General features: G+C 43.0%; 1 protein-coding gene and 1 pseudogene across 1 annotated transcript; both read left to right on the forward strand.

Annotated features, from left to right (window-relative positions):
• Nucleotides 1–12604: 12604 nt before the first annotated feature.
• LOC147455960 (cold shock domain-containing protein 4 pseudogene) lies at nucleotides 12605–13233 on the forward strand (annotated as a pseudogene).
• Nucleotides 13234–34367: 21134 nt separating this feature from the next.
• LOC147455961 (putative protein phosphatase 2C 15) lies at nucleotides 34368–68324 on the forward strand. The gene is made up of 8 exons (XM_086514576.1): nucleotides 34368–35688; nucleotides 35995–36166; nucleotides 36304–36457; nucleotides 36850–36913; nucleotides 42414–42521; nucleotides 42595–42720; nucleotides 66817–67052; nucleotides 67388–68324. The coding sequence occupies exons 1-8, from the start codon at nucleotides 35461–35463 to the stop codon at nucleotides 67572–67574; spliced, it is 1275 nt and encodes a 424-aa protein (XP_086370702.1). The 5' UTR covers nucleotides 34368–35460; the 3' UTR covers nucleotides 67575–68324.
• The last annotated feature ends 75855 nt before the right edge of the window (nucleotides 68325–144179 follow it).

The following is a 144179-nucleotide window of genomic DNA, read 5'->3' on the forward strand; positions in this document are numbered from 1 at the left end:
AGGGCTTTCTTCACCCGCTTCATGCAGGCATCGCAGTCTATGGAGACCTAAATCTAATCTAATATAACGTAAATCTAAATCTAGCGTAAATAAACGTAAATCTAGTTAAAAATAAACCTAAATCTAATCTAATTTAACTTAAATAAACCTAAATCTAATTTAACGTAAGTCTACATCTAACCTAATCTTTAACGTCTTTTAGGATAGTTTCCTACGACGTTATAACTCTCTTCTTCTTGTGTGTGTGCGCGTGTGTGGATGTGTGTGCCAATAAAAAGAGATAAATGGTATAACCTTTCTATCACCCATGCCAAGTATGATAGATTGATTATGCCATTTCCCTCTTGAATAATAGGTCTTGAGTTCAACTCCTCGTCGGCTAGATCTTTAGGTCTTTTAATTTTAATTAGTTTCCTACGACGTTAAATTAGTTTCTCTCTCTTTCTCTCTCAATGTGTGTGCGTTTTTTTGGATCGTATGCATGTTTTCTCTCTCTTTTCCTCTCTCAATGTGTGCGTTTTTTGTTTATGCATGTTCTCTCTCTCTTTTCCTCTCTCAATGCGTGCGTTTTTTGTTTATGCATGCTCTCTCTCTCTTTTTCTCTCTCAATGTGTGTGTGCATTCTTTGTTTATGTATGTGTGTGTGCGTTTTTGTTTATGTTTGTACTCTCTCTCTCTCTCTCTCTCTCTCTCTCTCTCTCTCTCTCTCTCTCAAAAACACTATGTGTGTGTGTATATGTGTGTGTGAGAGAGAGAGAGAGGGAGAGAGAAAGAGGGGAAGGGAACATGAGAATGAGGAGAGGGAAGGAGCATACCTGGCTCTCCTTCCTCTCCTCGTGTGTGTGTGTGTGTGTGTGTGTGTGTGTGTGTGTGTGGAGAAGAAAAAGAGAGAAAGAGAGAGAGAAAGAGGAAGAGCGTTACCTGCTCCTTGCTTGAGGGCGTCGAAAAACTCAGATCTGAGATCTGAGTTTTTGGGCGCGCTCGGTTATTTTTTTAGCCCAGCCGGCGTCGCTATGAACGTCGCTATGAGCGTCGCAAATTTTTTTGTAAATTTACGACGCTTATAGCGACGCTCATAGCGACGCCGGGAATTTTTTTTTTGAGCGTCGCTGTGTGAGCGTCGCTAATATGAATAGCCTCTTGTAGTGCATATCCATGGATTTCCCAAGTCCATCCATGGGAATATAGGAATATGGACTATTAGTAGACAGGTTTAGTAAACAAGCACATTTTATACTTGTCAAAAAGACTTTTAAGGCACACCAAATGCAACCCTCTTCATATCCAAATTTTTGAACATCGTGGCTTTCCAACATCAATAGGGTTGGTGTCATGATGCCTTGCATTTATTGAGAGAAAAACACACCAAAAAACAAGGTTTTTAAGGTTTTCTTACAAAAGAGCTGTCACTTTTTTTAGTATGGTTGATTGAAGATAAATAATGCTTGGGATTCTTTGGGTGATATGTATGTCTAATATGATGCTTGGCAATGCTTTAACGGATACTTATTCTCATTAGGCATTGAAAAGTTCTTTATGGATATCCATTCCGAGATGCTGTGTCTTGTAGCATTGTGTGGATTTTGCATCAGGTATACATCAACGACAGTTGTCACTGAAATTGCAACCAATGCTCTTGCACTCTCTCAGGATCAATACAAAAACTATGTTGTGCAATATATTCTTGACCTTGGGCTTCCTTGGGCTTTGGTGGAAGTAGTTTCAAGGCTTGAAGGCAGCTTTCCTCACCTCGCCATGCAAAAGTTCAGTAGCAATGTAGTGGAAAAGTGTTTGAAGGTTGCAAGAGATGAAAGTGAGTCGATGAAGAGCACCATGTGAAATGTCGCTTGTAGTAAGAAGCTAATAATAAAGCAAGGTTTTGTTTTTAATAATATTGAGGAGGGCCAATATAAAAGGCAGACGAGGTGACATCGAGAAAGGGCCGTCAAATAAAGCGAGCAATCACCGAGTAGAGGAGAATGACTGATCGAGTTGATGAAGGCATCCCCAGACCCGGGCTGCGAGGCAAGTAGGCAAGAGGCGAGCCTGAGGGGGCGTCAGAAAAGAGACGGCCTGTAGCGCGACGGGAGGAGAGCCGTCGTCGATTGTAGCCTTGAAGGTTGCCGAGCGGAGAGCGAGGGGAGAGCTGCAGTACAGAGCTCGTCATCAAGGAGCCATCACCGAGCAGGTGTCGGCAAGTGAGGGCAGGAAGGTTGCCGAGCGGAGAGCGAGGGGAGAGCTGCAGTACAGAGGTCTTCATCAAGGAGCAGGTGTCGGCAAGCGAGCCTGAGGGAAAGAGCGGACGAGGGCACGCAGGGAAAGAGTATAAAGCAGAGTTGGGAGACAATAAGGTTTGTTAGCGCAGGAAACAAGGCCGCTTGGAGCTTCTAAGGGTTGTCGTGAGCAAGCCAAAGAAGAGCCAGGCAGCAGGTCGAGTTGTGAGCACGCACGAGCAGGAGACAGAGAGGAGGTTGACGAGGAGAAAGCGTGCGGCCAAGAGCAGGAGGTTGAGAGGCACCATATTGAGAAAACAACAAGCTTTTGGAGCTTTATGGGCTGTCAGTGCAGGTATAAAGGGATTAGAGAGCTTTTTTTTTGCAAAGAGAAGCGGTGAAGGCAAGGCTATGGGCTTTGAGGTGGCTAACAGAGAGCGCATTCAAGTTAGCAAGCAATTATAGTGGGAGAAGGAAGCACAGATAGCCGGTAGCGGAGCGAGGAGGATTGTTGAGCTAAAGAGTGCCGAGAGCAGCAGTACCATGAGAAGGAGATATCACTTATTGAGTTGACGACATGCAATGTTGCAAAGTTGATGAAGAGTTGAAGTAGACAATGTTGGCGTACTGTTTTGGAGGCCGCCGACAAGGAAACAATACAAGGAGCATCATAAGGTCTTCTACGAGATACTACGAGATTCAGCAGTGTTAAAATTTCTACGAGATCTTTCAAAACAAAAAGAGAAGAAGGGAATACCTTGGCGAAGTTATGACGCTGGAAATGGTTTGTTTGAGTTAAAAGAATTGGCGAAGTTATGACGCTGGAAATGGTTTGTTTGAGTTAAAAGAAGAAGCAAGCAACGGCAAAGTGAGTGCATGTGAAGGTGGTCGGGAAGAGCAAGTGAAGGAAACTGAAACAAATAAGGCTTTGGTGTTTGTGCTTCCACTCAAGATCTCGACAACTTTAAGAGCACACTGGGTCTATTACGACGGTCAAGTCTTTTGTATTAAGCTTTTGATTCATTCAATATTTCAGTTTAAGGTTACCATAAGCGTCTTTTGCATGCTCTTGTGTTGTGCATCTCTCTAACTGTTTCCCACAGCGAGTAGCCCTGTGTTGACCCGGCTCACTAACCGCACAAATTACCCCGACATCTTTGGTGAACTCGACGCGAAGCGAGCCGGGTGGGGAAATTTTGGCTGAGAGGATGATGACAACATCTTAAGTAGAGATGATGCAGCTATTTGATGCTTTCTTGCAGCAACAGCAAAACAGGTTACTTATGAGCAATTTGGTTTGGACCGAGAAGAGTTTTTACGAGGATTTTCTCAACCGGATGAAGTAGTGAAAGAAGCATTGGATAAAGTCTATTCTGAAAGAGGTATTTTTTATGGCTACGATAGTGATGGATATCTTGCATGCTATAGGTCACAGATGGAGCTTATGTGTATTCCAACTAAGCATATGATCAAGGAGTTTGACTGGTTAGTAGCTTCAAAATTACGTGATCAGATACAGAAGCTTATCGATAAGTATGCAGATAACTGGGCTAAATTTGAAGAAGCAATTGTACAAGTGGGTGACCGGCACATAGCCTTGGAAATAAAGCAGATGAATCAACAAAAGCAGGTTACTTTCAATAAAGGTAATGGAGATCAATTGCAGAAAATCAGCTATGGTGAATTTTGGGAGCAGATTCATGCAAGAAGTAAAGCTAAAGCAGATGCAGCTTTGCAAGTACCAAATTTTGTCCTAGAGGATCATGCTTCAAGCAATCTAGCACAGGTAAATAACAAATTTTAGACTAAAGCCATTGATGAAAATTTTCAGAGATTGCTCACATGGTAGCTGCCTCTATTATTGATTCTTGTGAAGACGGTAAAAATTTTGTTGTCAGTGTTCCATATACTAGTAATCTTTGCAGCATGGATTCTTAAGAAGTTCAAGATTATCCTTTACAAGGTGTTGATGGTCCTCTCAGCACAATGGAAGCATGTAAAGTCAAGCAGAACAACAGGTTTCTTGAAGACGATTGCATACATAAAATCATTTGTACTGTAACAAGTGAAGTGCAATAAATCATGGAGTCAGTAGAGGATGTGCATGAGGGTATACATGAGTCTACAATTGTTGTTGACAATATATTTACAGGTGTTGATATCATAGAGCAAGATGATGATGAAAATAGTGAAGCTTCCCTGTTAGGATTGAGAGAAGAGAATTCCATTATTGATGTTTTTTTATCTGATTGTGGTATGCATGAGCAACATATTATGGATGATTTCTCTATTGCTAGTATTTGTTCAGAGGAGGTGCATGAAGAGTCTTCACAAAGTATCGATAGATCTTTGGCTATCATAGAAATGTCTGAAGCGGAACAGGATGAAGAGATCTATGAAGATTTCTTGGATGATGTTCTTTGTGTGCCTAACATTTCTGACATGACTGAAGTAGAGGATACTGGACACGAAGTTTCTTCTTTTGTTATTTCTCATGAGCTACAAGAGGAAGCAACCCACGATTCTTTGACAAATGATGAGAGTATTCACTGCTCTATTGATACAAAAGTGGATACAAATTCACAAGTTACAGCTCTTTTTCATGGTCATGCTGGAGTTCCAAGTAATAATGACTCTAACACTGATGCAATATTTTTAGAGGTTCGTGATAACTATGAAGTCAGAGGGGGTGAATCACTATCGATAAAGCAAAGGATGCACATGCTTCTTCAGTTTCTTCGACAAGGTTCTAGCTATGTATGGGTCCGTATACTCTTTCTACTTATGCTTATGGTAGTGCTATTATGGTTATTGGTAAAAGGTATGGAGTGTTCCTATATGCTTGCTGAGCAAAAGCTGCCAAATGTTTACGAGAGTTGGGTGTTGCATAATGATTCAAGGGAATTTTTACTTTACTATGAGGCTCATAGATGCCATGTGCTTTCTATGGTATTCAACCCAAGAGATTTTGAGGTCCTTAAGAAGCAGGTTGAATATGGTTAGGTTCTTCTGGGTGCACAATGTTATCGGTTGCTGCTGATTGATCCAGGAAGAACAAGCTTACACCAAGGTTGTTTGATGTCGATTGAGATCGATAATGTATGCTCATGTGGATTTTATGCAGCTCTAGTGCTTGGGCAATATCTTCTTAAGACATTTGATCCAAGAGGACAGGTTTATGAGAACGGCTTATGGCAGTTGATATATAGACCATATGACCTTGGCGGTGTTCATCATGCTTACAAGTTATGGCAAGAGATTTACAGACTTTGTTGTGGATCATGCTTATGCTTTATTGGATGAAACTACTTGATTGATGAAAAAGGTTTTGAATTTTCCCTTTGATCTTGGAGGCTTATGACTGCCTATTGAAGTCAAATTTTTTTATGGTTATTGGTAGCATGCTTACAATGGACCACTGCTTGCATGCTACCTCGTTTCATACTTACAGCTTTTGAGAATGGTTGTGGCACATGCCGGAGGATGTGCAGGTTTAGAGGGGGTGGATGTCGTGACGCCCCGCATTTATTGAGAGAAAAACACACAAAAAAGAAGGTTTTTAAGGTTTTCTTACAAAAGAGCTGTCACTTATTGCAGTATCGATGATTGCAAATAAATAATGCTTGGGATTCTTTGGGTGATATGTATGTCTATTGTGATGCTTGGCAATGCTTTAGCGGATACTTATTCTCAATAGGCATTGAAAAGTTCTTTATGGATATCCATTCCGAGATGCTGTGTCTTGTGTCTTGTGTGATTGTGCATTGGGCATACAGCAGCGACAGTTGTCACTGAAATTGCAACCAATGCTCTTGCACTCTCTCAGGATCAATACGGAAACTATGTTGTGCAATATAGTCTTGACCTTGGGCTTAATTGGTGGAAGTAGTTTCAAGCAGCTTTCCTCACCTGGCCATGCAGAAGTTCAGTAGCAATGTAGTGGAAAAGTGTTTGAAGGTTGCAACAGATGAAAGTGAGTCGATGAAGAGCATCGTGTGAAAGGCCGCTTGTAGTAAGAAGCTAATAATGAAGCAAGGTTTTGTTTTTAATAATATCGAGGAGGGCCAATATAAAAAGCAGACGAGGTGGCATCGAGAAAGGGCCGTCAGATAAATCGATTAGTCACCGAGTAGAGGAGAATGACCGATCGAGTTGATGAAGGCATCCCCAGACCCGGGCTGTGGCAACTGTAGGAGCGGCATTGGCAAGTAGGCAAAAGGCGAGCCTCAGGGCGTCAGAGAAGAGGCAGGCTGTAGCGTGAGGAGAGGAGAGCCGCTGTTGATTGTAGCCTTGAAGGTTGCCGAGCGGAGAGCGAGGGGAGAGCTGCAGTACATTGGTCGTCATCAAGGAGCCATCGCCGAGCAGGTGTCGGCAAGTAAGGGCAGAGGAGAGCCTGAGGGAAAGAGCGGACGAGGGCGTGCAGGGAAAGAGTATAAAGCAGAGTCGAGAGACAATAAGGTTTGTTAACGCAGGAAACAAGGCCTCTTGGAGCTTCTAAGGGTTGTCGTGAGCAAGCTAAGAAGAGCCAGGCAGCAGGTCGAGTTGTGAGAACGCACGAGCAGGAGACAGAGAGGAGGTTGACGAGGAGAAAGCGTGCGGCCAAGAGCAGGAGGTTAAGAGGCACCATATTGAGAAAACAACAAGCTTTTGGAGCTTTATGGGCTGTCAGCGTAGGTATAAAGGGATTAAAGAGCTTTTGAAGGGGCGTTTTTTTTTTTGCAAAGAGAAGCGGTCAAGGCAAGGCTATGGGCTTTGATGTGGCTAACAGAGAGTGCATTCAAGTTAGCGAGCAATTATAGTGGCAAAAGGAAGCACAGATAGCCGGTAGCGGAGCGAGGAGGATTGTTGAGCTAAAGAGTGCCGAGAGCAGCAGTATCATGAGAAGGAGATGACGCTTATTTAGTTGACGACGTGCAGTGTTGCAAAGTTGATGAAGAGTTAAAGTAGACGATGTTGGCATACTGTTTTGGAGGTCGTCGACAAGCAAACAGTACAAGGAGCATCATAAGGTCTTCTACGAGATACTACGAGATTCAGTAGTGTTAAAATTTCTACGAGACATCTTTCAAAACAAAAAGAGAAGAAAGGAATACCTTGGCAAAGTTATGACGTTGGAGACGTAGTTTTTTAGCAGTTTTCAGAGGTTTGTTTGAGTTAAAAGAAGACCGAAGCAAGCGACGGCAAAGTGAGTGCACGTGAAGGTGGTCGGGAAGAGCAAGGGGAAAGAAACTGAAGCAAATAAGGCTTTGGTGTTTGTGCTTCCGCTCAAGATTTCGACAGCTTTAAGAGCACAGCGGGCCTATTGCGACGGTCAAGTCTTTTCTATTCAGCTTTTGAGTTCATTCAATATTTCAGTTTAAGGTTACCATAAGCGTCTTTTGCACTATATTCTCTTGTGTTGCATCTCTCTCTAACTGTTTCCCACATCGAGCAACCTTGTGCTGACCCGGCTCACTAACCGCACAAATTACCTTGACATTGGATAGAGATCCTCGAATGAGCGATGATTTTTGGAAGGGTCTCTTTGAGAATCTAGGTACTAGGCTTAATTTCTCTTTAGCCTATCACCCACAAAGGGATGGCGAAAGTGAAATAGCCAACCTTACAATTCTGGATCTACTTAAGATCTATGTTATTGAAGTAGATCAATGTTCCCGATGGAAAAAGTACCTACATCGTGTAGTGTATGCGAACAATAACATTGTCCATACTACTATGGGAAAGGCACCTTTCTAAATCATTAAAGGAAGACCAAAAAGTCCCTTGCTACTTAAGGTACATGGGAAGATCTTCACTGCCAATGAGTATAGCCGTGACCTACAAGAATCTTTCCAAAAGATTAAGGAGGATATATCCATCTCACGACAAAGGCAAAAGGCTGATGCTAACAAGCAAATTAGAAGTGCCTTAGCTTTCAAAGAAAATGATTGGGTCCTACTCAAATTTCCCAAGGCTCAATTGAGGCAGACTATGAGCAAAAATCCTACGGGCCACCAAAAGTATTATGCTAAACTAGCAAAAAGATACTATGGTCCTTTTCAAATCCTAAAACCAATCAATGATATGGCCTATCAACTCAAGTTTTGCAACCATTGGCTCATTCACAATGCTTATCATGTGAGCCTACTTAAGCCTTACAAAGGAGAGTCACCACAAGAATCATTGAGGACCCGCCCGAGATCGAAGATCAAGAAGAGATGCTTCAGCCCGAATAGATTCTTTGACATGAAGACAAGGTACGAAGACATGGTAAGGTTATTTGACGATATCTTATTAATTTCAAAAATTATATCTTTTGAAGATGCTAGATGGATGCAAGGAACACAGCTTAAGGATAGTATGAACCTTGTCAATGCTTACAATGATACAATAGAGTAAGCAAATGTAAATACTTTTTTTAAATTAAAAATGTTTTTGTCTTATAAGACTAGTTCTTTTTTTTATTGTGCACAAATTTAATTAGTATGCATGCTGAGAATCATGGTTGTGATGACGACGTCTCTCAAACACCAAGTAGAATTTGTCACTCTACTTTGGGAGAATAAATTGGACTCAAGAGCAGACATGCTTGTGGCATATAAGTCTCCCAAGCACTAAATGGATTAGTCATCCATTATGGAATGATGGCGTAGGGTAAAAAGGGATCCTCTACCCGCTAAGAAATATAGACTAATGACTAAGGCTTTATCTCCTCTACCTCATAGTCAAGGACGACTATGATTTCAAGAGAGAGGTAATGTCATAAAATCTAATATCTAACTAACCCCAATGATTTTCTCATATTAAACTGATTATTTAGTGTGGGAGAATAAACGGGAACAAGAGCTAGAATATAGACATGTGCTTATGGATCTATCTCAAGACAAGACTAAAGTCAATGGGTCCAAATGAGAGATGGTATGTCAAAGAGCAATGCGCTAGCTAATGGAGCTTGAAAGACCTTAGGGTTCGCTTCATTAAAGACCTCCAAAGGCTAGTGTTAAAAGTCCTTAGACCTAAGACCTTAGGCAAGCTAGGGTTGAGCTTGAGGTGGGAACCTGGCCCAAGCTTGAGGTGCTTGTCGTGCTTGCTGACTAAGGTGCTTGAGGTGCTTGTCATGCTTGCTCATTAAGGTGCTTGAGGTGCTTGTCATGTTTTATGACTAAGGTACTTGAGGGGATTCATGACTAAGGTGCTCAAGGGGTGAGATGTTCCCAAAGTCAACATGCATCCCTACACAAGGGGGGGCGAGCCCCGCAAGTAGGGACATGAGAGAGAACACACACACATTCACTCAAGACAAGCCGAGTCCAAAGAGGCAACAAGGACACATGTCAAGCTCCTCCCCATGTTGCCCTCATAAGGTGCCTAAAGCCTATTGGTTGACCTCTAAAGGGGTCCAATGAGAATTTAGTTTATTTAAATAATTATCTAGGAATTATCAAGCCCTCTCTCTCAAAGGGGTAAGGAGGGCACTTGTCCAAATACTACCCTTGTTGCTTGATATGCACTAAGCATGTGATTGGCTAGGTTTGCAGGGGTCCAATCAAATTCAAGGATGAGCTACAACGAGGGGCCGACAAAGCAAGCTAGGAGTGTGCTTGGGGATATACTATCTATCACACACACTCACATGCTCTCATTCTCACTTTAAGAAAGTGCAATAACTCCATCTCCTTCTCCAAGCTTGAGAAGTTGAGAGCCTACACCAACAACTCTTGGCTATGGAATGCAAATCCAACCAAGAGCCATGCTTCAATGCTATGCTAGCCATATTCTTCATCTCAATTACTATGATCTCAAATACTATGCTAAGCTCTATGAGTAATGGTATTTGAGGACACTATTTCTTTATCATAAGAATACTTCTTCTTCCTCTTCCCTAATCTCATTCCCTCCTAGCTCTCTCCATCTTTGAAGGTGTTTGAGGTCTTGGAACTGAGGCCGAGGACAAGTTAGTGCTTTCATTTAGCTAAGTTATGGGCATATTTGTGGTGCATGAAGCTCTCTATCGTCATTGCACCATCAAGGTCTCAAGGAACACAAAGCTTGTATTGTACCAAGTTTCTCTTTATGGGAGAAGCTATAATACAAAATCCTTTTTTGGAGGGGGGACCGGCTCCACATAAATCCGATCCTCAACTGTTGTCAATTTCTGTAATTCTCTCTCTTGCAAACTATTGTTCATGCCAAGTTAATTAAGTATAATGGTTGCTACCTCTAATCAAGTTCACCTTCTATTTTCTCAGAGTCTTCTCATAAAAATGCTCACTATAGTTTTCTTAATTTCGCATTTTCAATGTTCATAGTCCATTTTCATTACACCAAATACTACACAATTCTAAAGCCACGACCCCCTGTCAATGGGGAAAATGGGAATGGATAGTGAGACCAAAGAAACAAGGCGGCATTGGGATGTTATACCCCATGCTACATGCAGAAGCATTGTGTACCAAGCTAGTTGTCATGTTGATGGAACAAGCAAGAATGGGCCATCATGGACTAGGATAGGATAAACAAAGCAGAGATTGCCTCTAAAGGGGGCAAATGGAAGGAGGCCACAATGCACGATAAGATTTTGGCACCTCTCTCAATGTTCCTTAAGCTTGGCAGTATCATAGGGGAACTAGCATGAAAGTGTAACAAAGCAGCTTTAACCCTAGAATGAGGAGAGAAGTTTAGATATTTCAAGGGCTCCTCTCTCCATTGGTCCCCCTAGCTTTCCAAACTTGGAAGGGGTTCCTTGAACCCTTTTGGGAGGGAAGTTGCCCGCTAGGTCAGCAACAAAGGAATCTCTAAACTATTCCACTCTTGGGATGACAGAAACCCTTGTTGGCAAGATGTGGAGCTTTCAGTGTTGCAACATTATTTGGGTTTATACGAAAGACTTCTAATCAGTAGACTCTTGGAATTATCGTCAACGTCTTCGGATCTGAGTTAGACTAGAGAACCTGGCAGTGGCTGAAAGATAGTGTGTTCTCGCCCAAGACCCACGATACCTATTGTGAGCTACCAGACTGGTTTGCTCCACTCACCAAAATATGGAAGAAAATTTGGTCGCAAGAGAGATGGCAAAGAAGCGTTAATGCCATATGGGAGCTCAATTGACTTGATTACATGAAATGTTTTATTTGGAAGGTGTTGTGGGGAGCCATGCCAACTGGAATTAAGATTTGCGCTAGAGGGATCAGCACTAACACTTGCTTTGGTTGTAGGGGGGCTTCTGAGGACCCCCTACAATTTGTTTAGCAAATGCCCGACCTTGCGGGGATTGGCCGCTAAATTCCACAAATGGATACGGAAGACATGGAAGATTAGCTTCTTTATAGATGATCCAATCCTAGGAGGGCAGAGCTACCAAAACCAAGCCGTTCTCGTGTGTACCCAAATTACCAGTTCTGTTAAGTTTAGAAATGTGCTAGTTTCAGTTTGAGGCTAGGTTCATGCCTCCTATGGAATTGTTGACACCTCAAGGCACACGTTGTGCTTGAGGGCGATTGTATCCTTTTCAAGACAATATAATTTCTCGCCACTCACAATTGTGAGTATGAAAAAAAAAAGACTGTGGATTTGTTAAACATATCGTCTTTATTTTTTCTTTGCATTTGAAGTGTGAAAAGGTGTAGCACATGAAGACCGGTCAATGACCAAATTTAGGTTTTCAAATGCATCCCTATTCAAAGTTCAATTGTTCACGCAAAGGTTGTCTATGTACGTGCTACTTTAAGCTTTTGCAAAGAGAGGATGACAGCTCACCTTATGGTACAACATTCTCTATCCAATGAGGGGCCACAACTTTGAGAGTGCATTTTGCACTTTTGCAGTGTTTTTCCCCCACTTTGCAAGCTCATAACTTCATGCATTGCAAGGGAATAATTAACACTTCAAAAGCACCTTATTTAATGCATATGTGCTCGTACCTTTACATTAGAACTCATAACATGTATGATGTCACATGTGCCCCCCACAACGTTTTTGCTTGGTAGATGGCCGCGAGGCAGTGCTCCAAGACATTTTTTTGGCCTGCTAAAGAAAGGCCATAGTGTTGGGCTAGCTAAGGCGTCCTTTCACGGATGGCGTCCACGTGGACGACCAACAATTTGGAAGACTTGCACCTGACCGTCAGGGGCATGCCTGGCGCATGTACCGTGTTTTCAAGAGTGTGTACTACGGCAACAGCAGCAGCCAATGGCGCGCCGCGCGACATGAAATCCATGCACGCAACACCACCATTACCAGTACGTAGGCTTGCTATAATCCAAATTATTATCCAATGGATATCCGATAGATCTATCAGCTGGCTACGCGGACCCCAATGCAGGTCACATGCTGCCATTCCACGGCCCGGCCACGCCAAATCAAATCAACCGTGTTTGCTATCCCCAATGCCCCATACCCAAACAGTGTCTACAACTTTGCACTGCAGGTCAAGTGCAGAATGACTCGTGACTCGCCAAGGGCAGACATCCCTTCCAAAACTCCTCTCTCCCGCCCTCCTTTCCTCCTCCTGCATCAGTAGCTTCCATCGCCATGGCCGACTCCTCTAAGAAGACTGGGAAGGTCAAATGGTTCAACTTCACTAAGGGCTTCGGCTTCATCACTCTCAACGATGGCTCCGAGGACCTGTTCGTGCATCAGACCTCCATTCATTCCGAGGGATTACGCTCGTTGCAACCTGGCGAAGATGTGGAGTTCTTTGTGGAGAACGGCGACAATGGGCGCACCAAGGCGGTAGACGTGACGGGACCAAACGGGAATCTTGTGCAGGGGTGGGACGGGAGATAGCTACGGCTATGGAGGCGGAGGTGGAGGCGGAGGCGGAGGAGGCAGAGGGAGGGGTCGAGGGGGTGCAAGAAGCAGCAACTATGGTGGAGGAGGTGTTGGATCTTGCTAAAACTGTGGAGAGTCTGGTCATCTTGCCCATGATTGTACTGATGGTAGCAGCAGACGAGGCGGTGGAGGCGGCGGTGGAAGCCGCGACTGCTACAACTATGGCGAGCAAGGGCATCTTGCACGGGATTGCATTGTTGCAGCAGCTTGATCTCCATCTCTAGTATGAGTCATTACCTCTCTTTGGAAAGCTTGTTGTGACTACGGTCTCTGGCAGCCTTTGCAAAGCTTTCCTTGAACTGGTTCTTGCGTTAAGAGTTTTTTTTATAGCTATGTATCATTTTTGGCTTGTCTGGTTTATCAAGAGGAAATAAATGTTTCGGGAATGGTCAGTTTTTGTCTCTTTAAGGTTGGTATGGTTCTTTATTTTATGAATCAAAGAGTTCTGTGAAATTGAAGGATATGCTTTCTTTGATTTGAGGAAAGAACGAGCTGAGAAAATCTGATTTTGCTTGAAACTGTCTCAACCGGTAAACATTTTGCATGATATGACCATGGTGCCAATGTGTTTTGCGATTTGTGTTGTCATGTTCAGGTGTATTGTGGTGTCCTCCATAGTCATTACTCATACTTTGTCAAACTATTGATTGTTGTGATGTTGCTCTAGCTAATATTGGTGAACTCTAGTACCGATTCAATTGGGGTGCTCCAGAATAAAAATCATCTCCCTCTATCACAGGCAAAACTAGGTAGGTAGAGCACGATGAGCTAATGCATTTACAAATTTCTGTTTCATTCACAAATAGTGCCAAGGAGTGCAGAGGTCACACTGGGTGGAGATAGAGACAAAGCCGTGCAAAGCAAGGCAATGCATTGCAAGTTCTCTCTCTCTCTCTCTCTCTCTCTCTCTCTCTCTCTCTCTCATGCAACACAGGGCTCCTAGAACATGGTGTTGCACAGGGGAGGGGAGGCAATGTCGGCCAAGGGCCAATACCACTTTACTTGGAATAGTCAAGAAGGGTTTTAGATTCCCATCAATAAAACTGAATAGACCAAGTAACGTGCAGAAAAACAAAATGTTAGTCTACTTTTGCATTGTACTAGTGGCAGGCCACCGTGATCCTTCATCTTGTTTCAAAAAACTTGGCAAACCTACATATGAGAAATTTTAGAGGTAAATTGACTAAATTTGAAGGTTTTGACACTTAAATTTCTATACATTTTGTAGGTTTTCTCACTTTCAATTGTAAATTTAAAAATTTAGCGGTAAATCTCAAAATTTGTGGGTGGAAGTAGGGTACCCCCACACGGGAGGGGGTAATCATAACTTAGCCTTGGAATTGATTGATGTGACATATAGCTACACACACACACACACACACACCGGGGGGGGGGTGGGGGGGGGTTTACTCAAGCCAAGTCCAATTGCAGCGAGGGAGGGAGGGGTATACCAGTAACAATTACCCCCTCCCATGTGGGGGTACCTTGCACTAAACCTAGGTTTTTTCCGAGCCCTAAGAGGGGTCCTAATGTTCTTTTCCAAATGTCCCCTAAGGCTAGCAACCACTCACAATATTTAAAGAGCTACAAGGCACATGTACATCTAATCATGTCTTTATACCCAGACCTTTTTAATTGTTTCTCTCTCGTGTTGCAACTTGCATCCTTTGGTGCCATTGAGATCAAGGTGGGCCCGATTGAGCCTACCACCTCCTTACCTTCTACTAACAAAATCACACACTAAAACCAACTAGCCTACCCTATTTATGGAGAAAAGGGACATTTTTGGATTAAAACAAATGTTGCTCTTCTTGCAAGGAAAATGCTTGCCATTGGCCAATACAATGCCTTTTTGACAATGTCGGCCACAACACACGCCTTTGAGGAGGCTAAAATACTTTGCTCAAAGCTAAGTTAGCAAGGCCACGTCTATTATGGATTTATCATCATAAATTAATGTTGAAGGGTTAACTTGAAGATTAAGGATTTGTCACAGCTTGCAAGCATTGTAAATACCAATCACAAGAAGATTTAGAAATTTTCTCATGTAGGAAAACGGAGTCTTTTTCAATGTTTTTCACACAACGCATAACATCATGAGCTTCTGCTCCAGAGGCAACACATACCTAGCTAGGTACGATTGTGGGCCAGCTGCCTCCAATTGTACCTAGCTAGGTATGTGGTGCCTCTCTCACAAAAGCTCAAGATGTTGAGGTAAGTCATAATGTGGGAATTATTGTGAAAAATTGTCCAGAAATTCTTGTGAATGTTGTGGAGAAAGTAAGATAAGAAATTCATCATCCTCAAAATGGTTGGTAGAAAGTGAGCTTGGAGTTTGATTATCGTTCACAGCTACCAATTATTATGATTCTTATATGATGAAATGGAAAGGAAAGTAAGGTATTTCTTTCAGAGTGAGTGTTGAGAAGTATTGTAAAGGTCGAGCTTAGGATGATGAAATCCATAGTCGTTGAGATGGCCTTTCACCATCATTTGGTAGCATCTCCCGTTGCAATCATTCTATGCATGACCCAATATAAGAGGTTATGACTACTTGTTGATCATAAATTCTAGGAATAGAGCGAACCTTTGGTAAGACACTCCTTCCGTACATAGAGTACACCCATAGTAAGATTCTTGGTTAGGCCATTTGCACACCTTCCTGCCAAATGGATTCAAAGAACGTGGAGGCTTGGTTTCTTCAAGAAGGATCTTTCTCTTGGAGGAAAATGCTTTCGAAGTCCTGCCCTTCTTATTTGTACCCAAATTGTTAGATTTTGCTTCTTCTACAATATCTGGAAGGTCAGGAATTGCTGTGTCTTCAATAATGAAGTTTCTGTGGTCAGTTTCTCAATAATTATTCAAGAAAGCAAAGAATTGATATATACTATAAGTAAAAAGTCATGACTCGGATGATTGGATTTGGGTAGCACAAGCCATTCGATCAAAGCCTTTATGTTGTAAAGTCTGATGTAATATTCGCCTCTCAAGGCTCGGCCTGGGCTTGAGATTGATCTGTAATTTTTTGTTTTCTTTCTAATACAATCACTCACAATTGTGAGTTTTGCCCAAAAAAAAAAAAAAAAAGATTCTTGGTTAGGCGAGATCAAGGTGAGAGCTCCTCCTCCCCGGTGGCAACCTCTTGTTGTGCAGATCTTGACCTTCGGTGATGGAATTCACAACTCCCTCCATTAGCAGCTCTATGTTTCTTTTGTTGATATGAGTGGCTCCTCTTTTGTGCAGTGACCAAAGATACTTTCTAGTGAGTAATTTATAATGGTTCTTAAGCCTAAGGTATACCTAAAATAATCAAATGACAAAAAATTGTTGTGCATACACCTCTTGAGAGGGATTTAGGAAAAATCTTTTTCTTTGTAATTCTTAGAGTGGATTTTTTTTTTGGCAATACTCACACAAAGTGAGTTAGATATATTAAATCACCCAAAAAGAATTAGACATGTACCATGCTCACATTGAGCCATCGAGTCAACAAGATTACTAGTGTCCGACTTTATAGGGAGCCACCCAGATACATTAAGATCAAAGTAACAACATAAGGCCGAGCAAAAGGGGAGGAAGTGTGAAGGGGAGCCACCACAGATAGGAATCTTTCACCTTGCCCATGCATGCCCACATCACATCTGAGAAGAAGGAATCATGAATCAGCAAGACAACATCTAGAATCACTAGCCAACATGAGAGGATAAACGACCCTCCACGTGCTATTTAAAACCACCCTATCATAAAGGGGCAGTCTAGCCCGAGCATCCAAACACCATCAAAAACAAGCTTTTAGTGGGGAGCCTAGCATAATCACAAGCGAGACAAGCTCCATCAAATAACAAACCAGAACTGGTAGAGATCACAAAAGTGCCACCAAGGGCCCCCAGTTATCACCAAGGGGCCGCTTACCCTTATCATTACCTATCCACACAACTTCCTTGTAGCCACGACGAGTTGGTTTCCTCCATTCATAAAGAGGGGGGGCAGGGATCGACCAGGATTCCCCCCCCCCTCCCCGGGCAGGGATGGCCCCCAATCCTTTGCGTAGCATATCCCACCCCTCATAGAAGAACGACTTGTCATGTCCAATGTCTCTAAAGCAAAAGAGCAAGTCCTTCAACCTCTAACGCAGCTGCCCAAGAGCCCTTCGTGGCTCATACAAGCCTAAAGTTGTCGACGTCTTGCTTTGCAACAAGGGTTCATCCACGAGAAGCTCATGGGGGATATATTATATTAAACTGAAAAGAAAATTTGTACAAAAGACCTAATGCAAACACTTGTTGTGAGGAATATAGACAAATTCCAACATTTCCTACGATTTCAAAAGCGCATGCTTTCTATAGGGAAGCCATAACCCAATACAACTATTCATAACAGAAAGACCATAGCATGCATGGGTGCGACCACAAGGAGCCCCCTCTCACTAAGTTAGCTATACCCACATAGGCGAGAAAGCCATACATAAAACACGAGGAGAGAACCTACCAAGGAACCAGGTCTCGAGAAGAGCAAGAGTACCCAAAGAAACACCTCCAAGCACAACACCAAGACACTCGAGGATGAGGAATTTAGGACGAAAATATAGCTTGATGAATCAATATACATAACACAGTTAGCACAGTTACTACAAGGGATTGTCTCGAGTAAGCTAGGCTAAAGATCACAAGAGTTCACCTTGCTTTGAATTTACAACTATTATGGTGACACATACCTCTCCTTTTCATTGAAAAACATTGTGTATGTTGATAGGATTGTAAAGGATTGGACTTTTTGGTAATAGTAAGCTATCCATGTAATCATATGCTCCTCAAGGCTCAACATGAGCTTGAGTCTGATTTCTATATTTCTTGGTGGCATTTTAATACAATCACACAATTGTAAAGGATTGGACTTTTGGTAATAGTACATTATCGATGTAATCATCTGCTCGACATGAGTTTGAGGCTGATTTGTATATTTCTTGGTGGCATTCTAATACAATTAGACAATTGTGAGTTTTGCAACCAAAAAAAAAACAACGACAACTCATTCTCCTTATCTCTTGAACCATCTATAGATTTAAACACCTCTTCTTATCTCCTTGATTTCTTGCATTTTCTCGAGTCCTTATTAGTGTCCTATGCTCGCAACCAATAAGGGTTTGTTAGAGTAACTTTGGTCAATTGTGGTAGCCCCTTTTAATTTGAGGGTAATGGTAAAGGTTCACCGATGGAGCTTATTTAAGTGCTCAATTCATCCTCTTCTTTACTTACTTTGTACCTCCATGGTAGGGGTCTATGTTTATGTCACCACTATGAGATCCAACGTTTTATTTACTTGTATGGGTAAGCCCAACTTTGATCCCCAGTACCAAAGGATGGATACACCGATTTTTGGTACAATGAACTTGAGCACTAGTTGCATCTCCATTTATACTTCACAAATTTTAAGCTCGGTTTGGTGCAAACAAAATGAAAACACAATGGGGTTTCGGTTGGAACCAGATGCGTCGACAAATTTAACCCACAAAACCTTTAACTACACAATCTTTATTTCTTTGATACCACTCATCCTCTTTTGCTAAAGATGTAGGCCATTGCTATCTTGGCCTTTTGTAACCAATTGGTGACTTTTCCACTGGCAAGTTTTGAAGGATGTCAAAGTAAACTCTAAAGAAAAGCAACACCTTCTAGAAAAGCATCCAAACCATTACAACTTTTGATGGCCTTCTTTGCATGGGCTAACTTTGTGTTTTTTTTTTGTTAATATAAAAACCTCACAATAATATGAGAATTGGTTTTTTTTTTTTAAAAAAAATATTGTGAGTATGACAAAAAATTACCTATTTAGGTGGGTACCATCTTTTTTGGCTTGCTTTATTAAGAGGTATTTTGTGAGATACCCCATTTGGATCAAATAGAAAAGAAAGGGAAGGTTAAAAGATGAGATATGTGGCAAGTGGGGAGACGAAGAGGAGGGAGAGGATGTAGGCAACTCTCAAGGTAGATATTATTCTCTCTCTCTCTCTCTCTCTCTCTCTCTCTCTCTCTCTATATATATATATATATAATATATATATATATATATATATATATGTATGGTCGTACTCATTCTCTCTCTTTCTCTCTACTTGTGTCTTGCTATTGAAGGTCCACGGGTGCCAACAGAGGCATTGCCTCTATCTCTCTATCACAAATAGCAAGAGACATTCTCTCTATTTCTCTCTCCTATCTTTCTCTCTCTCTACTCGAGATACATAACCACCTCTCTCTGCCCCATGTCTCTCTCGCTACTACAAATGTGCAACCGTTTCGATTGGAACCAAATGCGTCAACCAATTTAACCCACAAAACCTTTAACTCCCTTCAAAGTTTTTAAACTAATTTATACAAATGTCTTGTTATTGTTATTGGACCCATCCCATTTCCAAGGTCTTTGCCCTACTCCAAAAGAAAGGATACAATCTTTATTTCTTTGATACCACTCATCCTCTTTTGCTAAAGATGTAGGCCATTGCTACCTTGGCCTTTTGTAACCGATTGGTGACTTTGCCACTGGCAAGTTTTGAAGGATCTAAAAGTAAAATCTAAAGAAAAGCAACACCTTCTAGTAAAGTATCAAAACCATTACAACTTTTGATGTCCCAGAGTGTCAGTCAGGCCTTCTTTGCATGGGCTAACTTTTGCTTCTTTTTTTTTGTTAATATAAAAATCTCACAATAATATGAGAATTGGTATAAAAAAAAGATTATTGTGAGTATGACAAAAAAATTACCTACTAGGTGGGTACCATCTTTTTTGGCTTGCTTTAAGAGGTACCCCATTTAAATCAAATAGCAAAGAAAGAGAAGGGTAAAAAGGAAGGTGATGGGATATGTGGCAAGTGTGGAGACGAAGAGGAGGGAGAGGATGTAGGCAGCTCTCAAGGTAGATATTATTCTCTCTCTCTCTCTCTCTCTCTCTCTCTCTCTCTCTCTCTCTCTCTCTCTCTCTCTCTCTCTCTCTCTCTCTCTCTATATATATATATATATATATGTGTGTGTGTGTGTGTGTGTGTGGGTGGTCGCACTCATTCTCTCTCTACTTGTGTCTTGCTATTCTTTTTTTTTGGGGGTGGGGGGGAGATGCCTTTCCTTTAGGAAATGGGAGAGGGGAGGGGAATATTCAACATAAATTACTCAAACTTCAAAATAGAGCGAATAGGGAGTACGACCTTGAAAACTTAACGCATACATTTTGAAGAGATGTCAAGTATGGCATCGATATGTTTTGTATGCTACACAAAAATATCACCGCATTAAAATTACAACCATTGAGATGCCAGACATAAGATAAATAAAACGGGTTTGTGGTTGGCCATGAGTATGTGGTCCTAATTTTCGAAGCAGGACACATTAAGGGGTATCTTGGCAGATGCGTTGGGAAAAATCAAAGCAAAACGCGAGGTTGAAACGGACGCGTGTTCTGCAGGTCACGGGACGAGGAGATGTAGGCGGCACCTACCCCAGGAGGTGGCATTCGAAAGAACACGCATGAGAGCAGACGACAACTGCAACCGATAGCACTTGCGCTCAGGCAACACCGCATGGGACGTCTGCTCAGGCAGCAGGGCAGGGACGTCTGCACAGGGCAGTGACATCGCACGCAAAGAGAGAGAGAGAGAGAGAGAGAGAGAGAGAGAGAGAGAGAGAGAGAGAGAGAGAGAGAGAGAGAGAGAGAGAGAGCGTTGCATTGCTTCCTCGCACAATGCTGGTGAGGGATGCCCTTGTGTGTTTGTGTGTGTGTGTGTGTGAGAGTGTGTGTTCGCCCTTGCCTGGGACGATATCCGGGAAGGTGGCAAGGAGGTTTGCATGCATTTGGCTAGCGAGCGCAATGGGCAAGTGTTACAGGAGCCGCAGGCACAGAGAGGAGGTGGTGAGGGAGAGAGGGGGGGGGGGGGGGGGGGGGGGGGGGGGGGGGGGGGGGGGGCGTGCATGGGATGCAATTGAGAGTGTGGCTTTGATTGTTAAGGTGTAGGGAATCTCGATAACTAATTAATTAATGAAAGTGTAAAAAGACTCAGTATATGACCCCTAAAACACATGGGTTTGTGGTTGGCCATGAGTATCTCACTCATCTTTCACCTTTGGATCTGTCTCACATATCTAACTTGGCTCAAGGGATGACAATTGCCAAATTTGCTGATAGCCAAACACACCAACAAGGCGCTAGGTGATGGATGTAATGAGCATGCCAACAAAGGTGCTCAAAATAAGTAACGCAACAAGTGTTTCTGTGTGAATACATAATAGAGGATGGCAATGGGTTACAATGAGGTCATTCCTGGGATTACTGGCACTCATGCTTTTTTATGCATACGACACCTAAGATGGTAGTGTAAGTTCCGTGGAGAAAAAGTAAATCAAGGATGAGATACGCAAATTTGATAGGGAACATATAACTACCCCTAATTAGCTCAAGCCTTGAATTCAATATCCACTCATGCCTACATCATACTGAGTTGAGTGATGAGGGGCCGTGAGTCACATCTCTAGTTGACACGAGGACCTTGGTAGTTAGGCATCAAGGATCATACTCTCGGGAGTCAGAACCCCTTGGTGAACTAGGGTGTCCTAGGTGTAGGCTAGGAGTCAACTAGGGTGAGTAGGTCACCTCTAGTCGATTCCTAGTTCACCAAGGAGATCGAACAACTTGGAGCGCTTGGCTGTGGATACCATCATTACCCCTCAAGAACATCATGCAAGATATTGACGAGGGGCTATGAAGGTGGTCAAGTAGTCACATAGTAACGACCATTACCGATGTACTTGTGCATGTATGCATGAATGCCAAGATATACGTATGTATACTATTGTGTGGTAACACACATTCAATTATGCAATGCACGTATGCATGTGTATGTATTTCTTTATTGTGTATAGGGTAAATGTCCTCATTTAGAGACAATCAGATTGGGACGTCTATATCTCAATGTTGTTCAAGCAAAAAGGCTTACCACATGTAAAGCCCCTGGTGGGACTACCTGGAATGAGCCTCCCAACCTCCCTTTAAATAGCCCCTTGGGCCTAATTCCCTATCCACACTCGTAGCCGACCCCTTGGGCCTGGTCCTTGACCACCGGGCTATGCCCTTGGCATGACATTACTCCCCCCTTGGAGAAGCATTTTCATCCTTGAAAACAAGAGTGGGATACAATAATATGTGCCACAAGTGGCATCCGTCAGGGATCCATCTGTTCTGCAGGAGGTTCAACGAAATCATGAATAACATCCTGATTTTCCACATTGTTGTCCCTTTGCAACCATCTTGGTGTAACCGTCTCATGTACAACAGAGCGTATAAACTCCTTTTAGAACTCACTTGAGTATGCTAAACGAGTTATCACAACTAAGATGTGCCCAAAAGAGTACCCCTTTCACTTTCCATGAAAGTAACTTGCTGACGTAACTCATGAGCCAAGTTTAAGTCCTTGACTTGTTATCTTCTCATATCAGTAAACAGCCCCAACATTAGTGGTCAAAGTTGAGAACCTAAATTATACTTGAAGAGACTAAACCTAGTCGCAAACTTACCTTAGCTTACATTAGGCAAATTGCAACTAGAGCAATAAATGCATACTAATTGGATTGCTTGGTGCTAACGAACGCACTTTGCATATCCATTACCACAAGATTATGCTTTGTAATCTATCTAATCTGCCTATCCCCGTGGATATTGACAGTAGCATAACTATTATAATCTGCTTATCCCCTTGGATACTGACAGTAGTGAGGTGTCTGGGATTCCCCACGGTTTACAGAGAGTCTTCTAAATGGCTGGTAAATAGTGTTAATCATCTTGGTTAACTTGAAAGATCCACAAGCACCCAAACCGAGTCATGACCTCTATTGGTGATTGGTGGATCCAAACATAATCTCATAGAGATACTGCACATAGAGTGCAAAATGCTTCAAAAGCAACAACTCGATGAATACGCATGCCGATCCAAAATAACTTGCGGTCAGGTTTTTGCTCAGCTCAACCTCTCTCTCTCTCTCTCTCTCTCTCTCTCTCTCTCTCTCTCTCTCTCTCTCTCTCTCTCTCTCCCCCCCAACTTCTATGCATGCATATTCCAAACCTTTGGAAACCATTTTGCTCCCGTTGACACACATGTGTCCAAGTGGAGAGGAATCGACCGTGTCGAAATTTCATAAAGAAAGAAAGCATTATGTATGATATCTTGACTGAATATGCTATACTAAGCAAGTTATTATATCTTATACAAATAACTGAAAGGGTTATCTGAAAGGAGATAACCACTAAAGAGCATGCAAGAAAATTGATCGACTACTTAGTCTCAGAATCCATCAAAAAGACCTATGAATCCAGTACCTGGGGACAATGTTTCCATTGATGATGTCCCATACAATTGAAACATAACTTTTGCGATTTGGCTTTCTGAAAGTCGATTGTGGAAAGTCTTCTCTTTGCCATCTTGGTGGAGACTGGTTCGACAACTGCCACATGTGTAGAGACTGTAGCTTGTGGGATGCACGAGATGATCAGATCCGTAAGGTGATCCACCTTTGTAGCAAGCAATTGGACGCGAACCGCCAATTTTCAAAACCATTCTTCGAACTTTTGAAACTCACGTCTTGCGACGTATTCTTTGTCGTCGATTAAATTAGTAGTATCCTCCAAAATGTCAAGCACACTCTGAGGAGGAGGAGTAGATGCTCGTGAAGGAAGTTCAAAGTCAAAAAGATGATTCTCGAAAAGTTTCGTATCCAGAAAATCGAACGAGGAATCCATTTTCGCTTGCTGTGGTGCTAGCAAATAAGGAGAGGAATACCTGGATATCAAAAATCTCATAGCCGTATGATGTGTTGTCGTGTCCAATAATTAGCCGTGCTAATTAGATTTGTAATCTTAATTGAAAGATAAAATTTCTTTCAAAATCAAGTCGTGCTTAAACTAGGAAAGAATTGAACCCGAATCCCAAGACGTTCTTGGATCCGTGGTTGTCCAGTTAGCAGGCCGTTACAACCGGCATGGGCTCTGACAAGCTTCTCATCGAACCCTTTCCAAGTAGCAATACTTGAAGACTTCGAAAGGGGAAGCCAAAATTCAGCAACTGCAGAACATTGGCTTGCCGACGATGTGCCCAAAGGGTTGCCAAGAGTCGGCTTGCGGCACCTTACCAAAACCTCCCGAACCAAACTTCTCCAAGGATGCAGTTCAGAAAACCGTGGGCCCTTGCCCTTAATGGAGTTAATTCCTAAGGCCCTTGGCCTTAGGTGTTTTTGGTGTGAACCCAAAGCTTCCAGTGAAGCGATGGCGGTAGAGAGCAGTGCGAGCGAGAGAAAGATGCCGCTAGCGGCCCTGTGTGTAGCTCGTCGTGCCTTGCACCAGGGTTGAGCTTTGCTCCCCTCGGTCTCGTGACCCCGTTGCACCCCTCTACACGCGATTTGACAAAGTTCGGCATGTCCCCCATCCTCAGCACAAGGGTGCCTACACACGGATTGCCTTCCTTCGTCTTCATCTCCGCCTAGCAAGAGGTCACTTCCACGGCTCCCTTTGCATGCACATGCAAGAAGAAAAGTGGGTGGCTCCACGCCCTCATGCCCAAAATAGCTCTTGCTCTGATACCAGTGTAAAGCCCCTAGTGGGACTGCTTGGAATGAGCCTCCCAACCTCCTTTTAGATAGCCCCCTGGGCCTCATTCCCTATCCACACTCGCAGCTAGCCCCTTGGGCCTCGTCCTTGACCACCGGGCTATGCCCTTGGCATGATACCACATGGATGATTGGCATACATTTTTGGCACTAAAGGCATCATTGTGATTGATGCCACATAGAGATAAAGATGGTGAGATTGGGACACCTATATCTCCATCTATTGTGCGACGTTCTTGGAGTGGAGAGGCTTACTAGAGAGCTGGATGCACAAGCCTTTAAGGCACTAAAGGCGCCATCGTGATGGATGCTTCACATAGAGAACGCGAGGCAGAAGATGAAAATCTAGTGTAACAAAAAACCACACCATAAGGGAGATGAACCCAGGGGAATATAGAGAAATTGTGATGGCAAGGCTTGATTCAAGTGTTGTTTTATATGAGTAATGAGCACGTTGGATAGGAAAGGGGAACACACCCAAAACCCAAACAGTCTACCTCTCTATAGCCCAGGATAACCACTGCACCCCAATCCACTAGAGTTCACCTTCAAAACTCACACAATTGATGGCACACCAAACCGATTTTTCATGTTTACAACCGTGCCACATCACACACCATTCTCTCTTTCTCTCTCACACACACAGAGGCCTGGGGAGGCACACACATCTCCAACACCGGCTGCTACAACCGACTCCCAGTGAAACTTCAACTGACAATATCTTGGCATCCGTAACTCCAAATGACGATCGAAAAAAACCAACATGGTCCATAATTCGAGCTCTACACATCCATACGCTGAAACCAGGTCTGTCCACCTGGCATGATGTCAGGACAAGGGAAAGGCCAAGGAGTCATGGACTGGGCCAAGGGCCGGACTAGGCGGTGTGGACAAGGGAATCCGGCTAGGGCAAAAGGCTAGGAGCATTGCCTATATAGTGGGAGGTGGATTCCAGGGTCTAGTCACCTTAGTCTTTACACTGGTATTAAGAGCCAAGTTGCTTTTTTGGGGCAAAGAAGGCGTGGTGATTCTAAGCCTCAGAAGCTCTTGCATGTTGCATGCTGTGGGGATTCTCTCTTGCTAAGCGAGGAAGGCGTCGAAGTGGACGAGCGTGTGCAAGCGGGCTTGTGTCGAGGAGGGAGCAAGCTCGACCTCCGCCATCTCGGGCGCTGTTGAGCTTGACGGGTTCGCGTTGCCCCTGCGGCCAATTCACGACTCTTCGGCGACCCTCGGTGGAGCACCACACAAAGTGCTAAGACCCTCCTCGTCCAGTCGACGGCGGTCTGCAGAGCCATAGCCTCTCACAGGAAGTTTTTTGTTCACACGGGCTTGCCCTAAGGTCCAAAAATTGGACAAATTTTTTGGACTTAGAGTGCATGCCCACCCGACATGCAGTCAACCACACTTGAGAGTACAAGCACACTCGCATCTAGTCCGACAAGCTGCGAGCTAGACAGGCAGTTCATCTGCTGCAAATATTCTCAAAGTGCAAAAAATTCTAATTGTCCCCTCAGTGTCCATCATCAATAGTTGCTTTGGAACCTTAAGCCGGCTGCGACAAATCTATGCGGTACCCTTGACCGGGTGAATTACGGTTAACTAACGCTTGGACTACCAACAAATTTATTGGTTGCTTAAAGCTTGGACCATTAACGTCATTAGCACGACTAATTACCTGGCGGTGCATCCTACGGCTACATGATTCTTTTTCGACTCCATGTATTTTTCTTTCTATTCCTTCCACTTTGGTGTCGCCATAGATTCATATATCAATATGAATTTTGATTTCGAGCATCATACGCCTGATCCTCCATGTGATGGCTCGCGGTCGGATGCTCTCACGGAGAGTGCCCGCGACGCTACGGTGGGTGACAACGCTTATGAACTGCTCAATATTCAAGAATTTTGTGCACTTCGGGCACGCATATCGGTAATGGAAGGAAATTTTGCATCTCGAAATGAAAACGTCACTAAATTATCTACATTAGTGATACAACTTACGCAACAGTAGGCCAAGGGCCTTGTTGACACACACATGCATGAGCACACTGCTCCTCAGGGGCAAGGCCCTTCTGATCATGGACAAGGTCCATCTCCAGATTCTTTGCACACTCTCACTGCAAAGGAGGTGGATGAGTTGTTGAAAAACACCAAACCATCGACTTTTAAGGGAGAATACCGACATCGCAATAAGGATGCAGTGAATATCTTTCTTAGCAAGTGGGATGGAATTCACGCCTTACGGCGTACTTCGAACGCAGTCAGAGCACTGCAAACAAGCTTAACTCTGAAAGGCAAGGCCTACAAGTGGTGGATATCTCTCAAGGAGAAGAATATCATACAACAGAGTTGGCCAGCCGTTGAGGCTATGTTTCACAAAAAATTCTTGCCTACAAATGAGGTAGATCGGAATTTGACGGCTTGGGACACGTGTTCCATGTGCCAACACCCATCATTACTTGAATATATCTCTCACTACCGAGATGTTATCCTCAAGTTGGAAGGACTGGACACCTTTCAGCAAGTACGTGTGTTTATCCGCAGTCTGACGCCAGAGCTTAAGAAGCACGTCAAGACTCAAGACCCTAAAACACTTGAGGAGACCATAGTGAAAGCACACATTCATGATGATCCAGTTGAAAAGAAATCACATATAATCATGTGCCTGCTAATACACATGGTAATACACGCACACAGTATGGGCACAATAAAAGGAAATTTATTGTAGCCAATTCTGAAGCAGGTAAAATACCCAAGGGGTCCCGTGGTCCTCTCTCTCCTGAGGACTTTGATAAGGCTAAAAAAGAGAAGTTATGTTTTCAATGCTTGGGAAGAGGTCATGGCAAAAAGGATTGTCCCAAGGGAAAATCTATTGCACATGGCAAGGAGAAAGCAGTGCACACGGTGCAACTGCTGCCTCTTGAGTCTTTCTCATGATTCTCTACAGTGGAAGTAACACACACCGAGGTGGTGCATGAATGTTGTCTCACAGCTTCCATGTGGCAACAGACCTTCAGACCACATGAGTTAGTACGTATGCACGGATCTCTGCAAGGGCACAAGGTGCGCATCTTGGTAGATGACGGTGCTACTCACAATATCATTAATTATGGATTGGTGAAAAAACTCAAATTTCCTCAAACTTCGAGTTCCCACCGCTACGAGGTAGCAATGATTAATGGATATGATGCCAAAATCTGGGATACTCAAGTCCGAGCTGTACCGCTGGAAGTACAAGGCTACTCCATATCCTTGGATTTTCAGGTTATAAACATGGAGAGGGCAGACGTGGTCCTTGGTAGGGAAGAAAAAACTCAAATTTCCTCAAACTTCGAGTTCCCACCGCTACGAGGTAGCAATGATTAATGGATATGATGCCAAAATCTGGGATACTCAAGTCCGAGCTGTACCGCTGGAAGTACAAGGCTACTCCATATCCTTGGATTTTCAGGTTATAAACATGGAGAGGGCAGACGTGGTCCTTGGTAGGGAATGGTTGCATAGCATAGGACCATCATTGAAGCGTAGCTATGAGCACAACAGCTTGATGTTTGAATCCCATGGCGCACATGTGTTGTTGTTAGGAGAGAAGGATGTGCCTTCTTCACCACTGATATGTACAGCTGAGCTTATGCAGCTCGTTTCTGATAATGAAATAGATCAAGTTTTCTTGTGTTACTCATTGTTTCATTTTCTCTCTAACATTGAATCTGTTGAACATTCCTCAATGCCGCATGCTTCTCTCTCATCTATTCCACCAATGGCTACTTCTCAACAGAAAAAGGTTGCTAGTGATTTTTGTCATAAAATCTAATATCTAACCAACCCAAATGATTTTCTCATATTAAATTGATCACTTAATGTGGGAGAATAAACGGGAACAAGTGTTAAGATATAGATATGTGCTTATAGATCTATCTCAACACGGGGCCAATGGTAAAGGGGCCCAAAAGGGAGATGGTCTATCAAAGAGCAAGGCTAACCAATGGAGCATAAGACCTTAGGGTTAGCTTCATTGAAGACCTCCAATAAATGTGTGTAAAAGTCCTTTGACCTTAGGTAAGCTAGGGCTGAGCTTGAGGTGGGAACCCGGCCCAAGCTCGAGGTGCTTGTCCTGCTTGAGGTGCTTGTCGTGCTTGAGGTGTTTGTCATGCTTGAGGTGCTTGATTAAGATGCTTGAGGTGCTTGACTGGCTCCATGCTTGAGGTGCTTGATTAAGATGCTTGAGGTGCTTGACTGGCTCCATGCTTGAGGTGCTTGACTTGCTGCATGATTAAGGTACTTGAGGTGCCTTGAGAAGCTTGCCTGAGATGCTTGTGGGAACACCCCCTAGTTCAAGTGCTTTGTCATGCTTGGTGAGTAAGGTGCTTGATCACCTAAAGTCAAAAGCATTCCTACAAGAGGGGGGGCGAGCCCTTTTCCTAGGGGCTAGAGAGAGAACACCCACTCACACACACAAGGGAAGCCCCAACTTGAAGAGGCAGCAAGGACACATGTCAGGCCCCTACCCTTGTTACCTTCATGTGTTGCTTGAAGCCTATTGGCTAAGCTTCAAAGGGGTCCAATGATAAATTACATGAATTATCTAATTGTTTTAGCATTTATCTAGCCCTCTCTCTCAAAAAGGAAAGGGGGACACTTGTCTCAAGGTTACCCCTACTGCTTGTAATGCCTCCTGCTCATGATTGGCTAGGCCTGGGAGGGTCCAATGAGCTTCAAGCATGAGCTACAAGGGGGGGTCGACCCAAGCTAGCTAGGGGCTTGCTTGAGGGGTATACTCACCCACACACACTCACAATCACTCTCATTGTGTGCTATGCAAAGTGCAAGAGCTCCCTCTCCTTCTCCAAGCAAGTAGAGGTTGAGAGCCTACACCAACACTCTTGGCTATGGAGTGCAAATCCAACCAAGATCCATGCTTCAATGCTTAAGCTTGACATCTCCTTCTTCTTCGTTACTATGCTATTATGTATGCTAGCAACAAGAGTATGATAAGTGAGGAACTAGTTCTTTCTCCTATGAAATGTTTCTTCTTCCTCTTCCCTACCCTCATTCCCTGCTAGCTCTCTCCACCTTCGAAGGTGTTTGAGGTCTTGGGACTGAGGCTTGGGACAATTAAAGCTTTCTTCAAGTTCATGTTATGCTATGATTGTGATGCATGAAGCTTTCCATCTTCATTGCATCACCTAGGTCACAAGGAACACATAGAATGTATTGTAACAAGTCTCTCTCTTAATGGGAGAAATCATAATCCAAATGCCTATTGGAGGGGGGACCGGCTCCACATAAATCCGGTCCTCAACTGTTGTCATGTTCTCTAAATTCTCTCTCTTGCAAAAGTATTGTTCATGCCAAGTTAACTAATTGCTATGATTATGTTGCTATCTTCAATTATGTCTACCCGCTATGCTCACAAAGTTATTTCTCGAAAGTATTCTCATTAATTTTCGCTATTCTCAAGTTGAATAGGCTAATTCCATTACAATTTTTAAAAATTATTAAAGGAATTTCACGATGTTTTTCCTAATGATTTGCCATCAAGATTACCGTCGACACGATCGGTGCAACATAGCATCGATGTGGTTGCAGGCAGTAAACCAATCAGTAAACCACCCTACCCCATGAGTTACTCTGAAGCTGCTGAGGTGGAACGTCAGCTTGCTGACTATCTTAGCAGAGGGTTTATCCAACCCAGTTCTTCATCATGGGCTTCTTCTATCCTATTAGTGAAAAAAAAAGACAGTAGTATGCGCATTTGCGTAGACTACCGTGGCTTAAGTGCGGTTACTATTAAGAACAAGTACCCATTGCCATGCGTGGATGAGTTGTTCGACAAGCTCACTCATGCTCGTATTTTTACGAAAATAGACTTGCGGTCAGGTTATCACTAAGTACGTATTCGACTTGCTGATATACCCAAAACTGCATTCCGAACATAGTTTGGACACTACGAGTTTTTGGTTATGCCTTTTGGATTAACCAATGGGCCCGCAACATTCATGACACTTATGGATAATGTCTTGAAGCCGTACTTGGGCAAATTTGTCATAATTTTTCTCGATGACATTCTAGTATACAATGCTTTTGAAGAAGAACATTTACAACATCTGAGGCAGGTGTTCGAATTGTTACGAACAAATCAATTATATGCCAAGGAATCTAAGTGTGATTTTCTAAAGGAGGAAATTCACTATCTTGGCATGTTATTTCGGTTACTGGACTACACATGGATCAATCCAAAGTGGATACCATTCGGCAATGGCCTTCTCTAAAAAATCTGGAAGAGTTACATATATTTTTTAGGATTTGCAGGTTTTTATCGAAGGCTCGTTAAAAACTATGCTAATATTGTTGTTCCCACGATGGACCAACTAAAAAGCAAAGGCAAAGCTTTTCAGTGGGGACCCGCTCAACAACATAGTTTTGATACGCTCAAGGATGCATTAGCTACAGCTCCAATCCTAGCTATTGTAGATCCTTTGAAACCATTCGTTCTGGAAACGGATGCCAGTGACCGTGCTATTGGAGCAGTCCTTCTACAAGAAGGGTGGCCAATTGCATTTGAAAGCAAGAAGCTTGATTCAGCACAACATAATTACTATGCTTATGAATGCGAACTCTATGCAATAGTGTTTGCCTTGAAAACATGGCGACATTATTTGTACGGTGCTCAATTTGAGATCGTGTTTGGCCATGAAAGTATTAAATGATTTACACAACAAACCGATTTGAAGGGTCGAAAAGCCAGGTGGGTTGAGATTCTTCAGGAAAATGACGCCAAGCTTCGATATCTTAAAGGACGATACAATGTGGTGGCTGACGCTCTTAGTCGTATGCAAGAGATCAATTCTCTCTTGTTCACGGAACTTCATAGTGAATTTTTGGATTCTCTAAAGGGCAAATATGAGCATGATGACGCATATTCCAAAGTGTGGAGCCATGTACAAATAAGGGATCCTTCTCACTCCAATGATGGTAGTGTATCGTTAACCTCCACACACAGTTCTCCTCTTTGAGTGATGAACTACAACGATGGAAGAATTTTACCATCGACAATGGGTACCTACTCCATAAGGGGAGAGTTTGTGTACCGACGAACACATACATTTGGCGCCAAATCCTTTATAAATGTCATGACAGTCTAAGTGCAGGGCACCCGGGTATTAGAAAAACTTATGCTCTCGTACGACGACAGTTTTACTTGCCAGGTTTACATGGCTTTGTTCAAGATTATGTCTTGCATTGCCAAAAATGCCAGGTTAACAAAGCAGAGCGCCTGAAAGCAGGAGGACTCTTACATCCTTTGGAGATTCCCAATGGTAAATGGGAAAGTATCTCTATGGATTTTATTGTGGGTTTATCAACCACTGTATGTAAGTTTATTCCAACCAAATCAACGATTAAGACTCCAGAATTAGCCAAGTTATTTGTGAACAACCTATACAAGTTGTATGGCTTGCCAAGTAACATTTTCAGTGATCGTGATCCCAAGTGTAACTGTCATCTTGGAGGGTTGTGTTTAAACAATTGGGCACAACTAAATCTCAGTACAGCCGATCATCCAGAAACGGATGGTCAAACTGAACGAGTTAACCAAGTGCTAGAGGATATGCTACACGCATACATTAGCAAGAAACAAATAGACTGGGAAGAATATCTACCTCTTCTTGAGTTTGCTTACAATAGTGCTAAGCATGTCACGACTGGATTTAGTCCTTTCATGCTCATGTATGGTTTTCAACCTAGGTCACCGGTTGCGGTGGGGTTGGCAATCGAAAAACTCCAACAGGTTAAGGATTTTCTCCAAGATCACATGGATATGCTAAAACTCACTCGTCAGAACGTCCGACAAGCGCAGGATCGGTATAAGAAGTACGCTGATGAGAAACGTTGGCAAGTTACCTTTGAGGAAGGGGAGGAAGTATTTTTACGTGTGCCGGAGCATTCAGAAAGTCTGAAAACTGGGCCAACACCTAAATTATCTCCACGATATTGTGGGCCTTTCAAAATACTCAAGCGAGTGGGTGATCGTGCCTACAAACTATCGCTACCTACACATTCTCGTATTCATCCGATGTTTCATAAAATCCGTTTACGTAAGCGGTTACATGGGGACGACAATGTCATTGGCCAACAGATTCTGGTCAATTTCGTTGAACCTCCTACCTTACCGCATGAACCTGAACAAATTCTTGACTATCATGATTTACGTACACGTCATCATGTACGTCGACAAGCTTTAATCAAGTGGAAAGATCGACATGAGGAAGGTGCCACTTGGGAAAACATTAGTGTTCTTAAGAAAAAGTTTCCACTTTTGTTTTTGAGGACGAAAACTCTTCCTTAAGGGGGGAGTAATGTCAGGACAAGGGCAAGGCCAGGGAGTCATGGACTGGGCCAAGGGCCGGACTAAGCAGTGTGGACAAGGGAATCCGGCTAGGGCAAAAGGCTAGGAGCATTGCCTATATAGTGGGAGGTTGGGAGGTGGATTCCAGGGTCTAGTTACCTCAGTCTTTACACATCACTTGGCCTCTCCGACTCAGATCTGCAATGCACTCAAACTTTGAATTGCCATATCTCTCTCCTTGTAGCTCCGTTTGACGAGCCGTCTGGACTTGCTCCTTCAACACTTCAAGCTCTACATCCTCAAGCCAAAAACCCGCACCTTGGACATCCTTTACCTGCTATCCCATCTAACCCACTTTGAAGCTCTTTTGATCTTAAAACCCACATAAAACATACATCTCCGTTGCCAGTTGATTGCCCATCCCTTTCCCATCTGCTCCAACCCTCTGCCTTGCACGTGTTAGCCTACACATCACTGCTTGTGTCCTTTGCTAGGGTTGCCACGCTTTGGCTGCACCATCATTGCCCAACCCCCTTGTTGATCATTCATGTTTAACTAAAAAACAACTTTAATCTTCTACCAACTGCAAAAACTGGCAAACACTGTTAGCAAAGCAGAAAAACACTACCAACTATACAAGGCCCTACATATTGCTTGCTGATGGCAAACCTCAAGTGGGTTGCCCCACCCCTTGCATCACAAAGCTTTCACCTGGATCAAAAACCCGGCACTGATACCTTCCATCCATTTGTAACACCTTCTAACAGTGTTTCACCCATGTCCACAGGCACACAATATGCCCAAAGCACCTTAGCATCTCTTTGTGCATTTACCTGCCTCATCAACACACCTGGCCCATCAAGTATACTGCATGAACCAACCAATGTATCTGGCTTTGCAACCACATCATCTGCACCAACCAAGACTTGTGACCCTCCCTCCCAACCATGTAAAGCAGAGCTCCTCTCTATGGAACCTTGTATCCGGCAGATAACATACGTCTTTCAAACATGTATTGCATACCTCTTTTGACAACTTAGACCCACTTTGGGCATTCTTTCATTTGCCATATGACATGTCTGCTCCTCTGGACTCTCCACCTCCTCTGAATTCGTGCTCTCCTTGTTGCAGGAATGGCCTTCTTTTTCTTCAATCATCAGCCCAAAGAACTCTTCCTGCTTGTCAACTTCAATTGCTTGGTCTTTGATCACCTCTTCTACCACTTCATCATGCTCTGCTGCGGGTAGCGACTAGAGGCGGGCCTCCGTCTTTTTATTGGTGCACTTACTTTTATTGACTTACCTTATTGGTAACGCTTACTCTATGTGGGCTGCAAAATAGGGTGGGCAGCATATCACCAGTGACCACGAACTCGGGTCTGCTGGGAAAGTCTCGCCCGTGTGCGCGCGCGCTCTCGCGTGTGTGAACTTTGAAGACAGTGAGCCTCGGGTGTTCTGGTGTCTCTCTCTCTCTCTTTCACTGACACGCGAGCTCACACATACACGCGCTCGCAGACCGTGCGACGAGCGCACATTCGCGCTAGTCAATGCTCTCGTGAAGGTACACTGCTCCAGTGGTCTCTCTCTCTCTCTCTCTCTCTCTCTCAGTGCCCACTTCCCGCATACCTACACAGAGCTTCCCGCCCTCCAATATCGTTGAGCTCTCCCTCAGAGATCGCCGGACAAGTGCGGCTTACAGATTTTGAAAATTTTGAAAATCGACTGTCGAGGTCGCCCATTTCAATTTCTCGTGTCGCGTTACAGAAAAGGCAACATCGGGCTTTGGAGCTCCATTTCACAGAGCATTACATCATTGTGCTACACAGACACCTCTACCGTGGTCAAGATTCACACACATTTTCAGGGTATCTACTGAAGAGCAGCTCGAAAGCCCTGGACCATACAAAGAAGGGACCCTTTTCTGCTCATGAAACTCGTCATAAAGCCAGGTGCTTGTTTGCAGTACCGTAGTAACACAAATTTTTGTGACCAAGGCTTCTCAGGTCAGCTGACAGCAGAACTCACACACACGCACATACATAAGAGGGCGGCTCAGGATTCTTGAATGATTATTCATAAGCAATATACTGCAGGAGTTAGTTTCTGATAGAAAAAGCAAGCTTGGATTCCCATACTTACGATCTGGCATCTTATGCCATTTGTAACTGAGGACAGTTTGGTTTAAAGGGCATAACTGTAGCTAGATTTCAATCAGAAGTTCATTCTTTTGATTTTTGACCAGAGCAGTTCTGGCCTCAACCCAGTTCACATTTGTTGGGTTCTCCCCAAGATACGACTTCTTTGCAGATTGCCTTACCTATCCCTTAGCTGCAAGATTTGTAGTATTCTCCCGCAATCACGGAAATTAACCTTTAGTGCAGCGCTTTCTTTCGTCTTGCTGCGTTTTTTGTAATACATGTATTCTTCAACAAAATCCTCTTGATGGTTTGAAATATCATGGATGTTCAACAAGAATTCAAAATGAGGCTCAAAAGTGATTCTGCTGAATGCATGGTACCCCTAGCAGCGCTGCTAAAGAGTGAATTTGACAGTGACAAAGGCCAAAGCCCCACTGTTCGATATGGTCAGGCTTGCCATGACAAGAAGGGAGAGGATCACATGTTGGCAAAGGTGGACTGCCAACGTCTCCCTTCAGATGGTTCATCCACTTTTGGAGTGTTTGGGGTAAATTGCTTCAGACATTTTACTCATTCGTTTCTATATTACTTATATGAGATTAGGAGAAGTCAAATGTATTGCAGATGATATGATTTACCTTTTATGAGTTGTCTTTGAGTGTTCCGCATTAAGCACTCTTTTGCACATGCATTTTTATAAAAAACAGTGTGCTATTATGGTGAGTCATATGCTGGTGGTTTGGTTAGTATGTTGAGCTAAGGGTAGGCAGCTTTGTGCTGCGCAACACAGTTGTTTTTATACATATCTATAGAGCTTACCTATAGAACTAACACTGAAAGTTTTATATCTCAGGTATTTGATGGCCACAATGGTGCTTCAGCTGCAATTTTTTCCAAAGAGAACTTGTTGCGGAATGTGCTAAGGGCTCTTCCAATCACAACAAGTAGAGATGAGTGGCTTGCAGCCCTTCCTCGAGCCTTAGTGGCTGGCTTTATTAAAACAGACATTGATTTTCAAGAGAAAGGTTTGCCGTTAGCCTTCAAAAAGGGCGTAATTGCAAGCATAATAACATAGTTACAAACTTGCCGTATCTGTTTTGCAAGTGAAACTTCTGGAACAACTGCAAAACATAGTTATAAACTTACTTCAAATGTTTTGCAGGTGAAACTTCTGGAACAACTGCAACGCTTGTACTCGTGGACAAGTGGACAGTAACTGTTGCAGCTGTGGGTGATTCCCGGTGTGTACTTGATGCCTCAGGAGGTGGGGTCTTTGCGCTTTCAGTGGACCATAGATTTGAAGAGAATGCAGAAGAGTAAGTTGGATATAAGTCTGTCTTATCTAAGATTATGTTCTGGTACTTTGGTCAGTCAAAAAGTTATGGAGGGTAGTTGTTATGCCCTATTTTTCTTTAATTGTTCCATCTTTCCTTTTGCTCCTCGAGGTGGGTCTGTATTTGCTGTGATCACCTTTGAAAGTACGAAGCGACTGTCAAGTTTAGAAATAGTCCTCGCATGTTCGTTTTGCAATTAATTTCTTGAAGAGCTTCCTTGTCATGGTACAAATCAACAAGTGAAAGGCCTTGTGACAAATTTCAAGGCCACTGTCATACTATGATGGTTATAGTCGGGAAGTGGGTTTCTTATTTTAGGACTTTGATTTCCTTTATGTTCCTCAAATTTCTCTGGTCTCTTTGTATATTTGCAGAAGGAAACGTGTAATAGATTGTGGAGGTGAAGTTTGCAGACTCAGCTTAGCTGGTGGTGCTGAGGTAAGTTGATGTTGTCGCTGAAGTTTGCAGCTCTGATCGTGGTTATGAGAGCATTGGTTTGTCTTTTCTAATTGACTGATTGCTGTAATATTAGCCCTAATCTTGTTGAATGATCACCTTGGCCTTGACCATTCTATCTGTCGGTTACTTTTTAGTGTAAATGCTATCAAATTTTGGACGAGGACAGATAGCTCCAAGTTTCAAGTTTAGGAAACAATACGAGATGTTTTTGTTTATCAATCAATTTCATGGACATAGTGAAGTTTAGACCCCTGCTACTTTGCACCCAACCCTCTTGTATGCGACCAGTCAGAAAATGCATGCCTTTGTTCTATACTCAAAGCGATGCCAAGAACCAAATCCGATCTGAGCTGTCTTGCTCCTAGGTATGAAACCCTCCGACGGGAAACACCATCTGTGATGTTGATGCAGAAAACTGCGACTATGCCAACTGTTGCTACCTGCTGTTGTCCTGTGTGGCTCAACCTGTCAACCACACACGGCATACATCAAGCCACAAGAAGGATACATGGCTGTAAACTAATTTCCTCTTGTGTGTATGCAAGACGGATTGCCACCAGGAGAGATTGCATGCGGGAGAGAATGCCCGGAGCCGATTGAAGAGTGCGAGACCAAAGGGCTGCCCCTTTGCGCTACCTCCTCCTCCTCAGCATGTTCCCGTGCATCCTCACAATTGGTATCAGAGCTAGGGGGAGTGGCATTGCCTCCTTCACCGTCTTCGCATGTACTGGCTTCAGAGCATGCTACGCTGGAAGGCCTTAGCTTGCAGCAGAGAAATAGGTTCAGAAAATTTTGGAGCTCTACAATTACTGAGCATAAGAGCTTCAAGATCTTTGGAAAGAGGAGCTTTTTTTTTGAAAGTTCCACACTTCACAAAGAGCGCTGGAATTTTAAGCATTGCAGAGCAAGCAAGGCCATAACTTAGCACAGAAAAGCTAGGCAAGAAAGTGTTAAAATTGAACGCTTGTAATCAGTGCAACTCAATACAATAGGGCTGGAAAAGGTTTAAGACAAGCCAAGGAAAGCTATCAAGAACATTAAACTCTACAGAAGGCAACACGGGTAACAAAAAGAGTTTGAAATCCCCTATGCTGAGGAGAGCAAAGGGCCTTGTGTAACAAACTGTTGACGTGTCGACCTACTGAAGAACGGAGCTACCGGCCGAGGGGCCTAAACCCTAAAAGGAACAAGCAACAGAAGAAGTGTCACAGAGTGATGACGTGGTTGATCGAGAGCAGAAACCCTAACCCTAATTTCTGCCGAAAACCCTAACTGCTGAAACCCTAATTCTGGAAACCCTAACCCTAAAACCTGCAAACCCTAATTCTGAAAACCCTAACCCTAAAACCTGCAAACCCTAATTTCTGCCAGAAACCCTAACTGCTGAAACCCTAATTCTGGAAACCCTAACCCTAAAACCTGCAAACCCTAATTTCTGCCAGAAACCCTAACTGCTGAACCCTAATTCTGGAAACCCTAACCCTAAAACCTGCAAACCCTAATTCTGCTGCCAGAAACCCTAAAACTGCAGAAACCCTAACCCTAACCCTAAGGACAGATTTCTGCGTTTTGCGACGTGGCAGGCTGTACGGATTTCCATGATTTACGTTGGCAGCTTTTTGGCTTTGCTTTTGAACCAGAAGCTTTTGAGTTTTAAAAGCTTTTTACTATAACTGCTTTTTAGGCCAAGGGCCTTTAAATATGAGGCTAGGGCTCATTCTCTGGCATGCTTCAGTACGAAGGTGCAGAGTCTGGAGTACCGGCTTGTACTGTGTTGATGCAATATAAAGAAATACCGAAAGGGGCGCCAAGGTTTGGGGCCAATACTCTCTGGGGTGGAATTCCGCCACTCCGTGTCGCGTGTCGTCTCTCTCTCCATTTCAGTTCAGTTGTTATTTGAAGTGCTTAAAGTTGTTCAGTCTGTTGTTTTCTATTGGCACGTGGTGCCCGCCTTGTGACAGTGGTATCAGAGCATCAGGCGTGTGCTTTTCTGAAAGCATACCGGTCCTACAAAAGAGCAGACAGAGGTTTATTCGAGGATATCTTCGCCCTCCAACCCGGACTTATTAAAGAGCAGACAGCTTTATTCGAGGATATCTGCGCCCTCCAACCCGGACTTATTAGCCACTCCTCCAACCCGGACTTCATCGCGCATCGGGCGCGCTCCCGTCTTCACCGCAGTGTCTTACAGGGCATAAGCCAATTAAGATCACTTGCAAGAGAAGGATCCAGATTTGTTTCAAGTCACTGTTTTTCTCAGAAGCAGTGCTATGCAGATGTTGATTTCTACAGCTACCAAGCAGAATACTCCAAGTACTTGGCAAGCTTTCAAGAAAATTTTTGCCCGAAGTTGTATGGTTTATGACATCTTCCTTCGGAGTGCAACTTCTGGCAAAGTGGGGTATCCTGAAATGCTTGCCATGGAAACCCTAGCAGATTATAAATTGAAATTTTTCGACATCTCTCAGTAGATGTCTCTTCACGAGCAGATGACCTTGGAGGTTCAGTGTGATTGCTATCTCTTGGGACTACCATCGCCGCCAAAGAAACACTGTTTCAAGATGGAAAGTCAGTCGACTTTTCGAGCTCGATTGATGTCGAGATTGCTTTTTAAGTTTAAGTTCTCTTTGATCTTGTTTGGTGATCCTGTTTGGAATTTGTTTGAAATGGATGAAATCTGTTTTGAACCTGTTTTGGTGCCGATTTGAATTGTTTGACTCTGGTTTGATACTGGTTTCAATGATTGGTGATTTTACTCCCGGGTGGAGAAGTGAGAAATACTGTTTTGGTATTGTTTGAACCTCGGAACGACGCAGGCCGATGCCTGGGGAGCGTTTCGTTGTATGCTTGAAAACCTCCAAACGACGCAGGCCGATGCGTGGGGAGCGTTTGGTTGTATGCTTGTAAAATAATTGTTGGTGTGACTCCCGGCCCGGACCTGGATGGTTATGCGGGAGGAGTATTAAGAAGTCTGAGCAGTGGTTACTCTCAGCACCTCCAAACGACGCAGGCTGCGGTCTAGGGGGCGTTTGGTTGTAAAAGGCCTCTATATCTCCCGGCCCGGACCTTTCTAGGTTATGCGGGAGGAGTGATGAGGGAGTCGTTGAATATCTCCCGGCCCGGACCTTGTTAGGTTATGCGGGAGGAGTGTTCATCGGCGGCTTTATGTTTCTATGTCCTGTAACATGCATATGTGAGCATTTGTGTTGCATTGTGATGTGCCAACCACTGAATATTCCTAATTGGATGAGATTGCCTGGGTATGTAATTTTAGTGCATCAAGACACTCGAGGAAGATCAGTACGGTCTGGGTGTGATGGCTAATTTTACTACGCCGGAATATCAAGAGTTCTGATCTGGACGAAAGGAGAAGCTAACTCCTTGATCAAAACAGCCGATAGGAGCAGCTAACTCCTTGATCAAAAGAGCAGAAAGGAGAAGCTAACTCCTTAATAAAAAGAGCAAATTGATTGTCCCTTGGAATGTCCCTCGGAAATTTTTGAACTAACTTGAGTTGTTTTGCAGATATGCTGTAATCGCGGACGATTATTCTCTTTCAAGAAGGGGAGATGTAACAAACTGCTAACGTGTCGACCTACTGAAGAACGGAGCTACCGGCCGAGGGGCCTAAACCCTAAAAGGAACAGGCAACAGAAGAAGTGTCACAGAGTGATGACGTGGTTGATCGAGAGCAGAAACCCTAACCCTAATTTCTGCCAAAAACCCTAACTGCTGAAACCCTAATTCTGGAAACCCTAACCCTAAAACCTGCAAACCCTAATTCTGAAAACCCTAACCCTAAAACCTGCAAACCCTAATTTCTGCCAGAAACCCTAACTGCTGAAACCCTAATTCTGGAAACCCTAACCCTAAAACCTGCAAACCCTAATTTCTGCCAGAAACCCTAACTGCTGAACCCTAATTCTGGAAACCCTAACCCTAAAACCTGCAAACCCTAATTCTGCTGCCAGAAACCCTAAAACTGCAGAAACCCTAACCCTAAGGACAGATTTCTGCGTTTTGCGACGTGGCAAGTTGTACGGATTTCCATGATTTACGTTGGCAGCTTTTTGGCTTTGCTTTTGGACCAGAAGCTTTTGAGTTTTAAAGGCTTTTTACTATAACTGCTTTTTAGGCCAAGGGCCTTTAAATATGAGGCTAGGGCTCATTCTCTGGCATGCTTCAGTACGAAGGTGCAGAGTCTGGAGTACCGGCTTGTACTGTGTTGATGCAATATAAAGAAATACCGAAAGGGGCGCCAAGGTTTGGGGCCAATACTCTCTGGGGTGGAATTCCGCCACTCCGTGTCGCGTGTCGTCTCTCTCCATTTCAGTTCAGTTGTTATTTGAAGTGCTTAAAGTTGTTCAGTCTGTTGTTTTCTATTGGCACGTGGTGCCCGCCTTGTGACACCTTGCGCAACAAACAAGTAGGTGGAGCAGTCTCTTCACCTTAGTTGTGTGAGAGCTCCTTTTTACTTTATCTGTAAAGAATAAGGGGTGTGTACAAGAGTGGGTGCCCGGACGGACAAGTCATACCGCCTTTACCCCAACACATGATTTCTCTACTGACCTTCGGAAAAGCTTTCTATCATGTAGCACTCAGGCTTCCTAGATCATTCCCTTGTTAGGCATGATCCACGACTTTAGCATGCTAGGGGCCTTGGTTGAGAGGGGTGTGCAGTGAGAGAGTTAGGACTCGCATCAGCTTCTTTTGTAAAGCCAACAAAAAAAGATAGAACTTGTCAAAGCGTCATAGGCATGAACTGTGAAAAGGAGAGTTGTTGGATGTGAAGGGGAGGCCATGCCCTAGACGTGCTTGCGTTTCTTGATTGTGGTTTTAGTCCTTGTTCTTACATCTCTTAAGCCTTATGAAAATGCCTAGTTTGGTGGTCTACATAAAGTTGGTGCGCATGTTCTTCGCCAAAGAAGCCCATTGCTTATCTGATGATTGCACATATTCTTGTAGTTGATGCAAAGCCCTTAACTCTTGTTTTCCTTCTTAAGTCTAGTCTCCTGAACCCTTCCTTGTTTATGCCACCTTCCAGATGCCTTCATGGCCCAGTTTTTTGATCTACTTATAGCATTCACATTGCATGGTCCTTGGTTGTGGGTTGGCCACCTGCTCACTTATTGCAGGGTATGACATCTGTCATGTGTACATGCCTGATGGACCGCCTTAGCCTAGCCAGCTGCTTTTCAGTCCAACTCTGTTCTTTTGGCCTTCTGCCTCCCACTTTTAGTAAACCGTAACTTGCCCGTTTATTATGTCCTGGTGCTGTTTTTTTTGGTTGGCTGTCTTCACTATACATATGGGCAGTCCATGTCGCAATTATGTCTTCCTGAGGAGCTTGGAGCTGCTCCACCTCTGTGTGCTTCTATTCTCATCATTGTATCCCCAGCATATGCCTTGGTTTGGTTTATGATCAGCATTGATGTTTTTTTTGCTTTCTTGGTAATGAATCATAATATCTATTTTACAGATTGGTCCTTTGCGTTGCTGGCCGGGAGGGCTGTGCTTGTCAAGGTCTATTGGAGATGTGGATGTTGGAGGCTTTATTGTGCCCATACCTCATGTGAAGCAGATTCAGGTTTACAATTCTTGTTCTTTTCTTTTTGATGTTGAGGTGCTTTTACTGACTTTTGTATTAACTTTTTGGGCAGCTTCCAAAGGCCGGTGGAAGGTTGATTATTGCCTCTGATGGTATTTGGGATGCTTTAAGCTGTGAAAAGGCTGCCAAATGTTGTAGAGGACTACCGGCTGAACTTGCTGCCAAGCAAGTGGTGAAGGTCTCTCTCCCTCTCTCTACACACACACACACACACACACACATGTGCGTGCGCAAAAAGGCAACCATGCGTCTTGCATATACACATGAATATGTGTGCATGCAAATGTACATGCCATGCTCAGATGCAAGTGTACATACACATACGCTTATCCCATGAGGGTGCACTTTTGTGCATATCTAATGTTTTATCATTGGGCAGTTTGGTCTTCCTTGGGTGTTGATGTAATCTCTCCCTTGGGATAGTTTCCTACGATGTTAAAATTCTCCTTGGGTGTGTGTGTGCGTGCATGCGCGCGGTAATAAAAAGAGGAAAAAGCGAGGTAGATTGGTTATGCCATTTCCCTCTTGAATAACAGGTCTTGAGTTCAACTCTCCTCGTTGGGTAGATCTTTAATGTCTCTTGGGAGTTTCCTACGATGTTAAAATTCTCTCTCTCTCTCTCTCTCTCTCTCTCTCTCTCTCTCTCTCTCTCAATTTCTTAAAAATTTCACGAAAAGTGGTATGAGTTCTATTACTTGAAAAACTCCTCAGAACGCCCACAAGACTGATTACATAGCATATGCCTAAAAGCCACATCTGAAGACTGTGTACAAATAGCCACATGGGGGAACTGAAAACTGAAAAGGCAAGGGGAAAACCTCTCCTAGGAGAATAAAAAGTGCCTTGGCAAGCTATGGAAGAGCTGTTTTTTAAAGATAGGCACTCTGACCGAAAGGTCGATCTGCAACTGCATACCTAAGACCAAGACCGCCAGAAAACCACCAGAGGTGATATAAAGTAAGGAACGGGCTGCCAAGGTAGCTGCTCAATGTCGGGCCAAGCCTGCCATTTTGTACTATCTGAGACCATAGGGCTAAGGAAACACAAAATGGAAGGATCAGTTGATGAGCTGTCATCACCAAGAGATGCTCTGCCGAAGGAAGCCATAAGGAAGGCCAACAAGAGCTCTGTAACTGGAGCAGTCAAGAAGGGCTCAACTAGTGTCAAGGACAGTCCATTTTATGAAGGTGGCTCCTGAGATCGAGAGCTGAAGAGGGAAACTCTAGGAAGAGAGAGAAACTCCTGGTTCCACCAGAAGATGTCTAGTAGCAGAGAACCTGGTAGAGAGAAAAGAGCAGGAACTAAAAAACTCCACACCCCCTAGACACGGAAAACAAAACAAAAACAACAAAAATCAAAACAAAAACCAAAACACCGTACCAAACAGACAAGGTTCGCGCGCACACACTCACACCCAAAAGCAAGCCTTAAAAGTGCAGGAAAAACACATCAACCAAGCTTCACTCGCCCACACTGCATACTCCCACACCCTGAAGCTAGGAAGAACAAACAAAACAAGCAAACAAACAATAAAGCAAAAAGAAAAACTGCAGAAATTGAAAACCCTGGATGCGGGGCCATTGAAGGTAGGCAGGTCGCAAGCTGGCACTGAAGGAGACGGCAGGCCTCTTTGTTGCCAACAAGGAGGCAGGAACAGCAAGCAGACACTAGCAGGACGAGGAGATGATGCTAAACCAGGATACTGAAACCCTAATCTACCTACCACAAGGAATAAAGATGAAACGTGGTGGGAAGATGGAGCTGTGGCTGGGAAAAAGGAACATGGCTCAGAAAATTGGGTTGTCGGCTTCTGCTGTAGCAACTGGAAGAGCATGGCTAGACCTTTAAAGGCGTAAAACAGCAGGACAGTGGTGGCAGCGACACCTGCAAACTGTACGACATACAGCAGCAGCCTCACGAATGGTATGGGGGAGCTTGAGACTCCAGCAAGATTTTAGGTCAAGGAGCATGCGCAATACACAGCTTGTCGTCCTTAAAAGTGTAGCCCGGAACAGAGAATCTAGACATAAGTCGCTCAAAACATTTACAAAAAGAGGATGAGAAGGATATAAATCCTTCAAGGCATCAAGCTATGGGTGAGTAGCAATAGTGACTGAAGTAGCATAAGGTTGACTTGAAAGTGTATTGGCTACTTTCTTGCTTTTGCACACAAGTGATTCCTTCTCATAGATGTGCTAAACCTTTCCTCAGGTTGTAGGCGACGACTCTCATAGGTGACAACATGCCCATCTTGTTAAAGTACATCTCCGAGACTATAGGGCCACAGGCATCGCACTTAAATCACAAAAGATTTTTGTAAATCAGGAAGAACCAAAGATTGGATTAGTTGAAAGTTTTCATTTGAGAGTGCTGAAAGCATTAACTTCTGCAGAAGTCCGTTTGAAAATAGCTCCTTTCTTTGTTAAATCATGCAATGGAGCGGCAATGGAAGCAAAGTGTGCATTAAATGATACATCAGTGGTAATAAGAGGCAAGACCAAGGAAGCGGCGAAGTGTAGAAATATATGTCAAATCAGGCCACTCTTGTGTCACAAGTTTGTGACGTGGCATACTCATCAATTCAAAAGATTGGTTGAGGGGGACTAGAGGGTTAGGGTTTAATAAAGCTAAACCTCCCAATTACCAAGTATGGTCGAGGGGTCCTAACCCTAAAAATAAAGCTCCCAGTGTGGATGAAAAGTTGGTGCCAAAATTTTTGCAAATCGCGCCGCGATTTATGGGCAACCACGTGGCAATCCGTACGGCCCAGCTTGGAGAGCCTTTGGTGGAAGGCTTTTGGAAAAGCAGCTTTTGATAGTTGTAGCTTTTGGGGGGCCTTGTTTTTGTCACGTGACACATCCAACCCTATGTGTCCGTGGACAAGCTACATCATGACCAGGGTTTAGTCAATCAAGTCAGTCTAGCTTAGGAAGTGTTCTTGCACTTTTGTGAGTCTGTTCGCAGACTGTGCATGTCCAGACACTTAGATTAGATGCATATGCTCTGGTTGCACACAGCATGACCATCAGATCTCATCAAGAGCATTTTTACAGTGCATAGACCTATTTTCCCTATTTTGGACATTTTTCACTTATTTAATTAAGTGACTTTTGTTGGAAATTGAATAGGGCAAATTCCATAAGTTTCTATATATAGAAACGTAGCGCTAGCACTTTCTAGCAGAAGAGGCAGCAGGAGCACCTTGCTCAACAACGAAGCTAACCTCATTGCAGATTCGATCAATCACGAAGAACCGATCTTGGCTTTGAGTCGAGGTCCACAGGATCCCCACAAGAAGATTCGATCGATCACAAAGAACCGATCTTAGCTCTCGAGTCGAGGTCCAAAGAACCCCCACAGGAAGTATTATGTGTTCGAATGATTAGTCACCACGCATTGTTCGAGTGTTTCATTCGTGATGCTTTCCTGTATTTTAGTCACCGTCCTTATGTGATCCCTTTTCATAGGCATGCCATATGGTAAAATGAACACGATTCACTCATGAATGAGCACGGATGTATGCGAATTTCTCATGAAAAGCTGAAAAGTATGCATTTAAAGAAGTCACATTCCATGTCTCTTCCGTGGCATGACATAGTCGTCACAAAGTGATGACGTGGCTAACCCTAACCCGTTGAAAACCCTAACCCTAACCTGCTTAAAACCCTAACCCTAACGCTAACCCTAACCCTAACCCTAACCCTAACCCTTACCCAAACCCAACCCGACCCGACCTACCCTAACCGTAACCCTAACCCTAACTTTAACCGTAAAAAGCAGCAACGAAAAACAACGGGATGTTGACGTGGCATCGTACGGCAGATTCCGAAAAACGCGGCGCGTTTCACGTTGGACTGTACGACAGCTTTTGTGCTGGGAAAAGCTACGCAAATTTTTGGGCAGCTTTTTATTCTACGCAATTGAAAAAGGCCTATTTTTGCTTTATTTTGATGGGCTCGAGAGCTTGTGAGAGAAAGAGCCTTGCTTTACTTTTAGGCTTTTGGATTTTAAGCTTTTTGGACTCTGCTTTTGGCATCCCTTGTAAACAAATAAATAAGTGGTTTGGGCTCCCACTCTGGAGAGAATCTGGACGCAAAGTGTGAGAGTGAGACCCAACCACTCTTGTACTTTGAACTCAGATTAATACAAAAAGAAATACCGAAAGGGGCGCCAGTCTTTGGGGCCAATATCTCTACGCACGGAACTCCGCCGGGCCAGTGTAAATCTATTGTGAACTGTGAACTGTTTTGAAGTTGTTATTTGGTGCTGTCGCGGTCGATTCTTGACTTGGAGTGTCCAAGTCTGTTACAGTGGTATCAGAGCACGACCAATTTCTCTTCTACGGGAAATCCGATCCCAATTTTTTTTTTCCGCGGCACCTATGGCTTCACGCAAGGATCAGTTGACTTCCTCTGCATCTGGAGATGTGGCAAGGGATCACAACGAAGATTCCGGCAGAGAGTATGGCTCGCCTTGGCCTACTCGGGCGGAGTGACGAGAGATGGAGCGTCGTCAATTGATCGCCGATGCAACAAAGATGATGCTCAATTTTGCGAAGGACCCAAAATTTGGAAAATATATGAGCGAGACTTCTTTTCAAGAAGTGCATGAGCAATGGCAGAAAACCACACCACCACCCCCGAAACCCGCTCTCAAGAAACCTTCTGCTCACAAGAAATACTCAGAGAAGGAATTAGAAGAGGTGGTTGATGCACGGATTGCTCAACTTTTTGACGCGCAAAACAAAGCTAAAAAGCACGGCAAAAAGCAGAAGAAAGGCACTGACTTCTCGGGTTATTTGGGTCGTCAGTCGACATTTAATAAAGCAAAGAAATAGAAGAAGCGTGTTCGATTTGAAAAAGTACCCAGTTCTTCTTCTTCTTCTTCTTCTGACAGTTCTTCTAGCTCTTCTCATTCGAGCGAAGAAGACCGAAAAGGCAAAAAGTGAAGCAAGAAACAACGCTTTGGAAAGGGCAAGAAAAAGGCAAAGAAGTCTAAATCCGCCCAGTGAGTGACAGTTCTACAGAGGACTCGTCCACAGACAGTTCAGACTCTGACGACGGCAACTTTTATGCAAACAAGAAGAATTTTCATAAAGCCAACCAATATGACTTTCTGGAAGACAAAAGCAAGAAAGTCCGAGAGTTTAAGAAAGGTGGACGATCAATTAAATTTGACACGTTTTTGGGATATAAAGATGCTTCGAAGGCTTTGTCTTGTATACAACAGTTTGACATCGCTTTCGTGGGAGGACGCTACTCTGAGCACTCTAAGATTCTCTTATTTTAAGGGGAATGCTCGAACTTGGTGGGCCACACTTCTTTTAAACAAGATTGTGCCAGTTAAATGACTGAAATTTAAGAAGCTTTTTATTTCTTCTTGGCTGACTCAAGAGTTTGAACGCGATATACGAGCTGCTTGGAACCATCTTTGGATGACCAAAGAGAGATACAGTGGACGCTTATTGCGAGAGATTATGGAGTTTTTTTTATACCCGCCTCTTCATTCAAGAAGATTTCATTCAGAGAATAGATTGAGCGGTTTACCTTGGGTCTACCTACAGAGATCCGAGATCACTGCTTGGAATAGAAGTCAGCTTCTATTCAGGAGTTGATGAGTCATGCGAAACGGGGTTTTGCCATTCACTCTGATAGTCTGATCTACCCCACCGATGAGGTCATGACACAACAAGCCGAACAGTCTTTAGCGAATGAAAGTAGAAAGAGAGCAACCCAGAAAAGAAGGATGTACGACCCAAGCTTACTCAAGAGAGAGCTCGCTTCATCAGGGAGGGGAAGTGCTTTGGATGTGGGGAACATGGACATATCTCCGCGAAGTGCCCTAAAAAGGCACAGAAAGAACAGAATGACAAGGACGACGAAAGGCCTGAGAGTTCGAGAGCAGCTGAGGAATGTGGAAGAAAAGGCAAGATGAAAACAGGATTGGTTCCAGATTGTGTGGTTACCGATCCTAACATCATGGACAAGAGTACAGAACTTTGCCTAGCTTGGGGCAAAGTGAAAGACCAAGAGGCCCTGATCTTCTTTGATGGAAGAGCCAAGGCCAACTTCATTTCACCGGAATTGGCGGCGCAGCTCGAGATCACTCCCGATGGATGGGACCAGTTGATTGCGGAGGCAGTTCTAGCGGCACTCGGCAGGGACGTAGCCATTACACCTGTCATTGGCAAACTTTGTTTGCATTGTCAGGGGTATTTGGGGCATGAGGACTTTTACATAATGCCTTTGGAAGGTTATGATGTTTTCTTGGGAATTCCCTGGTACCACAATACAACGTCGTGGTCGATTATCGGGCGGGAAAGCGACATTGACTATAGAGAAGGGCAGAACCATTGTACTTGACATTAAACTGAAGGGCGAGTCTGTCCCTATTGTATTGGCTTCGGCCATTTCTAAATTAATGAAATCCAGTTTGTTTGTTTACTTGATCTTTATGAAAGAATTGAGTGATGACGATAGGACAAATATGTCTAAACTTGATAAAGAACGCTAAGATTTTCTCCACTCTCACACCGATTGCTTCTCAAAGGGCCTACGAGGCGAGTTACCACCTGCTCGTCCTGAAGATCATACCATTGATCTAATACCTGGAAGCACACCACCGAACCAGCCACCTTATCGTGTGAACCGAACACAGAATGAAGAGATTATGAACCAAGTGAAAGACCTCTTGGAAAAGGGTCTTGTCCAGCCTAGTACTTCACCGTATTGCTCTCCAGTGTTGTTGGTTTTGAAGAAAGACGGATCTTGGAGAATGTGCATCGATTATAGAGCTCTCAACAAAATCACCATCAAGAACAGATTTTCGATTCCTAGAATCAATGATATACTCGACAGATTACAGAGATCCTCGTGCTTTAGCAGGATTGATTTGAAGAGTGGATATCATCAGATCAGAATCGCGTCGAGAGATGTCTACAAGACAGCTTTTCGAACGACTTTTGGGTTATTTGAGTTTTTGGTGTTGCCTTTTGGCTTAACCAATGCTCCTGCGACATTTAACCGGATGATGGAGAGAATTTTTCGAGAGTACAGGCTATTTGTTGGCACTTTCTTTGACGATATCATTGTTTTCTCCAAGAATGAGGCAGAACATAGAGATCATTTGCATCAGGTCTTTCAGGCATTACGAGATCACAAGTTAGTGATTAATGCAAAGAAAAATGAATGTTTCCTACCAGAGATACACTTCTTGGGACACATTGTCTCAGCAGCGGGAGTGCAAATGGATCCGGCCAAGATAGAGACTATCCTGCTTTTCCGATGGTCTGTAAAGACTGTAAAATCCGCTCCGAGTAGGTAATGTCACCACTGAGTAAGAGCATGAATAACCGCCAAAAGCTCCTTCTCTTAAATCTGTGCTGTCATTTCCGGCCTTGAGAACAGTTGGCTCTCGTAAGCAATGACATGGTCTTCTTGCATTAAGACCGCACCCAGACTACGACCACAAGCATCACAATATACTTCAAATGACTTCTGCAAGTCCGCCAAAGTCAAAATTGGTCTTGTGTGGGTCCCCACGAGAAAGGGACTCCTTTCTGTGTCAAGATATGCAAAGGGGAAGGAACCTCTGCAAACTTTCGAACGAACTGCTTGTAGTACGAACACAGTCCCAAGAAGCTTCTAACTTCATGGACATTCTTCCAATCCCGATGTGGTGGGCGAACATGTTGTCACAGTTTCACTTCCAGATTGTCGATGTTCAGGGACAGAAGAATGTGGTGGCAGATGCTTTGTCTCAGAAGCTGTTGGTTCTGGTTATTTCCACGATACATCATAGGAGCTTCGAGGATATGGTCGACCAGTATGCCACAGATACAGATTTTGCAGACATTTTCACACGGATACGAGATGGGGAGACAATAGCGGGATATTCCATTCGGGATGGCTACTCGATGAGAAAAACCATGTTGTGCGTTACACAGCCGTCGAGGGAAAAGGTTATGACTGAATGCCATTATCCACCTTTTACGGGTCACCGTGGCATTGCTACCACCATGAAAGGGGTAGAGAGATACTTCTTTTGGCCGAGACTCAAGAAGGATGTGGAAGAGTTTGTGCGCAGTTGCTTGGTATGCGAGAAGGTCAAGTTTGACAGGCATAAAGCACAGGGATTGTTACAGCCTTTACCCATATCCACCCGCCCTTGGGAAAGTATTGCAATGGATTTCATTTTTTGATCTCCCGAGAACACAGATTGGTCACGATGGTATCCGGACTGTTATTGACAGATTTAGCAAACATGCTCATTTCATTCCAGTGAAGAAAACAATCAAGCCGGATCACTTAGTGAGATTGTTTGTGGCCTAGATCTTCAGATTGCATGGCATGCTTGAGACGATTGTCTTCGACAGGGACCCCAGATTTACGAGTTTGTTTTGGAAGGCAATTTGGGAGAACATTGGCACGCGGTTGCCGTTCTCGTCATCGTTCCACCCGTAGACTGACTGGCAATCTGAGATTGCCAATTAAGTGGTTTTAGATTTATTGAAGTCTTATATCTCGGATTAGAAGACTCAATGGGAAAAGTACTTACCTTTGTGGAATTTGCCTACAATAACACGATACACTCTTCGAAGGGGAAGGCGCCGTTTGAGATTGTTGAAGGTGCTGCGAAGGTTCCACCCTTCCTAAGCACGAAAGATAAGATTTTTCAAGCGGATGAGTATACGCGTGACTTAGACACGGCTTTTGCCAAGGTCCGCGAGGCTTTGCAAAAATCTCAAGAACGACAGAAAAAGGCAGCGGATCGCCATCATCGCGATTTGAAATTGAAGGAGGATGATTGGGTGCTCTTACGTGTTGAGAAGGCACACCTGAGAAAGAAAAAGGGAAAGGAGAGGCTTTTTTCAATGCTTAGTATGCGATACTACGGACCTTTCCAAATCTCTGAAAAGATAAATGATGTCTCCTTTCGACTGAAACTACCTGACACTTGGAGGATTCACAATGCATTTCATGTGAGTTTCTTGAAACCTTTCAAAGGTGATGTGCCTGATGATGGGGAGCCTGATGAGCAACCCGAAGTGGAAGAAAACGAGGAGATTTTTGTTCTTGAATAGATTTTGGCATATAAGGATACGAAGAATAAAGGTAAAGTCCGAAGGTGGTTCTTGGTTAAGTTCAAGAACTATCTTGCATTGGATGTGAAGTGGATGGAGGAGGAGGACCTAGCAGATACTCCTCAGATTGTGAAACTTTACCTCGAGGCTTTTGGTTTAGCATAGTCTACTCCAAATGGAACCCATAATTCAGCTTGGTCGGAGATCTAGTGCAGTGGGATGCACAAGAGGGGAGTTACTCCGCTCCTTTGTCAACAGATGCCCCGATTTTGATACTAGAGTCACTGATGTCTCTTTGAGCTTCAGGGATACTGAGAGCTGACATTATTCTGACGTATGACTTTATGAAATGGAATTCTTGAATATGAAACTGATTTGTTCTTGACTTGTTTTTAAGTGCAGGAACTGATAGACGAAATGACCAACTGGTAGACGAAAATTAAGCAAAAAGCTGCCGAAAAATTTGTTTGTGGCCTATTTTTGCTTAATTTTGATGGGCTTAAGAGAGCTTGTGGGAGAAAGAGCCTTTGCTTTATTTTTAGGCTTTTGGATTTTAGGCTTTTGGGGCTCTGCTTTTGGCATCCCTTGGAAACAAATAAATAAGTGGTTTGGGCTCCCACTTTGGAGAGCATCTGGACATAGTGTGTGAGAGTGAGACCCAACCACTCTTGTACTTTGAACTCAGACTAATACAAAAAGAAATATCGAAAGGGGCGCCAGTCTTTGGGGCCAATGGGCTAGTGTAAATCTATCGTGAAACGTGAACTGTTTTGAAGTGGTTATTTGGTGCTGTCGCGGTCGATTCTTGACTTGGAGTGTCCAAGTCTGTTAGAGTCGTAGAAAGAGCACAAGAAGGATTGAGCATCAAGCATGGGTATTTTCTTTGTGATTTGCTGCAATTGATTGATTTAGATCAGAAAGTCAAGATTCGACCCCATTGTTTGCGTGTGTTTGATGAACGGTTTGGCACTCCGTCACTATGTTCATTTGCATCGCATGCACAGTTTGTTCGAAGGAATAGTATTTTTCTAGTCACTTTACATGGAATGGGTATGTTCATGTTTTTGTGTTGGAAGTGGTTTCATGAATTTTCAGCCTCGGAGATTCTTGAAGAAGGTAGAAGCATGACTATGGACAAAGTTGAAGCATTGAAGGAGCCACAGAAGACTTTGTGTCGCTTTCGGCGCGGCCCAAAGAAGCAAGTGTTGCAGACCTTTATGAAGTTCAAGTATCGCATGACCCACGCATGAGAGTGGACCGGCGAAGAGTCCTTTCCAGGATTCCGGATGCTATTGGCGATCTCCGTTAACGCCATACAGTTCGATACCAGTACCTCACTTTAAAAAGGAGGGGATGTCATGTGACACATCCAACCCTATGTGTCCGTGGACAAGCTACAACATGACCAGAGTTCAGTCAGTCAAGTCAGTCTAGCTTAAGAAGCGTTCTGGCACTTTTGTGAGTCTGTTTGTAGACCGTGCATGTCGAGACACTTAGATTAGATGCATATCCTCTGGTTGCACACAACATGACCATCAGATCCCATCAAGAGCATTTTTACAGTGCATAGACCTATTTCCCCTATTTTTGACATTTTTCACTTATTTAATTAATTGACTTTTGTTGGAAACTGAGGAGGGCAAATTCCATAAGTTTGTATATATAGGAACCTAGCGCTAGCACTTTCTGGCAGAAGAGACAGCAGGAGCACCCTCTTCTGGCAGAAGAGGCAGTAGGAGCACCTTGCTCAACAGGCAACTTCTCAGCAGAACCCCATCAGAAGACCTAGCGTTTTGCAAACTGCAACACCTAGCGACTTTTGGATCATCTCAGCCCCGGCGTTTTTGCACAGCAGACCAGCCCGACAGTAGCAGAACAGCAGCACCAAGCCTAGTGTTTTTGCATGGCAGAACCAGCCTTGGCATTTTGTATTGCAAATCAGCCCCGGCATCAGCAGAAGCATGAGATCCATAGCTTTTTTGCATCAGAGACAGAAATCAGCCCTAGCGTTTTTGCATCAGCAAAGCAACTCAGCGTTTTGCAGATTCATCACGAGAGAACCTCAGTACGCATCAACGTTTTCAGTTTTCAGCAACAGACTCTGCAGTAGAACCCTTGAACCGTGCAGATCTCACCTTCCCGCACGGTCAGATCCCGCAAAGTTTGCAGATTCAGCCCGAGAAACACAGATTTCAGCATCTGCGTTTTCAGCGCGTTGTCGTTGCATCGTCGTCATAGACATAGAGTCAAAGTTCAGCTGATAAAGATTTGCAGATTTCAGCCATTAGCATTTTCATATTTAAGCCCGTCTCGTCGTCGTCCTCATCGTCGTCGACATCGTCGGCAAGTCTAAGCATTGTAGAGATTTGTGCAATCATAAGTAGGCCGCTCTCGCCATAGAGAGTGGGGCCTTCGGAGGAGGGTTTTGACAACATTCTGGTGTCGTATTCTTCTCTCTCTACCTCTCAGTCTTCAACACCTTCATTCATAGTGTTCACCACTTTGTTTGTGTCCATTGCACTCTCTTACTAAAGGAACAAAATGATGAGCGCGCGGCGGTGTGTGTAAGTGAAAGAGCACGCGAGGAAGTGCAGTGTGTGCAGAGAGGGGAGGCGAAGGCCAGCAGGAGAGGAAGTGCTAGCAGAAGAGAGAGAGCTCACGTTTTTGGGGAAAACTCAATAAGTGAGTTTTGGGTTTTCCCACTTTTATTATAAGTGACCTTTAAAAAATGTGTCTAGGTTCATATTGAACCTGGACAAAGTATAAAAATGTACAAAAAGGGGTTATTTAGGCCTTTAACCCAACAACCTCCCACTTAAAGGCATAAATGGCGCCTTTAAGCTACGTGACTCCCACCATCTCTATGCATAGATGATGTTGTGCTTTGGGTAAGCACTTAGTGAGAGCATCGGCTGGATTTTGTGATGTATGGACCTTAACCAATGTAATAAGGCCATCCTCAAGCACTTCTCGTATGAAGTGATACCGCACATCAATATGCTTTGTGCGTGCATGAAACATGGCGTTCTTTGCCAGACATATGGCACTCTGGCTATCACAACCAAGCGTAGGTGCCTTGGCAGGCAAACCAAAATCACTGCATAGGCGTGCTAACCAAATAGCTTCTTTGGAAGCCTCAGTGGCTGAAATATATTCAGCCTCTGTCGTAGACAATGCAACAATCTTTTGCAATCTAGAACACCATGAAACAGTACCTCCCGCAAGAGTAAAGACATAGCCACTTGTGGATTTCCGTGTATCCACATCACCAGCCATATCAGAGTCACAAAATCCCTTCAACTCCATTGGTCCTTTACCATAGCAGAGGCATTTGTTTTTAGTCCCTTTCAAGTACCTCATAATGGACTTCACTGCATCCCAATGTAACCTGCCTGGATTAGCCATAAACCGGCTCACAACTCCCACTGCATGGGCTATGTCAGGCCTAGTAGCAACCATAGCATACATAAGTGAACCACAAGCTAAAGCATAAGGCACACTTTGCATGTCATTGGCTTCTTCCTTTGACTTGGGACAATCATCCTTGGAGATTTTAACATATGGTTGTAATGGCACACCAAGAGGCTTTGCTTCAGCCATGTTAAATCTGTCCAGCACCTTTTCAATGTACTTTTCTTGCGACAAATACAATAGGCGCTTGTCTCTTTGCTGTGTAACACGCACTCCAAGTATATGTTCAGCTGCCCCAAGGTCTTTCATTGAAAACGCAGAATTCAGCTGCCCTTTAAGAGCATCAATAGTGCTTCTTTTCTTTGCAGCTATCAACATATCGTCTACATAGAGCACAAGAATGATAGGGCTGCCATCCTCATCACGTTTGGTATACAAAAAATGGTCTGCATGGCTTCTTTTGTAACCATGTTTAAGCATGAAGCGATCAAACTTCTTGTACCACTGTCTACACGATTGTTTCAGCCCATACAAGCTTTTATTGAGCATACATACCAAATGTTCCTTGCCAGGGATAACAAAACCCTCGGGTTGCTTCATGTAAAGCTCTTCTTTCACATCACCATGCAAAAAGCGGTATGTACATCCATTTGGTCCATTTCCAAATCAAGAGCAGCCACAATGGCAAACAATACACACAAAGTGGTCATCTTCACAACAGGAGAGAACACTTTCTGAAAGTCTATGCCCTTGGTTTGAACATATCCCTTTGCCACAAGCCTTGCCTTATACTTGGGTTTTGCATCAACAGTCTTGATTTTATACGCCCATTTGTTAGGAATAGCCTTCCTTCCTTTGGGCAATTCAACCAAATCCCAAGTATGATTAGCATGCAAAGCTTTAATCTCTTCTTGCATAGCAAGCTCCCACTTGTCGCTGTGCTCACATGTCTTTGCCTCTTTATACGTAAGAGGCTCTCCCTCATCTGTCAACATAATGTAATGCAAAGAGGGGTCATATTGACTCACAGGCCGTCTTTGACGAGAAGACCGCCTCACCCAATGATCCACATTATCCGGCAATGGGTTTACATCAGGTGGCACTACAAAATCATCAACAATGGGCTGTTGTACATCATTTTCAGCATTGTTTCTTGGCTGCAAATGCTCTTCAGGACCTCAATTTGCTGTCCAACATCATCTGGCTCAAACACCACTGGATCATCTACATTTTCAGCCATTTGTGGTGCATCCTGAGGGTCAACAATAGGCCTAACAGGTGGCTGGTCATGCTGAAATTTCACCCTTTTATGGTCATGCTTTGAGACACAATTGTTTGGAAGCAGCCTTGCCTCATTAAAAACAACATCCCGGCTGCGTACAACCCTTTTGAGCTGAGGTAACCAAATCCTGTAACCCATTTCGCCTTCTTCACCATATGCCATGAAGAGGCCTATAATGGACTTCGCATCTAGTTTACTCCTCAACTCAGGTCTAACATGCACAAAAGCTTCGCAACCAAAAATGCGTAAGTGATCATATGAAGCAGGCTTGCCAGACCAAACCTCTTCAGGGTTGTCACCTTTCAAAGACATGTGAGGGGATCGATTGCATATATGCACTGCAGTTTTCAAAGCTTCTCCCCAAAATCCATGAGAGAGATTAGCTGTGGACAACATGCGTCTCACCCTCTCACAAAGTGTCCTATTGAATCTTTCAGCCACACCATTAGAAGAGGGGCTGTATGGCAAAAGCTCCCTCTTAATGCCCAAATTTTCACAAAACTTGTTAAATTCAGCACTTGTGTACTCCCCCCCATTGTCTGTACGCAAGCATTTTAGCTTTCTACCAGTTTGGGTGGTCACAAATGCATGAAATCTCTTAAACGCAGCAAAGGCTTCATCCTTAGACTTGAGCAAATAAACCCAAATTTCCTAGAGTGATCATCAACAAAGGAGACAAAATAACATGCAACTCCCATAGACTTAGCAGGCATGCTACATACATCAGAATGTACAAGATCAAGCACACAAGATTTACGAGAGACACCAGAGTAATAAGAACGCTTTACTTGCTTGCCATATTGACATTCATTACAAAAGTCAAGCTTTGTGCCTTTAGCATCAAGCTTGTTCAAAGTACAAAGCTTAGAAAGGCCCTTTTGGCTCATGTGGCCAAGCCTCTTGTGCCACAACTCCATGTGAGAGTTAATTTCAGCCAATGCAATAAACTTGCCCAACACGGCCTTTCCATGCATGCAGTAAAGTGTCCCTTTATTTGTGCCCTTCACAATCAGCCTTGAGCCTTTAGTCATTTTCCATGACCCTCTCTCAAACAAGATGCTGTAACCATGCATATCCATCTCACCAACAGAAAACAGACTCTTCTTGATTCCTGGCACATATCGAACATCATGCAAGACAAGCTGATTTGTGCCATCTATGGAGAGATGCACAGTGCCAATACCCTCAAGGGAACATGCATGATTGTTTCCAAGGTATACATGGCCACGCTTGCCCGCATCAAAAGTAGAGAAACACTCCTTGATAGGAGTCACATGAAATGAAGCACCGGAATCAACAATCCAAGTCTAGGACAATGCATCATTGACAGTCAATAAAGCATCAATAAGATCACTCTTGGTGATCTGCATGTCCTGTGAATGAACATTTAGAGAGGCATCAAAGTCATAAGCATCATCATCTGGCAAAGTGGCACACAAGATGTCCTCTACATCTGACAGCTCCTCAATCACGACACTAGAAGCCACATTGGCCTTCTCTTTGTCCTTTGAGCTATCTTGTGCATCTGCCTTGACTTCCTTCTTCTCTTTCTTTTTGTCTCCGCCATTCTTTTTTCTTTCTAACTCAGCTTTATAGTACCTGCAATCGGGTTTCTTGTGACCTTTCCTGCCACATTGATAGCAAGTCACATCACCCTTGCCTTTGCTTGCATTTCCCCTTTCTTTACTCTTAGTCTTACTCCTTTGTGCAGAAGCATTCTTCTTTTCTGTTCTGCCTCTAACCATGTTGGCAGAGCTGCCTCCCGCTCCACTTGCTTTCCTCCTGATTTCTTCATTCAAGATAGAACCCCTAACACCATCAAAGGTCAAATTGGGGTTATTGGACAACGAAACCACCAAAGTTTCCCATGACTCAGGTAAGGTCATAAGCAAGAAGATAGCTTTCAGCTTATCATCAAAAGGGGGCAAGCTAGAATCCTTTAACTGCGACAAAGTACCTGCAATTAATGACAAGTGCTCTGCCGCGCTCTTGGACTCATCTAGTTGCATGCCAACAAGTTTTCGCATCAAGTGCACCTGGTTGACAGGCGTTGTATTTTCATACATTCCCTTCAACTTCTCCCACACATCAAAAGTAGTCGTGAGACCTTTCACATCAATGACGGTCTCATCTGTCATGGCCATTTTAATGTATGTAACGGCTTTCTTGTTCATGCTAACCCATGCTTCATCTGTCATATTTTGTGGCTTCACCTGTTCAAGTGCCCCTTCGCAATCCTTAAGAAATAGGATTCCTTGAATCCTGTCTTTCCAAAGATCAAAACCTGTTCCATCGAACCTCCTAATCTCGAAGAGATTCTTCACATCCGAAGAAGATGAGGCCATAGTTGTACGAAATAAGAGAGATAATACGCTGAATTTTGGGCAAAATGCGCAAAAATCGGAGTATAGCCTCACAGAGATGTGCACTACCGCTCCAAATGGTCACAGGAGCAATTTGGGGCAAAATAGGACGATTTGGATACAAAATTCAATTTCTGAAATTTATGCGCAGAAAATTTCAGCGAGCGAATTTGTGCTCGAAAACAACAAATTTAGTTGTTTTTAGCCTCAGAAGACATACATAACGCTAATACACAGCCTTTAGAAGCATGTAAGCGCAAAAGCCCCAATTTGTAGCATCAAAATTGCATGAAATCGAGCCACAAATGGTCATACAATTTTTTTTTTAATCAAACGTGCGTAGATTGCATCAATTTGCACTTTCCCGAATGTAATCGCACCATAAAAACACTTGTAAAAACCTGCGTAAATCTGAAATTGGCTTAAAATACCTGTTTTAGGGCTTGTTTTTCGGCAATTTCAGGGTTTTCGGGTATCGGGGACTTAGCAAAAGTATTCCCACACCTTAATACATCATTTGCAAAACCTGTATTTTCGCTGTCATAACCTGTAATTTCCTGTTTTTGACCTAATTTCAGCCTGTTTTAGGTCAATTTGGGTTGTCGGGAGCTCTTAGTGTCCGGGGACGAGTCCTTTGGCGACGAAATTGCAAAATCTCGCGATAAAGTTGACCTTCTTGGCTGAAATTCAGCGTTTGCAGGTTTGGGGGCAAACCCTAATTGGGCTCTGATACTAGTTGATGAGCGCGCAGCGATGTGTGCAAGTGAAAGAGCACGCGAGGAAGTGCAGTGTGTGTGCAGAGAGGGGAGGCGAAGGCCAACAGGAGAGGAAGCGCTAGCAAAAGAGAGAGAGCTCACGTTTTTGGGGAAAACTCAAGAAGTGAGTTTTGGGTTTTCCCACTTTTATTATCAGTGACCTTTAAAAAATGTGTCCAGGTTTAATATGAACCTGGACAAAGTATAAAAATGTACAAAAAGGGGTTATTTAGGCCTTTAACCCAACACGAAAGGCTCTCCCTTCCGTAAGTAAAAGGAACCTTGAGAACAGTTCAGACCACTCATCTTGAGCAAAGTTCAACTTTCACTTCCGCTGCACCTTACATTTTTAGGGGCCCCATGTACTCTTTAAATACAAAGCAAGGGCTCTCTTCTTTGGCAGATTAGCTTAGCACTGCAGAGAGAGGACCCTCGGACATTGTACCTTGTGATGCATCAATAAGAAAGAAATACTGAAAGGGGCGCCAGTCTCAAGGGCTAGAGCATCTTGAAGCGGAACTTTGCCTTCGTGTCGACTCTCCTCCAAGTTCAGTTCACTTGTTTGTAGTTTTCTCATGTGTGTTGTTGTAGATCTGTGGCTTGGAGTGTCCAAGTTTATTACTATGGTATCACCCTCTACTAAGGATTTAATCTCTTTTACCATAGCACATATGGATTCTCACAATGAATCCGGTGTTGAGAAAACTGTTCCTCCGACTACCCGACTTTAAGAAGATGATGTCAACTCCAATTCTAGCAAGGGAGCAACAAAAACCAATGGAGATTCCAACAGGAGCCGACCTCCTTTTGAGGAATCGGGGAGAGATCATGGCCTGTTCTCGCCAAGAGATCTCGACAGGATAGAGCAACGGTGTTAATCCAGGTTGACACTTCTGCCAAGAGGATGATCAAGTACTCAAGGATCCGAAGCGTGCTCCCATCTTCATTGCTCAGTCTTACAGGGCATAAGCCATCAAAGAATTTCAGATTACACATGGGTTCTCGTGGAGAATGTGACAAAGATAACACCTCTCAGTGGGAAGGCAAAGAAAAGTTGAAACTGTCACGGGAATTGAAGAACAGAATGAAGAATATGATAAATTTTTGGCAAGAAAGTTTGCCAGAAGACCTTTAGAAGTCTCTTCAACGGTTGAGAATTTGGGTATGCGACAGAAGACAAAGTCGATCCTCTCAACAAGCTCTTCGCATTGACACGAACAAATCTTATATCCAACAACTTTGGAAAAATAGGGTTTTGCAAAAAAATTCAGCGTATGATTTTTTTTCTAATTTTTATTTTGGAAGCTCTTGCTATCAATGTGTAGATAACTACTAGGAGCGAGGAACATGCATATGAAAGTATTTGGAAGCATGGAGCCGGACATCGACTCTCTTGCAACGAGGTGAACCATTTGTTTGAAATTTTACCTGTTTTGCAGGTGAAATCGAGGATGACATGGCAATGAATTTGCATCTGAAACGCAATCGGGAGCAATGGCAGCTCAAGAATGAATCCGTAGATTCAAGATAATAATCATGAATATTGTTTGAAATTTGAATGAATGATGATGATGAATGATTTTAGTCCATCAAGATTCCCATATGAATGAGATGAGTGGATACTATGGTGAGCACATCGAGTTCTTGCGGGATGAGATGGCTACATAGGGATCTAGGTGCATCAAGACTTCTGGACGGATGAGATGACTAGATGATTGAAACACTGTGTTCAGTATGAACTATGTGAGTGAAGAACTTTGAAATAGAAATTTCCGACGATTACTTTGATTTATGTATGAAATTAATGTTTTCTGGAAGAACTTGCTATTTTATGCGTGCAGATAACGGGTGAAATTGATGATGATGACGTATTGGGAGCAATGACATCTCCAAAATGAACATGATAATGATAAGAATCATGAATCATGATGAACGATTGAATGGAACTGTCGTGAGCACATCAAGAGTTCGCGAGGGATGAGAGGGCCACATAGCTAGAACCGAATGATTGAAACACTCTGTTCAGTATTAACTCAGTGTCTGATGATGGATTGGAATTCTCGGAAATGATCACTCGCACATGATTGTGTTTGAGTGCAGATGGAACGATTGAAGAAATGACTGCAACATTTCGGTCTCGAGAAATCTATGGACATGATCTCAATATGGGATTAGCTAATCTGACATCAGTGAGATCCAGATGGATCTAGATGCATCATTCGATTGCTAAATACGTTGTCACGGGACGGGCACCACGTGCCAACCGAAAAGAACTCACTTTTAGAACTTGAAATAACATCTGAACTGAAAGAGATAGACGACACAAGACGGGGAGTACGGACTCCGGAGTTCAACCCCAAGAGAGCATTGGCCCCAAAGGTTGGCGTCCCTTTCGGTATTTCTTTATATTGCTTAAACTCAGTACAACGCCGGTATCCCATCCTTTGCACCTTCTCCAGGAAGCATGCCAAAGAATGAGCCCTTGGCTCATATTTAAAGGCCCTTGGCCTATGAAAAGTAGTTTACATGAAAAGCTATACTCAAAAGCAACTTGTCCAAAAGCTGCCAACGCAAAAGCAGGAAATCTGTACAATTGCCACGTCAGCAGCGCAATTTGCGGAAGTTAGTACAGGTTGCCACGTCATCAGTGCAAATTGTGGGTGTGCGTATTGGCTGCCACATCATCAAGTTTTTACGTTGTATGTGTATGTCCAACTTAATTTATTGTCTTTGTGTCACTTGGGCCCTATCGGTTGGGGTCCCATAAGTTGGTAGGAACTCCTTAAAAATAGGCCATCTGGCAAGACTTTGTAAGTCGGTAAAACTTCTTTTGCTGCTTTGGCTTCTTCTTCTTCTTCTTCTTAGGGTTTAGGCCCCTCGGCCGAGATTTGCAGGTTGGCTCCGTTCTTCAGTGGCTTGACACGTCAGTAGTTTGTGACATACGTTGTAAGGTGCAGCGGAATGAATGTTGTAATTTCTCAAGATTAGTGATCTTTATTGCTCAAGGTTCCTTTTAGTTCTTTAGGGAAAGAGAGCTTTCCGTCTTGTAGAGTGCTGTGGTCACGAACAAAGTGAGTGGATTGTGCGTGCAAGTGAATGAGACTGAGAGGAGAGAGAGAAGAGATACGACACCCGAGAGATTGTAAAACCCTCCTCCGAATGCCCCACTCTCGTCGGCGAGAGTGGTCTACTTTGATTGCACAAAGGTGTACAAAGCGTATGCAATGGACTGATGCAATGGGACTGTGTCGATGACGACGACGACTCGATGGCTGAAATGTAGGCTTCTAATCGCTGAATTCGGGGACTGTTTCGGTGGCTGAAAATGACTGTTTTGGCTGCGTTTTCGAGGCTAAACTTGGGGGATCATCTGCAACTGAATGGGGGGCTGATCTGCTACGGTTCTATATGCTGAATTCTGCGTTTTTATCCATGCTGAAAAACGCTGGACAAGCTGGGATTCTGTTGTTTCTTGAAGGCTGAAAAACGCTGGTCCTAGATGTCCACTTTATGCTGAAAAACGTTGGCAGGGCAGCAGATAAGGCTGCGTTTTTATGGTTGGAAGGCTGAAGTGAAAACGCTAGGCTGCTAGTGGTTTCAATACCAAAAACGCTGGCTTGTCGGGGCTGATCTACTGGGGCAATATCGCCAGAAGGGGGAGACTTCATGACGGTGGGTGATGCTGTGGAAAACGCCAAGGGGACGGTGGAGGATAGCGATGGATCTGATGCTGAGGGGGTACTGCTGAGAAGTTGCCTGTTGAGCGGGAAGCTCCTGCTGCCTCTTCTGCCAGAAAGTGCTAACTTGGGTTTGCTTATATATTAACTTAGCAAAATTGCCCTACCTACTTTTGTTGGAAAGTCACTTAAAAATAATAAGTGAAAATCCCAATAAATAGGAAAATAGGCTAAATGCACTGGAAAATTCCCCTAACTGATGCTAATGGATTCTGGTGGGAATTCCGATGATCATGCTGTGTGCAACCGGAGGATATGCATCTATGCTAAGTGACTGTGCATGCACGGTCTACGAATAGACTCACAAAAGTGTCAGATCATTGCTAATCTAGACTGAATGAACCCTGCTGTGGTGTAGCTTGTCCACGGACACATAGGGTTGGGATGTGTCACGTGACATACGTTTCCAAGAATCATTGTCATAGATCAAAACGAAAATCCATGGACATGATCCCAATATGGGATTAGCTTATCCGACATCAGTGAGGTCCGGTGCGGATCTAGATACGATTGCTAAATACTTTGCAAGGAATCATGGTCCTAGACTATGTGATATGATCTGAGTGTGATGTGATTGTCGTCTTTATACAAGTGCTCGTTTTGTGTCGTCTAGTGCGTCGGTACTTAGAGTTAGTGTCTATTGGAATTGGTTTATGGCTTATGTCTGATTTTTGCAAGCGTAATCAAGGGTGACTATTATTCTTTCAAGAGGGGGGTATGTCACAAACAGATGACGTGAAGGGCATGATCGTACGGACTGACTGTACGAATGCTGACGTGGTAGAAGGTTGTACGGAACCCGGATTTTCCGTCGACTGCAGAAGGTTGTACGGAACCTGGATTTGCGTAGATTGCTGACATGGCAGCGTGTACGGATTTTCGCAAATTACGCTGATTGCTTTTTCGGCAGATTTTGGAACCAGTTGCTTTTGGGACAATTTGCTTTTGAGGTTACTGCTTTTGGGGCATCCCTTGTAAGAATAAATTGAACCCTTGGGGCCTCACTCTGCAGAGCATCTAGATGCAGAGTCTGAGAGCAGAGGACCCCTCGGGTGTTGTACTTTGCTCAAGCATTAATATAATAAAGAAATACCGGAAGGGGTGCCAGGTTTTGGGGCCAACACCTCTGGGCACGGAACTACGTCGAGCCATGTCGAGTTAAATTTTAAAGTTGTGAAGTATTTTAAGTGATTCTCTCGTGTGTCGTGTCCGATTCTGAACTTGGGGTGCCCAAGCTTGTGACAATCTCTCAAGTCGGCTATGAAGAAGAAAGCGATGCTGAATGCAGAAAAGCAGAAATTGTACTCACAAGGAGAGTTTATTGATGCTCTTGAGTAGAAGGTCAACAAACTGATGAAGACTATAAAGAAATCTTGGAAGAGGAGCAATTCAAAGGTTTATCCCGGCTATCTAGGTCAGAGATCTACTCTCAAGGAAGCTAGTAAATCCAATAAGTGTGTTCGCTTTGAGGATGATCCTAGTTCTCCTTCTTCATCTTCGTCTTCAGACAACTCAGAGAGTCCTTTCTCTGACCCCAGCAAGGAATTAAAGAAGCAAAAGAAGTGGAGAAAGATGTCGAAAAGAAAGAAAAGCAGATCCCAAAAGAAGTCTAGAAAGCATCACAAGCATTCTAGCAGTGTAGAGGAGAATACTTCATCCTTCGACGGTTCGGACACTGATTCCAGCACATATGTAACTATCTACGGGAAGAAACGGAAACCCCTTGTGCTTCCAGCTCAGTATGACCATCTTGCACATCTAACCCTATGTGTATGTGGACAAGCTGTAACTCCTACTTCTAGGGTTTAGGTCAGCTTAGGAAGTGTTCTGGCACCCTTGTGAGCCTGTACGCAGGACGTGCATGTCCAAGCACTTTAGAGTAGTTGCTTACCCTTTGATTTCACAGTCCATTAGAACCAAGCATAAGCGTTTTACCGCATGTGAACCCAAATCACCGCATGTGAACCACCTCTTATTTTTGAACTTAATAACAAGTGACATTTTGGCATTTTAACACAAATCGCACTTGTGTCCAGCGGGACTAGAATGTCCCCGCGCACACGAGACCGACACCCTGTAGGCTCCAAAGACTGGCGCCCCTTTCGGTATTTCTTTATTCAGTTTAGAATAGACGACCCGAACACTTAGTACAAGCTTTCACAAAGCTGTCCAAACCTGGCGAGGGCTGAAAACGCAGGTTTCCGACCTGATTTTGGAAGCATAACGGCGCAAAAACCCCTGTAGGTCAGAAGTACCTGTCCAGGACGGATTCCCTCGCTCTCTGGAAGCTTTCTGGTGAGCTGTCGCAGAAATTCAGCGTGCTGTAGTTCTTTGTTTTTCACTGCCGGGTGCCCAAAAGCCCGTACATGCATCCCAAGGCTTTCACGGGGCTCCCCTGGTGTTCCCTTGCAGTTTAGGTGCAGAACCCTAAACCTGCAGAAAAGCACAGCAGGCTGTAATTCTCTGTTTTGGATCATTTTTCGCGGAGCGAACACGCCTACGCGTGTCCCAAGGGCTCCCGCACGCAATGGGACAGTTCCCCTGTGAATTGGACGAGTTTTCACTCGAGAAAACTTTCCAAACTCACAATCTTCCGTGATGGAGCTGTGCGTACCGGCGGGGGATTAGCAATTAGCTAATCCTGTTCCTGTTCAGAAGGCTCTTGCCTTAGCAAACGCGCATAAAACCCACACGACTGTACATGATCATCTGAATAGCCCAACTAGTGGGGCATTACGATATGTGCAAAGGGGAGAGAGAGATGCGCGAGAGCAAATCGTCACGCTACATAGAGCAAAGGAGAAGGCAAGCTTTCCATTAAAGCTGTAAACCTGCACCCACTACTCACACACACTGTAAGTTCACTTACTTGCAAAATCAGCCTCCTCTCTCAAATTGGGCGCCCCCTCTTCATGTTGGATCTGGCAAATTCACTTGGGGCCGCCATGTGTCCAGTTTGCCCCTTTTGAGTTAATTCTATAGTTCCCACTTACTTATAAAGTTATAAGTGACTTGCCGAGTGGCCCAAATTCCATCCGGCGCACACAAGCTTCCACACTCATCAGAGTTCAGTGCTAATTGGCCCGACTAGTCCCAGACTGACCGACCTAGACTCCCGCTGTGAGAAACCCGTTCAGTTGCAGCCGTTTCACATTGGCCATGCAATGTCCACTTTCACCTTTTCAAAGGTTCCGGGGAAAACAAGTAAAAATAAAATAAATAAAAATATGTAGTACATATTTAAAGAAGACAACAAGAAAAATACACCTCGTGGTGACAGCTGTCACGATTTTCTTCACAATGGACATTGATGCCATGATGCAGCAGCCCATGAGAGAGTTTGTGTGTTACTTTTAGTGACAGCCTACTGAGGAGATCAGGCTTTGGGATATACACTACCAGTTGGCTCTACTTATGTACTTTGTTTAATTTTAAGCATTTTTCACGTTAGTCTTTTGCAGTATGCAGTGATGATGATGCAATTTGTTGGTCTCACAGGTCTTTTAGGTCTGTGGCAGGTGTAAATAAATATTCTCTTTCATTTTCTTTCTCTCTCTCTCTCTCTCTCTCTCTCTCACTTGCACATTTCGTAAATTTTCAACGAAAAGCTAATTTGTACTTCACTGTTCTTCTCTGCTGAACAGGAATCGCTAAGGGCCCGGGGTCTTCGTGATGACACGACATGTCTTGTTGTAGATCTGTTACCGCCTTTTGGCTATGTTTCTCAAGTGCCCAAGTCTGTAAATAAGCGAAGTAATTTGAAGGCTATAATTGCCAGATGGAGGTCCAAGGGGTCATCGACTGTGGTGGCTAATAAGTCTAATGCAGCAGGATTTGTTGAAGAGCTCTTTGAAGCAGGTTCTGCAAAACTAGCTGAAAGGTTTGAGGTTTTCCTTTCCTTTTTGGGCATGAATGTAAGCAGGTTAGGCTCATATGATACACTTAGGAGGTGTTATGTAAACATATGATGGGTGCATCATGATTATGCATGTCTATTAGTCTTTTTTTCTCTTATTCTACATGAATTTTAGCAGGCTATGTATACTTACAGCATACATCAGATTGCTACGCATAGATGTTGGATCACGTTGTGCTTATGTATGACTGAGAGCATTTAATGAATGAGTAACTGCACTGAAGTAGAGTGCTATTTGTGAGATTTGTAAATATCTGTACACTCATACCCACTAACACCTGGGAGTTTAATTTGTTCAGGCTTGGATCAGATCCATCCTTGGGAGTTCTCAACTGTGCCATTTGTCAGGCCAACATGACTTTGCATGATGGGGTCTCAGTCCATGCTGGGTCAGCCTTTTCTACAACAAATCAAACATCAACCGACGGGCCTTTCCTGTGCTTGACGTGTAAAGCCAAAAAAGATGCAATGGAAGGGAGGCCATGATCTTGACATGTGGGGGACCGTTTTTTCTATGTTGTGGCCGTACTACGCTTCTATGGCTTACATTCTTTTGAGATGTGCATATTTGAGCAAGGGGGCCTTGCTTCCTTATGGCGTGTTGAGACGACTAACAGATTAACCTTGACCTTTAATATACCAGAGGGGGCAAGCCGTTTCTTTTTGCTATTAGAAGTAATTTTTGTGAGGATACTTGTTTCTTTAGACGATCGCAAGGCAGCAGTGCATGCAAGGTCTATTGTGCTTGTACATGAACCGGGGTCAGAACACTGGGCTTTCTGAATGCTCCCTTGGGCAATTTGTTTGCTTGTGGTTGCGGTACAGCAATATCAGTTGTCATCTAAGCGAAGCAGTTCTCGAATCAGCAGATGCCAATTAGCTGGAAATTTCCAAGTAGACCTTGTAAGGAAGTGATGTGGGCGAATCTAGTATGCTTAGGGCATCTCAGGAGAAGCCACATGATTCTACAGCTCCTGAAGCTCTCGCAGAGCTCTACGCTTCTCTAATCTATTAACTGGCTCTGAAGTTCTGTAGCAATGAACTGGCCATTGGAATTTGGCTCATTTGTTATCAAATCGATGTACATGCAAATACTCAGGTGTGTGTTTGCATCAAGGCATATGACAGATGCGTCCTCATGATATTAGGCATCGAAAAACGGAGCCTTCAAAGCAGGGTCCTACCACTCTTCTGGACGTTCCATGCTTCAATGACTACATGGCTTTTCACGACTCAGCATGGTTCAGCCAAGGAATGTGACCTAATGTCTGCATTGTCATTGAAGTCAAGAAGGTAGAAAATTGTAACTAAAATGAGAGTGCAGTATTTTGAATTCCTATCCATTTCAATTTGTAACTCAGCTATTATAACTTCGAGGTTTATTGTCTCCATCAGGAATAGTTTAAATTGGATTTTTCTAAGAGAGAGACCTACATTAGTGATCAATAGGCAATTTATTTGAAGCTAGCAAATGGTGTTTCCTCATCAAAACAGTTTTCATTATCAAGCCGTGATTGACCTATTTGACGGCATCAAAATGCCGGTGGCTGAACGATCCAACTTCAACAGATAAAGAAAATGGTGTGATTGCTTCTGTGAAGTTGAACCAGGGCAAGAGGGTTGAGGAGGGTGTTAAGGAGTGGAGTAGGCATGGCGAGCGATGATAATCCAGCGCTTTTCTCACAAGGGTTCTGGATGAGAGCAGCCAAGAGAGCAACAAATAAGGTTTGCAATCACAAAGGGGGTATCCCTTGGGGCAGTTCCACCCTGCATGTCTGTTGCGTTGTTTTATCTGGCTCGCTGTTTTCAGCACAAAATATAGACACCACACCAAGCCCCTTTGAGAGATTACGTACATTGCTCCAACATTGTGTCTAGCCAATATAACTACCCTTACAGCCATTCCCTGCGTTTCCACTTGGAATGGGATAGCAGCATGGTGTATTGCTTATGTCGGTATGCTTGCTTTTTCTACTCTTAAGCTCGCATGAGGTGTAGGAGCTTGTGCAGTCATGTCGAGTTCCGTCCAAGAGCTTGAAAAAGATGTCCATCTAAGGGGGGAGGTGCGGGTGTTGGACAAGCCTTTGGTGTGAACCCTTGTAACCATCTTGGCATGTATCCAACATGCTCTGTTTGGTCTAGTTCTTGTTTCTCACTGGCACATGGTACTATGTTAATGGTATAGGGATTGGTCACCTGGTGACCATTTCCCGTAATACAAGTGACTGTATGGTGACCGGCGGGGAGTCCAGAGCCATGCGGGGACTTGTATTATTGGGGGATGGTCACCGAGTGACCATGCTTGATTGTCAAGGATAGTGGGGAGAGGGGCCTCGAGTGCTCTCTGATGTAGGCATAGATTGAAGAGATTTTGAGTGCTGGTTTGGCAGAGTTTCCGAGTGTTAAGTTGTCACCAGCCCATGCAATCCGGATGGCAATATTCTAGAGTTGTCAAATATTGAATGCATTCCTCGTGCTGATATGGAAAGGATTGATTGGTCAATGCATTGTGCTCGTTTTATGTGTGGAGTTGTCCTACATCTACCAGTGCATGCATTCCATTTTGTTATAGAACTTGCCTCAGATGAGCGGTTGGGAGGGGCTGCCCCCCAACCCACGACCTTGACGGTCTATGTCTGCTACTAAAGTGTGGTGAGTTATGGAATTATATGTGGAAATCAAGTTATGTATTTTGAGATTTTGTTATGGAAGAAGATTAGACTTAGAAAATTTTATTCCAATAAATTGGCCTCTGCAAATGTGGAGACAAAATACAATTTCATAGCAAATGTGGCTTTTGAATGAAAGGCTGAACATGGCATAGATTCAACATGGACAATGCTACAGCCAATTTTGGCAAAAAAGTACTCTGAAATTTATTAGGTAGACCATTTTTGCAATAGCTTTAGATGATCTAAGATGAGGTAAAATTTACAATGTATTACTCAAGCAAGTAGCATTAATAAAATGAGTCAATTTGAAAGATCGTTCTTTAAGAGAGGTGGCTAGAACCCTTGTCGTGAGGAGTTTTCTTTGACAAATAAGAGTGATTTGCTATCTTCGATTGAGGAAAACCTAGAGGGGAGTGCTCAAGCATAAGAGGAGCCATACAAACACATCCAATACAATTACCTAGTGTCACTATTGCATGTTGGATTGGAGCCATCCACTCTCACACTCTGAGTAGTAACTTAGAGAATATACAATACATTGGGGAGTACATAGCTGATATCTTGGTCAATGAGGTAAAATGCCCACATGAAATTTATGTGTTGCCTATCAAGATTCTATTTAGCAAGTAATTCTTGGAACACCTTGGTTGAGGAAAACCAAATCTACTCTAGACTTAAATAACGACTTACACTGGTTGCAAATGCTCAAAGGAGAGGTAGTTGTAATGTTTATAAAATCAAGCCAACTTCAAACTGCTCTCCTATCCACAAACCACTAAATAGACAACAAAAATAGCAACTTTCACATAGTGTCGATAGAATTTGGGTCCCAGAAGCACAACTTGTTGGTGATGTGTCTTAAATATGGGGATCCAAATCACTCTTGCATCGAAGCAATGCGAATTTCATGACACCGCCCAAAAAGCTTAGGGCACCAAAGCCTATAGTTCCTAAGACACTCAAACAAGTTTGCATTCCCCAAAAAGTTCTTGTGACAACTGCACTCAGATTGTCTAAGCCGGGATCCAAAGCTACCATCCTAAGGAAACTAACTAGAGGTAGACCACTACCAACTTTGTTGGGTTACATTAACCTCAAGCTACTATGGAAGTGCATCCACCAGCACCCATCAAAGAAAAGGCCCTACACTAACAATCCATGATATTCAACCCTAATACCGTAAAAAAATTATCCTTGACATCAAAATTCCTCGAGCAACTCGCTCAAGAATCTCATCTAACAACATACAGTTGAAGTTGTTTCCATTGCATGATACAATGAAATATATGATCTTGCATAAGCACTTTGTTGGTTATCTCATGCATTTGCACTATCCTCTTAATCAAGGACATCATGGTGGACTCCCCATAGGTAGGGAGCAACTTAACAGCTTAACAGGTCAACAACAAGATCAAGCTTGGTGGTTATCTCATGCATTTGCACTATCCTCTTAATCAAGGACATCATGGTGGACTCCCCATAGGTAGGGAGCAACTTAACAGCTTAACAGGTCAACAACAAGATCAAGCTTGGTGGTTATTTTATTTTTATTGAAATTTATGTTTGGTTGCAAAAATGAATACTCTTTGGGAGCAAAAGATGATCTATCAAGCAAGATAAGAGGATAAATTAGATAAATTTGTACGCAAATTTGTAAATAGACAAGTTAGACATTAAAATATAGCTAATCAATGACTAATATCAAGGCCAAAACTTAAGAAAATTGGATCAAAGGATTACGATTGGATTAATGATGGTTGTTATATATTTTGTTTTTTTATTGGGGACTTTGGCTGTGCTTAGTTAAACGTTTTAAAATTTTTCTTCGATTTTCTTAATTGACTTGTGAATAATCAATGAAATCCAAAGAGTTTTAGAACATTCAAAAGCCACTAAGACTTGGTTTAGGGGTTCCAACAAAATTTTTTGAGAACAACACGATCATGAGACGACACCTTTACTATCTGAGAAGCCTCTATTAAATGGGGGAATCGGCTTAAAGGTATCAAAAGCTCAAGAAATCTCCATCATGAAGTGGGAAATCATTTAAGAAAGCCGACATATTTTTTTGGATTAAATTGGGCTCAAAACTACCACAAAACCTTGATTTCAGTGTTTGGAGAGAAATATGGGAATTGCATGAGAAAGCCAACATATGAATAGGGCCTTCTCATAAGTGCGCATGTAGCATATGCTGTGTAGATCACTTATAATCATCTTAAAAGGGGGAGGTCAACCGAAAATCTAGGAAAAGAGTTAAAAAGCAAGGGCTCTAGCTTGAGAGGCAAGTAATCTGCTAATATAAGTGAAACTGAGAAAGACTCGAAAAAGGTAGAAAAAAGTAGAAGAAAGATGAAGTGGCAATAAGAGGTACAAAGACCAAAATAGCCTCACCTAGACAAAAGATGACCCTGTAGTGGTAAGGGCCCATGAAGAACCAAATACTGAAGAATGAGCAAGCAGTAGAAGCTTTCTCAAGAGAAAATTAGAATTGCTCAAGAAAGGTAAAGAGTTATCAAGGAACAATATGATAAAGAACACTACAAATCCACAGAAGATAGAGAGGATTCTCCTCCATCTTTGCCTCATGACACCGCACGTGAGCTCGAGAAGTTCTTAGAAATGTAGTCACTACAACCACTCAAAAGAAAGCACAATAACAAGTCTAAGAGGAGAGAAGTGAGGAAAGTGTTCAAGAGGAGCAATTCCAAGATCCACCACCTCCACTATCATTTAAGCCCATTGACACACAATTTAAAGCAGCATGTTGATAAATCACTTGAAGACAATTGGATCAAAACATATATTGGCGGTACCAAAAAGAGGTGTCTTGGACACTCCTTTTTGGAGGCTTGAATGTGGAGGAATAGGACGGGCACTATTTTGTCTATTCAGTTTTGAAACTTGGGGAAGTCGAAAAAACAAAGTATGAGCATTAACGTTTGCAAAGTAGCATACCCCACATTAGCACATACAATGCTCCATTTTGATCATTTGTCTGAACATTCTCTCTCTCTCTCTCTCTCTCTCTCTCTCTCTCTCTCTCTCTCTCTCTCTCTCTCTCTCTCTCTCTCTCTCTCTCTCTCAATGACAAGTATGACTGCTCATAGAGCCTTGGAAATTGTACAAGAAATACGATGGTAATACATGATTCCTGGATATGTATGTTTGATCACTCTCATATGGCCCATAAGACTTGTTTTTTGATGGACTGACTTGGTTTTATACAGATCTAGAGAGTGCTTTGATTTGTCCGCAATTGAGAATTTCACAACACATCCCAAAGGACCTTGTGCTAGGTCTATGAAAGTATTGGGCTGCAAAGAGGAGCAAACAAAGAAGCACGGAGAAGGGGATGGAACCGATGCAAGAGGATGGGGATGTTGATGAGCGAGACTCTAAGAAAATTTGTAGAGAAATGGCTAAGTGCTTACAAGTGTAAACAATCAAACAAGCTTTTCAAACATCTATAGATAAAGATTCTATAGGAACTCGTCCATCATCAAATGTCCTTAGTGTTGCAACACACGTTGGAGACAATAGAAAGTCATTTCTGCAAGCATTTTCATAATTTGTATGAGGTGAACACACCACCTCAATCAAATAATGGGTTTTTTTTAAAAAAATGGGCTACTATCATGGTGTGCCTTAGTGGCCCTGCCAAGGCTTAGGGCCTACACCATTGCATCAAACAAGCAGCATCATGATCGAAATCAAGGAAATTGTGTTTCAGTTTTGGATAGTTGAGACCCAGGTCTCCCAAAATAAAAATAAATAATGTTGAAAGAGTATAGGTAGGTGTGCCCATGTGATGCATCTAGTGCATCTACTAGACTTATCTCAAGTATATAACTTCACTCAAGCACATACTTTTTTTTCTGAACCATATTTAGATTATCACTGCTCCTTCAAAGTGCATGAGAGTGCTTCAAAGTGCTTGGCTAGGCTTCAAAAATATTTGCTTCGATAGTTCCTTGACGTGCACATTTGTATATCAAAGCAATTGAAAGTGCTTCAAAAGGCTTGGCATAGCTTTGCAGTACCTAACTAGGGTCTAAAGTGCTTGTCAGTGCTTCACATTGTGTCAATCAATTTAAATGGGCTTTAGAGTGCTTGATGATGCATCAAAGTGCTTAATTGGGCTTCAAAAAGCTTGGCAATGCCTCAACAATTCTTAGAAGTGCTTGTCTTGGCATCAGAGTGTTCTTGCAATGCTTCAAAGTGCTTCGTTGTGGTCCACCAAAGTGCTTCAATGGGCCTCAAAGTGCTGTCAAGAAAGGGCTTCTAAGTTTTTGGAAGTCTTATGAATGAGCCAAAAATTGACTTTCAATGACTCAAGGTGCTTGATAGTGTCTCAAAGTGTTGGAAAGTGCTTTAAGTATCTTAATTGGGCTTCCAAGTAGTTTAAGATAGTATCTTTCAAGTGCTTCCAATAGTCTATATCTCAAGTGTTGAAATGCTACTTCAAATTCCCTAGAGGGTTAGTTGAGCACTTTCAAAGTAGGAATCACTTTTAAAATCCCTTGAACTATTATCAACCACTATTTATAGCTCTACCAAAGCACTAAGCTATGAGTGGTGCTTACATGTAGGTTGGAAAATTCTTCATTTAGCCTTTCACTATTAGTACCCACACCAACCATTGAAAGTGCCTCAGTCAACACATTTTTTATCTCATCTTTGTTCTTCGCTATTGCACCTTCACTATCACTGGGAGCTTCTTTCAATTGTTGCAATTCAACTCTAACGCTCTTCGATTCTATAATAATAGGTGCACAAGCAAAGAAGGTCTCTTCATTGTGCAACCACAAGTCCCACTTTTCTTGTAAGAACAACACAAGCCACATTCTCTTCAGCACAATGTACCTTGACATCAATATCCTACACAATTCCATGCACCCATTCTATGTATAGGGGCTTGGATGCAGAATCGATAGGTTTGATTGATACACCAACGTGGCTAGTACAAGATTGAACTCATGTTCATTTTGTGGGGCTTCACATGGTAGACCGTACTCAACGATGAACTTGCTAACTTTGCCTTACAAGGGATGGATATGGAGTGAGTTTTTCTTTTTCCACCATTGCAGTCCATGCCATCAATTTCCGTCGATTGTTGCCTCCTGTATCGATGGTATGTGGCCTTTCCTTTGGGACCTCGCAATCCCTCTTGCTTCTTCACATTGCGCCATGAACTGCAAACCCCCCACCACCCAGTCTCTCATTATCTATCCTTCTCTCTTTTCCCTCCCCCCCCCCCCCCCCCCCCCCCCCCCCTCTCTCTCTCTCTCTCTCTCTCTCACACACACACACACACACACACACACACACACACACCCCATTGGGCGAACATGACTGTGCTTTGCTGCCGTCTTAGCGGCACCGAGCAAATATGATCGAATTGAGCGTCCCCAAGCAAATCTTGATCGGGTCATGGAAGAGAATCGTGATCTCAAAGCTCGTCTTAGCAAGCTTGAGGCACGATTTGAGTCCATGGCCGATCTTACAACCAACAAAGTGAAAGAAGTCAAAGCCAAGGCCATTGAAACCCACTCGCCAACACTTGCGAAGATGAAGACATGTGTGACAATATAGCTTTGAGAACAACGACTTCAAGAAGAAAATACCCTCAAGATCCCCATTGGCGGGCTACCCCAAGCATGGGAAGGTCGGCTCAAGCTTCTCCAACAATCACGTCTCTCAAAGGTACCAAGTTTTGGATCGCAGAAGAACTCACTCCGCTACAACTCAAATGCAAAAGTGAAGAGCTCAAGAAGGTACATGAAGCCCGCAAACAAGGTAAATGGACAGTCTATCGAGGTGTCAAAGCTATCATCTAGGAGTTTCAAAATCCCAAATCGGCTCCCCCCCACAGATGACCCCCCCTAGCTTTTTGTCTTCCCCCCTTTTTCTTTTCCATCTTCCCAACGGACCCTCAGACCTTAACTAATATGCATCAGTGCGATTTTCCACAAAACGCACCCGTTGTAATGTTTGTTTTTGGTCCCATAGGTCATATCTAACCTTCATGGATAATAATTCAATCTCTCTCGCTCTCTCTCTCTCTCTCTCTCTCTCTCTCTCTCTCTCTCTCTCGTTCTCTTGTAGCCATTTTTGACCTAGTAGATAGCAATTTACTCTTTTGATCTTAGCTTCTTCATCCAAATTCCAATTTAGGTGATCTATAGACTCAATCAAAGAGCACAACAATCTCTATGCATTAATCTCCATACAACAAATAGAAGGATTTATTGTAGCAACATCACTTAAGTGAATAAGTTCGGGGAAGTTGACTCTCACCTCTCGTTTTTGACACAATGTCTTGTAGCACTCACAAGGATTCTTCTTCTCCAATAGTTCACAACCATTGTAAAAATTATCCAAAATCTTCTTAGGATAAAGATAGCAACATAAGCACTCCACCGACGACATCAGAAACCGTGATTATGGCCTACTTGGTATCATTGCAATAGACCATAAACAAGAAAAGTGAAGCCTTAAGGGTACTTGCAATGGATAATGGCATGCTAAGGACACTTGAGATGCAAATAGCACATTTGTGCAACATGAAGAGGAAGTCAAAGAATGTACATGCTTTGAAGGAGTGCATGAGCAAAGCAGAGCATGACCGTATATATAAAGAGGAGAAGTTTGACATGATGAGTCATGACGTGATATGAAAAATTGCATGATGGAAGTCAAAGAATGTAAATGCTCTTTTATGGACTTGAATGCTTTGAAGGAGTGCATAAGCAAAGTGGAGCGTGACCGTATATTGAAAGAGGAGAAGTTTGACACGATGAGACATGATGTAAGAGATAAAAAATGTATGCACGACCAAGTCTTGGGCTGATGTGTGTATTAGCAATGTCCTCTCTTATGCAAGTTATGGCCCAAACAAAGAATGCTGAAAATGTGGATACATGGGAGTTGAGGGAATGGGAGAGACGTTCCAAGAACATTGCCATTCGTGATTTCCAAAGAGAAATCAGAGATGCCTCCTTATTTTTCCATTGTTATTGAAGATTCCATTAAAAAATATTGTCTTGTCAAGAGTTAATGGTTTTTGGGTCACATGGAGTGGGTAAACAAAGAGCTTTTCGCTTGGGAGAACGACCATTATATGAAACCAAGCTAAAGATTATCCTTAATAATAGTTGGATTTATTTGACATGTATAAAATGTTTTATATGTGAAGATTGCACTATTAGGCAAGAACACATGTGTTGGAATGAGGATAGGAATAAGAAAAACAAGGACATGCTCATGAAGAAAACAAGTCAAGGAGGTAGCGAGCCCTGGAGAAGATATGAGCATGTGACCTATGAGGTTGAGTTACAATTGAAAGTATGATTCTGGAATTGCAATGGATACCCATGAAATGTGGAGATTGGCATAGATGAACTAACTAGCAAAGCCAAGGTTATATTTCTTGTTGAAACTTGGGATACAATGTCAGGCCTAGGGTAACACCGGGCAGGCCAAGGGCAAGGACGGACATGCAATAGAGGGGGTCCCTATTATTAGCAAGGCAGGGCCTATATAGGGCACGGTTGGGTGGTAAGTAGCATTCTCCAACCCCCTCAGTCTCAGATTGGTATCAGAGCTCAGGGAGAGGGGAGCTATGGAGGAAGGGAAAGGTTGCCTTACATGGCTTTGCATGCTGTGTGTGTGTGTGTGTGTGTGTGTGTCCATGATGACTATGGGCAAGCCTCTTGCAAGACAAAGGAGAAAGTCGTGGGTGCAAGAATTCCATCTTTCTCATGAGATCCTCCATGGCGAGAGCAGTCCCTTGCATGGGAGAGTTCGGCGACAGAGGGGTTGACTGTGGGAAACAACCCTAAGGAGGGCAGCGAGCCAAGATGGAGCACTGCAAAATCCTGAGTAGATGGAATCTATGAACTCGCGCTATCATGTAGGGTGGAATTTGCTTCATGACTAGCTTGTTTCGAGCAACAGGTGGGCTGCTACCAGCAGGTTTTCTCTTTGTGTTGCCATTTGCAGCAAGCTGCCATCGCCATTTACAGGTTCACATGATTTTTAATTTTATGAATTCAATGGCTCTGTAAAGGCTCCAAAAGGACATCCTAAGGTATTTTTCCCACATTGGTCGAGGTCATGCACGACATGCAAGGCCATGAACAACTGAGGATTCTGATTTTGGTTACAATACATCCTCTAGCTGCAACAAATTTCAAAGATTCTCAATAGGATTCTGGAATAAGTAAAGGAAGCTCTCGGTAAAATGGCCAAATTCTTCTCCATTTTGCATGTTAGGAGAACTCAAAGCTAGGAAGAAACATTATGACATGGCCGTAAGGCCAAGAAGGCCATGCCAAGCCACTGATTAGCTAGTTGGGCAAGAAGTGTTGAATTCGACAACACCAATTGCATAATAAAAACATGAATATCTCGGCAAGGACCTTAGATCTCATCCCTCATATACTTGAATATGTCCTTGAGGTTGGACCGGAGTTAACGGTTAAGTAGCTGCAATGGGGAAAGGATCGATAAAGGACGGCAATAGGTTTTCAATGATTGTGAAAGACACAATCGGGTGGGATTCTTTGATGTTTTTAGAGAGCATCGTTTCCTCATGGTTTTGGTAAGGAGATTGTAAGCAATCCGATTGCAGTAGAGAGATAACTCAAGTTGATTTTCAAATATAATTTGGTAGCATTACAAGTCGCCGCCTTGTAATAAGGCATCCAACAAACTGATGTAGGATGTTTGACTGCATGCAAGGCGTGAGTGGCAAGCCATGTGGAGATTTCGATAAGGGAATTCAGATTAGACAATATGCAAGGTCTTTTGTCGAGTACTCTAAAAACAACAGAGTCTTCAGGTATGCCATTTTATTCATGTGGGGTTTTTAATCCATATATGAACTAATCTTACAAGATTCTATGGAGGGATCTTTGAAAGTTAAACTTTGATGCAAAGGCAAGGTTGCCTAGCAATAACGTAAAGTTCAAGCAAGGCTTGATCCATCGACAACTTATGTAAAGTTCAGGCAAGGCATGCATGGCTATGAGCCAGACTCAACAACAAGCAACTCGTCTCAGAAGAGGGACAAGGTTAGCCACTCTTAAGTTCTACTTCATTTTCTTTCTTTAACTTTTCATTTAAAAAACTTTTCTCTGTTGTGCAATGCAAAGTGCTTTGCCAGACTTCATGCGAAGCAAGGCTTCTATTCTATACCAAGGTACTATCCCCATTGACTTCAGATCAAGGATAATGGCATACATATTTGGCACTAAGTGGATATAAGATCACAGTTTCTGCAACAATGCATAGTGATGTATCCATGCATGTCTAATCATGCAAGGCAAGTATAATAGTGGTTCACACGGTTGAGACTGTCATTGAAGCCAAGGGCTTATTATTCTATTTTTCTGATATGCATGCATGGCATGCGAATATAATGGTAGTACATTCACTTTAGCATTGTTTACGCTTTCGCAATAACATCAGCTACTCTATACAAAAGAATTGAGACTGGTAGATGGGCTTTCAATCATTGTATATGTATACAATGGTGAACACTTTCAATCATTGGCTCTATGCACAAGGTGCAACCAATCCCAATGATGGTTTCTATGGGTAGCAAGTAGGCATGGCCTAACTATCAAGCAACTTTCATGAAAAGACATGAACACATTAAGAGAGCCTCCATGTAGGTAATCTCTTGTGTAAAAACCTAAGAAAATCTAGTATGACTATTTTCTTTGGGCTATTCAACATCTTCCACCTCTGTTCATGGAGGGAGAATATATTCTTTCATGATTTAATTGTGCATAAGATTCCAACTATAGAACATCTGTTGCTTAGTTGTAGAATTGATTATGTCTCTAGGATTGATATTCTCAGGGGTATGACTCAACTCATACACAATCACTCCATGGGTGTTGAGACTCATGATTTGAGCTCAGCACAATTGTACTTTCAAGGAAAGAAGTCCGTAATCTACCAAGTGGTAGTAGACAAACTCAACTTTCTCAGTTGATTCCAAACACTTTTGACCATGGTAGACTGTGCTTGTCATTGTTGTGGGTGCTAGGTTGATAACCAAGCAGTTTGACCTTGCAGAAGCTAACCAATGGTTTGGATTGCAAAGGTAGCAACCAGGGTTAGTTTTTCTTTATGTCTGGGTGCCCTGCACTAGGACTATCATGACATTCATAAAGAATTTGGTGCCAAATGTTTGCGTCCATTAGTACACAAACTCTCCCCTTGTGGCGTATATACCCATCATATATGGAAAAATTCTTCCATCTTTACAACTCAGCAGTCGAAAGAGGAGAATTGTATGTGGAGGTTAAAGACACACTACCATCATTGGAGCAAGAAGGATCCCGCAGTTTCTTTGCATGGGCCCACAAACATCACTATGCACAAGCTGTAACCTGCATGTGGCCCTAATTGACCATCCTTTGGAAACTTAGAATGCTGCATCTTACCCAAAATATAACCTTCACAAACATGTTTATATAGGTGCTTGTGCTTCAAGAGGCGACAAAGAAGCAACCATATCAGATTTTTGCAAACGTAGTGAACTGGCAAATTCAGATGTCCAAAATGTGCATGCCAATGTTTTGCATTTGAAATAGCCTTAGAATCTACAACTGCATTTGCAAAATTCTTCCCACACTTGTCATACAAAGTGAGCTTATACAACCCATGTCATAAAATGCCAGATGCAACAAATTTCATCACCAAAACTAAGATCATGTACTCTACATCTATCATCCACAAATTTGACAACAAGACCAAGTCTAGCAAGTGCAAATACATGCAAAAGATTCTTTTTTATCTCAGGTACATACACTGCATCAACAAGTGTGAAAGAACTTCAATTTGCAGCAGTAAACACAATTTTTCCAACCCCCTTGATCGGATAAGAAGCATGTTTGCCACAAGTGATTGAATTCCCATGAGGGACATCCTCGAGAGAGGTAAACAAGTTACAATGAGAGATAAAGTTCTTTGTAGCACCACTATCAAAGTACCACACTTGAGCATTTGCAACAACTGACAAACATACATCATCAACAATAGGTGCATTTGTTGTGGAACCAACCTCTTTTTTCTTAGCCTCTTTGGCCTTCAACTTAGGACACTGCTTGGTCAAATGATCATTAGATTTACAATAATGGTACCGCATTACCGCATCATTTTTTTTCCCTTATCACTAGAATTTCACACAAATTGCTGCCAGTAGAAGCATTAGGAACATGCGGTTTACCACTCGCAAAAGACGAGAAGTGGCTACATTATTGTTACCACCTTTCGTCTAGTTCTGTTTTTTCTGGAAAGTGACTCTTGCAATAGCAATGTGCATAATGCATCAAACTTAACAACTTCTGGATTTCCTTGGGTCATAAGTCTCCAAGTACTAGCAAAAGTCTGGTAAGAATCCGACAAAGCATCAAGAGCAGTCTGCACAAGCGAACTGTCAGAAATGACTTCACGTGCAAAAATAAGTTGCTCATTGATATCCTTGACACCAGCAAGGAAAGTGTCCATGTCATCTTCCTCATGCATAATCTCCAGCTCTTTACGTAGCAATGCAATTTTTGCCTCATTGCGACTTGCATAAAGACCAACTAGAATATCCCAAGCCTGTTTTGCAGATTTTGCTGAACAAATGTGAGGAGTAATAGTGTGTTTCACAGACAAGGCAATCATTACATGAGCCTGTGTATCTTTAACATCCCAACGAGCTCGCTTAGCCGTAGGCAAAACATCTCTAAGAGCATCAATTATTGTAGCAAGACCTGCAACATCCTCAACATCACCTGTATCCTCAGAAGCAGGATGTACATCAATGCCTTGCACAATGTTCCAAATGCCCTTTGACACAAGAAGATGTTGCATCATATAAGCCCACATAGGGTAATTGTCCCCATCCAATCTCTCCTCAACAACAAACATCTTGAACACATTTGTGTTTTTGTCAGCCATGGTAAATGTTCCACCTGATGTGAAAACTACCCAAAAAGAGGAGAAAGAAGGCGGGAACAACACGTTCTATATAGCACAAACCGTAGAAGACTATAAGGGACCTGTTATGCAAAAAATGGCACTGACAAAATTTCTACACAAAATGACAAGATAGCTTGCACAATACTGCTTGTAGTGGAAATGGAGGCCGAAATGAGCCCAAATAAAAGCAGAGCATGCTCTACCAACTCTCCCAGAATATCTGTTGACCTACTAACGCTCGCCAAAGCTCACAGAAATAGAAGAAACTAAGCAGGCACGTGTTGGAGCTGCTGGCGACTAAGCCACTATAAGAGGAAAATTACAAAATTGCTAGCATTGCCGCGGGCTACCAAAGGAAAATAGAAAGAGAAAAAATTATGTATGCGGCAATAACAGTGGCAACTGACGTGGTAGCGGTTTAATAGCAATATACGCGGTAATAGATGCAAAAATATACTCGTGACTATTGCCGCGTGTATTGCTGCAACTATTACCGCTACATGCCTATTCAAAAATAAAGGTGCTCATTTGGGCCACAAAATTTTGGGTGGCCCAAATGAGCACCTTTATTTTTGGCCTGCATAAAACATATGAAACATCAATTGGTTTTTAAAATAGTATACTAGAAAAAACAAAAAATTGAAATTGAATATACTTTAACTTGACAATTTAATGTGCAGAAGATCAACTATTTAGAAAAGTTACAAATAAAATGAAAATAGTTGTATATACATTGTGCCACATTGGGACTTTAAGAGAGTTTAGACAAATAATTTTCTATCTAATCCTCCTCCTCATCATTTTCGTCCACAGGCATGTACGTTTGATCGCCCTGACTCTACATTAACCCAAACTAAATTAAACAAATATCTACAAATCAAAACAATTGATACAATACTATTTGTTTACACTTACCACTTGTAGTGATCCAAGCACTGAGTCGAATTGCTTGTGAGAGATGTGGTTGTTGTCCAACAACCATCACCAAGTATTCCACTCCCGAAAGTTGACCATCTCTTTGGTTGTTCTCCAACAACCATCGCCATGTATGCCGCTCCCGAAACTTGAACATCTCTTTGGTTGGTCGACTAAGAGTGATATTTTCCTAAGTTAGCAATAACAACAACAAACCATTAACTAAAATCTTTAAAATCACCTATTTAGGTTGTAATTTATCCAATCTTACATCTTTGTCCTTCCATGCTGCTTTGCCTCCCAAGCCATAGTGCGTGGGAGTTTGACTAGCCCGAGCTTTACATTGTTGTGTGTAGGATGACCGCGTTGCAGCCTGATCGCTCCTTTCTTGCATTGCCCACTCCCTCTTTGCATATGCCATGTTGCCACCGCAATAGCTCCTGTCTAGATCTCTTACTTGGTTGGCCACTGTGCGCTGTACACTAGACTGCTGGTTTTTCCAAAATGTTTTTATGTAGTCCTTCAACCACTCTTTTGTGAAAAACGTTGATCGAGAGCATTTGAAAATATAGCATGCAACGCATCCTCAATGTAGCGTGCATGATCGGGCAGTGGTCTCTAAACTTTACAACAATTATCATGCTCGAATGTATAAGAATTTGAAGATGTTGTCGAAAGGCCCTGCGATGTGCTGTACCAAAGTCCACCTCCTCGCCATACTTTACCCTATAGTAGCACGTATGTGTGTTTGACATGGGTGTGTCAGTATCCTCATCCTCTGCATCTGGGGCGGCATGCTCTAAAATAGGGAACTCTGTCCCCCCCCCCCCCCCACCAAAACAAGAGAAGCCACAAGATCCCCAGTCGCTCCGTCTCTCTTGACGCTCGCTGCCTTGAGACGAATGTGGATACGTGCTGCTAGAAGAAGTGCATCAATGGTGCTCGGGCAAAGCTGGAGTGGAATGGAGTGGCGTGGGACCCTGCGTTGCCATGGGAGTGGGACCCTGCAATGCCAGGAAGTGGAACCCTGCAATGGAAGGGGAGTAGGACGGTAAGAAGGGGCTGTAGAATGAGGTTTCATTTGTGCGAGGTTGTGCATGTAAGGAGTCCCTCCCCGACTCCCCCATGACATGGACTGCGAAGAAAGACCGTAGCTTGCAAGCTGTTGCGGGGTGTAGCGGCCAAACAATCCCTCCATCAAATGGAGGTATTGATCCCATAAAGAGAGCGCCCGCTGTAGGTCTGGATCTGCCACCAATGGAGGAACTCGAGTAGAGTAGGTGTAGGGTGGCCATGCCTACAAATAACAAAGAGAAACCTATAACACTCATGGTCACAAAAAACTAGCCACAAATAATCTTAATTTCTTTGCTTGGTATTCACGTGTTTTCAAGAGAAGAAATAGACAAGGCTCCCTGCTAGAGCATCAATGATCAACAACTCAAACTGCCTTTGAGTAAATGGGAAGCCTACGGTTTCCAAAATTTTGTGTCAATATCCTCGAGGCTCCTAGGTAAAGAATAGGATAGTCACCTGCAATGTCCTAACAATAAGACTTCTTGCTTCATGCCAAAAAGGATAGAATTTGTAACTTCCATAAGTGAAAGGATAATTGAGTACTTTAGCTCCTTCCAAGACAATATTTAGAATCATAATCCCCAAGATTGTACCAAGAGTCCTCCATCTACCACTTCCTTGTTGATGTGGCAAGTCCAAGTTTTCTTTAGAACCTAGCTTACCGCTATTACTGAAGCTAGCAAAAGAGTCACTATCCCTCTTGGGTGCTGTCAAAAAGGTCCATTGACTTTCTTGACATTGGTGATAAGCCACCAACATTGTAGCTCAAAGACAAGTTTGATACATGTTGTACCAAAGTGCATAGCATATACAAAAGATAGGTTGCAATCCACATGTTGAAAAACACTTCATCTCGACTATATGGATACAAGACCATACCACCATCTTTCTCACATTGGGATTCATTCTCTGTTACCCTTATGAACATCCCTTGTACTAAGGGTTCTTTAAAGCTTTTCTTAAATGCATCTAACACAGTATGATCAATCATAATCTCTATATCTAGGTTGCCAAACTTAGATTGCCAATAAGTTTCCACTACATCCACTTGCTTAAGAATATCCTTAGGGTGGACTCCAAAATCCCACTGCTTGGTAACAACCATTCTATTTTGTTCTACAGTTGTTTCCTCTAATTGGTGTAGTATAAAAGACTTCATGCTTCCTTCTTGCAATTGTATATCTGGTGAATCCACCTTGTTGTGATCAGTGAGAATAAGACCCATGATTTCAAGAGAGTTGTCACTATCATTCCTTGTGGTAGATTCTTCCTCCAATGTTGTAGTATATTTTCTAGGGAGGGCACTATTCTGTAGGTCCATCCTTGTTTCTTACAGGCCTTCGTGTTTTATAGAATGTCCTTGCCCTTTCTACCTTGCATCTTGAGAATTCCTTTGTCTAAATATTGCTTTGCTCTCATGGCCATGAGCCATGGTTTTTCTGAGATAGTTGAGTAGCCCTCCCCCCTAGGGATGCTCAAGTCCTGCATAGAAACATCATTCACAAGATCACAAGATTCTATAGACTCACCAATTGTGAAATCTGAAAAGCCAGTTTTTTGTCGTGGCTTAGACTTCCTCTTGATTGACTCTCCCTTGGCCTTCATCTTGTCTTCCTTTTCTGAAGCTTCCTCATACTTAGAGTGCTTAACTCCCATGGTGTCTACCTCTTCAACCTTGGTCTTACCTTCCTCTACTCTCTTGATGTGTTTCTCCACTTTCATCTTGTTAAGACTGATGACACTCACTACCTGGTTGCCAGCTAATGGTGGTAGTAAATGTGAAATGAGGTTATGTGGTGGTGGTTGTGGTTGCACATGTCGTAATATTTGCACGGGTGGTGCTTGTTGTGGTTGCCTTGGTGGTGGTGGTCTTGCTCTCGGTGGTGAGAGTTGGTTCTGTCTTGCTTCTCTGTTGAAATTCTACCTCCTTGGGTGTGAGCAGTAATACATACCATGGCCATCTTCCCCGCAATTGTAGTAGTGGTATTCTTGGTTTTGCCTTTGTTGTCCTCTCCCTTACTCTTGATTGCGGTTGTGTGCATGCCCTTGTTGCACCAAATGCACAGGAAGATTCTCAAGCTGAGTAGTGATGTGACTCAACAAGTCTTGTTGCCCTTCTGATGCCTCTTGTGGTTTTTTTCCTCTGAGCGGCTATTACAGTTACTGGGGTTAGTCGGACTGAGCTTGATTCCTTTGACTCGTTGACCCTTGCTTGCATGTGCAACTTCTTGTCTTTAAGGCGGGCTACTTCCACTGCCAACCCATATGTTGCAGGGAATCTCCCCTTCACCTTCTCTTTAAGCGGCGACCACAAGCCACCAATGAAACAATCCTTCTTAAGGAAATTAGGCTCTCCTTCACCTTCCTCCAGTGAGGCAACCCATCACTCCCACAAATCCACAAACTTGGATTCTTAAGTGGCATACTCTAGCAGACACCCCTGCTTTAACTCTGTTAGCAGGTGCCGTAACTTTTCTGAGGTTGTGCCTCCACCAGACCTCTTCATAAAGGCAGCATGTAGTAGGTCCCATGCATCTTTGGTATCTTGTGGCAAAGAATTGTACTAAGACTTGGCCTCTACTTTCATCAGTAGAGGAAAGATTAGTAGCCGTGAGACATAGTCATCCTTGTTGGAAACCACAATAGCCATGCCAAAGTTATCCAAAAAATCAGTCATGATGTCTTCTCCCTTCTTGCCACTAAACATCGGAAAAGAGACACTTGCCATCGTAGTAAATCAACAAGGAGACACTCACAAACTTTTTTGTTTGTTTGGAATGACTTAGTTATTTGTAAAGGTTTATACATGGGTGGAGAACTTGAGCAGAAGCTAAGAAGAGGACAAGGCTAGAATAGAATAAAGATGCTTACATCAAAAGAATGGTAGTAATCAAGAATGGGCAAGATGATGGGATGTGGGGATCTAAGGATTTCACCAAGAATCTCTGCTCAGAATAGGAAAATGACATTTTGCTGGTAGAATATATTCCTATCAATGTGCACGTTTACATGCATTTGTTGCAAGAAACAAAAAGGAAAGATTTCTGGCCTATTGTTATTATGCATGTTGGGTGTAGGGAAAGGCTTCCAAGACTAGAGTTGCATACCTTAAGTGTTCACAAGGTGACACCTTCACCACAAGCCTCTATCTTTTATTGAAGTCCACATAATCCTCCATATTGGGTTCAAAACAGACTGGGTGAGAAGAGTCTACCTCAATCGACTTTCCATTTTGCATGCGGCGGCGGCGCTTGGGTGGTCGTACTTGACTTGAACTCTCTAGGCCTAGAGAGAGCGTAGGCTCGCTTGCTTCCACCAAATGCTTTAGGCTTTGTGGCTTGGACTTTGTGGTTGATATAGTTGACGAATCTTCTTTGACAGCTGGAGAGAAAACACTTGGTGCTATACAAAATCTGAATGATGTGAAAGTGCTAATGCGGTTCCAAAAGCAAAACTCACCGTTCTTTTTTCCCCTCCTCTGTCAACACTCATTGACAGAATGCTTTGGTTGACAGGAATGATAACATTTCATAGCCCTCCCTCTTGATGATCTTAATTTGAGATCAACACGAGCAATGCAAGATGGGGAGCTTACCTCTTGGATACCGATGACACTACAACCTGGAAGTAGCACTTCGATGAAGGCCTTGCGTGATTCTATAGTCTCCTCTTCTTCAGTCCTCCAGTTTGAAAAATCTTGTAGCCACTTGGCCATGATTGATGGCATGCATGGCTACTCTTTGTAAACTGAAGATCTTTGCAAAGCCCTCCTCAGTGGGGGTACCAAATGAGAGGTGGAAGTGTAAAACAGACCCGATGGCCTCTACACCAAGACTATGCACAATGGCCTCATCATGGGAGGTACACAATAGGGGCACCACCTAGCAAGATATGCGGCTAGGACGCATACATATACACAATCAAACATGCCATGGAAAACAATTTCAAGATCTGTTAACCCTCACGGCTCACGGACACCCTATCACCTACGAGACGGACGTTGTAACCTACGGTGGACATTGTATTATTTATTTGGTAGAGTCAGGTACTGGGCTTGTCGGTCCAATAGGAAAAGGGTAAGAGTGATCGCTGATGAGAGGCGCACTCTAACTGGGACATTCAAGGGATTAGTTGGCTAAGCATGGGCGCCCAAGTGTGAATGGGGTGAGCTCATATAAAAGCCAACTAAACCTAAAATTCACTCATTCTCTCATTTGTGCAATGCAAGAAAGGTGCTCTTGCTCCATCTCCTTCTCCATCTCCTTGTGTACTAGTGTGTGTGTGTGTGTGTGTGTGTACTTGAGAGAGAGAGTGTGTGTGTGTGATCGAGCATTGCGGCGGCACGACGGCGGTGAAGTGGTTGAGCGCGACGTAGCGGCGTCTCCTTCTTCTTCGCGGCAAGGAATCCTCCACGGCAGGAGCATAGAGCGGTGAGTGACACACCATTGCCCTCTTTTGAGCTTACTAGTTAAGCTAGTTGTGTGCTTGGAGCCGTCTGTGGCTTGCACATAGTGTTAGGCAAGTCCCTTGCTTTGACAGTGCGGCAAGGAGCGCACATTTTGGGCGCCGCTGCCTGGAAATCGCCCTGCACTAAGCCCAAGAGGCACTTTGTGCTTCTTCTATGAGTTGTTTGTAGTAGGAAAGAAGAGGAAGAGGAAGAGGAAGAGGAATGAGTTATTTTTCTGCAAGTTGTTAATTTCTGTATTGTCTGCAAGTTCTGTGATTTCTGCATAATCTTGTGTTTTTTGTTTGCACACAGTCTTTGCACAATTAGTAGTCGTTAGCTTGTTCGCAGTGAATGAGTAAGTAGGTAGACAGTTAGCAATTTCTGTTTGCACACAGTCTGTACACAGTTTTCTGTTAAGGTTTGCCTGCACATAGTCTTTGCACAGTAAGGTAGTGAGAGAGGAAGTAGGTGGACAGTTAGCTCACTGTCAGTAAGCAGTTAGCAGAGTGATTAACAGATTAGTTAGTAGATTAGTTAGTGGTTAGCAGCACTGTTAGCAGCACTGTTAGTGAGCAGATAAGGTAGCGAGCTGTGAGCTGTTGACAGAGAGGTTAGGTAGGTGTTGACAGTGTGTGTGGCCAAGAAAGGGTCACCTAAACCGCGCGCGGTCGTCGTCTTTAAAAAAAAAATTTAAAAAAAATCCGAAAATATTTAAGCGTGAGTGACTGGGGAGCTACCCTAAAATTTTGATCGGGATCGGGATTGGGATCGGGCCCAGGCCCAGGCCCAGGCCTCAGTCCTCAGTCTTATGATATATACTAGACTCACTCTTATATATATACCCTACCCCCTCAAGAAGGAATGAGAGCATGTGGGGCAAGTCCTCCACTCTCCTCCCTTCTCTTCCCACTCGCACCCTTAGACTTTCTAATTTGGGCCTAGTTCCCTACTAGAAATTGACGGTTTTAGGGATTCCGAGGGCATAAAGTGACCAAACGGAGGGCTGTAAAGCACGGCATGTCCCTCTGACCGAGACGCTCATTTTGAGCTATCATACGTTCTATTCTATAGCTGGGTCAGAAAAAAAAAGGACCCAAAAAAAAAAAAGACCTGGGTTGCAAAACACCCAAAAATACTAGGTGAGCAGCCTTCACGGGCACTCATTGACACTTCTAGGGGATCAAAGTCATATGAACCTACGCTCTGGACGAGTGTTAGAGCACGAGAATATTGGTAGTGCCTCCATTTACGCGGGCACCCATTATTCCTCCACCCTAGGTTCTGGACCTTCGGTCGGGACTCAAGGTAGCGTGACCCAAGATCCTCATATCGCGTCTAGTGATTCTTCCTGTGACTACGAAGTCATGGAGGGGTATCCTACACCAAAACCTGATAGTTCAAGTCAAGACATGCATGCCATGGGCCCACGGCCCGGGTCCAACGTGTTTAGCCGCTTAAAAGAGACCCTTAGTAGAGCTACTCGCTCCGAACATGCGGTTAATGAAATAAATAAAGGGAGTGGGGAAGTAAATTCGTCATTCATGCCTAAAATAGACCCTATGCTTCTTGAGAGTGTGCATGTGAATGCTCCATCCACTGCACCTCCTGATCCTTTAGGACTATCTCCCTCTAAGGTTTTACTACCCGATGGTAGGAGTCTTGCCGAAGTACAAGAGATCGAACTCTATATGCAAGCAACAAGGGAGAGGAAAATTGAGAACCTACGAAGGCTAGAACAAAGTTGAGCCCTGAAAGCAAAGGCTCCTATGACAAAAATCATGCCAGCTGAGCAACCGAGTGCTCCCAAGGTAGCAGTCACGGAGGGGCAAGCGATGGGGAGCAATAATGCTTCCACTTCGAGGGAAACCTCCAGCACGCCAGGCCTAGATGGGATATTCCTAAACAAAAATTGGGAGTATGACCTACAAGCAGAAGCTTTAACTGATCGGTACACAGGACACACCTATCATGTGGGTTGGTTAGATGTTCTACAATCCACATCGGGTGCTACTAGCATAGATGAGCAACAACAGAAAGTCTGTGATGTCCTCCATAGGATTGTCGAGTTAGAAAGACAGAACACAGGGATCAACATGCCTTCAACAGGCCTAATGAGATTCTTGGATACCGGAAAGGCCAACCAACCAACCCTATCACAAATGGAGACTCCCTCAGTGAGCCCCATTTATCCTCCATATGTTGTTTCGCCGGGAGCCTCAGTACAATCTGAGCCCACAAGTGGCAGCTTTACCTTCCCAGATCTAGCTCATCTTTCTCATAATGACACTACGGCTACCATGCATATCCCAGTGGTGAGCATGACAAGAAGTACACCATGGAGTTCATTTGTTAATACTGCGCCGATGCCTAGTAGCACAGTGCCCCCAACTATACCTACATGTATGTATCAATCATGTGCACCTGTCGTACCTCAGCCTCATGTAGCTCCTACACCTCCGATTATTCCAAGAGCTTACAATCCACAATGGCATTATCCAAGCTCTTATACAAGTGGAGCCATGCCATTTAATAATAACATGCCATATCAAGCACCCCCTATGCCTAGGGCCACGCTTGTAAACTTTGGACCACTGTCTGGTACACCACCATACGAAATATGGGACCCAAGAGCCGCGCGTATGCCAAGGCCAAGGCCAACTCCCATCTCACATGTGGTTCCGGGAGCACATACACCCATTATACCTGCTCAAATAGGAGATTTGGCAGCATTTTCTCAAACTATCGGTCGCTCTATTGCAGAAAACATGCGTAGTGCACCTGATAGAGAGCCTAGGAGCAAGGCAGTTCAAGTAGATAAGCTCACACAGAAATTCAGTGGAGACGGAGATGCTAGAAAGCATATGGAAGTCTTTGAACATGTGTGCGATTCCTTGGAAGAGCACAATGAGCTACATAAGTGTAAGGCTTTGAGTTTGACCCTAAGCGAAAAGGCTGGGGATTGGTATAGAACCTTAAGAGTAGAAGAGAAAACGATCTACTCTACTCTTAGGAGATTGTTCTTGAAAGAGCACATACGAGAGGGAGTACTTTGGGGTGTAGCCTCTCAGCTCCAAAAAGCCCAACGAGAAGAAGGTGAATCCGTGAGAGACTTCATTAGTTGCCTAAAGAATTTGAATTCTCGATGCAATCCAAAGGAGCGATTCAACAACAACCAATTGCTCGATAGATTCATTAGGGGACTACGACATGAAAGTATCTATAATGGCCTAGTCATTAGAGGTATCACTACTTGGGAAGCAATCACCATGAATGCAATCCAATTGGAGGATAATTTAATGATTGCAGGAGAAAGAGTGTCTGCCGAGCCGAAGTCTAGTAGCTCGCAAGCGTCAGGGCATGAGCCAATGAAGATAAAGCCAATCGTGAAAGAGCAAACGATATCTGAGATGACTTTGGCATATCTCACCAAGGCCATCCAAGAAAGCCTTAGGGGTAATCGTGCTCCACAAAACACTCATATGTATCCAAGAAGGGAGCAACAATGGTGCTCAATTTGCTTGGGCCCACATACTACGAGTGAATGCCCTACTTTCAGAGTAAAGTTTAACGGGACTTGTAACGCGTGTGGTAGGTATGGCCATCAAGCGAAGGATTGCCTAATGCTTAAACGCATCATGGAAAATAGACCGCCTATAGCTTGGGCAGACTCACCTCGAGTTCCTGCATTGATGCCTACCCCACCCATGGAGCAACAGTTGCCATTGCAGCACATGGTCCCTAGAACCCAAAATGTGGTCCAAACCACACCGTTGCCACCTCCAGTGCTAGGACCACAACCCCCTCATCCAAGAGTTACACCTATGAACCAAATAGGTTGCGAGTCATCTAGTACTTATGTAGATTGCGAAGAGGACATAGACTCTAGTATCACCTATGGAGTCGACATGCTTGAGGAGTGTCCCATGTACTATATGGAAGACCATTGGGGACAAATCAAACCGGTATATCAAGCTACTGCGCTAGCAGCAAGAGGCCAAAACATTAATAGTTTTGCCAGGAGACCACCTCTTCAGTGCTACGAATGTGGTGGACCACATCGAGTAGCTGAGTGCCCCATTAGAATGCAAAAGAATGTTGCACTAATGCAAACAAGTCAAGGGAGTGCATTGGCAATGCCAATACTCACTTGTAATCGTTGTGGCATAGATCATTTGATCGCACAATGTCCTAACAATCCAAACGCACCGAAAATCACACCATTGAACTTAATAGAGATTGTTGATGGGACACCACCAACTATAAACATAGTACCAGTAAACTCACTCACACGATCGATGCACCAACATAGGGACTGGTGATGACCCTATATATATGAACGACGCTGAAGAAGATTCTGATTCAGGTGAAACCATGGAGACCAAAACGACCACTAACATAGAAACCAACAAGGAAGATCTTCATGAGCCACAATGGCCAGGATCCAAAAAGAAGATAGGAACTTACCCAAACCCTACAGAGGAGATTGAGCGAGTCAAGCAATTAAGGAGTTTGGTAGAAGATACCCAAAGGGATCTAGAACCAGCACCTAGGAAGATCCAAATTACAGACACCGTGTTCCCTACGCAACAACAACCTCACCAAGTCCATAGACCCTTGGACATACCTAGTGTCATCCAAGAAGAAAGTGACTTAAAGTCATGGGAAAGTGGGCGTACTCACTTCTTGATGGAAAGAATGTTTACAGAGGGACTACCTGATCCTATCGAAGAAATGGAGATCCCATCTTCCCCACGTCAAGGGAATGAAGTCCAAAAGGTGCCGTTAAACATTGCGAAATTGATGGATTTCATGTCTTTAGAAGTTAGAACCACCATCATGTCCAAACTATATAAAGACCCTGAGCTAGTCTCAGCTCTTTGAGCCTTCCTCAATGGAGAACTAAAGTTTGGGCTACCACAATTTGCACAGATGGATGGAGCTGCGGAGATGCCAATAGAGGAGGAACACATAGATCCACAACCCAACCTAGATGAGAACCTTGTTATAGAAATACCTGTTAACAAGTTGGGGAAATACTTTGAAGGTGATGAATCTAATTCTACTCTACCAATCACTACTAAAGGATTAATTGTAAAGGGGGTCCTTGACGGTCCAACATGGTGACAAAGAGTTGTTGGGAGTCTATGGGGAGACCTCACCTTGAAGCCATAAGCGTAGTGGTAAAAATGGCTAATGGATCTATTGTTACGCCTATTGGAATGCTAAAGGATCTCAGGATCAAGGTCTTGGGACACAAGGTAAGGTAGACTTTCATTGTTATGGATTTTTCCAAGCATCCTATGTCATTTGAGATGATCTTAGGGCGTCCATTCATGAGGGAAGCAAAAATGGTGCATGACTGGTCCAAAAACCACGTCTACTTACAGTTCCAAGACTCTGTCATTCGAGTTGATCTTTTAAGTGGTCGAACGCATCCTCTAGGACATAAATTCATCATTGATAATCGCTTAGACACAACAATTCACTCAGCTCCATTACAATATTGTTACACGTGTAACGAAGACACGGATATTGGGGAGAACTCTCCTTATATGGATATCCTACCCGGAATGGCTGAGTCAGACAATGTCGATTGGGTACACCTAGCGGCAACTATAGATACATGGGGAGCTAGAGGAACAACCTAGGTAACACCAGATGGGGAAGAGATACCACACATTGCACCAGTAAACATGTTAGGTGTAGCGCATGTAACATCCGATGATAAGAAAGAGGCACACCTACCTGAGGGTGAAACTGATGATTCCTCAAAGGCTCCAGGCCAATACACATCAGAAATGGAATCTCAGGGAGAAATGGATTCAGAACCTGAGGAAACATCGAGTGAACCAAGTATAGAAACTAAACGCTCAAGGCCTAGTACGACCATCTATGGTAATTTATATGAGAGAAAAGAAGATACAAGCGAAGACCTATCAGGCGAGTCGAGTTCAAACATTTACCAAAATCAAAACCTTAACAAGAAACAAAGGTCATATAAGAGACGACGATATCAAGCAAATGTGAGAGCTAGGATAAACAAGGAAAGATCTACTACAGAATGGCTTAGCTATCTAGGGGCATGTGATGCTCATCGAAAGCTAGTAGACAATTGGGGTGAACATCTCCAGAGTGTCATGTGGTGTAGCCCGCGACCCATTGACCTCGCTCAATGGGAGGTTACAGAGCCGAAATTGAGTCGAACTATAAGAAGACGTCAAAACCGAGAGTTAGCACAACAACAAAAGGAGGCAGAACTAAAAGAAAGGTCTCTGTCAGGACAAGAGCCTGCTGACTTACATACGACTCCTGAACATTTTAAATCTTATACCACGGGGGAGCGAAAGGTTGTGTATGCCAAAGCCCAACGAATACCTACCAATGGAAGAAGTGGAGTCTATGATGGTCCAGCGGTAGTTAAAGAGATAGAATTAGCAGAACTAGGTGAGGAGTCTAAACCAGTCTTTATTGCTCAAGACCTTATCAAAACTGAAGAGGCTGTACTTAAGGAGCTCCTCAAGGAATGCAAGGATATCTTTGCTTGGACATATCTGACATGAAGGGCGTTCCACCTTCTGTGGTGCAACATACAATTCCCATGATCAACATTGCTAAACCCGTCCAGCAACGACCCTATCCAATGAATCCTAAGTACGCCAAAATTGTACAAGAGGAGATTGAAAAACTTATCCAATGTGGATTCATATACCCTATTGAGCACTCAGAATGGATTTCTCCAATAGTCATTGTGCCAAAAAAGAATGGGAAACTAAGAGTGTGCGTGGACCTCAAGAAGGTTAATGCAGCTACTAGGAGAGATCATTATCCCTTGCCATATTCAGAACATGTGCTTGAAAAAGTTGCGGGCAAGGAAGCTTATAGCTTTTTAGATGGGTACTCTGGTTACAATCAAATCACAATTGCATTAGAGGACCAAGCTAAAACTGCTTTTATCACAGAGTTTGGAGTGTTTGCATTTCGTGTTATGGCTTTTGGCTTAACAAATGCCCCTGCTACATTCCAACGATTAATAAACATTGCGTTTAAAGAATTTCTAAGGGAGTTTTGTGAAGCTTTCCTAGATGACCTTTGTGTTTATTCTTCTTGGGAGAAGCATTTGTTATATCTACGAAAAATATTTGAAAGGTGCAGATTTTATCGCATCTCATTGAACCCTTTCAAATGCCAATTTTGGGTTAAGCATGGAGTCATTTTAGGGCATATAGTGTCCAAGAACGGGATATCCATAGATGAGAGTAAGATTAAAGCCATTGCTGATTTACCACCACCTACGAACTATAAAGGAGTTCAAAGATTTATGGGCCATGTTGGTTATTATCGAAGGTTTATTTTAAAATTTGCCGAGATAGCGCGTCCATTGTACAAGCTTCTTATCGAGTTTCACTGGACGAAAGAATGTCATCAATCTTATGAGTTATTAAAGAAGGCCCTAACAAGTGCTCCAATCCTGCGAACACCTGATTGGAATGTACCTTTTCATGTGCATATTGATGCATCAAACTTTGCGATTGGGTGTGTTCTAACTCAACCAAGAGAACATAAATTGGACTACCCTATTAGCTTTGCAAGTCACCAATTAAATGATGCCGAGATGAACTACACTACTACAGAGCGCGAAGGTTTAGCTATGATTTACGCAGTAAAGAAATTTCGCTATTACCTTCTTGCTACCAAGTTTGTGTTTTATGTTGATCATCAAGCATTGTTATATTTGGTAAACAAGCCGTGTTCCACAGGTCGAATTACACGATGGTTGTTAATTCTTCTTGAGTTTGACTTCACCGTTGTTGTGAGGCCTGGGAGGAAACATGTCATGGCGGATCATTTATCTCGTATCCCTAATGGCGAAGCTCCTACGGGGGTTGATGATGAATTGCCTAATACTCCTTTGTTCATTGTTGAGACAATGCCTGAATGGAGTGAAAAGATTGTTAACTTCTTAGTTAATGGTTTTCCACCCAAAGAGCTACGAAAAGATATAGCTCGAAAATTAATCAAGGAATGCGAACCCTATTGCTTACTGGCTGGAACTCTCTATAAGAGAGGAAAAGATGATGTTCTTGGACGCTGTGCCCGCGAGGATGAGTATTTATATATTCTACAAGAGGCACACATGGACGTAGCTGGTGGTCACTTTTCAGGAAATTTGACTGTCCGAAAGATCTTATAGTCAGGCTATTGGTGGCCCACTTTGTTTAAGGATGGCTTTTTGCAAAGGGATGTGATGAATGCCAACGCTTCAAGAAGCCACAAAGAAGGGATAGGATGCCTCTACATCCCATCAAGGTAACCCAACCATTTGAAAAGTGGGGCTTAGACTTTGTAGGACCGATTAGTCCGGATGCACGTAACACGCAATCACGATATATCATTGTGGCTACCGACTATGTAACCAAATGGGCTGAAGCAAAAGCAACACGAAAGGCGGATGCAAAAACAACAGCTAAGTTCCTCTTTGAGAACATTATCACACGTTTTGGATGCCCCTTTGAACTTGTGAGTGACAATGGAACTCATTTTATAAATGAAGTAATAAAAGAACTCACATCAAACTTCATGATATCTCACCACAAGTCTACACCCTATTATCCCCAAGCAAATGGCCAAGCTGAGAGTACAAACAAAACTCTCATCTCCATTTTGACAAAGACAGTTGAGGCTCATCGCACTGATTGGGACCTAAAGCTTACATCAGCTTTATGGGCTTATCGTACTGCGTATAAAGTTGCTATTAATTGCACACCGTTTAAGATGGTGTATGGCCAAGAAGCAGTTATGCCATGGGAGTTTGTCATTCCTAGTCTTCGAGTAGCTTCTCAAGAAGGTTGGGATGGTAACCCCTTAGTGGAGCGATTATATATCCTGAAAAGGCTAGATGAAGAGAGGCAATTAGCTGTGCGAAATGCTCTAGTGGAGAAGGATAGGAGAAAGAAGTGGTTTGATAGCCATTTAAAGGATAAAGACATCAAGGTTGGTGATAAAGTTCTTATGTACGGGGTACGTAATGAAAAGAAGAAATTGAAATACGCCGGTAAGGGACCATATCGAGTGTGTGAAATTACCCCGCAAGGTACCATTCGTGTGGAGACTCTAGATGGAGTTGAAACCATTGGATTCCTTAATGGGAGTAAATTCAAAAGATATTATGATCCTCTAAGCCAGGAAGAGTTGCAAGCCATCCATCAAAAGAAGGCTGCCAAGGAACAAGCAGAGCTTAGAAAAATCCAAGCAAGAGTTGAAGCTCTAGAACGACAACAACGTCTTAGACGCCAACGAGAGGCTAATCTGGGAATCATGCAACCATTTTTCGAGGACACAGATGACGACTCATTAGAATCTGAGCCACCCCTACGATACCCAATTGAGATAAATAGCCCCTATGGGAAAGTACTATACAATGCCTTATTAGATACGGGAGCTAAACACAATTTGTTATCCTATGGAGTTTGGTGTCAATTAGGGAAACCGACCCTATCCCCGAGTACGATGCAAGTCAAGGGCATTAATAAAAAGAAAACTGCTATTCTTGGAGTCCTTCATACCCCTGTTGTCTATGACAATGGAAGCATAGTGCAGAGGTTTCTAGTCATGCCCGCGGGAGCTATGGAAGGCAACTAAACCTGGGACACACGTGGATGTTGGCAACCAAATGCACTATTGATTGGGATACTGGTAGTGTCACGACGCGACCACCGACTCTTACCCCTATCATTCAAGCAAAGTCACCTACGTTGCAAACTCTAGCAAAGTTGAAGGATAGCCAACATTCACAAGCCAAGGTGGTTAACTCGTCTTTGCCGGCTACCCATGAACCTAGCACTTCAACACTTGTAGTTGCAGCAAGCAGTAATATTGCAAGTACTCAACCTGCATGACCTAAGAGTACATATCAATGGGTCCCCAAGGACTTACTTCCAACTACCTCAACCCTCCCATCCATTCCAAGAAAAAATTTCCCTGGAAAACCAAGAGCGTGCTCTAGGAGAGTCAAGACCAAATCACGATGGATTCCAAAATGACTATTAGAAGCCCAAGGCTACTATGATGGAAATGAGCAAATTTGGGTACCTAAACGTAAAATGTGTCCTTCCCTATCGACAACAAACCCATATGAGTCAAACAGTGTAACGCTAAAGCCAATGGAAGACCGTGGGAAGGGAAAGATCACAGAATGCTACACACCTAGTTCAGAGCTAGTTTGGGCTCCAAGGCAAAACCAATTTATTCCACCTAGCTCAGGAAGGGGGGAGTTCCATGAAGCTTCTAGCTCCTCATGTAATACATCCATAGAGGTAAAAGCTTCTACACAGCCTCCACCTACAATAGTGGACCTCCATGAAGCTACAAAGGAATCCACACCTTCTAGTGTTCAAGAATCACCTGATGAACCACTTCAAGTTCGATCCTGGGAGAGTACCTTACCACCCTTACAACTCGACGAGGCACCTAAGGTAATAGAAAACTACTGGCAAAAATCTTCACCTATAACAACTTGGAACAACTGGTTTCAAAGGGTGATGACATCATTTCAAACGGTATGATCTACCCAAGGAAGGGGGGAGTGTTTGTGGACATCCATTATTCACTTGCTTCCCTCTCAACCTTTCTCCCTGACCTCTTAATCTCCAATCTTAGGGAATGTATATATAAAGCCTTATACTCACAAAAACAAGATAAAAAAGTAAAAGAGCAAGAGCCATAACACAAAATCATAAAAACAAATTATGCACAAGAACATGACCCTTGTAATATTTGCACTCTAACCATCATCTATTTGCGTGTACAGATATGGCTAGTACGCTAGAGTCATCCACTCCTGCCTTGGGTGAGAGGTACCCTAGTTTCTTTTCACAAATAATTCACATGGTCTTTCCAGTGCTTGCATGTGAATGGGATTTGATAGGTACGCTAGCATGTGAGAGGAATTTTGAGGAGTTAGAATGGCTGATACGTCTCTTGACCACATCTGATCCATACTTAGTAGAGAGCGTTTCTCCCATTGCACAAGCCTACTCTTTTGACCAAGATGACTATAGGCGTCTTGTGACCTTCTTAGTAAACATGGGCACCTATGATGAAGAAGAAAATTTACAGGACTACACGGATGGCACATATGGTCTCATGGATGATGACTTTGTTTATCTCGACGACGAGGATAGGGGTTTAGCCTTAGGGTTTCCCCCCAACCTCTACAATATCCTATTCCCTTGACTCTCTAGGGGGAGTGCAAATAATTAGGTTAGGGTTCCTTATGTTTTTTGTTGTGTTCAATAAGTGTTGGTACCTTTTCCCACTAATGTGCCTCCTGGAGGTATTCCTTTTGTTTCCTAGTGTGTACAGGAGCGTGTTGCTATTGATAGGATTTGGACCTTCATGGAACCTTTCTCTCGTTCACACTTCAGATCAAGCGTGATCATCAACACAAACATGTGTTTTTTGTCCATTAGCATTGCCCCTATCTATTTTGCATCCATGTTTGTCTGCTTTAATTGTGATTGGTAGCCTAATATTCACCGCATTTGCTTAGTATCAAACATTTAATTCAATGTAATTTTTTATCATGATCACTTGTCTAGGTTTAAAAATCAAGCAGTCCGACTAAGCTAGTTTGACCAAGCTAGGTGTTAGAAATCTTCTCTTAATACCATGGGGAATACCTTCCTAATAAGCAATGGTTACTTAGGTTCTTAATCCGATTTAGGCAGCATTGTGTGAAATGTACTAGGGCTTTCTAGTGGGCTTGACCCTATTGACCTTTAGCTTAAGTATTATAAAGGGAGTTTACTAGTGTGATGAGCCTGGGGAGGTGTATCAGAGTTATATGACCCCCCAAAGCTACAAAATTAAAATGATGAAAACAACCATTGCCCTCTTTTGAGCTTACTAGTTAAGCTAGTTGTGTGCTTGGAGCCGTCTGTGGCTCGCACACAGTGTTAGGCAAGTCCCTTGCTTCGATAGTGCGGCAAGGAGCGCACAAGATCCACACCCAAGTGTGGGATGGGGTGGTCGGAAAATAAGATGAGAGAAATGGTGAGTGAGTGACAATGGGTTTGTTACTTGTGCATGTAGTAAGGAAGATAATGAGGTAAGGGAGACATGCAAGTATGCTCACTTCTCATACAAGAGGTGGTGAATCTGCACACCTTAAGATGCAAGTAGCAAGATGATATGAATATGAGAGGGAGAGAGAGTGTATGTATGGTGGGAATCCTTACACCTTAACATAAGCAAAATGGAAAGAACAAGCATAAATGACACAAGGTATGGCACCAAGATGGTGTGTGTTGATTGCTTGCAGAAGATGAATACAATAGGTAGCATAAGGAAAGAAGGTGAGAAGGGGACATGACCGTATGAAGCATAATGGAGGGATGGGAGTTGATGGCAATGAATATCATGAGTGTAGCTATAATTCTTTTTCTTGAAATCGTGCCTTCAATCCTTATGTTGCTCATTTTGTGCATGGTGATGGTGATGGTGTTGTCATTATGTGATTATGTGATTAGGGTTCATGCTACTAGCATGTAGCACAAGGGTGTGTATGTGTAGGTGTGTGGGTATGTGGGTATGGGATAGTGTGCATACGGGGTAGTGTGTGTGTGTGTGTCCCGTTTACAGAAGAGAAGGCCCCCTTTTATAGGCCAAGAGAGTGATGAGGGAAGAGATTATGAGCAAGAGGATTTATTAAAGAGTAACCTCAGCTAGAGGCATTCCCCCAATGAGAGAGCTCCATGTGCCTTGCTTATTGACCAATTTCCTTCTAATCACCTTCATCATGGAGAGCTTTGTCTCCATGCCACCTTCCATAGCTTGAGTCCAAGAGCTTCCTTATAATATTTGAGATAATCTTGACAAAATAAGAGAAAATATAGCAATAATGGAGAGAAACCTATAAGAAATTGGTGTGCGTAGTTGGATAACCATGACTTCTTCCCAAGTGGACAGATAGGCTCCACCATTTCGGCCATACCTCTCAAACCGTAGCTCCAAAAATTATTAAAAAAGGGGCCAAAAGATCAGCTCAATGTCTACAACCTTACTGTTGAAAACTTTTTCCAATTCAGAATGGAAAAAATAGAGAAAAATCTCACAAAAATATGTGTCCGTCTTTTCCCTTCCAAAAGTCTTCCAAGTGATCCCCTCTTGACTTCATGTGCAAGCCTTGTGTGCACAAGTGAATTAGGCTTGAATTTGATAATATTTTGTTGACTCCAACTCCATAATGCATAAGATTCTCTTCCCTTTCACTATTGACTTTTACTCTTCACCTGTAGTGACCGTCAGGTAGTGAACATCTAGTAGAATCATGCATCAAGTCCTTCCTCCTCCGGGAAGCCTTGAAGCCTTGTCATCAAGTGCATACCAAGAGAAAGGTGGTCTAAAATTTTAAAAGTGACCCTCAGTATATATATACACATCTATATATATGTACACAAGTATATATATACACATAAGCACATAGATACATATACATACTAGTAGACCTAAGCAGGGTCTAGTAGTGCTAAGGGTCAAGTGGCACCTCTTTAGATATCATCACAGTCTCAACCGTGGTAAAACCAAAGTTATGTTGCAGTAATCCATACATGAATGGATCAATGACCACAACGCCACGATTAAAAAAGGATTATACCCAAGAGGAAGCGTGTAACCTTCAGGTGCCATGCTCCCATACTTAGTGCCTACATACATACATAAACAAATATGTACGTACATCCCCCCTATAGTTTAAGCATATACAATTACGTATATATAGCCATCATTTTTTGTAAATTGTATAATTTAAGTATATACAATTACGTAATGTAGTCATCATTTGGAGTAGAGTTAAAGAGCTATGGCTATAAATGTAGCCATCAATTTTGTGTTGTGCACAATGCGAGAGTGCTCCCGCTTCTGCAGAGTGCTTTGAAGAAGAGCTTCTTTATTATGCTTCTTGCGCAGCAGCTCCTTGTTCGAGGGATTACTGTGCACATTGCATGCCTGCCTCCATTCTGCGGTACGATATCATTGAAAGCTATCCAACCTGATGCCGCGTCCGTGGGAAGAAAGAGAGGGAGAAAGCAAGAGGGAGATAGGAAGAGAGAGAAAGATAGAGAAGTAAGGAGAAAAGAGTAGAAAGTCATTTTTGAATTCCATTGTTTTCATGTAAAGAAGGTCTTTTTCAAAGCACTATACAGAAGAAAAATCATACCCGCACTACGCACACCACAAAAGGTTGCTTCGTCTACAACCATTGCTCTTTATCTCCTTGTAAGCTCACATGTACATACCTCTCTCTCTCTCTCTATCCCTCTTTCTTTATCTCTCTCTTTTCCTCTATCTCTTTCTCTCTCTCCCTCTCTCTCTCTTTCTGTCTTTCTCTCTCTCCCTCTCTCCCTCTCTCTCTCTCTCTCTCTCTCTCCATCCCCCCCGCTCTCTCCCTCTCTCTCTCTCTCTCTCTCTCTCTCTCTCTCTCTATTTTGACACTACTCTAACATTCAACAACTCTATCTCTCTCTACATTAAGACTTATTTAAAAATAACCATTAAATCATTCCTAATCTTTCATTCTCCCTCTCCCCCCCCCCCCCCCCCCCCCCCCCCCTCTCTCTCTCTCTCTCTCTCTCTCTCTCTCTCTCTCTCTCTCTCTCTCTCTCTCTCTCTCTCTCTGTTAATCATACACCAAGCAAAAAAGCAATCTCACATTAACACCTATGAATTAGTCACACACCAACAACAAGCATTATTATCGCGTGTTCACAACAAGCGTGGGAGAAAAGAAGGCTGTACTGTGCACAATATTCATAAATCCCTACAAATAGAGGAGGTATGCACAATCAATTCATTTTTTCTATTTTTATTATTGTGTGTGTGTGTGTGTGTGTGGCGGTAGAAAACAATAGGGAAGGGGGGGGGGGGGGGGGAGGGGGGAGATTAGGTATTTACCATGCATTGAAGAGTTGGTTGCCAATGAAGTTGAGCATCCAATGTCGTTCGCGGATAACTCCCACTCCAAAATCCTCTCCGCAATCAATTCGAATAGTATGTATGTGTGTGTGTGTGTGTGTGTGTGTGTGTGTGTGTGAGAGAGAGAGAGAGAGAGAGAGAGAGAGAGAGAGGGAGAATGAGGGGAGAGATGGACAAGGGAGAGAGAGGTAGAGGGTGTGGGTGTGGGAGGGTTAGCAAAGCTGTACATGCGATGATGGAAAGGAGAAGGGTAGATTTGCAGCATACTCTGATCTACTTTATTTTTTTAGGTGCTAGTGATTATGGCGGATATTATCGCGCCTATTTCCGCGTTTGTTACTATGTCTATTACCGTGCAATGTCATTTCAAACGGATCAAACGTATCCGAGGTAGCAGGGGGGGTACAAATCATCCCCCTCTACCTTTAGATTACCATAATTTAATACATAGCCTTTTTGTTTTTTTAAATGATTCTTTTCTTTTTTTGAATTGATAGTATTGAATAATTTATACTAACATGCACTTAAATAATTAGCATATGTTTATTTTTAGCAGATGTTTTTTTATATGAATTTTTCATTCCTTTTGTACTATTTGCGATTAAAAATTAAGCCATTTAGTATAAGTACTGATTGCACTTTATTTAAAAAAATTATAGCACTCATTGCACTTTACTCTCTCTTATTTTGATTCATGTCTCTCGTTTTATTGGAATATATAATTGATACTATTTTCTCTAATTAATTGTTTATTTTTAGGACACATATGGCTAAATATATATTTTTGAATTATAATCTCTCTTTCGTGTGTGTGCAAAATGATTGGGATGATTGTGGCCCTTCGAGGGAGTCTTCACTTCATGAGGGAGTCCTGTAAACCACATGAGGGAGTCTTCACTTCATCTTCATCATTAGCCACACGATCAATAAATTCTTCAAAAGAAGGCTCATCCTCAATCACAGTCATCAACCTTGCAATATACTTCTTCAACCTGTAGCCATTCACATGTGCTTTATGTGGGGTACCATCCAAGTCAGCAAGCTGATATATGCCATTTGGAAACCTGTTTAAGACCAAGAAAGGACTTTGCCACTTGATTTGAAATTTCTTTTGAAAAGTTCTATTAAGCTTACTATTGTAATGAAGCACCATGTCACCCTTCTTGATGTCCTTGTCCTTCACCTTCTCATTTGTCTTTGCTTGATTCTTCTTCAAGACCTGCTCATAATGCTCAAAAGCCAACAACCTATCCAACTGTGCACATTGCAAATATAGAAGCCTTTCCTTGAATGCATCATTGAACTCTTCTTCAAGCTTTAGCATCATCTTCAAAGCTAGTATCTCCACCTCAATAGGAAGTAAAGCCTCTTTGCCAAAAACTAGATGGAAGGGAGAGAAACCAGTACCTGATTTGATGGCAGTCCTGTAAGCCCATAGAGCAAAAGGTAGATCTAAATCCCAAGTCTTCACATTGTTTCTTGTCATCTTTGTAAGCATCCTTATGAGCTCTTTATTAAACCTTTCATTCATGCCATTGCATTGGGGATTATATGGAGTAGTAAACATGCGATGCACATGAAGCTTCTCACATAGATAATCCACCAACTCTCCCCTGAAACCTGGACCCTTGTCAAAAAGTAACTCCAATGGCATGCCAAATTTGCAGCAAATATCTTTATATATAAATAAAGAAGCTTCTTTGCTCGTGATATGCTTAACAACTTTGGCTTCGGCCCACCTAGATAGATAGTCAACAACAATAAGTATGTAACATTTGCCTCTAATTGTCATAGGTAGAGGACCTATTGCATCAATACCCCACTTCTCAAACACATCATAAGCCACAATGGTGCCTCTAATTTCTGATTTGAGAATCCTATTTGCCATGCTTTGGCACTCTTTACAAGACTTGCACCAATGATGAACATCATGTTGATTGCTTGGCCACACATACCCCTCTTGCAAGAATTTATGTAAAGTGATGTTTGAATCAAAGTGACCACCACAAGAACCCTCATGATTATCCTCTAAAATTTTGTAAATTTCCTCTTTCCAAGGAACTTTTCTCATCACAAGATCAATCCCCTTCATTTATAAGGCATCACCAAGTAGCACATACCTTTTGGCATGGCGTATGAAGGCATACCTTTTTGACTTCTCCAACTCTAATGGAAGCATACCTATTTGTAGAAACTCTTCCTCCCTCTCTAAAGATTCCCTTCCCAAATAAAGAGGAGAATCATCCCTTATCACATACAATTGCCCAATTGAAGCTTGCATTGCACCTTGTGCTTCTTCATTTTGAGACCTGTCAACATGCCTTAAACTCTAAGCTTCAAAATGCTTAAGCAGATTCTTCACTTGAAAACACACATTTTTCAGCCTTGGATTCTTACTTTTTGCCACACCCCAAGTACTTTTGCTTAACCACCAAAAGAGCATCACCTCTTACCCCTCACTACGGATGCCAAGCTCAAGACAAAGGTTGAGACCTTTCTCCAAAGTAGCATACTCAGTTTCACTGTTGCTTTGTGTTGTAAGCTTCAAACTCCTTTTAGTTACCAAAGAAACTCTTCTTCACCGCGTCCTCCTTAAGAAGAAGAGGGATTTCCTTATAAGTAAGCAAATCAGCCAATGTAGCCCTTGTACTCTCCTCAACAAGAAAAGAGAATTGGAATTCTTGTAGCTCCACAATCCACTTCATGAGCCTCTTTTGACAAAGTAGAGCTATTCACCAATTGAGGTAGAAGAGTGTAGCTAGAGGGGAATGTGAATGGTTTAGTGAGAAGGTAGTGCCTAAACCTTCTACATGCATAAATCACACTCACCATGATGAGCTCCACTTCAGTATAGCCTCTTTCTACCTCTAGCTTCACCCTGCTAGCACAATAGATAGGCTTCATGTAGTGGGAATTGTTACCTCGTTGAAGAAGCATAGCTCCAATAGCATCCTCACCTATTGATGGATTCACATAAAACTCCTTATCCAAATAGGAGCTTGCATAGCAAGAAGAGAACCATGAACCTCTTTGATACCTTGAAAAACCTCTTCACATTCATTTGTCCATTGTAGAGGATCCAACCTTGCTACTTGTTGTAGAGGATAAAGAAGTTGAGAGGACAAACGAATGAACCTTACCATATACTTCACCTTTTGAATGAAAGTAGCAAGTTGCTTTGTATCTTTAGGTGATGGGAGGAGCACCAAAGCCTTCACTTCGTCAAGATCCGCTTCAATCCCATTCTCTGGGATCATATGCCCCAAAAACTTCACTCTTGGTTGAGCAAGATGACACTTCTTTGGGCTGAGTTGACCTCCACTTTCATCATATTTCTTCAATGCCATCCCAAGCTCTACACAGTGATCCTTTCTAGAGCTATGAACACAAAAGTCATCAATAAGATCCTTCACAAACTTGCCAAGAAAGGGAGAGAACACCTTATTGACATGCTTTTGATACCACACACAACCATTCATAAGACCAAAAGGAAGCACATACAAACAAAATAATCCCCATGGTGTGGTAAATGTGGTCTTCTTTCGATCTTCTAAAGCCAAGGTGAGCTGAAAATATCCAGAGAATCCATCACATACACTATACTCTCATGTCCTACAATAGAATCAAGTAAGTCATATATGAAAGGAAGAGGGCATGGATCCCTCTTCATGGCTGCATTTAGAGGCTTAAAATCAACACATATCCTCCACTTTCCATCCTTCTTGGGTGTGACAACAACAGGACTAACCCATTCTGCAGTACTCATAGGACATGTGCAACCTGTTGCAAGAAGCTTGTCTACCTCTTCCTTTAAAGCATTAAGTTGTACTTGTCCCATTTTCCTTAGCTTTTGGTGTACGGGCTGAGCTCCTTCCTTGATTGGAATGTGAATTTTCTCTCACTTAAAGCCTCTAATTTCCTCATAAGAAGTGATGAATAAATGGGGAAATTGTTGTATCATATGTAGGTACTCACCCTTCTCATTTGACTAGTCAAGTCGGGAGACAACATACTTTGTATCAGTTCCTATTTGACATTAGGTTGAACTTTGGATTGCATCAACTCTTCAATTTTCTCATAAGGACCAGAGATATCCTCATTCTCCATAAGGCCAAGAAATCTTTGTTTCTCATCATTCTTAGACCCTGATGCTTCAATCGTAGTTTATTTACTTTTTATTTGTAACCAAGGTTTAGACGTTTGAACTCTAAGGGTGTTTTTACACCTATGATGGTTAGTTTAAGTGGGATTGCTTTTAGTCATGCAAGTTACTTCTTGGCACATGATGGCAGTTAAGAGTCGTTAGTCGTTCTCTACTTAGAGGAGTTGAACTGTATTCAGCAGGGGGCTGTAGCATGTGCTAACATGATGCAGAGTATGCATAATACAGTACAGCTCGTTTGTGTCCATGATGTTTTGTAGTTTTTTGTTGTGCAGTAAAGCTCTATTGTATGCAGTTTGCTATGCATTTTACTCTGCATTACTATTAGGGAAGTAATCCCTAACACTTTGGTGATCCTACATTTGGTTTGAATTCAACGTGAATGGTATGGAAGTCAGGAATATAGTGTGGAACTGATATGCAAGTTGATCTTGAACATCTAAGGGAATTCTCCAATTGGGTAACCCCGCAAGAAGAGTCTGAGGAATCTGCAACCAAGTTCTTGAAGGATTTCTTCCCAAATTTTCCGGGGGAAATCAAAATTGCAGTGGCTGACAAGGTAGTTTCTTCATTTCTACCTTTTGGGGCAAGCAATTTACCTTCTTGCTACAGTTTGTAAGAAAGGAAAGTGTTGGTACAATATTTACAACAGAAAAGAAGAAATCATGTATGAGCGAGGCAGGACAAGAGTCCAATGTACCCCAACACTCATTTGGCACCCGGTTTTGACTTAGTCGAGAATTTACAGCAAGGAGAAGACAAGAAGTAGTGTTGGGCAATGATGGCCAAGTTGAACTTGTAAGGGGGGACACTGCATGAGCAGGTACTGTTGGGGTGGGGACTGAACTGCAAGAACTTGAACACAGGTGGCAAGGGACCCCACCTGCAAACCAACAAGGCCAACAAGCAACTCCTCCTACAACAAACCCAATTGTGGGAACATTGGTGAATGTCTTGTTAGCTCAGGCAATCTTTTAGGCAAGAAGACAATTACAGTTTATAGAAACAGGGATATCCTCCTTACCTTTTAATCCACTTCCAATAAAAGTACTCAAAACACTTTCGATACCTCCAATGGCTGCACCAAATCCCAAAGTGGGCGCGGCAAAGTTCAGCGGGAAAAAGTCCCAAGGTGCTGACATCCACGTTGGTCACTTTCAAACAAGGTGTTCTGCAAGTGGATATGAGGCACTACACCTCGATGGAGTAAAGAAGGAGCATTTTGCAGCAACATTGCAGGGGAAATCCATGGATTGGTGTATTATTGTCCTTCTCTCTCTCATTTAAACATCATCCTACTCTGACAAACACTTTGACATTCACAAAATTCCACCATTGCTACAAACTTCAGTACCGACTTGCAAACAGACTCTGAGAAGACTCACTGCTTCCTTTATGCAATTAGAATAAGACATTGATGAGAATACAGAACGAGACAAAAGACAACAATGTTGACCAAACATTTGTTACTTTCTTAATCCCGTAGGAATCTGCCATTACATCTTCTTCATCAACGTAATTGAAAAACTGCCTATTGCCGAACACTTCTTGACATAAATAAAACGTCCCTACACTTAAGATCCCAAAAGACACACCCCATATTAAGGTTCATTACATAGTCACTTTTAAAGTCAAAATCCTACTCCGCCGAGGTGTAGCCTTAACACCTGGCACAGCCCGGTGGCTTGAGCCATAGGCTGACCTCGGACCCATGATCCCTTGATCCATGTTCAGCCACTTTGATTTTTTGCATCCAGTCCTTGCTTCTGCTCCACTGCAACAATTGCATCCTCTACCACAAGTAACTATACTGCCAGCGGTTCTGCATCCACCTCAACCACAAGAAGTGAACCTTCTGCTACTGTCTCCATGCTACCCTCATGTTGTTCCTACACATTTGCAGCTTGTGGTCCCTTTTGAACACTAGTCTGCTGCTCCATCAGCTGCTTGCGGATTGATTCCAATTGCATTTCCAACTCAGCATTCCGCTCACGCAACTTGACATTCTCCTCATGGACCTTATGCTCTCCAGCAGCTTCAAACCACGACTTGTACCTATCAATCGGCTTTGCCATGTGTTCTTGAAAAAGCCCTACTGCTTGGTGCCACAATTCCTCGGTGTAATCAAACACCTCTTTCTTCAAAACATCCACATCTGCATCAGAAATCAAAACCCCTGCGACACCCTGGCCATCCAAAGTGGCCCTCTCCAGATCCACAAATGGAGTTAACCTATTCATCAAGAAATTGTTATCCACAATAAGATGTGCAATCTTATCCTCCACTTCATGAAACTGCTTCTCTGTGACCTCCTTAAGCCCATCAGCCTATATCTGAAACTCTTGTGCAGTTCCTGCCATCTCAGAAATCCGATTACGCATATCCGCACTGATCCAAGCTACCTCCTCCTGTAATAATGTCTTCTCCTTCAATACTTCATCCACCCGGCTTTGCAGCTGACCGACTTCACACTCCAAGCTATCAATGCGTTCCCCCTCTACCTTTTGCATCTCAAGGGTGAGGATCATACCCTCCTGATTGCAGATAAACCGATTCAAGGCCGACAAACTCTGAATAGCATCTTGAACTGAGAACACCCCATCCACTTTAACACTTGCAGGTTTCACAAAAGGGGTTGTTTTAAAGGCCTTTGTCAGTGGGGTATGTTCCCTTGAACCCTTGCAAAATTTCTGTGGAAACAGAGTTATGGTACGGCTCTTGGTGTTGACCTTTTGCAATCCTGTCCTAGAAGGGAAAAGAGTGACCTTCCCTGATGACTACACCTTCTCATATGTGCGAGCTGCTAACTTACTTCCTTGGCCCAATGCAAATTTAAGCCTGTCTCCACTAGTCATATCCCAATCCAACTTCCGACGCTTTGCTTCACCCAAACTCTGCACATCTTGACTCTTAACAAATCTCGGTGGTGTGGGTGTGAGAGGTACCTGCAGCACATAGGAGAAAATTGCCTGCAAATAAGGAGCTACCTTGGAAACAGACGGTGACCTCCTTTTATCCCTTGGTTCTGATAGCTACAGCCTGTCAAAAATGAAGGATGCCCAATCCACCTTCTGCCCTCGCTCTGCATGATGAATTGGAGCAAACGCCTCTTTGGACATATATGCGGTTTTTGCCAACAAACAAACCCTATCCAAATACCAAAATAAGTGAGTACTGTGGAGTTTGCCACAATTCCGCACCATATAATAAGCACTATTGCCTTCTGGCTGCCCAAATTCGGACCTCATCACCGCATCTGTCACTTTCTTTGCCTTGTACAAAGGATTGTGAGCAACCTTGAAAACCTCGGCCACCAACTTTGGTGAAATATCCTTTCCCTCCATGATACAGCCAACATTTTCCCTAAGGTGGCAAAGCTGCGACTTTGCAAATTCATTCTTCTCCCAAAGAGCCCATGGTAAGCATGCATACTCATAAAGGCCAACCCGGAGCAGCCATACCTCGGTATCACGATCATGAACGTCAAACATCTCATCGACCTCCATCTCCTCCACAGCATCATCTCCACCGGATTCTGCCCCCTCAATGTCCTCCATGCTCTGAATACTTTCTCCACATCCTCCATGGCCATCTTCATTGATCGGGTCTGCGTCATCTCTTCCTCACCTAGCTCCTGTTGTTTAGGTGTTGTAAATTTTTTGAAGCGTTCAAAAGACATGGTGTCGCAGGCGATAGGAAATGCATGCACAGTGGTAAAGCTCCTTTTGACGATGAACGCGGGATACATGCATGAAAAATGAGTGTGGCCTTTCACCTCAAATCGGGCACTAACCACCCCATGATGGTCCTTATTCTGAAAGTGCATGTTAATTCCCCGCACACATGTGTTGATTGGACCACTCATTTCAAGGAATCTCTCTTAAAAACATTCTGTGTCGTAGACTGGTGACCTCCTCAATGACATAACCCTTGGACAATACCATCCAATGCAATTCCGCTGCGGATTTTTTCCAATACCGCACTTTTGTCAAAACAAAATCCGACAACCTTCTACAACCTGAACCCAATGCTGGACACTGTATGACGGTCTGTGCTCCCCAAAGAGTCCGCCTTGAACTCCAACACTGGTTGTACCCATTTCACTCCAATTTCCTCGGCCTTATTTACCATCCATCTCGGAATCTCAGGAACCTTGCCATAAAATTTCTTCATCCAAAAACCATTAACCGGTTTCACAACAGGTGTACCAAAAACATCCCTCAATCTTAATGTTCCTTGGCCTAATTCTTCTACAATTTGATAAGGCCCAAAGTATCTTAACTTCAGTTTTCCTGGGTGTGTCCCAACTTGGAATTGTACAAAGTCACCCAATCACCCTTCTCAAATATTTTGAACTTAACCTGCCTTGCCATCCAAGCTTGTCGTCTCTTTTGTCCAATATCCACTGCATATGCACTATGAATCCGATCCTCTTCCAACTTCAACAACTCCCTCTGCTTATGCAACACAGAATCCTCAAGACTCAGCCTATGTTGAACTGCCAATCTCACACTTGGAATCACATACTCCATGGGAACAACAGCCTCAATCCCATAAACCAATTTGAAAGGTGTCATCCCTGTGGCAACCTTATATGCTGTATGAAACGACCATAAAGCTGAATCCAATTTGTCATCCCAATCCTTTCTATTTTTTGAGACAATCTTTTTTAGAATTCTCACTAGCACCTTGTTTGTACTCTCAGCTTGACCATTAGCCTGTGGATGATATGGGGTTGAATTCTTGTGCAAAATCATATGTGTAGCTGTCAACTCTGCAATTACTAAATTCAAAAAATGCACACCCTGATCTGACACCAACTCAATGGGACATCCAAATCTCGTCATAATATTTGTATACAAAAATCTAGCAACACTTGCTGCTTTATTATCCCTCAAAGATACTGCTTCCACCCATTTGGTAGCATAGTCTGTTGCAACCAAAATGTATCTTGCTCCTGTTCTGCTAGCTTTCTGTGATATTGGCCCAACAAAATCTAATCCCCACTTTTGAAATGATCTTTCTCCCTGTTATTTCTCCAGAGAAATGCCCTCTTGCTGTCCCATAATGGGCTTCCTGTAAAACCGCTTTCTGCTCCTCATCAGGCACACATCTCCTGATGATCTGATATGCTCCCTTTCTATACAATGCTCCAGCAATAATTAGAAATGGCCTACTCCTCAATGCAAACTTCTTCCTTTGATCTGATGACATATTAGAAGGCAACACTCCATTTGTCAAAAACTGCAACATTTGGTCATACCAATTGTCAAAATGCTGCCCCTGTATAGAAAACAAATCCACATCTGGCAACTGATCTGACACTCCTGGTGTCTCCTCAAAATGCTCCAATCTGCTAAGATAATCCGCCACTGCATGTTGATTTCTGGTGTATGCAACACTATATAATCAAACTCCTGCAACAAAAGCATCCATCGGGCAAGTCTACCTCCAACTTCGGCTTCTTAACTAAGAAGATAAGTGCTTGATGGTCCACATGGAAGACCACTTTATTCTCCAACAAGTAATGTCGAAATTTTTCCAAAGCAAACTGCATCCCTAAAGCCTCACGCTCCGTAACAGTATAGTTCTTCTCAGCCGGTTTCAACATCCGACTTGCATAATATACTGGTCTGAACCATCGGCTGATCTTCTTTTGCATCAGCACCGCTCCAACTGCAACATCTGATGCATCAACAAACACATGGAAAGGCAACTGCCAATCTGGAGGTTGAATAATAGGTGATACCACCAACATCTTTTTCAAACACTGAAAAGCCATTTCCTGAGCATCTCCCCAAATAAAATCAACATCCTTCTTTGTCAAATGAGTCAAAGGTGCACTAACATCTGCCAAATACCTCAAATTCCGATTATGCCACTTAATCTGTCCCATGAATCTGGAAATCTCCTTCACATTAACAGGTGCTACTGCCTTCTGAATTGCACTGATCTTGTCTGAATCTATGGAAATCCCTTTTGAAGAAATGATATTCCCTAACAATTTCCCTCTTTGGACTGCAATTGCACACTTATATGGATTCAAAGACATCCGAAGCAAACGGCACCTTTCCAAACATTTCCTCAAATATTCCAAATGGTTAATCTTCTCACCAAATACCAAAAAATCATCCATAAAAATCCTCATGAACTTTGTCAAATAAGGTTCAAATGTTTTAAATGTTGCTTTGGATTAAGAGGGGGGTCCATTCTTCAATCCAAAACTCATCACTTTGTATGCAAAAGCTCCCCACTCAGTAATAAATGTTGTCTTAGCTACATCCTCATCTACCATCCAAATATGATTATAGCCTAAAAATCCATCAAGAAAACTGTACATCTCATGTCCTGCTACATCATCCAAGATTGAATCCACAAATGGCAATGGGAATGGCAATGGGAATGGATCTGCAATGGTTGCTGCATTCAACTTCATGTAATCCACACAAACACGGATCTTCCCTGACTTCTTGGGAACCCCCACTATAGGTGACAACCATTCCGCTTGTTCAATTGAAACTATAAATCCCACTTGGACAAGCTTGTCCAACTCCTCTTTAACCTGCTTAGCATAATTGGGGTTCATTCTATATCTCTGTTGAATCACTGGAACTGCATCCTCCCTCAAATTGATTGTGTGCTTATACACAACCGGATCCATGTCCTTCAAATCAGAATAATCCCAAGGAAAAAATCAATAAACTCTGTCAACAACTACTTCAATTCTTCCTTAAATGCATCATCCAAATGAACACTTATTTTAACAACTTTAGGACTCCCTTGAGATCCCAAATCAAGATCCTGCAATTCATCCTCTTTGACTCTGGAAACCTTCTCCATCAATTTATCATAAAGAAACTCTGCTCTGAGGATTTACTCCTTTGGTGCAATATCCCCTTCGGAATTATCCTGATCCTTTTCTGCACTATTGTGACCAATTTGTGACTCTTTCTCTGACTTCAGATCTGCATCTGCTGCTTCTAACTGATTAATTGACTTCTTCAACTCTCCCTGCTTCACATACTTCTCTACAATCTTCACAACATCCACTTCAAACACTGGAACCACTGTAGGATTAGCCTCTATAAAACATGCTTCCTCATCATCTTCAACTTCCTCAACTAAATTTATAGTTTGAGCCAACATTGGTTTCATGATGTCAACAACGGCTTCTTGGAACTCATCGGAATCCTCATTGACTTTTTGCCCTTCTTCAAAATGACCTCATTATTTTCCCAATCCTGTTTAAGCTTTGCTGACTTAAACCATGGTCTACCCAACAACATAGAATAAGCATTACCAGCATCTTGCATCTTCAGCACCACAAAATTTGCAGCAAAAGAAAATCCATGCACTTTAAGAGTTTGACATCTCAACATTCTAATAGGCTGCACTCTACGTTGGTCCGCCATCCGCACTTGAAATGGTGCAGGCTCCAACTTCACTGTTAACCCTCACGGCACACGGACACCCCATCACCTACGACGGACGTGTATTATGTATTTGGTAGAGTCAGGTACCGGGCTTGTCGGTCCAATAGGGAAAGGTAGAGTGATCGCCGATGAGAGGCGCACTTTAACTTGAACATTCAAGGGATTAGTTGGTTAAGCATGGGCGCCCAAGTGTGAATGGGGTGAGCTCCTATAAAAGCCAACTAAACCTAATTTTTACTCATTCTCTCATTTGTGCAATAGAAGAGTGCTCTTGCTCCATCTCCATCTTCTTCTTCTTCACCTCCTTGTGTGTGTGTGTGTGTGTGAGAGAGAGAGAGAGAGAGAGGGAGAGTGTGTGTGCGATCGAGCATTACGAAGGCACGACGGCGGCGAAGCGGTTGAGCGCGGCACGACTGCAGCTTCTTCTTCATCGCGGCGAGGAATCCACCACGAAGGCGAGCGTAGAGCGGTGAGTGACACACCCTTTGTTTTCTTGAGCTTGCTAGTTTAGGCTTGTTGTGTGCTTGGAGCCGTTTGTGGCTCGCACACGGTGTATTGGCAAGTCCCTTGCTTCGACAGTGCGGCAAGGAGCGCACATTTTTGGCGCCGCTGCCGGGGATATGCCCTACACTAAGCTCGGTTAGCACTTTACGCTTCCTTGTGGTGCAATTTCTATCATAGGAAAGGCAGGGAAGGAGTGTGTGGAGATTTCTGTTTTTTGCGTTTTCTGCATTTGCTGTCAAGTTTCAATTTCTGCTATTGTCTACGTTTTTTCAATTTCTGCATTTTTTGCATTTTCAAGTTCTGCGTTTTTCAATTTTCTGCATATCTGCGTTTTTTCAATTTCTGCGTTTTCTGAAATTTCTGCATATCTGCGTTTTCAATTTCTGTATTTTCTGCATTTTTTTTCCTCCAAAAAAAAAAAAATTTATGGGGAAAAAACGCGAGTGAGCGGGCGGCGAAATTTTTCGAAAATAAAAAACGTGACTCTTAAAACGGACGGGATCATTTTCCCAAGCCCAAGCCCAACCAACCCCAACCCAGGCCCAGGCCTCAGTCCTCAGTCTTATGATATATACTAAACTCACTCTTATATATATACCCTACTCCCTCAAGAGAGAATGAGAGCATGTGGGACAAGTCCTCCACTCTCCTCCTTTCTCTTCCCACTTGCACCCTTAGACTTTCTAGTTTGGGCCTAGTTCCCTACTGGGAATTGACAGTTTTAGGGATTCCGAGGGCATAGAGTGACCAAACGGAGGGCTGTAAAGCACGGCACGACCCTCTGACCGATACGCTCATTTTGAGCTATCACACGGCCCATTCCACGACACGCTCTAAAAAATCTAGCAAAAAAACAAACAAAAAACACGCTAAAAACTAGTCACAAGGCCTCCTAGAGCAACTTTTTGACACCTTAGGGTATCAGAAGCACATGCACTTACGCTCTGGGCGGGTGCTAGAACACGAGCATATTGAGGGTGCCTCTGTTCATACGGACACCCATTACCCATCCACGATAGGATCTAGACCCTCAGCAGGGACACAAGGTAGCACCACCCAAGACCCTAAAATAGCCGCTAGTGATTTCTCCTCCGACTCAGAAATCATGGAAGCATACCCTACCCAAAACACTGAGAGAGAAGGCCATGCACCTCTCGAAGCTCCACAACCTAGTACTAGTATGTTTAGCCGTTTCATGGAAACATTAGGTAGAGCTACTCGCTCGGAACCTAATGCAGATGAAGCACGCGAAGGGGGTGGGGAAGTGGACTCTCCTTTCACATCGCAAGTGGACCCCACACCCCCAAAGAGTGTCCATGTGGATATCCTACCAACTTCTTACCAAGAAGGCCCTGTTGAGCTGCCTCCTTCAGAAGTTCCCTCTAGAGTACCGTTGGTGACAAGTAAAACCACGGGGAGCAACATTGCTTCTACCTCACAAGAAACCATTAACACGTCGACTCTAGAAGGATTGTTCATTAATGATCATTGGACATACGACCTCCACACTGAGGTGTTGACGGATCTACACTCTGGCCACGCCTACCATGTAGGATGGATAGAGATTGTACAATCCACCTCTAGTGCCACGAGCATCGAAGATCAACAGAAAATGATCTGTAATGTTATCCATGGCATTATTCAATTAGAAAGGCAAAACCGGGGGGTAAATATACTCTCAACTGGCCCCATGAGATTTCTGGATACGAGCAAGGCTCACCAGCCTACTCTATCACAAATGGAGACTCCTCTAATGAGCCCCATGGACCCATCTTACGTCATTTCACCTGGGGTCTCTATGCAATCTGAGCCTCCGAGCGAAAACTTTAGCTTCCCTAACTTGGCTCAACCCTCTATCAAGGAAAACACAGTGCTCACTCCAGGGATAAGCCTAACAGAGAATGTACCGATGACATCTACGGTTAGCGCAATGCCACTACCTAGTGTTGTAGTACCTAATATGGGGCCTCGACCATATGTGCCTCTAGCCCCTTATGCACACATGGCCCCCACACCTCCAATTGTACCACTTGCTTATGCTCCTCGAGTGCCGCTCCCTAGCTCTTATCCGAGTGGACCTATGCCCGGTTATGTTCCATATCCTGCATCATCCACACATATGCCAAGACCGGCACCCGTTCCTCTCCCACATATGATTCCAAGAGTACCTCCACCGGCCCTGCCTCCTCACATAGGTGACTTGGCAGCGTTTGCTCAAACCATAGGTCGATCTATCGCGGAAAATATGCGTCATGCATCTGATAGAGAGCCTAGAAGTAAGGCAGTACAAATTGCCAAACTCACGCAAAAATTCAATGGGGACGAAGATGCTAGAAAACACATTGAAGTGTTTGAACAAGTATGTGATTCCTTAGGGGAACGCAACGAACTACATAAGTGCAATGCCTTAAGCTTGACATTAAGTGGGAAGGCTGGAGATTGGTATAGGACCCTAAGGGTGGACGAGAAAACAATCTACCCTACCCTTCGAAGGTTGTTTCTAAAGGAGTACATACGAGAAGGTGTGCTTTGGGGTGTAGCATCTCAGCTACAGAAGGCCGAACGTAAGGAAGGAGAGTCAGTAAGGGACTTCATTAGTCGTCTAAAGCACTTAAACTCTCGCTGCCCTGTAAATGAGCGCTTCAACAATAACCAACTGCTTGATCGATTCATTCGAGGGTTGAGGAATGAAGGAATCTATAATGGAATAGTGATTAGAGGTATCACAACCTGGGAAGATGTCACTGCCAATGCAATCCAATTAGAGGACAACTTGATGATAGCAGGCATGAGGGTGTCTACTGACACGAGATCCACTAGCTCACAAGCCATTGAGTATGAACCCATGACTGCAAAGCCCATTGCCAATGAGCCAAAGGTATTTGAGACATTCTTGACAGACCTCACCAAGGCAATCCAAGAGTCTCTTAAGGATAATCGACCCCCTCAAAATAGTCACATGTATCCAAGAAGGGAGCAACAATGGTGTTCCATTTGCTTAGGTCCACATAGCACTAGTGAGTGCCCTACGTTTAGAGTAAAATTTAATGGAACTTGCAACGCATGTGGTAGGTATGGTCACCAAGCTAAGGATTGTTTAATGATCAAACGTATGATGGCAAATAGACCACCTGTAGCCTGGACGGATGCGCCTCGAGCTCCTGTATTGATGCCTACTCCACCTGTTGAGCAACTACCGCAACACATGGTCCCTAGATCTCAAAATGTTGTACAAGCTACACCGCTACCACCTCCTGTGCTAGGACCGCAGCCCCCGCATCCAAGAGTCGCCCCTATGAACCAAGTGGGTTGCGAGCCATCAAATGCTTATCCAGATGGCTGTGAGGAGGAAATAGACACTAGTATTGCCTACGGACTTGATACATTGGAAGAGTGTCCTATATACTACATGGAAGATTGTTGGGGGCAAGTCAAGCCGGTTTATCAAGCTGCTGCTCTCGCATCCAGAGGTCAAAATATCAACACCCAGGCTAGGAGGCCACCTCTTCAATGCTACGAGTGTGGTGGACCACATCGAGTAGCGGAGTGCCCTATTAGGCTGCAAAAGAATGCTGCACAGATGCAAGTGAATCAAGGGAGCACGTCTGCAATGCCAATACTCACATGTAATCGTTGTGGCATAGATCACTTGATTGCCCAATGCCCCTATAACCCAAATGCGCCTAAAATCACACCCCTGAATTTGGTCAAAATTGCTAGTGTGACATCACCAATACCACCCGTCGCACCCGCTTATGCGATTACACGGTCCATGCTTCAAGGGCCAGGCCATATCCTCGAAGAGAGAGATACCGCGTCAGTTATCCAAGCAAAGAAAAAGAAGACACGAAGGAAGAAGTCGCAGAATACGGAAAATTCAAAGCCAAGTTCCAAAACAAACATAGGAACAGGAGATGACCCCGTGTATATGAATGACCTCGAGGATGATTCAGATTCAGTCGAGACAATGGAGACTAGAACCAATACCACAAAGGGAAAGACCGACAAAGAAAACCGTAACATGGAACCAAATGAAAACCGAATAAGAGAAAACCATAAAGAGCCTCTGAAAACACCACAAGTGTTTCCAAATCCAATCCAAGACCCCCAAGATAAACCGCAGGGGCAAAAAGGGAAGAATCGTAAAAAGAAGATTGGGACGTACCCAAACCCAGTAGACGAGATTGAGCAGGTGAAACATCTAAGAGGTTTAGTGGAGGAGACTCAAAGGAAACTAGAACCAGAACCCATGCAGGTCAAAATTCATGACACAGTGTTTCCCACGCAAGTTCATCCACCCCACATGAACCATAGACCGTTAGCCATATCTAGTATCATCCAAGAAGGAAGTGAGGACGGGACATCAGAAAGTGAGCATACACCCTTCTTGTTGGAAAGGATGTTTAACGAAGGAATACCTGATCCCATTGAGGAATATGAGATTCCATCCTTACCAGTTCCTAGTCAAGGACCTACACCCTGCAAAACGCCAATGAATGTTGCCAAACTAGTGGACTTCATGTCTTCTGAGGTCCGAACCACGATCATAGCAAAGCTGTATGGAGATCCTGAGTTATTCCTTGCACTTCGAGCATTCCTTAACGGAGAGCTACGAACGGGATTACCGCAGTTTGTGCAACCAAATAGGCCTGACTCGATTATGATTGATGAGGAAAATCATGTGCAATCACTTGACTTAGATGGACACGAGTCTGTGATTGAGGTACCCATTAACGAATTAGGGCAGTATTTTGAAGGCGACGAGTCTAATGCGACCCTACCCATCACTACCAAGGGATTAACTATAAAGGGAATTCTTGATGGTGGTGCGGGAGTTAGCATCGTTACAAAAGATTGTTGGGAATCCATGGGAAAACCCCGCCTCAGTGTTACTAACATTGTGGTAAAGATGGCAAATGGTACCATAGCCAAACCTATGGGGATGCTCAAGGATCTTAAGATCAAAGTTCTAGGACACAAGGTACGACATACGTTCATTGTAATGGATTTCTCTAAACACCTTATGTCATATGAAATGATTTTAGGACGACCATTCATGAGGGAAGCACAAATGGTTCACGATTGGTCTAAAAATCATGTCTATTTGCAATTCCAAGACTCTGTCCTTAGAGTGGATTTGGTGACTGGTAAGGTACACCCCTTAGGGAGTAAAACCATTATTGATCATCGCTCTGACACCACAGTTCACTCGGCCCCACTACAATATTGTTACACTTGTAAGAAGGATACAGACATTGGCCAAGATTCTCCTTATATGGATATCCTACCTGGGATGACTGAATCAGACAATGTGGATTGGGTCCACCTAGCATCAACCATAGACACTTGGGGAAATAGGGGGACGACCTGGGTAACACCTGAGGGGGATGAAATGCATATACCCTTAAATATGCTACAAGCAATGCATATCGCTTCTGACAAGACTCATCCTAATGTCACGAAGAAAACATACAAGTGGGTCCCTAAAGCTTCTTTAGTGACCATATCTAGTGCAAAAAAATAGAAGCCTTGTAAGAAACGTACCACTCGCTCCAATAAAAGTAAGAAAATGTTGCGATGGATCCCTAAACGACTATTGGAAGCCCAAGGCTACTATCAAGGAAATGATCAAATCTGGGTGCCAAAACGTAGATTGTGCTCTTACCTAACACCTGACCCAAGTGAGCCCAATCCCGTAGCTCCAAAATGAATCAATGATCGGGGAAAGGGAAAGATCACAGAATGCTACACACCTAGTCCAGAGCTAGTTTGGGTACCAAAGAAAGAACGATTTGTTCCACCTAGCTCAGGAAGGGGGGAGTCCCATGAAGATTCTAGCTCATCATGTAATACATCCATAGAGGTAAAAGCTTCTACACAGCCTCCATCTATAGTAGTGGACCTCCATGAAGCTACAAAAGAATCCACACCTCCCAGTGTTCAAGAATCACCTAATGAACCACTTCAAGTTCGATCCTGGGAGAGTACCTTACCACCCTTGCAACTTGACGAGGCACCTAGGGTAATAGAAAACTACTGGCAAAAATCCTCACCTATTACCAACTGGAACAATTGGTTTCAAAGGGTGACAAGCTCATTTCAAATGGTATGATCTACCCAAGGAAGGGGGGAGTGTTTGCTGACAGTCCTCATTCATTTGTTTCCCTCTCAACCTTTTTCCCTGACCTCTCAATCACCAATCTTAGGGAATGTACATATAAAGCTTTATACTCACAAAAAAAAAAAGAGCAAGAGCAATTAGCAAACGAGTATGCACATTAAAGTCAAAACATTGACTCAGACCTACACATGTCACATCTGGTACAGTGAAACAGAAACCTATGCCATAATACACCTTTGATCCTCATCACTTGAGTGATGGAGGGTAAGGTAAGATTAGTACAATAGGAGTGTTTCTGTTTTAGAGTTGAGTGATTAGCAAAGATCTCTTTTCCCACTGATGTGCCTCCTAGAGGTATTGTTTGTATTTCATAGTGTGTACAGGAGCGTGTTGCTATTGATAGGGTTTGGACCTTCATGGAACCTTCAAATCAAGCACGACCATCAACACAAACAGGTGTTTCTTGTCCATTAGCATTGCCGTTATCTTTTTGCATCTATGATTGTCTGCTTTGATTGTGATTGGTAGCATAATATTCAGTGCATTTGCTTAGTATCAAACATTTAATTCAATGTAATGTTTTGTCATAATCACTTGTTTAGGTGTAAAAATCAAGCAGTCCGACTAAGCTAGTTTGACCAAGTTAGGTGTTAGAAATCTTCTCTTAATACCATGGGGAATGCCTTCCTAATAAGCAATGGTTACTTAGGTTCTTAATCCGATTTAGGCAGCATTGTATGAAATGTACTAGGGCTTTCTAGTGGGCTTAACCCTATCGACCTTTAGCTTAAGTATTATAAAGGGAGTTTACTAATGTGATGAGCCTGGGGAGTGTAACAGTGTTATATGACCCCCCAAAGTTACAAAATTAAAATGCTGAAAATGAACAAACAAAAAATCAAAGTGCCACAATGTAAAATTTTAAGCTGGAAGAGAAATCTCAGCTTGATTTGGTACTTCACTCACATGTATCGCCTATGGCACTAGAGCCCTAGAGGTTCCCAGCGTGGGCGCTTTTCCTTGAAAAGCAAAAAACCCAGGGCATACAAAATAAGCACACACATCATAATTGAATCAATGTGAAAAGACTTTGGGGGGTCAAAGAAAAAGTAATCAGTCAGGCGATGATTTCATGAGAAATTCCTTTTATGGTAGCTTAACTACAAAGTCTTCTAGGTATAGCCTCTAGTCAGCCCTCGAACATGAATACTTGGCTCTCGCGATTAAACAACTTAATTGACCACAGAAAATTAAGAAGCTTACCCATGGTATTAATATTCGATCTCTAGTGTCTTTCGACCGTCAAATTAGCGACCCCAGACTTGTTTAATTTTCTACCTTTACATCTGTTTATGCATTTGATTACATTGCAATTTAATGTTCATTGCTAACAAATTGTTTGAAATTCTTTTACCAATCAATGTGTCTACCTAAAACTGCATATGCTTTTTAAGAGAATGCAATTACTGTGCCAATGTTGTTTGATTTTGCAGTGACTGAAGAAGGCTAAGGACATTCATCTCAAATGCTCTTCCACCTCGACGAACCAGCTTCAACTCAATAGCTTCCGAGGACGGAATCTACAACAGGAAGGGGGGCATGTTAACCCTCACGGCACACGGACACCCCATCACCTACGACGGACGTGTATTATGTATTTGGTAGAGTCAGGTACCGGGCTTGTCGGTCCAATAGGGAAAGGTAGAGTGATCGCCGATGAGAGGCGCACTTTAACTTGGACATTCAAGGGATTAGTTGGTTAAGCATGGGCGCCCAAGTGTGAATGGGGTGAGCTCCTATAAAAGCCAACTAAACCTAATTTTTACTCATTCTCTCATTTGTGCAATATAAGAGTGCTCTTGCTCCATCTCCATCTTCTTCTTCTTCACCTCCTTGTGTGTGTGTGTGTGAGAGAGAGAGAGAGAGAGAGAGGGAGAGTGTGTGTGCGATCGAGCATTACGAAGGCACGACGGCGGCGAAGCAATTGAGCGCGGCACGACTGCAGCTTCTTCTTCATCGCGACGAGGAATCCACCACGAAGGCGAGCGTAGAGCGGTGAGTGACACACCCTTTGTTTTCTTGAGCTTGCTAGTTTAGGCTTGTTGTGTGCTTGGAGCCGTTTGTGGCTCGCACACGGTGTATTGGCAAGTCCCTTGCTTCGACAGTGCGGCAAGGAGCGCACATTCACATTTATCATCTTCTGAAATTCAGTTTCCGACAGAATATTCACCCCAGATCCACCATCCAACATAACTTCTGGAAACACACGGCCATCAAACTCGAGCCGCATAGTTGGTATAGTGAGATCCACATCATCTGGATTGATTTGATAACTCCCAATTGATTTCTCCAATGCTTTTGAAGCCATGGGGACTTTTGTCATCCTGGTTGCAGAATAAAACCTATCTCAAAAAATTGGTACAACAAAAGCAACCGATCCAATGTAAAGTGCATAGGAGTATTTAGCAATTTTTCAAACAGTGCTGCTGATGGTAATTCAGAATTGACCACTTTCTGCATCGGCTTTTGCATCTTTTTAGAAATTGTCTCATTAGGACCCAACTTTTGAACTTCCTCTACTGCTTCATCTCTTACATCTCTTTGCTCCTCCCAATCCAGAGGTGGTTTAAGACGTGCTTTGGAACGTGTTACTGCAAGCTATCCAAATCTTCCCACATATCATTCGAAGGACTACATTCAAAAGGACAATCTACCAAAACCGTATTTGCTTTGTGATCCGGAAAAACCTCAACACCAACTAAATTGCTCTGAGCCTCTTCCTTTGTGGCTGCCTATTGTGCGGGTGGTGCAAGCAATTGTGGTACCTGCGCATTCCCTATTTGCGGATTCCACCCTTGTCGATTCCAATTTTGTGGTTGTTGCCACCCCTGTCGCTGCTGCCAGTTTTGCTGCTGATTCCAATTTCCTCCCCATGGCCTAAAATTATGATATCCTCCAAACCTTGGTCGAAATTCTTGATTGAAATTTCCCCGAAATGGTCGATTCTGATTAAAAGGTAGTCTCCATCCCGAGAATGGCTGCCGATTTCTCTGCCATCCCATATTATTAAATACCTTCTGTTGTCCACCTGTATCCGGAAAGACTCCACTTGCTTGTGCCAAATTTTGTTGAATCTTCTGTTGAATCCTCTTTGGGATTGGTCCTCGAAAATTTGGATTATACCAACAATTAGGTGTAACATGACCATCTTTTCCACAAATGTCACAATGGAGCTTCCTGGTAGGTGACTCCGGCTTGACACCCAACTCTTTCAATTTCTTCTCTACCATCATTTCCACTGTACTACTTTTAGACTTCCCTTTGGCCTTATTCTTACCCTTCTTCTTATGCTTCCTCTTCTTGTCCTCCCTCTCTGAAGCAGAATCTGAATCTGAACTCTCATCAGAGTCGGAATTGCTACTAAAATCGAAATCGAAATCTACGTCTATATCCGTATCCGAATCTGAATGGGAATCTGACTCATCCTCACTAATGTCATCTACTGATCTCTTCTTCTTTTTACCCTTTTTCTCCCTCTTTTTGGACTTCTTTTTAGAGGAACCTGGGTTAACAACTCCAAACCTCTTCTCTGCCCTTGTGGCAGTTGCTACCAAATTATCCAATCCTGCTCTAGCATCAACACCTGCAACTACATTTCGCAATTCATTTCGCAACCCATTCATATAATATCCTGCTAACATTTCATCCGTGGGCCTCTCTGCATAGGTAAGCCTATTCAGGTATTGATTAAACCTCTGAGTATAATCCTTAACAAACATTTTCTTCTACTTAATACCCTTCACTTTATTAATCACATCATTTGGTGTCTTCTCCTTTCGGAATCTGTCCAGAAATGCATTTCTCAATGCATCATAATCCACAAAATGTCCCACATTGAAATTACTCAACCACTACATGGCTTTCCCCTCCAATGTCGCTTGGAATTGTTGCATTTTGGCTGCTGCATCATATACTCCGTCAAATCCTCTAGCCTGCCATCTTGTCTCAAATTGAGCTACGTGGCAATTAGGGTCCTGTTTGGATTTCCCTGAGAAGGTCTCGAACTTGACGCTGGTGTCATATTCCTTTGCGGATTTGGAGATAATTGCCCTGCAGAGGATGATGATGATGATCCCGGTATTAATGGTTGCCGTGGAATATTTCCGCCAATGCCCAGAGGGTCATATTCTAATCTTCTTCTTGTCAGAAACAATTGTTGCAACACTTTACCTCCAACACACTCTAGGTCTAATGGCCTATTCTCCTCAGCTTCATTAAAAATTCCCCCATACTGCTCAATGACCTCTAAATCCTCCGTACTCGGCTCTGATGCTTCCTCCCAATTGTCAACTTAGACACCTCTGTCTTCACGATTCTCCTATCCCACTTCACGATGTTCCTCCTGTTGCTGCAACTCCCATTGCCTAGCAGCCAACCTTGTTAAATAAGAATGTGATGGCTGGGGTAAATTGATTACCCAATGGCACTTGACCTCCTCAAACCAAATTGTCACAATAACTGTGGATACCTTTTCGATTCCACTTCATCCTGGCACTCCACCTTCTCACGGAAGAGAGTAACTTCGTCCATGAATACACGTCACCAACACCGTGATCGTCAGTGTATTATTGTCCTTCTCTCCCTCATTTAAGCATCATCCTACTCTAACAAACAATCTGACAAACACTCTGACATTCACAACATTCCGCCATTGCTACAAACTTCAATACCGACTTGCAAACAAACTCTGAGAAGACTCGCAGCTTCCTTTATGCATTTAGAATAAGACATAGATGAGAATACACAACGAGAGAAAAGACAACAATGTTGACCAAACATTTGTTACTTTATTAATCTTGCAGGAACCCACCGTTACATCTTCTTCATCAACGTAACTGAAAAACTGCCTATTGTCGAACACTTCTTGACATAAATAAAACGTCCCTACACTTAAGATCCCAAAAGACACACCCCATATTATTGTTCATTACATAGTGTTGGGGTATAAAGCCCAATGTGGTCGCCCAGGTAAGTGGGCGGGCCGCCAGGTATGTACACATATTCTTTTGTAAAAACCTAATAAGAACTCACTATGCTCTACACATTACTATAGAGCGAGTTCACCATATCGTCGTGCTCTTCTTCTCGCACTCTCTCTCGCGTCGCACTTACGCTCGTACTCCTTCAACTGGTATCAGAGCTCAAATCGAGGCTCAGGGCAGCATTTGCAGGTGGCCAGAGTCACCTGCTCAGATTGGAGTGAGATTCGACGGGCATGATCTTTAGTGGTCACATAAGAGGTAAACCACTCCTTGTTTGGAGACACATGAAGTGATGCCCCTGAGTCTATAATTCAGTCACTCAGTGCATTTCCATCAGATGTTGTAAGAAGAGCTGAGTCCATTGTATTTTTCAAGAAGTAGATATCTCCTGACACTAGACTGTCATCCTCTGCAATAGTGTTTGTCACATTTATTTCTTGAATCTGCACTGAGGACTTGTTCTTCTCACCATGGTCTTCTGCTTTCTCTTTGCCTTTTTCTACTTACCATTCTCTGCAGTCTCTTTTCATGTGACCCTTCTTGCCACAATGGTAGCATTCTATGTCACTCTTGCCTTTGGCACTGCGGGACTTGCTATGAGACTGATCCCTCTTTCCACCTTTGTACTTTTCTTTGGTCCTTCCTCTGACAACTAAGGCTGTTCCTTTGCCTTTGTCCATTGTCTTTCTATTGGTTTCTTCAGTAAGCAGACTGCCTTCTACACCTGCTATGGTCAAACCATCTGGAGGTGCGGAATTACTCAAAGCTGTGCAAAAAGTGTCCCAACTTTTCAGCAATGTGATCAACAGGAACATAGCTCTAACAGGTTCATCAAACTTGACACCTTGAGCTGACAACTGACTGTAGATGGTGTTGAATTCATTCAGATGATAGGACATAGGTGTCCCTTCTTTCATCTTCAAGTCAACAAGCTTCTTAAGCCAATATACTTGTGAAGCTGCACTCTACTTCTCATAAAGATCACTCAGCTTTGTCCATGCTTGATAAGCCGACATCTCGTCTGCTACATTGAAGTAAACGCTTTCTGCCAAAGTCAGCATAATGGTAGAAAGTGCCAATTCATCCATTTCGCTCCATTCATCTTCGTCCATATCTTGTGGTTTTATCCCCTTGAGCTTTATAGGTTTTATCTGCTTCTTTTGTACCAACACATGCCAAATCTGCTTCTTCCACAATGGGAAATTGGTTCCATCCAGCTTCTTGATATTGTAAAGAGCAGTGTCCTGTGATCCAGCCATAGCTACGCTTCACAGTAGTTTACTTTCCTGGGAAAAATTCGACAGAGTTTCCCCTGTAAACTGACCTCTGAACCAATATCAACCTGTCAAATGAACCAAGAAAGCTTCAGATTCTACAGAAATTTTGGCAGAGTCTCCTTTGTAAAATGGCTCTGGTGTACTCAAAAACAGACCAAAAAACAACTCAAAAAACCACTGTCTCTCAAACATTGTAAGCTGTGGGTAAACCTGTCCTGCACCTGTACTGTCTCTCACTGTCTTGTCACTATCCTATAAGCATAGACTGTGACAATGCCTCAACGGCAGTAAAGCAAAGATGCAATCCCAACTGTCTAACTCACAGTCAATACATCCTAGCTGCCTATCTAAGGGTGCTCGAGGGATCGCTCCAAGACCTGTATCACCGAAAGGATCTCAACATTCGAGAATCCCCCAGCTCAATAAAACCTCACTCGACCCTCAACAAAGGCTGCAGTAAATCTGACAGTACATAGACTTCCCACAAAGTCATACATCCACAAATTTCCCACTGTATGCTGTAACCACTGCGACGATTGTTTGCTGCGTGACTCACAGCCAACAAACCCTCAACAGACATACATCATATCTGACAATACATCCCATGTGGAAGTACCTGCAATGTCAGGATGAAATCTGGAATATCAAGCACCAAACACAAGCTACCTGATGAACTAGTGGATGTCGCCTACAGTCTGTGTGTAGGTGCGTCCGTGTTGTATGTGACACGCCTCCAAGAACTGTGAGCCGTCCTTCGTTGTGTAGACAACCACAAATCAGCACTCTGGAAGTGCCGATATCCTCAGCACCTGCAATCGTAGGCCGAAACCCCAAATTTGCAGAGTCGGATCTGCACCCGCTGAGACCACGTAGTCGAAAATGGCCTGCGTAGAACTTTGTCAAAGCCGAACGGTGGCCGAGATGACCTCAGAATGAAATTCTGAGAACACCGAGGCCTTCGGGCTCACCCATAGGAATTGTGGGCTAGGCAATGGGCAGGCATGTGAGATCTTAGGTGTTGGAGATGTTCAATTGAAGTTTCAGAATGGGTCTTCTTTCACGCTGAAGAATGTGAGACATGTTCCCACAATTACAAAGAGCTTGATCAGCACAAGTTTACTTGATGATGCTGGCTACGTCACCACTTTTGGACAGAACATGTGGAAGATATCCAAGGGTTCTATGACAGTAGCACATGGAGTAAAGTCTGGAGGACTTTACATTATTTATGTATCAAATGTCTCTAAAAATGTAATCAATGTAACCGAGCAGCCGAACGTTTCTTTGTGGCATAGCCGGTTAAGACATATGTCCAAGAAGGGAATGGAAATCTTGTCTCGTTCTGGTTATTTGCCTGGCTTGTCATTTAATGATTTTGAATTCTGTGAACATTGTCTGTATGATAAGCAAACACAGCAACCACATAAGCATAGAAGCAGTAAAAGAGATACACAATTGGCACTTGTTCATAGTGATTTGTGTGGACCTATGCCTAACCTATCTCTAGGGAGAGCTTCTTACTTTATGACATTTATAGATGATTACTCGAGGAAAGTATGGGTTTACTTTCTCAAGCACAAGGATGAAGCGTTTAGTGTTTTCAAAACGTTTGTGACACTTGTGGAGAATCAGAGTGGCAAGAAGCTTAAATTCTTACGCACTGACAATGGTGGAGAGTATGTTTCAAAGGCCTTTCAGGACTTTTGTGAGTCAAAAGGTATAAAACGTGAACTTATTGCTCCTTACAATCCTCCTCAAAATGGTGTTGCTGAGAGGATGAATAGGACCATACAAGAGAAGGTCAGAAGTATGTTGTCTAATGCACAACTGCCAAATGGGTTTTGGGCTGAAGCTATATCAACAGTTGTTCATCTTATAAATAGATCTCCTAGCAAGGTTTTGCAGAAGGATTCACTGGCAGAGATGGTATGGTCAGGCAAAATGCCCTCATACAAGCATCTCAGAGTCTTTTGCTGTGAGGCATATACTCATGTTCCAAAGGAATTTAGGAACAAACTTGAGCCAAAGAGTAGAAAGTGCATCTTTTTAGGCTATGGTAATTCTGGTGAGATGGGGTACAGACTTTGGGATCCCGAATCCAGAAAGGTTATCCGCAGCGATGATGTTCACTTTAATGAAGCCAAATATCATTCTAAACAAGAGAGGGTTGAGGAGATTAGAAGAGTTGTCTTCCAAGAATATGGACCTGCACGGCAAGACAAAATGTCAGGGCTTAAGAGGAGCAACGACAGGATAGAGTGGAACCACAGGTTGTGGCTGAGCCTGAGCCACCTATTGTGCGTAGATCTGGACGTATCACGCGACCTCCTTGTTGGAATTAGGGTTGCAGAGAAACACACACAGCTTGGAGAAGACGAAGGAAGCTCAAGGCACACAATAGAGAGTGTGTTACTTAGTGTGCAATGGAAAGATGGGTAGCCCTAGAGTGATGGGTGTATATACAATGCACGGGGGAAAAAACCTCCTAAAGAGGGAAAAAATGATCGGGCGGTCCTAGTGTGTTCACACACATCACTACCACATGTATATGGTAACAAATCCCCCCTGAAGTGATGCGGTGAACGAGAGCTGGCACATGAGTAAAGGGAAGTGCCATGCCCTGAGGACAGGATCAGTCCACAAAGGGGAGTAAGCCCAAAGCTTTGCGGAAAGCTTCAAGCTTCTCACGAGACAATGCCTTTGTGAAAAGATCTGCAAGGTTGTCCTGTGTTGGCACATAAGCCAAGTTGATCTCTCCTGCTGAGAGCCTCTCCCTGACATAGTGGTAATGCACCTCAATGTGCTTTGTGCGAGCATGAAAAACTGGGTTCCTCGCAACTGCCAATGCGCTCTGACTGTCAGTGTAGATAGTGTTGGCAGTGTCCTGTCCAACACCCAAATCAGCCATTAGGCGTCTGAGCCATACACACTCAACCGTAGCTGTGAAGACTGCCCTGTACTCAGCCTCACAACTCGAAGTGGCCACAGTAGGTTGCTTCTTGCTCAACCATGATATACATGAACTGCCAAGCATGAAACAAAAACCACTTGTGGACACTCGCGTGTCAAAACAACCAGCCCAATCTGAGTCCGGAAAATCATGTAAGTCTGGCGGCAATGATCCCTCCTTGGGATAAAACAAGCCAAGATGTAAAGTGCCACTAAGGTAGCGGAAAATCCTCTTGACAGCTTGCCAATGGTTAGACCCTGGGCTATGCATAAATCTGCTGACCTGTGAGACTGCAAACTGAATATTCGGCCTCGTGTTGCATACATAAATAAGACAGCCAACAGCAGTTTGGTAAAGAGTGACATCAGCAGGATCACCACCATCATGTAGACTCAAATTCAAACCTGTTTCCATGGGAGTGGCAATAGGTTTGCAATCCTCAAGTCCAAACTTACATAGCAATGTCTCTATGTAACTTTTCTGACACAAGGCAATACCACCATCACACTGCTTAAACTGTATACCCAAATAATGATGCAACAGCCCCAAATCTTTCATCTTGAAAGTAGCATTCAAATCAGCCTTAAATTCAGCAATATGTCTCTCATTTGGTCCAGTGATCAGCAAATCATCAACATAAAGAACCACAATCAGAAGTACATCACCCTCATGCTTAACATACAATGTGCTTTCTGTTGGACTGTTACGAAAGCCTTGTTTGACCAAATGAGTGTCAGCTTTCTCATACCAAGCACGAGGAGATTGCTTCAACCCATACAAAGCCTTGTTACATTTGCACACTTTGTCCTCTTGTCCTTTTATGACAAAACCGCGAGGCTGCGTTACATAAACTTCCTCAAATATATCACCATTCAAGAAAGCAGTAACAATGTCTGATTGATGTACATCCCAACCAAAATGAGCTGCCAATGCACATAGAAAATGCACAGTAGTCATACGCAAGTGGGAGCAAAACTCTATTCATAATCTATGCCTTTTTGCTGTGCATAACCCTTTGCAACAAGACGAGCCTTATGGCGATCAATCTCACCATCCGGCTTGCATTTCAACTTGTAAACCCACTTCGTACCAATGGCCTTTTTGCCAGGAGGCAAATCACATAAAGTCCATGTGTCATTTTCTATAAGTGCATCATATTCTGATTGCATGGCAGCCATCCAATTTTCTGAATTTTGTGCTTCATCAAAAGTCAGAGGCTCCTCAACATCATGTAAGCTAGACACAGCCAAAGCATAACAATCTGATGCATAAGATGCATGGCGAGAGCCTGAACGAGTATGACTAGACAAAGATGCATCCAATTTACTGTCACGCAAAGTGTGCACCAGCCATTTTGGCATACCTCTAGCCTACTCATTTTCAGCCCTTTCCTCCTCAAGTATATCATGTACATCTACATCAGTAATAGGCTGATCTACAACATTTTCAGAAACCCCCATAGGCTGTACATTTGCCTCATTGGAACTTACATTCGTATTTCCACCACTGAAAAGAGGCAACAAAGTGTCATAAATGTCCTGTGAGCTTACATTACTGTCTCTAGTACATGACAGCAAGGGCTAAACAGAATCTTCCACAAACACTACATCCCGAGAAACCAGAATACGTTTTGTTTGCGGATGATACAACCTGTAACCTTTGCTTTCAGCACTATAATCAACAAAAATACATTTGACAGCCTTATCATCCAATTTTCTACGTTGCACTTGTGGCACCAAAGCATATGCCAAACAACCAAAAACACGCATGTGCTCAATAGAAGGCTTTCTATCATGCCATGCTTCATATGGAGTAATAGACTGCAAAGCTTTCGTAGGACACCTGTTAAGTACATAAGTGGCACACATAATGGCCTCAAGCCAAAAAGAATGCAGAAAAGCTTGACTTTTGACCATACATCGTGCCATTTCCATCAGTGACCGGTTTTTCCTCTCAGCAACACCATTTTGCTATGGTGTATAAGGCACTGTACATTGGTGTTTTATCCCACGACTAGCCAGAAATGCATTAAATTCATGAGACATATACTCCCCCCCTCGATCAGAATGGAGGGTGCCCATAGTACATTTCGAGACATTTTCAGCCATAGCCAGAAATTGTTTGAAGCACATAAAAACTTCGGACTTCGCTTTAAGCGGAAATACCCATGCATGCCTCGAGTAATCATCAATGAAAGTCATGAAGTACAGGTAATTGCCCAAGGACGGAGTTTGCATGGGCCCACAAACATCACTATGTACAAGCTGCAACCTGCATGTGGCCCGAACTGAACCATCCTTTGGAAATTTAGAACGTTGCATCTTACCCAAAATACAGCCTTCACAAACATGTTTGACAGGTGATTCAAGAGGCGGCAAAGAAGCAACCATATCATATTTCTGCAAACGCAGCAAACTGGAAAAATTCAGATGACCAAAACGTGCATGCCAAAGTTTTGCATCTGAAATAGCCCTTGAATCTGCAACAACATTTGCAAAGATGCAACAATTTCATCACCAAAACTGAGATCATGAACTGTACATCTGTCATCCACAAATTTGACTACAAGTCCAAGTCTAGCAAGTGCAGATACAGACAAGAGATTCTTTTTGATCCCAGGTACATAAAGTGCATCAACAAGTGTGAAGGAACTGCCATTAGCAGCAGTGAGCACAATCTTTCCAACTTCCTGAACTGGATAATAGGCGTTGTTGGCACAAGTGACTGAATTCCCATGAGGGACAGACTCGAGAGAGGTAAACAATTCACGATGTGAGGTAATGTGCTTTGTAGCACCACTGTCAAAATACCACACATGTGAATCTGCAGCAACTGACAAGCATGCATCATGGACAGCAGGATTGTAAGTGCACTCTGCGCTAAACGCCCATTCTGCATCAACATCAGCAACACAATCTCCTTTCACAGAAGACTCAACAATGGCTGCATTTGTAGTGGAACCAGCATTTGCAGTGGAATCACCCTCTTTCTTCTTAGCCTCTTTGGCCTTCAACTTAGGACACGACTTGATCAAGTGATCATTGGCTTTACAATAATGGCAACGCATCTTCTTTTTGCCCTTATCACCAAAATTGCCAGACGAAGTACTGCCAGCAGAAGCCTTAGGAACAGAATTTTTGCCACTCGCAGCAGAACCATAAGAAGTGACTGCATTGTTGTAACCACCCTTTCTTTGAGAAGTAATAAAAGCCTGTTCAACTGCACGTTGCCTAGTCCTGTTTTTTCTAGAAAGTGACTCTTACAACAGTAATGTGCATAATACATCAAACTTGACAACTTCAGGATTTCCTTGGGTCATCAATCTCCAAGTACTAGCAAAAGTCTGGTAGGAATCTGGTAAGGCATCAAGAACAGTCTGCACAAGGGAACTGTCTGAAATGACTTCACCTGCAGAAATAAGCTGCTCATTGATATCCTTGACACTAGCAAGGAAAGTGTCCATATCATCTTCCTCATGCATAATCTTCGACTCCAGCTCTTTACGCAGCAAAGCAATTTTAGCCTCATTGCGGCTTGCATAAAGACCTGCTAAAATATCCCAAGCCTGTTTTGCAGATTTTGTTGAACGGATGTGAGGAACAATGGTGCGCTTCACAGACAACGCAATCAATGCATGAGCCTGCGCATCCTTAACATCCCAACGAGCTTGTTCTGCCGTAGGCAAAACAACTCTGACAGCTGCAATCCTTGCAGCAAGACCTGCAACATCCTCAACATAGCCTACATCCTCAGAACCAGGACGTACATCAATGACCCTGCACAATGTTCCAGACACCCTTTGACACAAGAACATGTTGCATCATATAAGCCCACATAGGGTAGTTGTCCCCATCCAACCTGTCCTCAGCAGCAAACATCTTGAACACATCTGTGTTGTTGTTGTCAGCCATGTTAAATGCTGCACCTGATGTGAAAACTGCCCGAAAATAGGAGCAACGAAGCAGGAACAACCTGTGCTATATAGCACAAACCATAGAAGACTATAAGGCACCTGTTATGCAAAAAACGGCACTGGCAGAAATTCTGCACAAAATGACAAAATAGCCTGTGCAGTACTGCCTGTAGTGGAAACGGAGGCCCAAATGAGCCCAAATCAAAAAATTTGTCGACCTGCGAACGCTCACCAAAGCTCACTGAATTCGGAGAAAGTGAGCAGGCGTGTGCTAGAGAAGCTGGCGACTAAGCCCGAGAGGACGTGACCTGCTCTGATACCAATTGTTGGAATTAGGGTTGCAGAGAAACACACACAGCTTGGAGAAGACGAAGGAAGCTCAAGGCACACAATAGAGAGTGTGTTACTTAGTGTGCAATGGAAAGATGGGTAGCCCTAGAGTGATGGGCGTATATACAATGCACTGGGGAAAAAACCTCCTAAAGAGGGAAACAATGCCCCGGCGGTCCTAGTGTGTTCACACACATCACTACCACATGTATATGGTAACACTCCTGATAAGTTTGTTCCATCTATGAACTATGTCATGTTGACTGATTGCAATGAGCCTTCATGTTACAAGGAAGTAGTGCAAATGAAGGACTCCGGGAATTGGCAATTGGCCATGCAGTCAGAGATGACAGCTCTGCATAAAAACCAGACATGGAAGCTAGTTAAATTACCACATGGCAAAAAGGCTCTACCTTGTAAATGGGTTTACAGGTATAAAATCACTGCTCATGATATTCAGCCAAAGTACAAAGCAAGGCTTGTTGCCAAGGGCTTTAAGCAAGAACAAGGCATTGACTTTGATGAAGTCTTCTCTCCGGTGGTCAAGATGACTACATTGAGATGCTTTCTTTCATTGGTTGCCATATTAGATTTGGTGTTGCACCAAATGGATGTCAAGACAACGTTCTTGCATGGTGATTTAGATGTGGAAATTTACATGCAGCAGCCAGAAGGTTTTGTTGAGAAAGGCAAGGAAGATTTGGTATGCCAGTTGTTAAAGAGTCTTTATGGCTTAAAACAATCACCGAGGGCATGGTACCATAAGTTTCACAAGTTTATGCTTTCTCAAGGCTACAAACGTAGTGAGTTCGATCACTGTCTATATACAAAGAAGGCTAAGGATGGCAGTTGGCTGATCCTTATTTTGTATGTGGATGACATGTTGATTGCTGGCAAGCACTTGGCAGAAATTTCAGCTTTGAAGTCAAAGATGAAAAAATCGTTTGACATGAAAGACATGGGTGAGGCAAGTCATATACTTGGTATGCGCATTGAGAGAGACAGATCAAAGAAGTTGATTTGGTTATCTCAAACAGAGTATATTGACAAGGTTTTGCAACGTTTCAATATGGAGAAGGGAAAGGCATTGAGTGTTCCATTGCCACCATATGTGAAACTTAGCAAACAAGATTGTCCTGTGTCTGAGGAAGAACAGGCTGAAATGGATAGATTCCATATGCGTCTGCAGTGGGTAGTTTGATGTATGCAATGATTGCTACTCGCCCAGACATTGCATTTGCAGTGGGAGTAGTAAGTCGATACATGTCAAACCCAGGCAAGAAACATTGGGAGGCAGTGAAAGGAATATTGAGATACCTGAAATCTACAAAGAGTATGCGTATATGCTATGGGAGTCAGGAGCTAAGTGTAAAGGGTTTTACAGACTCGGATTATGCAAGTGACTTAGACAACCAAAGGTCTACGTCAGGGTATGTCTTTACATTGGCTGGTGGAGCAGTATCATGGCGTTCTAGATTACAAGATTGTGTTACTCAGTCTACTACAGAGGCTGAATATGTTGCAGCATCAGCGGCATGCAAAGAATCAATTTGGCTTAATCGACTAGTAACAGATTTGGGAATCAAAGAAGAGATGCCTGTGTTATATTGTGATAGTCAAAGTGCTATACAATTGGCTCGCAATCCAATTTATCACTCAAAGACAAAGCATGTGGATGTGAAGTATCATTTCATCAGGGAAATGCTCGAGGATAAGCAACTTCAGCTTATCAAATTTCACACCACAGAAAATCCTGCTGATCTACTTACAAAAGGACTTCCCTCTGAGAGCTTTGTGCATTTTCGCAAGCAGTTAGGTGTAGGGTAGTACATCACTTCTCTACATCTCTTGTATATTAGCTTGTATAGTAGCTTGTATAGTAGCTTCTCTCACACTTAAAGTACCACATTGGACTTTAAGTGGGAGGTTGTTGGGGTATAAAGCCCAATGTGGTCGCCCAAGTAAGTGGGCGGGCCGCTAGGTATGTACACATATTCTTTTGTAAAAACCTAATAAAAACTCACTATGCTCTACACATTACTGTAAAGCGAGTTCACCATATCGTCGTGCTCCTCTTCTCGCACTCTCTCTCGCGTCGCACTTCCGCTCGTACTCCTTCACATAGTCACTTTTAAAGTCAAAATCCTACTCCGCCGAGGTGTAGCCTTTACAATTGGTTCTTGCAGTATGGTATGCTTGTTTTATCTAATTATAATGATTTGAAACAAAGATTTTTGTTAAGGTCAAGATATTTTAAAGAAATTGAGGAAGTTAAAGCAAAAAGACTTCCTAGTTGAAGATATGCCTAAAAGTTTAGGAATTTAAACAACAAGTTGGAAGTGGCACAACAGCCATGTATGCATGGTTAAGAGCAGCAAGAGTAAAGCAGTTATGGGGAGCAGACTCCATTGTGATCAAAAGGGATAAGAAGAAAGTTAGACTGTAAATGGATGCCAAAAAGGTAATCCCACCAGGTTTTAGGGCATTGCATGGAGAGGGACTGAACATGGTAGAAGAAATTGGAGAGGATGTTGAGGAAGAATTTCTTAGAACCAATTCATCAGTGGTACCTATCTTTGAAGTGGATGTGCAAAAGATAGCCACTAAGTATGTTTTACAGCATCAGGATGATGGGCTAAAGTTCTTGACTCAGGAAGCACTTATTGCTCAGGGTAAGCAGTCACCTATCAAAATGGGTAATGAGTTATTGAAGAGTTTGCAAACTGAAAGAAAAGAAGAATTGGAAGCAATTGAAGAAAGAAAGCAAGCAGAAAGAGTATTTGAACATCAAATGGAACGGACTGCAAGAGTCACTCAGGATGAATTGCAGGAACTGAACCTGAACACTAAGGAGGAACCACAACAGTAAAGGTTTCAGCAGAACTAGATGAGGAGTTTAAGCAGAAACTGAAGCAGTTGTTGTTGGAATTCAAAGATGTTTTTGCATGGAAATATATTGATATGAAGGGAGTAGATGCTAGCTTTTGCCAACATAAAATTAACTTGAAATTGGATGCAATTCCAGTTGTACAACAACGATACAGGATGAATCCTAACTATGCCAAACATGTTAAAGAGAAAATCGACAAACTGTTGGCTGTGGGTTTCATTTACCCATTGGATGAGGTTACTTGGTTGTCGCTAATTGTTATTGTTCCAAAGAAGAATGGCAAGATCAGGGTCTGTGTAGATTACAAGAAACTGAATGCTGCTATAGTAATTGATCCATTTCCTTTACCTTTTTGTGATACATTACTGGATGCAGTAGCGGGACATGAGCTTTATAGTTTCTTGGATGGTTTTAGTGGATACAACCAAATTTTAATGGAACTTGAAGACAAAGAGAAAACAGCCTTTGTGACTGAATGGGGAGTTTATGCCAGTAATGTGATGACATTTGTCTTGAAAAATGCTCCACCAACATTTCAAAAAGTAGCTCAGCGTGTATTTGAAGGATACCTTACAACATATATATATGAGGGTTTTCTTGGATGATTTTAGTGTTTTTGGAAAGAAACAGGACCATTTAGAGCACTTGAAGTTATGTTTTCAGAAATGCAGGGAATTTCGGCTGTCATTGAATCCAACCAAGTGTGCTTTTGCAGTTCAAAGAGGAGTTCTCCTGGGACATGTCATTTCTAAAGAAGGAGTGCCTATAGATCCAAGTAAGGTAACAACAATCAATAAAGCACCGAAACCAAAAATCATTAAGCAATTGGGAAGATTTCTGGGTCAAGTGAAATGGCATAACCGATTTTTGAGATATTTGGCACATGTTTGTACACCATTAACCAAACATACAAAGAAAGATGCAATATTTGAATGGGGAGAAGAGCAAGGCAGAGCATTTAGGATATTGAAAAAGATGCTGACTATAGCACCTATTTTGGTTGTTCCTGATTGGAATTTACCATTCCATATCTTTGTAGATGCATCTCATGTGGCAGTGGGTGCAGCATTGATGCAGGAAACAAGTAGAGGTTGGTTACACCAATTTACTATGCCAACAGGGTATTGACACCTGCAGAGAAGAATTATTCAGTGACTGAGAGAGAATGCTTGGGAACGATCTATGCATTGCAAAAATTTAGACATTACCTTTTGGCCAATAGGGTAATTTTCCATGTAGATCATCAGGCTCTCATTTATTTGGTGAATAAACTAAATTTGTCAGGAAGGTTGGCCAGATGGATACTGCTAACTGCAAGAATTTCATTATGTGGTCATACATACTCCTAGACGAATTCATGTCTTGGCTGATTATCTTAGTAGGTTGGAAACTGGTGAAGCTGATTCCTCAGGAGTACCTGATCAATTACCTGATGCAGATCTGCTTTTAGTTCAGATGACTAACCAGTCAGGGGATTGGTATGAAGATATGTTTTGGTTTTTGACTGAAGGAGTGTTACTTGAATCTATGACCAAAGATCACACGAAGAGGATGGCATTGAGAAGTAAACCATTTACAGTTATTGCATGACTTTTATACAAGAGGGGCATTGATCGGGTGATAAGGAGATGTGTGCCACAGTTTGAGCAAAAAGCAGTTTTGGCAGAAGCACATGCAGGGAATGCAGGAGGCCACTTCTCAGGAGAGATTACTGCAAGGAAAGTTTTTCAAGCCGGACACTGGTGGGCAATAGTAATTAGGGATGCTCAAGAGTCCAGTAAAAATTGTTCATTGTGTCAAAGAGATGGCAGACCATTGGATGTGGATAGAATGCCATTGCAACCTATTTTTCCTTTGGAACCATTCCAAAAATGGGGATTGGATTTTGTTGGTCCAATCACACCACCTGCTAGATTTACACAAAACGGGTGTATTTTGGTTGCAAGTGACTGTAGTACAAAGTGGGTAGAGGCAGTGGCTTTAAGAGACAATAAAGCAAAAAGTGTAGCCGAGTTTTTTTACAGAAACATTATGACTAGGTTGGTTGTCCCATTGAGCTAGTTTTTGATCAGGGAGGACATTTCATTAACAAAGTAATCAGTAAATTGACTGAGCTGCATATAATTTTGCATAAGAAGTCAACAGTGTACTATCCACAGGCCAATGGATAAGCAGAAAGTACCAACAAGATTTTGGTCAGGATTATCAGGAAGTTGGTTAATCAGCATAGGACAGATTGGGATGAAAAATTGGATTCTACACTATGGGCTTTTAGGAGAACATACAAAGTTACTACTGGAATGACACCATTTAAGTTAGTGTATGGGTTGGAAGCAGTGGCACCCATGGAATTTATAGTGCCAAGTCTCACGGTTGCACTTCAGTCTCCTGAAGACTCAGTCAGTTACATTAAAGAGGCTTTACTGAGGTTGGAAGAGGATAGAATCCATAGCCCAGTACACTACTGACATTATCCAACAAAGGAGACAAGCTTGGATTAACAGAAATATTAAATTCAATTTTTTCTCTCCAGGTGATTGGGTACTGGTTTATAACAATAAATTGGGCCTGAGATCAGGTAAACTCAAACTCAGGTATGTGGGGCCATTCCAGATTGTAAAATCAATGGGGCCCAATACTTTTTTACTGTGTGATTAGGAGGGTACAATTATTAAAAAACCTACCAACGGGTTTCGACTTAAACCATTTTTTGGGCAAAGGGTCGGGAATCAAGGGGGAAGTCTTATAAATGATGATTTTTTGACGATGACTAGTTATGCATGTGAAAAGGTAGCACGCAATCACAACCTGAGGTACAACCCATTCTTGCATTTTATGATGGGGTTGAGGATGTCGACAGTTCGCAACTCCTCTGCGAGTGTTGGCCCGGATGCAAGAGCTGGTAATGAAATTCTTGCTACGTTAAGAAGCTCTACAAGAAAGACTTGCTTCCAAGGCCCGATGGTGCAAGACCCAAGCTCTGATGATGAACCAGAGATGGTAACCCCTACCCGCATGGTACAACCCAAAGAGGAAGCTATCTCTGACTACACATTTCTTGATTTCAGGTATGACCTGGATAACAATGAAGTAAACAATGCATGGCTTAGAAAGATTGGTCTCCTTGATTTTCAAGACTCCCATGGATGAGTTGGAGAGACGGTCACATGGCCTCAGTTTACTTGAAGCAACTACAATCAAATGATGGACAGATTTTCAGGGAAGACTATTTGACTGAAGAGTTAGTAGCTAGGGTGTTTGACCTCTTTATTGCAGAAGATAATGAGTTCAACAAGGCTACTGAGAAAGATATGACTAGAGATTTTGGTCCATCTCAGGGGAAAAGGCATTATTACCAACTACTATCAAGAATGAAGAATGCAGTTAGGTTGTAGCAGGTCAGGTGGTTTATTGAACGGGTCTTTTTGTTTTGATAAAGTCTGAGTACATCAGCAGGGAGAATTATGGCATCTTGTTAGCTGCAGAAAGTGGTAGACACATGGGGTGGGCTAATATTTTGTTTGACACGATGAAATTTGAAATTTACACAAAGCAAAGAAGGAAGGATAGGACACTAAGGTTGGGCCTTATCTTGCTATTGTGTTTCAATATGTCAACAACAAAAGCATTTTGCAGGGGATACAGGGCCACATTTCACCACAAGTAATTGAAGATGTGGCTCTTCAATAAGAAGAGAGAAAAGACAGAAATTGTTCTTGGACCACAGATCAAGACATTCAGGATCTTTTGTCTGCACATTACTCTAAACAAGACTCTTTGAATGTAGTAAAAGATAAGATGGATAAAGATATGGAGATTTATTTTCAGATACTCCAGTAGATGTGCCTGAAAAGCCTGTGATACCTGCAACTACCAAAACAGGTTTTAAGCTCAGGAGACTTCATAAGTTGTCAGAGCAGCAGCCTGTAGCTACATTTGAATTCTATTTTGGAGAGACCTGCAATTTCTAAAGCTCAGTTTTCTAATGTCTCTTTTACTGAAGTGCAAACTGCACTAAATTTGGTTAAAGAGTATGTGGAGCAGCAGTCTCTAGATCTTACATTTTTTAGCAGAGAAAATGATAGCCTTCAAACTGAACTTAAGCAAGTCGAGCAAGAGGCTTTAAAGGAGAAGAAAGCACAAAATGAGATAGAGTTTTTGGCTAAAAAGGTTCAGGATTTAACTAAAGTTCAGGAACTGAGGACACAAGAATTGGATTCCTACAAGCAGGTAGTGCCAATCAGAGAGCAAACTTCAGCAAGAATTTCTAAATAGAAGGAGGAGTGGTTCCAAGTATTGCAAGAGCAATTGACTGAAATATCTACTGTTAATGCATCTTTAGACAGTAGTAGCAGAGTACTGTTAAGCAGGTTTGCAGCTTGTAGAAAAGTGGAGGAAAATATGAGACACATGTCAGAAGTAGGGCTGGATGTAGAATGTCAGTTCAGGAGATATTGAGAAAATGAAGAGTGAGGTCATGGAGTATTTGAAAGTAGTGTGGGAGCAGATTAAAATTAAAATGTGATGTGGTTAGTAAACCATACCAGGCTTTTGCAGAGGAGGAATCCAAGGAGGAAATTTTGCTTTTATAGAGACAATTAGCTGATTTGAAGAAGCAAAATGCAGAATTGCAACAGAAGATGCAAGTTCAGATGGAAATGGATTCTGCAGTACCTGAGCTAGTTTAGTCTACAGTTGAAGTGGAAGCTAGAGATACATTCAGTTGTCAGTTCAAGAAACAGTTCAGAAATCAGTTCAGGAAGCAGGTCAAACTGCAGTTTTCAATTTCAGTTATACAGGTTGATGGCACAGAGGATCAAGAGAACATGGAGGAACTTTTGCTGAAAAGTGTTGAGGCAATGTTTGAAGATCCAGGTATTGATGATACATTACTTGAAGCTGCTCAGGATATGGAGGAGAAGTTAGGGGATCCTGTTAAAACTAAAGATTCTGATCTTCAAGAGCAGTAGCAAGAAGAATTTTATGTTGATTTTCAAGCTTGTTTTGTCAAGGGATATTGTGGGTTCTTACAATGTTTTGAAAACATTGCCCACCGGATGTGCCAGGTGTTAGACCCTGATTATTTACTTTTTATTTGTAACCAAGGTTTAACCTTTGAACTCTAAGGGTGTTTTTACACCTATGATGGTTAGTTTAAGTGGGATTGCTTTTAGTCGTGCAAGTTAGTTCTTGGCGCATGATGGCGGTTAGGAGTCGTTAGTCGTTCTCTACTCAGAGGAGTCGAACTGTATTCAACAGGGGGCTTTAGCATGTGTTTACATGATGCAAAGTATGCAGTAATACAGTACAGTTCGTCTGTGTCCCTGATGTTTTGCAATTTTCTGTTGTGCAATAAAGCTATGTTGTATGCAGTTTACTGTGTATTTTACTCTACATTACCGTTAGGGAAGTAAGCCCTAACAATCATGCTCTTCTTCAAGAAACAAGGAGGAAACATTTAGATCGCTATCGCTGCTATCTTCCACTTGTAGAGTGCGCAGGTGATGGAGAAGGTAGGAAAGAAGACTACGCACACACACACATCGAGACACACACACACACACAATCGTTACCCTGCAGCAGCCATTCAACGTGGTGCTCTCACTCTTCTTCTCTTTGAACTATTATCCAAAGTATATTTACAACATAGTATTGTTAGTGTCTGGCCGCCCATAGCACAACGGACATATTCTTTAATATCATATTCTTTAACACTCCCCCTCAAGCTCAGAATGAGCTTGCATATGATGGATTTCCAATGCTTTACGAAAGTAGCAAAACTTCTCCTTTCCAAGAGCTTTTGTAAATATATCCGCAACTTGATCATTGCTCTTCACATACACCAAATCAATCTCACCCACCAAAACTTTTTCTCTAATGAAGTGATAATGTACCTCAATGTGTTTAGTGCGAGCATGGTAAACTGGATTCTTACAATATATAATGACACTGTCAAGATAGTCAAAACCAAAGTCTACCATAAGTACTCTCAACCATGACTCTTCACATGCTGTCAAAGCTGCTCCACGATATTCAGCTTCTGTACTTGATAATGCTACAGTTGATTGCTTCTTGCTACTCCACTCTGTCGCACTGTCCTCTTCAACTCTTGCATATGGGGGTACATATTTCTCAGTATGCTTACTGCCAGGTGTCCTCAAATGTGGTAAACCATGCTCTTCATCGAGGCTTTCATCTCCAGAACTCTCCTCAACCACTTTATTCTTGCCTTTCTCGTCTTGCTTCTTATCTCGGAAACGACCGCTCCATGGGTTGACACTTCCTGTACTCTCCTCTGCCATATGTGGTCGTGAAATAGTTCTTGTTGATGGTCCTGACTTATCAACAACATGACACACATTCTCTTGCTCTTCATACTCATCTTCTATCATCACTGGCTTTG

This window comes from Adiantum capillus-veneris, chromosome 6 (genome assembly GCF_014529385.1).
Source record: "Adiantum capillus-veneris isolate H3 chromosome 6, ASM1452938v2, whole genome shotgun sequence".
In the NCBI taxonomy this organism is placed as follows: domain Eukaryota; kingdom Viridiplantae; phylum Streptophyta; class Polypodiopsida; order Polypodiales; family Pteridaceae; genus Adiantum; species Adiantum capillus-veneris.

Bases quoted from the DNA above. Each gene is read 5' to 3' on its own strand.
- LOC147455961 (XM_086514576.1), top strand. From the start codon at position 35,461: ATGGATGTTCAACAAGAATTCAAAATGAGGCTCAAAAGTGATTCTGCT. The intron at 36,458-36,849 runs GTAAGTTGGATA...GTATATTTGCAG, and splicing joins TTTGAAGAGAATGCAGAAGA to AAGGAAACGTGTAATAGATT. The intron at 67,053-67,387 runs GTTTGAGGTTTT...TAATTTGTTCAG, and splicing joins TCTGCAAAACTAGCTGAAAG to GCTTGGATCAGATCCATCCT.